Source organism: Anolis sagrei, chromosome 12 (genome assembly GCF_037176765.1).
Source record: "Anolis sagrei isolate rAnoSag1 chromosome 12, rAnoSag1.mat, whole genome shotgun sequence".
In the NCBI taxonomy this organism is placed as follows: domain Eukaryota; kingdom Metazoa; phylum Chordata; class Lepidosauria; order Squamata; family Dactyloidae; genus Anolis; species Anolis sagrei.
In genome coordinates, this window is record NC_090032.1 from 16,506,604 (window position 1) to 16,650,782 (window position 144,179).

Below are 144,179 nucleotides of genomic sequence, written 5' to 3' on the forward strand. Positions count from 1 at the left end.
TGGAAAACAATGGCATGTCCTCTTGGAGGCCTACCTCACAGGGTTGTTGTTGTTGTACTTTGTTTCGAAAACATTTCCCCTCAGTATGTTTTCAAATTGTTTCAAAACGGAAGTCTTGCTTTCTTCCCCCCCTCACCCCCCGCGAATAGATGGTATCGCCCAAAGGCAGAGAAGCCACCTATCATCAGGGCTATTCCATATTCATAAAAGAGGGGGAGGGAGCGAGATGGAATGTATCCCCCCCGCGAATAGAATGTATCACCCAAAGGCAGAGAAGCCACCTATCATCAGGGCTATTCCATATTCATAAAAGAGGGGGAGGGAGCGAGATGGAATGTATCCCCCCCGCGAATAGATGGTATCGCCCAAAGGCAGAGAAGCCACCTATCATCAGGGCTATTCCATATTCATAAAAGAGGGGGAGGGAGCGAGATGGAATGTATCCTCCCCCCGCGAATAGATGTTATCACCCAAAGGCAGAGAAGCCACCTATCATCAGGTCTATTCTATATTCATAAAAGAGGGGGGGAGCGAGATGGAATGTATCCCCTCCCGCGAATAGATGGTATCGCCCAAAGGCAGCGAAGCCACCTATCATCAGGGCTATTCCATATTCATAAAGGAGGGGGGAGCGAATGCAAAAGAAAGAGCGCATGCGCAAGCTCGTCTGTTTGAGGGAAAAGGGAAACTCGCTTCTTCCTGGCGCAAGCGTCCTCCTCTCTCTCGAGGCCCCGCCCCCTTTCGCTCCTCCTCGCGCTCCTATTGGACGGCGCCTCCTGTCCATCTCCGCTCCGGCGCCCGCCTCCTGTAGCGCGTCTACACGTTGTTGAGACAACATGAAGCGATCGGAGCGGGAGATTCCGAAGTCATGGTAAGAAGAATGGCGCCCCACCTCCACACCCCGCCCAAAGAAAGGCCGGAGCCTATTATCTCATTGCCTGTGAGCCATGGCAGCTAAAGTGGGATCAAACTGCGTTAAGTGTCCAGTGTAGATGCACCCCTGGAGACTGATGGGAGCGGGGAGTGAAAACTCCTTCTCCAATGTATGGATGTAGGTAGTTGTGTATGCACGTTTGTCTCACAAAGGCTGTTGCTAGGTGAAGTGGCCCTGGGAGGTCACTGGACCAGCTGTTGTTAGGGTGGAGTGGCCCTCTCTGTGGTGTCACTGGACTGGCTGATGTTAGAGTAAGATGGCCCTCTGTGATGTCACTGGATTGGCTGACGTTAGAGTAAGATGGCCCTCTGCGGTGTCACTGGACTGGCTGATGTTAGAGTAAGATGGCCATCTGTGATGTCACTGGATTGGCTGTTGCTAGGTAGAGTGGCCCTCTGTGATGTCACATTATCGGCTAGGTGAAGTGGCCCTCTGATGTCACTGGACTGGCTGACGTTAGAGTAAGATGGCCCTCTGATGTCACTGGACTGGCTGACGTTAGAGTAAGATGGCCCTCTGTGATGTCACTGGATCAGCTGTTGTTAGGGTGGAGTGGCCCTCTGGTGTCACTGGAGCAGCTGATGTTAAGAGTGAAGTGCCCCTCTGTGATGTCACTTTATCAGCTAGGTGAAGTGGCCCTCTGTGGTGTCACTGGAGCAGCTGATGTTAGAGTGAAGTGGCCCTCTGTGGTGTCATTTTATCAGCTGCTACTAGGTGAAGTGGCCCTCTGTGATGTCACTGGACCAGCTGATGTTAAGGGTGGAGTGCCCCTCTGTGGTGTCATTTTATCAGCTGTTACTAGGTGGAGTGGCCCTCTGTGGTGTCACTAGATTGGCTGTTGTTAGGGTGGAGTGGCCCTCTGGTGTCACTGGAGCAGCTGATGTTAAGAGTGAAGTGCCCCTCTGTGATGTCACTTTATCAGCTAGGTGAAGTGGCCCTCTGTGGTGTCACTGGAGCAGCTGATGTTAGAGTGAAGTGGCCCTCTGTGGTGTCATTTTATCAGCTGCTACTAGGTGAAGTGGCCCTCTGTGATGTCACTGGACCAGCTGATGTTAAGGGTGGAGTGCCCCTCTGTGGTGTCATTTTATCAGCTGTTACTAGGTGGAGTGGCCCTCTGTGGTGTCACTAGATTGGCTGTTGTTAGGGTGGAGTGGCCCTCTGGTGTCACTGGAGCAGCTGATGTTAAGGGTGGAGTGCCCCTCTGTGATGTCACTTTATCAGCTAGGTGAAGTGGCCCTCTGTGATGTCACTGGACTGGCTGATGTTAGAGTAAGATGGCCCTCTGTTATGTCACCGGATCAACTGTTGTTAGGGTGGAGTGGCCCTCTGGTGTCACTGGAGCAGCTGATGTTAAGGGTGGAGTGCCCCTCTGTGGTGTCATTTTATCAGCTGCTACTAGGTGAAGTGGCCCTCTGTGATGTCACTGGATCAGCTGTTGTTAAGGGTGGAGTGCCCCTCTGTGATGTCACTTTATCAGCTAGGTAAAGTAGCCCTCTGTGGTGTCATTTTATCAGCTGCTACTAGGTGAAGTGGCCCTCTGTGATGTCACTGGATCAGCTGTTGTTAGGGTGGAGTGCCCCTCTGTGATGTCATTTTATCAGCTAGGTGAAGTGGCCCTCTGTGGTGTCACTGGAGCAGCTGATGTTAGAGTGAAGTGGCCCTCTGTGGTGTCATTTTATCAGCTATTACTAGGTGGAGTGACCCTCTGTGATGTCACTGGATTGGCTGTTGTTAGGGTGGAGTGGCCCTCTGGTGTCACTGGAGCAGCTGGTGTTAGGGTGAAGTGCCTCTCTGTGATGTTACTAGACCAGCTGATGTTAGGGTGAGGTGGTACTTTGTGGTGTCATTTTATCGGCTGTTGCTAGGTGAAGTGGCACTCTGTGATGTCACTGAATTGGCTGTTGTTAGGGTGGAGTGGCCCTCTGGTGTCACTGGACTGGCTGATGTTAGAGTAAGATGGCCCTCTGTTATGTCACTGGATCAGCTGTTGTTAGGGTGGAGTGGCCCTCTGGTGTCACTGGAGCAGCTGATGTTAAGAGTGAAGTGGCCCTCTGTGGTGTCATTTTATCAGCTGTTACTAGGTGAAGTGGCCCTCTGTGATGTTACTGGACTGGCTGATGTTAGGGTAAGGTGGCCCTCTGTGGTGTCATTTTTATCTGCTGTTGCTAGCTGAAGTGGCCCTCTGATGTTAGGGTGGATTGGCCCTCTGTGGTGTCACTTTGTTGGCTGTTGCTAGGTGAAGTGGCCGTCTGTGGTGTCACTGGATTGGCTAGGTGAAGTGGCACTCCGTGATGTCACTGGATTGGCTGCTGTTAAATGGAGTGGCCCTCTGGGATATAACTGGACCGACTGTTGTTAGGGTGAAGTGGCCCTCTGTGGTGTCACTGGAGCAGCTGATGTTAGGGTGAAGTGGCCCTGTGTGGTGTCACTTAGTCGGCTGTTGCTAGATGGCCCTCTGGTGTCACTGGATTGGCTGTTGCTAGGCTGAAGTGGCCCTATGTGATGTCACTTTAGTGGCTAGGTGAAGTGGCCCTCTGTGATGTTAGGGTGAAATGCCTCTCTTGTGACGTCACTGGACCAGCTGATGTTAGTGTAAGGTGACCCTCCGTGTTGTCATTTCAATGGCTGTTGCTAGATGAAGTGGCCCTCTGATGACACTGGACCAACTGATGTTAGGGGGAAGTGGCCCTCGGTATTGTCCCTGGGAAAGAAAGGCGATATATATGTATACGTATGAGGTAAGGAAGGAAAGAAAGAGAAAAGGGAGAAAAAGTAGGCAGGAAGCAGTCCTTGGTAGCTAGAACTTGAATAATAATAATAATAATAATAATAATAATAATAATAATAATAATACATCACACAGTCCTAGACGCTTGGAAAGTGTTTGACTTGTGATTTTGTGATACGAAATCCAGCATATAGATCTCGGTTGCTGTGACATACTATGCTTTTGTGTCAGTATAATAATAATAATAATAATGATATCACACAGTCCTAGACGCTTGGGAAGTGTTTGACTTGTGATTTTGTGATACGAAATCAAACATAGAGATCTCGTTTGCTGTGACATACTGTGCTTTTCTGTCATAATAATAATAATAATAATAATAATAATAATAATAATAATAATAAATCACACAGTCCTAGACGCTTGGGAAGTGTTCAACTTGTGATTCTGTGATACGAAATCCAGCATATAGATCTCGTTTGCTGTGACATATCGTGCTTTTCTGTCAATAATAATAATAATAATAATAATAATACATTATACTATGTAACATGATTTTTGTTCCTGGGTTATCAATGTCATTTCCTAATTGGTTCTCGCATAAGAACAAGGAAAAAGTTGATTAAACTGCAAAAACTTTGTTTTGGTGGGACATCCCGTCGCACATTTTGCCCTAGTCCTTCAATGAATCTCTCACCGAGTCTCAACCAACCCAATCTAGTTTGTGGCAGCCAGAAAAACAAAGTTTCTGGAGTAGAACAACTATTTTCGAAGTCAGAACTGCACAATTAAACAGGAAATCACACTTTTGAACCAGGAACATATATATATATACACACATACACACACACACACACACACGTCCGGCCACTTGCTGGACTGGTGCGGAGCTTTGGCCTAGAGTGCTACCAGTATGCAGATGATACCCAGCTACTCTTGCGTCTCGAACCTGGAACAACTGCAATTCCTGAGAACTTTAAGCTGTGTTTGGAAGCAGTGATGAGTTGGCTACGAGCAAGCAGACTAAAAGTCAATCCTGCAAAAACTGAGATACTCTGGCCCGGCCAGCCACCAGAATTAACCCAGTCTCTGCCTGATTTCGATGGGGAAGCTCTGGTTCCGTCTGCCACTGTTAAAAGCCTTGGGGTTGTGTTGGACTCATTGCTGACGATGGAGGCCCAGATCACTGCCATGAGTAAGCAGGCCTTTTCCCATCTTCGCCAGGCAAGGAAATTGGCATCCTACCTTTCGGTAGAAGCATTGGCAACGGTAATCCACGCAACAGTCACCACGAGGTTGGACTATTGCAACGCCTTATATGCCGGCCTTCCGAAGTCAACAACCCAGAAAATTCAGATGGTCCAAAATGCAGCAGCCAGGCTGCTAGCGGGATCATCTATAAGACTCCATATTACACCGATTCTGCAACAACTGCATTGGCTACCAATAGAACATCGGATCTCTTACAAGATACTGATCTTGACATTTAGAGCTCAAAATGGCCAAGGACCTTTATATCTTACGTCATTCCTTTTTCCCATCAGTGGTCACCTCGATCCACCCAGGAAAATCTCTACATACCGGGTCCTAGGGAGGCACATTTGGAAGCTACAAGGCGTAGAGCTTTTTCGATCTATGCTCCAATTCTGTGGAACTCATTGCCTCCATACATTAGAGCAATGTCGGAGTTGCGACCTTTTGCAAAGGCGCTCAAGACTTGGCTGTTTGGTTGTGCATTTAAGTAACCGGATCAAATTTTGCCAAAGTCACTGCTGAATGTTTTTATGGTGAATGTTTTATGTTGAATGTTTTTATATTGTTTTATATTGTGTATAAACTGTTTTAAATTGTAAGTCACTCAGAGCACCTTGGTGGAGAGCGACTAATTAAGAAATAAAGTGATGATGATGATGATATGTATTAGGCTTGTTTGATCAAGAAAAAATTTGGTTCTAAACTCGCTTCGTTTCCAGGGGGCGCCAGCGTTTCGAATTTCTAAGGACTTCCGAAATTTAAGATTTCAAAATTTCAAAATTTACGAAATTTCGTTAATTACAAATCGATTCGTTAATGGCGGACGCGATTGCGCAATGCGCTAAAAACACCTCCAAACGGGACAGGGGGAACTTCTGAAATTCAGGATGAAATTAAAATACATTAAGTTAGTAAAAATACAAATTAAAATCACTTAAAATTAATTAAATAATAAAATAATAAAATAATAAAATAAAATAATAAAATAATAAAATAAAATAATAAAATAAGTAATAAGATAATAAAATATCTCCAGGAGGAGGAGGAGGAGGAGGATGGGGAGGAAAGGCAACGCTGGCACCTTTTCTCTCCTTCTTTCCCGTCTTAATAATAACGAAATAATTACGAAATAATTACGAAAATTTGGAAAAATTGTTTCGATTCTTAATTACTCTTCACACTATTCCTGCATGGCTCGATATTGGATCGTAAGCTAATTTAAATACGAATTAATAACGACTTTAGAAACTAACGAACACGATCAAACAAGCCTAATATGTATATGTATATATATATATTCAAATGTTGTTGACATTGTGTTGTGATCTCCTTCTTCCCGCTCTCAGGGTACCAGACCGAACCGTGTGGCTGAATGTCGGGGTGCCGATGTCGCTGCTGGGCTTGGGGACCTTCCGTCTTCGGGGCGACGAGACAGTGCGCCTCAGCCTGGAGGCCGCTCTGGAGAACGGCTACCGTTTGGTGGATACGGCCACCGTCTACGGCAACGAAGCCGCGATAGGCTCCGCGCTTAACACGTTGCTGCCTCGGCACGGACTCAGCCGCGCAGATATCTTCCTTACTAGCAAACTGAGCCCTAAGGACCACGGGAAGGAGCAGGCCGAAGCCGCTTGTCTCCGCAGCTTGAAGGAACTGGGCTGCGACTACCTGGACCTGTATTTGGTGCACTGGCCGGGAACTCAAGGCTGGCCTCAGGACGATGCGGGGAATCGAGAGCGGAGGCTGCGGAGCTGGAGGGCGCTGGAGAAGCTGCACGACGGGAGGAAGCTGCGGGCCATCGGAGTCTCGAATTATACCATTCGGCATCTCGAGGAACTGCTGGCCGAGTGCCGGGTGCGTCCATCCGTTCTCCAAGTGGAGTTCCACCCGGAATTGGCGCAGTCGGCGTTGCTAAGCTTCTGTCGTCGAGAGGGTATCCACCTTCAAGCCTATTCCTCGCTGGGCGCGGGGCATTTGGTGGATCGACCAGAGGTAGCCAAGGTGGCCATGTGCCACGGTCGCCAGCCCTCGCAGGTCTTGTTACGCTGGGCTCTGCAGCAAGGGGTGAGCGTCATCCCCAAGTCGGCCTCCCCGAGTCGTGTGGCCGAAAATGCTCAGCTCTGGACTTGGGAGCTCAGCCAGGCGGATATGGAGGAACTCAATGCGATGGATTGCGGGAAACATTACTGCTGGGATCCCAGTGGTGTGGCTTAGGGGCAAGAGGAAGAAGTGTAAACGTTCGGGTGACATGCTTGGTATTCTATTAAATGTCCTTTGACCAGTATCTGGCCACTTGGAGTGCCTCTGGTGTTACTATAAGAAGGTCCTCCATTGTGCATGTGGCAGGGCTCAGGTTGCATTGCAGCAGGTGGTCAGTGGTTTGCTCTTCTCCGCACTCACGTGTCGTGGACTCCACTTTGTGGCCCCATTTCTGAAGGTTGGCTCTGCATCTCGTGGTGCCGGAGCGCAGTCTGTTCAGCGCCTTCCAAGTCGCCCAGTTTTCTGTGTGCCCAGGGGGGAGTCTCATTTGGTATCAGCCATTGATTGAGGTTCTGGATTTGAGCCTGCCACTTTTGGACTCTCAATTGCTGAGGTGTTCCAGTAAGTGTCTCTGTAGATCAGGGGTCCTCAAACTACGGCCCGCAGGCCACTTCCAGCCCGCCAAGGGCACTTATCCAGCCCGTGGAGGAAGAGCGCCCCCCCCCCCCCCACACACACACACAGTGCCCCTCTCTTGGCAGGCTGACGCTGCCCATCAGGCCCAAGGGTGGCTGCTCCGTGTGGCCTGCTTTCGCATAAAGCACCTCGTGAGGTTCTTTACGCGAGTGTAGGCCGCGCGGTGCTCCTCCTCCCTTGGCAGGCTCACACTGCCCATTGGGCCCGATGGGCAGCGTGAGCCAGCCAAAGGAAGCTGCCCTGGCGCTCCATGCAGTCATGCCGGCCACATGACCTTGGAGGTGTCTATGGACAACGCCGGCTCTTCGACTTAAAAATGCAGATGAACACCACACCCCAGAGTCAGACATGACTGGACTTCATGTCAGAGGAAAACCTTTAACTAGGAAAATTGTGGCAGATCCAGGGTGGGAGAAAGAACTCTTGTATGTTGGAGGTAGGTATGAATGTCTCAATTGGCCACCTTGATTGCCATTTCATAGCCTGACAGTTTTTAGGGAGAGGTGACTAGCTGGCCCTGATTGTTTCTTGTCTGGAGTTCCCCTGTGTTTGTGTGTTGTTCTTTATTTACAGTTATCATTTTAGAGTTTTTTTTAATACTGGTAGCCAGATTTTGTTCAGACTAGAAATAGGAAGATTTCCCATTATCTGCTCCTGGAATTACGACCCTCCAACAGTCTGAGGGACAGCGAACTGGCCCCCGGTTTAAAAAGTTTGAGGACCAAACTTGGCACACAGAACTCTCATGATTTTGGTGGGCATTGACCTTGAGTTTGGGAGTTGTAGTTCACCTACATCAAGAGAGCACTGTGGACTCAGACAAGGACCAAACTTGGCACAAATACTCAAAATGCCTGAATGTAAACACTTGTGGAGTTTGGGGAAAATAGACCTTGACATTTGGGAGTTGTCGTTGCTGGGATTTATAGTTCACCTACAATCAAAGAGCACTCTGAACCCAGCCCATAATGGATTTGCACCAAACTTGGAACACTACCTACATGGCCAACATGGGGTTGGGGTGGGGGAGCTGTTTTTGAATTCTGGGAGTTGTAGTTCACCAACACTAAAAAGGAAGAGAGATTTTCATTCTCTGCTGCCAAATGGGTTCCTATGACCATGAGAAATATGGGTTTTCTCAATCTGTCCAAATGTGGACACTGGTGGAGTTTGGGGAAAATTGACCTTGACATTTGGGAGTTGTAGTTGCTGGGATTTATAGTTCACCTACAATCAAGGAGCATTCTGAACCACACCAATGATAGAATTGGGCCAAACTTCCCACACAGAACCCACATGACCAACAGAAAATCCTGGAAGGGTTTGGTGGGCATTGACCTTGAGTTTGGGAGTTGTAGTTCACCTATGTCCAGAGAGCACTGTGGACTCAAGTAATGATGGATCTGGACCAAACTTGGCACGAATATTACATATGCCCAAATATGCACACAGATGGAGTTTGGGGAAAATAGACCTTGATATTTGGGAGTTGTCGTTGCCGGGATTTATAGTTCACCTACAATCAAAGAGCACTCTGAACCCAGCCCATAATGGATTTGCACCAAACTTGGCACACTACCTAGATGGCCAACACTGAATACTGGTGGGGTTGGGGAGCTGTTCTTGAATTCTGGAAGTTGTAGTTCACCAACACTAAAAAGGAAGAGAAGGACAGGCAGCGAGATTTTGGTCTTTTGCTGCCAAAAGGGTTCCTAAGACCATGAGAAATATGGGTTTTCCCATGGTCTTTGGCGACTGCTCTGAAATCCCCCTTGCGAGCCCACCCAGGGGTTTTTCGTTTACTTAGATGACATCTTAATCTATTCCCGAACGATGGAGGAACACATTCCGCTAGTGAAGCAAGTATTACAAAGGCTAAGACAAGCACAGCTCTATGCAAAATTTTCAAAGTGTGAGTTTCACAAAGAAAGACTGGATTATTTGAGGTATCGTATATCTTGTGACGGGATAGAAATGGACCCCAATAAAGTACAGGATGTGCTAAACTGGGAAGCACCCAGAACTAGAAGACAATTGCAAAGTTTTTTGGGGTTTGCAAATTTCTATAGGCAGTTTCACCAAGACTTTGCCAAAATAACAGCCCCCCCTTACGGATTTTGAAAACTAAGGGGAGGGGAGTGAAAAACACTCGCATTAACAATGGTGAGGTGCCATTTGGGAATATCTTGCATCCCATCTGTTGGGGGTGCTATGATTTTGCTTTTCCTGCATGGTGGAACGGGGTTGGACTGGATGGCCTTTGGGGTCCCTCCCAACTCTTAGGATTCTCAGTCCTGCAACCAGAGGTAACCCTAGGTAATTTTCAGTGGTAAGCAAACAGTATTTTGGCAGCCCCCCCCCCCCCCAATCATTGATATATATATTTTCTGTTCGTCATAGAATCATAGAATGAAAGAGTTGGAAAAGACCTCATGGGCCATCCAGTCCAACCCCATTCTGCCAAGAAGCAGGAATATTGCATTCAAATCACCCCTGACAGATGGCCATCCAGCCTCTGCTTAAAAGATTCCAAAGAAGGAGCCTCCACCACACTCCGGGGCAGAGAGTTCCACTGCTGAACGGCTCTCACAGTCAGGAAGTTCTTCCTCATGTTCAGATGGAATCTCCTCTCTTGTAGTTTGAAGCCATTGTTCCATTGCGTCCTAGTGTCCAAGGAAGCAGAAAACAAGCTTGCTCCCTCCTCCCTGTGGCTTCCTTTCACATATTTATACATGGCTATCATATCTCCTCTCAGCCTTCTCTTCTTCAGGCTAAACATGCCCAGTTCCCTAAGCCACTCCTCATAGGGCTTGTTCTCCAGACCCTTGATCATTTTAGTCGCCCTCCTCTGGACACATTCCAGCTTGTCAATATCTCTCTTGAATTGTGGTGCCCAGAATTGGACACAATATTCCAGATGTGGTCTAACTCCCATGTCGTGGGAGTTCTGTGTGCCATATTTGCTTCAATTCCATCATTGGTGGAGTTCAGAATGCTCTTTGATTGTAGGTGTACTATACATCCCAGGAACTGCAACTCGCATATGTCAAGGTCTATTTTCCCCCAAGAGCGCCTCAATAGCGCCCCTGGGTAAAATCAACTATACCGCAAATGCTTACTTTGCGTAATGGTTGAGCCGCCCCTGCCTGCAACCCAACCTGACAAGAAGGTTATTGATCAGGGGTGTGAGTCAAAGGAGTAACAACATTTCATTTTAATTCTCCATAGAGGGGAAAAAAAACACAATATAATAAAGGACTTTTTGATCCGAACTTAATACAGCATGGTTTCTGTCTTCCCTTTTGTTTTTCCTTTGGGAAAGATGCTCTAGAGAGAAAAGGAAAGGCAGAGTTCACGGGAGGGACTGGGCACTAAAGTGTGGAGAACCAAGGAAGAAAGGCATGTATGTTCCCGTGGAAATGTACAAAATGGTGTGGGATCATCCACTATCATGTGAGGCAGCCTTCGTCACATTATAGTGGACCTTCCGGGAATGTCGGGGCCGAAACGCGTCCCAGGAATGGAATGGACTCTGTCCCGGATGCGTGGGGATCGCTCAGGAGAGGAACTGGTGCCATTGGGACCATAGAGAGGCGCTCCTCTTTGGGTCTCGGGGTCACGGGGAAGCAGCCCTGCTGTCATGAAGGACTTCTCGGGGGAGTGTTCCCCAAGGAGCTCCGTTGCCACCAGGACTGCAGCGTCGCCTTCCAGCCGGATGTTTGGTGCATTTGGGAAGTGGTCCCCGCACTCTTGGGGCGCGGCAGCTTCTGGGAGAAAGAGTGAGAGACAGAGAAAGACAGAGAAGAAAACACAACATTTATTTATTTATTTGGAGCATCTTCTGTTGCCTTTCAATGCCGGTGAAAAATAATAATCATCTATATAAATTGCATTGCAACACACCCAAATCCCTGGGAGTCACTTTGGACCGTGCTCTGACCTACAAGAAGCACTGCCTGAACATCAAACAAAAAGTGGGTGCTAGAAACAATATCATACAAAAGCTGACTGGCACAACCTGGGGATCACAACCAGACACAGTGAAGACATCTGCCCTTGCGCTGTGCTACTCTGCTGCTGAGTATGCATGCCCAGTGTGGAACACATCTCACCACACTAAAACAGTGGATGTGGCTCTTAATGAGACATGCCGCATTATCACTGGGTGTCTGCGCCCCACACCACTGGAGAAATTACACTGCTTAGCCGGTATTGCACCACCTGACATCCGCCGGGAAGTAGCAGCCAATAGTGAAAGGACCAAGGCAGAGACATCTCCAGCTCATCCCCTGTTTGGGTATCAGCCAGCACGTCAACGACTTAATTCAAGACATAGTTTTCTTAGATCTACAGAGACACTCGCTGGAACACCCCAGCAAGCGAGAGTCCAAAAGTGGCAGGCCCAAACCCAGCACCTCAATTCATGGGTGATACCAGATGAGAGACTCCCCCCTGGGCACACAGAAGACTGGGCGACTTGGAAGGCGCTGAACAGACTGCGCTCTGGCACCACAAGATGCAGCGCTAATCTTAAGAAATGGGGCTACAAAGTGGAATCCTCGGCATGCGAGTGCGGAGAAGAGCAAACCACTGACCACCTGCTGCAATGCAACCTGAGCCCTGCCACGTGCACAATGGAGGGCCTTCTTGCGGCAACACCAGAGGCACTCCAAGTGGCCAGATACTGGTCAAAGGACATTTAACCAACTACCAAATTTGCAAAATCTGTGTTTTCTTTTTCTTTTTAATCTGTGTGTTTGTTTTGCTCTGTTAGAATTGTAATACAATGGTTGCTGATGACACAATAAAATAATATCTATATAAATACAAATGTAATGTTCGTTTGTGGGATTAACACAACTCAAAAACCACTGGATGAATTGACACCAAATTTGGACACAAGACACCTATCAGGCCAACAAGTGACCATCACTCATAAAAACACTGAAAAACACAACCAAAGGGACTTGAAAAGCCAAAAAATAATAAATACAACGCATGCGCAAAACCACATATGTACACAAACACACAGATATACACATATACACAAATATATACACACAAACGCATATATACACACGAAACACAGAATATACACAAACACATATATACTCATATACACAAATACACACACAGAACACATACGCAGAATATACACAAACATATAGACACAAAAAAATGCTCGCACATATACACATATATACACACGAAACACATATACACAGAATATACAGAAACACACATATATACTCATATACACAAATATACACACTCGTATATACAATATGCATGTACACATATAAACACACAAATACATACATATATACACCTATATATATATACACACCTATGTATGTGTGTGTGTGTGTGTATAAACACACACACATATATATATACACACAGATATATATACACACACACATATATATAAAAAACACAGACTGGGCCACAGAAACGTGTGGCAGGGGACGACTAGTCTATATATATATAAATGGTCTGTGCATAATGAGTATCTTAAAAACAAAAGAACCAATGAACGAAATCACACCAAGTTTGGCAACAAAACGTCTCACAACACAAGGAGTGATCATCACTCAAAAAATTAGGATTTTGTCAGTTGCAGTTGCTGGGATTTATAGTTCACCTACAATCAAAGAGCATTCTGAACCCCATCAACAATGGAATTGAACCAAACTTGGCACACAGGACTCCCATGACCAACAGAAAACACTAGAAGGGTTTGGTGGACATTGACCTTGAGTTTGGGAGTTGTAGTTCACCTACATCCAGAAAGCACTGTGCACTCAAACACTGATGGATCTGGACCAAACTCTACACGAATACTCAATATGCCCAAATGTGGAGTTTGGGGAAAAAAGAATCCTGACATTTGGAAGTTGTAGTTGCTGGAATTTATAGTTCACCTACAACGACAGGGCATTCTGAACCCCACCAACAATAGAACTGGGCCAAACCTCCCATGCAGAACCCCCATGTGGGCTACAGCTATGTCTGGAGAATACCTAAATGGATGTTAGTTTTACTCTATTTCCTCAACTCTCCCCTCAAATACACACAGTCACGCGGGAAATAAGTGGCTCTGCTGGAGTGCATGTCTGGAGGGGTTATTGTGGGGATGATCTTGCATGTGCATTAATTCCACTATATTTTCACAACTCCACACACCCATACGCACTCACTGTTGCTCTGCCAACATGTGTATGTTGCCAAGTTGTAAAAGATAGATAGATAGAATTATTTTCAATTCATATAGCAGTTCAAAACCATGCAAATGTGAGTAGAGCAATAGGTACCACTCTGGCAGGAAGGTAAGGGTGCTCCATGCAGTCATGCCAGTGGCCACATGAGTTTGGAGGTGTCTATGGACAATTTATTTATCGTGTCATCAGCAACCATTGTATTACAATTCTAACAGAGCAAAACAAACACACAGATTAAAAAGAAAAAGAAAAAAAACACAGATTTTGCAAATTTGGTATTTGGTTAAATGTCCTTTGACCAGTATCTGGCCACTTGGAGTGCTTCCGGTGTTGCTGCAAGAAGGTCCTCCATTGTGCATGTGGCAGGGCTTAGGGTGCATTGCAGCAGGTGGTCAGTGGTTTGTTCTTCTCCGCACTCACATGCCGAGGATTCCACTTTGTAGCCCTGTTTCTGAAGGTTGGCTCTGCATCTCGTGGTGCCAGAGCGCAGTCTGTTCAGCGCCTTCCAAGTCGCCCAATCTTCTGAGTGCCCAGGGGGGAGTCTCTCATCTGGTATCACCCATGAATTGAGGTGCTGGGTTTGGGCCTGCCACTTTTGGACTCTCGCTTGCTGGGATGTTCCAGCGAGTGTCTCTGTAGATCTAAGAAAACTATGTCTTGATTTAAGTCGTTGACGTTCTGGCTGATACCCAAACAGGGGATGAGCTGGGGATGTCTCTGCCTTGGTCCTTTCACTATTGGCTGCTACTTCCCGGCGGATGTCAGGTGGTGTAATTTCTCCAGTGGTGGAGGGCGCAGACACCCTGTGATAATGCGGCATGTCTCATTAAGAGCCACATCTACTGTTTTAGTGTGGTGAGATGTGTTCCACACTGGGCATGCATACTCAGCAGCAGAGTAGCATAGCGCAAGGGCAGATGTCTTCACTGTGTCTGGTTGTGATCCCCAGGTTGTGCCAGTCAGCTTTCGTATGATGTTGTTTCTAGCGCCCACTTTTTGTTTGATGTTCAGGCAGTGAACAGTTATGGACAATGCCGGCTCATTCTCTCTCTCTCTCTCTCTCTCTCTACCTCTCTCTAGTATCTATCTCTCTCTCTACCTCTCCCTCCCTCCCTCTCTCTCTACCTCTCTCTACCTCTTTCTCTCCCTCTTTCTCTACCTCTCTATCCCCCGGGCTGTGCAAGGCGCGCTCTCCCCTCTTTCCCATGCTTCTTTCTTTCCTCCTTTCTTCCTTTCTCTCTTTCCTCCGTTGCCACAGCATGCAAGGAGGAAGGTGAAGAGGAAGGGGTCATGGCGCCATGGAGATCGCCTGGGAAGTTCAAGGGGAAGGAGCGAGGGAGAGAAGGAAAGAGGCAGGAGAAGGAGGAATGAGAAGGAGAGGAAGCTGCCCGAAGGGAGAAAGTAGGAGAGCTTGCAAGCCTTGCGGGGAGATTCCTTCCCCCCTCTCTCTCACTCACACACAACCGTCAGGGCGAAATGCCTCTTTTGCGCCTGTTTGCCTCACCTTTAAAAGAAAAAGCAAAGGGCAAGGGGAAGGCAAAGTTGTGTGTATGTGTGTGGCCATGTGTGCGGGATAGGCTCCCAAGTATGTTGCCATGAGGGAGGAAGCTTCCCGCCGTGGTGAGTGAGGAAGCTCGGTGCTGCCTGCTGTGCCAGTTCTGTTTATATGGCCGTGCGTGCGCACGCACTTGGCTCTCAATGCTGTAACGGCAGCTCTTCCCTTGTGTGGATTTTTGGGGTTTCTGCTGTTTCTTTGGGGGTTTTTTTGAGTGGAGAACATAAATTGGGTTGTTAGGTGTCTTGCGTCCAAATTTGGTGTCAATTGGTCCAGGGGTTTTGAATTTTGATGGTATCACAAACGAATATTACATTTTTTTTATATAGATTAGCATAGTACAATATCAGTTTTAAATATTGCTATATTGTACCATACCAATTATATTGTCATATTATTAGTAATAGTACATGCAATACAAATATATAATTACAATATCATATTATTAGTATTATATTGCATTACATTATAATATTATAAATATTATATGTATTTATTTTATATTATATTATATTACATTACATTATTAATCTTGTTAATGCCATAATCTTGTAGAAAGAGATAGTTTCCCCTGGCTCTTGGCTTCACTATATTGTATTTTTTGTTGTCCATTGATTTGCCTCTGATTTCTGGTATATTATTATATAATATTATATCTCCATTGTTGTTGTTATTTTCTGAGAAGGAGTTCAAGAGTCGACCATTTTGGGGATCTGATTTTCTGTTCAGCTGCCATTCAGTCATTCAATTACTTGTGTCTGTGAACAGCTTTGGGCTATTTCCAAGTTACACCCTCCCTCCCATACAGCAAGCTTTATGAATGCAACCACATACCAGTGGACATTAGCACGCATTAATCCGCACTGCTGGGTGCCTAAAGTGAAATGAACTGAACTGGCTTGACAACAAATAGTGGGTGTGCGTATCTGTGCCTTCCCAGTAACACACCTTCCAAAAAGGACATCGTGACATGCCTTCGGGCCTCACCTGCAGCGCGCCATGGAATTCGTCGCTCATCCGGCGCAGCTCCCGCCCGTAGCGCTGAGCGGCCCATAGGATGGGAGGGGCGGAGCGAGAGCGTGCCCGGAAAGTGCCCACCTCATCTGGGATCTCTGGGTCGGGCAAAGGGGGATCCGACCCTATACGGCGCCGCAGCTCTGGTGCAAGAGAAGGGAGACACAACACAAATATTTTATTTATTTATTTATTTAAAATAACAATAATAAATTATTATTATTATTGTATTGTCGAAGGCTTTCATGGCTGGAATCACTAGGTTCTTGTGGGTTTTTTCGGGCTATAGAGCCATGTTCTAGAGGCATTTCTCCTGACGTTTCGCCTGCATCTATGGCAAGCATCCTCAGGGGTAGTGAGGTCTGTTGGAATTAGGACAATGGGTTTATATGCCAGTGATACAGCTTAATGGTGTAACATTAGAAAATGTTGATCATTTCCGCTACCTTGGCAGCCACCTCTCCACCAAAGTCAACATCGACACCGAAATACAACACCGCCTGAGCTCTGCAAGCGCAGCATTTTTCCAAATGAAGCTGAGAGTGTTTGAGGACCGGGACATCCGTAGGGATACCAAGGTGCTTGTCTATAAAGCTATTGTCCTCCCAACCCTGCTCTATGCCTGCAAAACGTGGACTGTCTACAGACGTCACATGCAACTCCTGGAGCGATTCCATCAGCGCTGCCTCCGGAAAATCCTGCAAATCTCCTGGGAAGACAAGCGGACAAACGTCAGCGTGCTGGAAGAAGCAAAGACCACCAGCATTGAAGTGATGGTCCTCCGTCACCAACTCCGCTGGGCCGGCCATGTTGTCCGGATGCCCGACCACCGTCTCCCAAAGCAGTTGCTCCGAACTCAAGAACGGAAAACGGAATGTTGGTAGGCAGGAAAAGAGATTGAAAGATGGCCTCAAAGCCAACCTTAAAAACTCTGGCATAGACACTGAGAACTGGGAAGCCCTGGCCCTTGAGCGCTCCAGCTGAGGTCAGCTGTGACCAGCAGTGCTGCAGAATTTGAGGAGGCACGAGTGGAGGGTGAAAAAGAGAAACGTGCCAAGAGGAAGGCGAGTCAAGCCACCCCCGGCCGAGACCGCCTTCCATCTGGAAACCAATGCCCTCACTGCGGAAGAAGATGCAGAGCAAGAATAGGGCTCCACAGCCACATACGGACGCACAAGAATATTGGAAGACAATCATCCTCGGAAAGCGAGGGATCACCTAAATCAAAAAAATATCTGTGTAATGGCTGGGGTGGGGCAAGGAGCTTTTCTCTGCTGGAGCTGGGTGTGAATGTTTCAACTGACCACCTTCATTAGCATTTGAAGGCCTGGCTGAGCCTGGGAAAATCCCCTGTTGAGAGGTGTTAAGATGTGCCTGGTTGTTTCCTCTCTGCTGTTTTGCTGTTGTAATTTTATAGTTTTTTAATACTGGTAGCCAGATTTTGTTCATTTTCATGGTTTCCTCCTTTCTGTTGAAACTGTCCACATGCTTGTGGATTTCAATGGCTTCTCTGTGTAGTCTGACATGGTGGTTGTTGGTGTGGTCCAGCATTTCTGTGTTCTAAAATTACAACAGCAAAATAGCAGAGAGGAAACAACCAGGCACATCTTAACACCACTCAACAGGGGATTTTACCATGTCAGACTACACAGAGAAGCCATTGAAATCCACAAGCATGTGGACAATTTCAACAGAAAGGAAGAGACCATGAAAATGAACAAAATCTGGCTACCAGTATTAAAAAACTCAAAAATTACAACAGCAAAACAGCAGAGAGGAAACAACCAGGCACATCTTAACACCTCTCAACAGGGGATTTTCCCAGGCTCAGCCAGGCCTTCAAATGCTAATGAAGGTGGTCAGTTGAAACATCCACACCTAGCTCCAGCAGACAAGAGCCCTTTGCCCCCCCCCCAGCCATTCCACAGATATATAAACCCATTGTCCTAATTCCAACAGACCTCACTACCTCTGAGGAAGCTTGCCATAGATGCAGGCGAAACGTCAGGAGAAATGCCTCTAGAACATGGCCCTATAGCCTGAAAAAACCCACAAGAACCTATTATTATTATTATTTAAAACATTTATATTCTGCCCATCTCAACCTCAACATATATATGGCACAACATATATACGGCAAACATTCAATGCCAGGACACAAATTCACATACATATACATAAACATTAAAAACATTTATCTCAATATTAAAATACACCATTTGAAACCGTCCTGGTCATCAGCGTCAAATCTAATCGGCCTGGTAATCTTTCCTATTGCTACTTTATTTACTACTTTATTTGACCATCCTTCTGAAGGACAGGAGGGAGCGGGCCGACCTGATCTCACCGGGAAGGGAGTTCCATAGCCAGGGGGCAATCACCGAGCAGGCCCTGTCTCTCATCCCCACCAGTCATGCCTGTGACAATGGCGGGACGGAAAGCAGGGCCTCTCCAGAGGACCACCATGGCCAGGTATGACTTTCCAAGGTACGGGCGCAGCTGGTGCACACGTTTTAATTGAGCGAAAGCTCCCCTGGCCACCGCTGCAACCTGGGATTCCAGAATGCTCTTCGATTGTAGGTGAACTATAAATCCGAGCAACTAAAACTCCCACATGTCAAGGTCTATTTTCCCCATAGTGATGAATCCAGGAGGGCCCCCAAGCTGCGAACCTGTGCCTTCAAGGGGAGTGTAACCCCGTTCAGAACAGGCTGTGACCCTATACCCTGTTCAGCCTTGCGACTGACCAGGAGGACCTCTGTCTTGTCTGGATTCAACTTCAGTTTGATTGCCCTCATCCGGACTGTCACAATGGTTCAGGACTTGGACAGCCTCCTTAGCATCTGGCGGAAAGGAGTGATAGCGTTGGACGTCATCTGCGTACAGATGGCTTCGGACTCCAAAACTCCGGATGATCTCTCCCAGCGGCTTCATGTAGATGTTAAACAACATGGGGGACAATACCGAGCCCTGCGGGACCCCACAGGACAAGGGCTGTGGGGCCGAGCATGAGTCCCCCAGCAACACCTTCTGGGTACGACCCTCCAGAAAGGACTGGAGCCACTGCAGAACAGGACCTCCAAGACCCATCCCCGCATTCAATCCCCCCCCTCAATAATTTACATTGTCCTATCTCCCAGTGTTTTAAAATCTTATCTTTGAATTTGGACTTGCCCAGTGTAATCTTTTGTGTTTTAACGTTTGGTTTTATATTGCTGTGTCGCTTATTATATTGGTTTTGCATTTTATGTATTTTATTTTCTGGTTTTATTATGCTTTTGTGTTATATTGTGTTTACTGTACTGATGGGCGTGGCCTCATGTGAGCCGCCCCGAGTCCCCCTGAGTGAGATGGAGTCAGGTATAAATATATTATTGTTATTATTATTATTATTATTATTATTATTATTATTATTGAAGCCACACTGGAACAGCCAAGTTTTCAGGCTCTTCCTAAAGACTGCCTGGGTGGGGGCTTGCCTAATATCTAACCCTAACCTCACAACCTCTGAAGATGCCTGGCATAGATGTGGGCGAAACGTCAGGAGAGAATGCTTCTGGAACAGCCTGGAAAACTCGCAGCAACCCAACCCCATTCTGTCAGGCAGGAAAAGTACAATCAAAGCACTCCCGACAGATGGCCATCCAGCTTCTGTTTAAAAGCCTCCAAAGAAGAGCTGAAGTTTACCCATGCCTGATCTCCAAGTACTGTATATACTCAAGTATAAGCCTAGTTTTTCAGCCCCCTTTTTAGGCTGAAAAAGTTCCCCTTGGCTTATACTCGAGTCAAGGTTATTTATTACTTTACTTTGTTATTAGTATCATTTTATTACATGAATTATTTTAATATATTAATAATATTATTAATAATAATAATAATAATAATAATAATAAACTTTATTTGTACCCCGCTCCATCTCCCCGATGGGGACTCGGTGCGGCTTACATGAGGCCAAGCCTAAAACAACAATTACATGAAATAAAACAAAACCGAAAACGCATGTAATAAACAATAATAACGTAATTCCAAAAGACAACATAGCAATATAAAATTACAATAAACACAATCACGGTAACATGGGTGAGCTACATGTAATAGATAAAAGAAAATTGGGTGGAAACAGATTAAAACTCAGGCGAGATAAACACGAGATAAACAAGGACAGATTATTATTATTATATTTACATTATTTTACTCTAGTGTTATTATTTACTCTACAGTGTTATTATTTTATTACATTTATTATTTTACTCTATTTATTGTTAGTATTATTATTTATTTACTCTTTATTTTTATTACATTTATCATTTTACTCTATTATTATTACATTTATCAATTTACTTTATTTTTATTGTTACTGCATTTATATTTTTACTCTGTTATTACTGTTCCACTATTTTATTCTATTATTATTATTATTATTATTATTATTATTATTATTATCCTGACACAAAAACACAGTATGACACAGCAAATGAGGTATATATGCTGGATTTCATTATTATTATTATTATTATTATTATTATTATTATTTTACTCTATTATTATTGGAGGGATACATAAGCACATTTACACTGAAGATTAGAATAATGATTTAATCAGAGCTGGACAGTCTTATCTTAAATTACAGTTTTATGTAAATACTAGCCATCCCCTGCCACGCGTTGCTGTGGCCCATTCTGGTGATCTGGAAAATAGAAAGTGTTGGTTTCTAATATATGTAATTCCTTTATGCTTGTGGGTAAACAGTATTTCTTGCTGTTTCTTTGTCAGTGTTCTCATTACTACTCTGGAACATGCAACATATCATTGTCCTTCTTTGGGGGTCCCTTTCAGCTCTATGATACTATATCTCCCTGTGTGTGATGTCTACATCTGGATGGGTCTTTGTCAGGAGGGCTTTGATTATGTTTTATTGCCCCGGTAAAGGGAGTTGAACTGAATGGCCTTAAGTATTTTCTGTTGGGCATGGGGTTTTGTGTGGGAAGTTTAGCTGAATTCTGTCGTTGGTGGGGTTCAGAATGCTCTTTGATTGTAGTGAACTATAAATCCCAGTAACTACAAATCCCAAATGTTAAGGTCTATTTCCTCCAAACTCCATCTGTGTTCATATTTAGGCATATGGAATATTTGTGTCAAGTTTGGTCCAGATCCATCATTGTTTGAGTCCACAGTGCTCTCTGGATGTGGGTGAACTACAATTCCCAAACTCAAGGTCAATGTCCACCAAACCCTTCTAGTTTTTTTCTGTTGGTCACGGGAGCCCTCCCTCCATCGGCGTCTGGATAGGACAACGTCAGGGTAGCCGACTGTACGTCATCACAGCCACCCATCCTATCCAGTTGCCTTCTGGAGTGAAGATTCAAATAATTCCACTATGGAGAAATGTGAACTGGGGTCTCCTGTCTAACAACTGACCCTCCTGGTCTGTGTGGGTCTCAACCTGGGGGTCGTGAGCTCTAGGGGGGGTCGCTGGAGGGAGGCTTGTGCCAGAGAGTCCCTTCAAGGCATGGGGGTTCTTTGTGGGAAGTTTGGCCCAATTCCATCATTGGTGGAGTTCAGAATGCTCTTTGATTGTAGGTAAACTATAAATCCCAGCAACTACAACTCCCAAATGACAAAATCAATTTTTTTTTAAGTGAGGAACATACATTGGGTTGTTAGGTGTACCGTGTCCAAATTTGGTGCCAATTGCCTCAGTGGTTTTTGAGTTCTGTGGCTACCACAAACGAACATTACATTTTTATTTATATAGACTAGAAATCCCAGCAACGACAATTCCCAAATGACAAAATCAATTTTTTTGAGTGGAGGACATACACTGGACTGTTAGGTGTCTTGTGTCCAAATTTGGTGTCAATTCCCCCAGTGGTTTTTGAGTTCTGATGGTAGCACAAACGAACATTACATTTTATTTATATAGACTAGAAATCCCAGCAACGACAATTCCCAAATGACAAAATCATTTTTTTTGAGTGGAGGACATACATTGGACTATTAGGTGTCTTGTGTCCAAATTTGGTGTCAATTCCCCCAGTGGTTTTTGAGTTCTGTGGATACCACAAACGAACATTACATTTTTATTTATATAGACTAGAAATCCCAGCAACGACAATTCTCAAATGACAAAATCAATTTTTTTGAGTGGAGGACATACATTGGACTGTTAGGTGTCTTGTGTCCAAATTTGGTGTCAATTCCCCCAGTGGTTTTTGAGTTCTGTGGATACCACAAACGAACATTACATTTTTATTTATATAGATTTACAGTATTTGTGTACTGCTTTTCTCACCCCGAGGGGGACTCAAAGCGGTTTAAGTATTGTTGTTGGAGCCCTACCTGGATTCTCAGCGCTGTTTGGGCTGCCTGGGCCTTTGGCCTCTCCTGAGGATCCCCGCCAGGTCAGCTTAGGATCCCGCGGCTCCTTCTCGGCAGTCGGGAAAGCGTCGTCGTCATGGTACTCCGCAATCTGGAACATGGTCAGGGGGCTCTCATGGCCCCCGTCCCGCGACCCGCCGCTCTCCAGGGGGAAGCAGGGCAGCGAGCTTGTCTGCAGAGGAAGGAGGAAGAAGGTCAAAACAAGAGTGGAAATAGTGACTAAGGGCTCATCTGCAAACCAGGAAGTCCATGATTCAGGTCTCGCTCCGGTTACTAACATGTCGGGACAGGAATTGCCTCTCAGGCGTCGAGAATACTTTTTGAGCGGAAAGGTACAAAATTAAATGAGCTAGAAATATTTCGTATATTTTGTTATGATTTTCCCCCTTTGCGGTTTTGTGTTTAATTATGTTGTATTATTTTTGGGCTTGGCTTCATGTTAGCCACCCCAAGTCCCCTTTGGGGAGATGGTTGTAAATAAAGATTATTATTATTATTATTATTATTAATATAATTATTAATATAATAATTATTAATATAATAATTAATATATTAATATAATTATTAATATAATAATTATTAATATAATAATTAATATATTAATATAATTATAAATATAATAATTACTAATATAATAATTAATATATTAATATATATTAATATAATAATTATTAATATAATTATTAATATAATTAATTAATATAATTAATATAATTATTATTATTAATATTAATATATAATGGACTGGTTGCTCTGACACGACAAATAAATAAATAAATAAAAATAAATTATTATTGAGCTGGTTTTATTTTTTTATTTCATGTCAAAAGCATAGCATACATAAGTATAAAACGGATAAAATACAATATAATAATATATAATAAAATTATATAACAATAATAATTAACATATTAATATATATATTAATATAATAATTATTAATATAATTATTAATATAATTAATTAATATAATTATTATTATTAATATTAATATATAATGGACTGGTTGCTCTGACACGACAAATAAATAAATAAATAAATAAAAATTATTATTGAGCTGGTTTTATTTTTTTTATTTCATGTCAAAAGCATAGCATACATAAGTATAAAACGGATAAAATACAATATAATAATATATAATAAAATACAATATAATATAATAAAAAGATTGTAATATAGTAATACTAAGGTTTATATACCTGTGGAATCATGTCCAAGGTGGGAGAAAGAACTCTTATCTGTTGGAGGTAGGTGTGAATGTTTCAATTGGCCACCTTGATTGGCATTGAATGGCCTTGTAGCTTCAAAGCCTGCATGGGGGAATCCTTTGTTGGGAGGTGTTAGCTGGCACTTGGAAACTGGGAAAGTGGGGTTTATAATGTCCAGGGTTGGAGAAAGAACTCTTGTCTGTTGGAGGTTGGTGTGAATGTTTCAATTGGCCACCTTGATTAGCACTGAAAGCTTGCCTGGGGGAATCCTTTGTTGGGAGGTGTTAGCTGGCACTTGGGAAATAGGCAAGTGGGGTTTATAATGTCCAGGGTTGGAGAAAGAACTCTTGTCTGTTGGAGGTTGGTGTGAATGTTTCAATTGGCCACCTTGACTTGCACTGAATGGCCTTGCAGCTTCAAAGCCTGCCTGGGGGAATCCTTTGTTGGGAGGTGTTAGGCAAGTGGGGTTTATAAGATCCAGGGTGGGAGAAAGAACTCTGGTCTGTTGGAGGTTGGTGTGAATGTTTCAATTGGACACCTTGATTAGCATTGAATGGCCTTGCAGCTTCAAAGCCTGCCTGGGGGAATCCTTTGTTGGGAGGTGTTAGGCAAGTGGGGTTTATAATGTCCAGGGTTGGAGAAAGAACTCTTGTCTGTTGGAGGTAGGCGTGAATGTTTCAGTTGGCCACCTTGATCAGCATTGAATGGCCTAGCAGTTTCAAGGTGTGGCTTCTTACTGCCTGGGGGAATCCTTTGTTGGGAGGTGTTAGCTGGCATTTGGAAACTAGGCAAATAGGGTTTATAATGTCCAGGTTGGGAGAAAGAACTCTTGTCTGTTGGAGTTAGGCCACCTTGATTAGCACTGAATGGCCTTGCAGCTTCAAAGGCCGCCTGGGGGAATCATTTGTTGGGAGGTGTTAGGCAAGTGGGGTTTATAATGTCCAGGGTGGGCGAAAGAACTCTTGTCTGTTGGAGGTTGGTGTGAGTGTTTCAATTAGCCACCTTGATTAGCATTGAATGGCCTTGCAGCTTCAAAGCCTGCCTGGGGGAATCCTTTGTTGGGAGGTGTTAGGAGCGTGGGGTTTATAATGTCCAGGGTGGGAGAAAGAACTCTTGTCTGTTGGAGGTAGGCGTGAATGTTTCAGTTGGCCACCTTGATTAGCACTCAATGGCCTTGCAGCTTCAAAGCCTGCCTGGGGGAATCCTTTGTTGGGAGGTGTTAAATGGCACTTGGAAACTGGGAAAGTGGGGTTTATAATGTCCAGGGTGGGAGAAAGAACTCGTCTGTTGGAGGTTGATGTGAATGTTTCAATTGGCCACCTTGATTAGCATTGAATGGCCTTGCAGCTTCAAAGCCTGCCTGGGGGAATCCTTTGTTGGGAGGTGTTATCTGGCACTTGGAAACTAGACAAGTGGGGTTTATAATGTCCAGGGTGGGAGAAAGAACTCTTGTCTGTTGGGAGATAGGTGTGAATATTTCAATTGGCCACCTTGATTAGCACTGAAAGCTTGCCTGGGGGAATCCTTTTTTGGGAGGTGTTAGCTGGCACTTGGAAACTAGGCACGTGGGGTTTATATTCCTGTGGAATAATATCCTGGGTGGGAGAAAGAACTCTTGTCTATTGGAGGTAGGTGTGAATGTTTCAATTGGCCAGCTTGATTAGCATTGAATGGCCTTGCAGCTTCAAAGCCTGCCTGGGGGAATCCTTTGTTGGGAGGTGTAAGCTGGCACATGGAAACTAAGCAAGTGGGGTTTATATACCTGTGGAGTAATGTCCAGGTTGGGAGAAAGAACTCTTGTCTGTTGGAGGTTAGTGTGAGTGTTTCAATTGGCTACCTTGATTAGCATTGAAAGCTTGCCTGGGGGAATCCTTTGTTGGGAGGTGTTAGGCAAGTGGGGTTGATAATGTCCAGGGTGGGAGAAAGAACTCTTGTCTGTTGGAGGTTGGTGTGAATATTTCAATTGGACACCTTGATTAGCACTGAAAGCTTGCCTGGGGGAATCCTTTGTTGGGAGGTGTTAGCTGGCACTTGGAAACTGGGAAAGTGGGGTTTATAATGTCCAGGGTGGGAGAAAGAACTCTTGTCTGTTGGAGGTAGGCGTGAATGTTTCAGTTGGCCACCTTGATTAGCATTTAATGGCCTAGCAGTTTCAAGGTGTGGCTTCTTACAGCCTGGGGGAATCCTTTGTTGGGAGATGATTACCTGTCCCTAATTGTTTCAAAGTCTTCTGCTTGTGTTGTTAGGCCTAGCTCATCAGCATATATAGAGCTGGGTAGTGGGCCATCCAGTCCAACCCCATTCTGCCATAGGAAGACACCATCAAAGCCCTCCCAACAGATAGCCAGTCAGACTCTGCTTCAAAACCTCCCTCACAGTGATGGGAGAGTGTGCTTCCCATGCCATCCCAGCCTGGGCTTCCTTTCTGACTGATCAGAGGCATTTCCTGGTGCAGCCATTGTTGATGTCCTGCTCCTTCCTCCCTTCCAGGCTCCAAATCCATCTATTCCAGCATATTATTATGATTAGAGCCAAGATCTAATGATAATCCTGCCTCCCTCCCAGGCCCCGATCCTCCTTACCTCAAGCAAAGCTGCCTCACTCTCTCGACACGGCTCGTGTTTACAGCCTGGCTCTTCCCTGCCACTGTCGCCCGGGCGATGGAGGACTGCCACTCCCTGCGTCCAATCACATCTCTCGACGTCACGGCTAAGGGGCGGGGACTCCCGCTGCAAGGCAGGCCCCGCCCACCTTTGTAATTTTTTATTCCCGAAGCCCCGCCCCCGGCGTTTCCTATTGGCTACCTTCCGCGCCGGGGTGGCTTGCCATTGGCTGTTCCCGGAGCGCTCTGCCCGGGAACACAATCTGGGAGCACGTGACCTAAACCTGTGCAGCAAGCCATCCAGATCTAGGGATAGGTTTGCACTGTAGAATCAATGCTGTTCAAACTGCAGTAGATGGGCGTACACTGACCCTATGTAATACAATGTAATGCAACATAATGTATTATAAGGCACTGGCCACATATATATGTAGATACTCCAGACTGCACTATATGAGTGGCCCTATAATATATGTGTGTGTGTGTAGATACTCCATTCCAACCCCATATATATATATATATATATATATATATATATAGGGTTGGAATGGAGTATCTACATATATATATATATATATATATATATATATTATATATGTAGATACTCCAGACTGCATTATATGAGTGGCCCTATTATATATATATATATATGTATATGTATATGTGTATATGTATATGTATATGTATAAGTATATGTATATGCATATGTATATATATGGCCACTGAGCTCCATTATATGGATCTACATATATATTATATATGGTCAGTGCCATATATATATTATAGGGCCAGGGTAGATGCATATAATGTAGTCTGGAATGCACTGAGCTCCATTATATGGATCTACATATATATTATATAGGATATATGGTCAATATCATATATATATATATATATATATATATATATTATAGGGCTAGGGTGGACGCACTGAGCTCCATTATATGGATCTACATATATATTATACATGATATATGTCAATGTCATATATATATATATATTATAGGGCTAGGGTAGACGCACTGAGTTCCATTATATGGATCTACATATATATTATATATATAATATATCTGTAGATCCATATAATGGAACTCAGTGTATTCCAGATTGCATTATATGCATTTACCCTAGTCCTATAATATATATATATAATATATATATATATGGGTCATGGTATATATTATATATGGCCAGTACCATCCATATATATATATATATATATATATATATATATATATATATATATATATAGATGGTACTGGTCATATATAATATATATGGAGACTCATGTAATGGAGGCCAATGCAGTCCAGATTGCATTATATGGGTCTACCATGACCCTATATGTATATGTATGTGTGTTTATATATATATATATGGCACTGACTACACATAAGAGAGAGATCCATATAATGGAGCTTAATGTATTTCAGATTGCATTATATGGGCCCACCCTATAATATAATGTAATATAATGGATACTGGCCACATATTATATATATGGGGACCCCTATAGTGGCGTTCAATGTCTTCCAAGCTGCCTTATATAGGCCCACCATGCAAACAAGCAGGAGTAGGGTCAACCTACACCTTGCTAAATGAGCCATTTGGGCCACACTCAAGATGGCGCCCTATATCTTGCTCAAGGAGCCACACTCAAGATGGCGCCCGGAAAGAGCGGGGCCACTCTAAGGACAGCCTTGCGCACTCCGCTGCATTCACGACGCCGTTTACGCCCTTGACGTAACAAAGCGCCGCCTACTTAAAGGGGGCGGGCCTTACGCACTTGGCGCAGACCCGGGCAGGGAAGCAGGTGCTTTGGGAACCAGGCTGAGGCACAGGCAGAGGGGGGCTCCTAAATCTGGACCGGAAGTGGGGGAAAGGGGGACTCTTTACGAGCTGGGCTTCCGGCGGGGGAAGGAATAAGGGCTGTAGGTACCTGAGGGGAGGTGTTTGACAGGAAGTGGGCCCACTGAGGCTGCCATTGTGGCAAATGGAGGGGAAAGGACTCCAGTTGGGGTTGTAGATACCTGAAGGTTGAGAGGAAGCAGGTGTTTGACAGGAAGTGAGGCTGTGAAACACCTGGGGCAAGTGTCAAGCCTTGAGGGGAGCACCTTCTTTCTTGGGGGAGGTTCCCAAATTGAGGGCAGGTCTGAATTGAGGCCTAAGTGGAGTACCAGTCTTTTGGGAAGGGCTTCTTCTTCTTTCTCCTCCTAAAGTGAGGGCACCTCAAGGGCATCCTTCTCATGGAAGCGGCCTTCGGTTCCTCCGCTGAAGAAGGCTCTCTCGGCCCTAAGGATGTGACCCACTCTCCCGCTTGTTGGGGGGCAGCTCCGCCATCTTGAGAGCGTGGTGGTGCCGCCCCCCAGGCTTCTAACCACGTTGGGATGCCTCCTGAGATAATGGAGAAGGCCCTGGGCAACCTCAGTACGGTTGTGGTGCCCGCCTCTCGCCTCACACCGGCCTTCCCGCCAGCCGTGAAGGTGGGCTTGACGGCACTCTACACGGCCCTCTACGCCGCTCTCTTCCTCTCGGTCTACGCCCAGCTATGGCTGGTGCTCTTCTACCGGCACAAGAAGCTCAGCTACCAGACGGTCTTCCTCTTCCTCTGCCTGCTCTGGGCTGCCCTGCGCACCACCCTCTTCTCCTTCTACTTCCGCAACACCCTCAAGGCCAACCGCTTGAGCCCCTTCTTCTTCTGGCTCCTCTACTGCTGCCCCGTCTGCCTCCAGTTCTTCACCTTGACCCTCATGAACCTGTACTTTGCCCAGGTGAGTCAGGACAAGGTGAGTCGGCAGGCTCCTTTGGAACCCAGAAAACAACTTCTGCGTAATAATAATTTGTAGGTTCTTGTGGGGTTTTTCGAGCTATAGGGCCATGTTCTAGATGCATTTCTCCTGATGTTTCGCCTGCATCTATGGCAAGCATCCTCACTACCTCTGAGGATGCTTGCCATAGATGCAGGCGAAACGTCAGGAGAAATGCCTCTAGAACATGACCCTATAGCCCGAAAAAACCCACAAGAACCTAGTGATTCCAGCCATGAAAGCCTTCGACAATACATAATAATAATTTATTTTATTTGTCATGTCAGGACAACCAGTCATATTATATTACATTTCTAACAGAACAAAGCAAACAGACAGACAAAATACAAAATTTGTGAGTTTGGTAGTTGATTAAATGGCCACTTGGAGTGCTTCTGGTGTTGCTGCAAGAAGGTCCTCCATTGTGCATGTGGCAGGGCTCAGGTTGCATTGCAGCAGGTGGTCAGTGGTTTGCTCCTCTCCACACTCGCATGTCGAGGATTCCACTTTGTGGCCCCATTTCTGAAGGTTGGCTCTGCATCTCGTGGTGCCACAAAGTGGAATCCTCGACATGCGAGTGTGGAGAGGAGCAAACCACTGACCACCTGCTGCAATGCAACCTGAGCCCTGCCACATGCACAATGGAGGACCTTCTTGCAGCAACACCAGAAGCACTCCAAGTGGCTATTTAATCAACTACCAAACTCACAAATTTTGTATTTTGTCTGTCTGTCTGGTGCAGTCTGTTCAGCGCTTTCCAAGTCGCCCAGTCCTCTGTGTGCCCGGGGAGGGGGGGGGGTCTCATTTGGTATCAGCCATTGGTTGAGGTTCTGGGTTTGAGCCTGCCACTTTTGGACTCTCGCTTGCTGAGGTGTTCCAGCAAGTGCCTCTGTAAATCTTAGAAAACTATTTCTAGATTTAAGTCGTTGATGTGCTGGCTGATACCCAAACAGGGGATGAGCTGGAGATGTCTCTGCCTTGGTCCTTTCACTATTGTCTGCTACTTCCCGGTGGATGTCAGGTGGTGCAATACCGGCTAAGCAGTGTAATTTCTCCAGTGGTGTAGGATGTAGACACCACGTGATACACCCCCTGGGCACACAGAGGACTGGGCGACTTGGAAGGCGCTGAACAGACTGCGCTCTGGCACCATGAGATGCAGAGCCAACCTTCAGAAACGGAGCTACAAAGTGGAATCCACGACATGCAAATGTAGAGAGGAGCAAACCACTGACCACCTGCCAGCACAGTGATCTTTTTTTGCTGTGTACCAATTTTGTTGTGTATCCAATAAAAATAATGATTTATTATTAACTATTAAATTATTTGTTACTATTATTATTATCATAATCATCATCTCAGGCCCTCCTCTCTCACACCATCCTATCCTTCCTTCCTTGTCTCTTTCCTTCCTCATTCCTTTCCTACTGTCCATACTTCCCTTCCGCCCATTCATCCTTCCTTCCCTTTTGTCTTTCCTTCTCTCCTTCCTTCCTCCTTACCTCCCTCCTTCTTTCTTCTTCCATCCTTTCCTTCCACCCTTTTGTCCTTCCTTCCCCCTTTCCTCCTTCTCTCGCTCTTTCTCCTTCCTTACTTCCTTCCTTTTGTCTTTCCTTCCTTCTCTCTTTCCTTCCTCCTTCTCTCTTTTCTTCCTCCTTCCCTCTATCTCTTTTCATTCTTCCTTCCCTTCCACCCTTTCATCCTTCCTTCCATCTCTTTCCTTCCATCCCGCCCTTCCTTGCCCCCTCTTTCTACTCCCTCTTTTCTCTCTTCCTCCTTCCCTTCCTTCCATTCTTCCCTTCCACCAATTCATCCTTCCTTTCTTCCCATTTGTCTTTACTTCCTTCTCTCTTTCCTTCCTCCTTACCTCCCTCCTTCTTTCCCCTTCCATCCTTTCCTTCCACCCTTTTGTCCTTCCTTCCCTCTTTCCTCCTTCTCTCCCTCTTTCTCTCACCTTACTTCTTTTCCTTTTGTCTTTCCTTCCTCCTTCCTTCCTTCCCTCCCTTCCTTCCCTCCCTCTTTCTCTTTTCATTCTTCCTTCCCTTCCACCCTTTCATCCTTCCTTCCATCTCTCTTTCCTTCCCTCCCTCCCTTCCTTGCCTCCCTCCCTCTTTCTCCTCCCAACCTTCCTTCTGTCTTTCCTTCCTCTTTCCCTGCCTTCCTTCCATTCTTCCCTTCCACCCATTCATCCTTCCTCTCTTCCCATTTGTCTTTACTTCCTTCTCTCTTTCCTTCCTCCTTACCTCCCTCCTTCTTTCTCCTTCCACCCTTTCCTTCCACCCTTTTGTCTTTCCTTCCTTCCTTCCTTCCTTCCTTCCTTCCTTCCTTCCTTCCTTCCTTCCCTCTTTCCTCCTTCTCTCCCTCTTTCTCCTTCCTTACTTCCTTTTTTTGTCTTTCCTTCCTCCTTCCCTCCCTCCCTCCTTCCCTTCCCTCCCTCTTTCTCTTTTCATTCTTTCTTCCCTTCCACCCTTCCTTCCATCTCTCTTTCCTTTCCTCCTTCCCTCCCTTCCCTCCCTCTTTCTCCTTCCTTCCATTCTTCCCTTCCACCCATTCATCCTTCCTCTCTTCCCATTTGTCTTTACTTCCTTCTCTCTTTCCTTCCTCCTTACCTCCCTCCTTCTTTCCCCTTCCATCCTTTCCTTCCACCCTTTTGTCCTTCCTTCCTTCCTTCCCTCTTCCCTCCTTCTCTCCCTCTTTTTCCTTCCTTACTTCCTTCCCTTTTGTCTTTCCTTCCTTCTCACTTTCCTTCCTCCTTTTCTTCCTTCTATCACCAGGCAGCACAGAGTGCTAGCATGCGACCCCCAAGTTTGAAAGTTTGCCCATGTTCTGGTGTAGACACACTCAAAGTCACGGAGAAGTATGTGCCAGTGGCTTAGAATCCACATATTTTTGACCTTGGGAAAGGGAGGAATGCAGGCTCTGCCAGCTAAATGGAACTAGAGCTTATCTTTTGTAGATTTTAAACTCTGGCCACATTGATCTGTCCAGTTCCTCCATATCTCTCCAATTCACCCAGAGAGATGTGCGCCTCTATCTGCATATCTTTTAGTGCAGCTCCAAAGGTCTTTTGAGTTAGTTAGCTACTGATTTACTTCTCTAGAGTGAGTCACTTGGGATGCATTTCTCAACTGTAGTGGGTCTTTTGCCAGTAAGTCAAAGTTAATGGAGATTATGGGTGTTTGTGGTGAGGCAAACCAGAGTCTTTCTGGTTGGGACTAGATCTAAACAGAGCACTCAGGATTGAGCCATAGTCTCCCTACTGATGAGCAGAACAATGGGACATTTCCTCATACAGATCTCCGTCTTATAGCTCTTCTCTATAATCCATGCCTTAGTTACCCCTAGACTGGACTACTGTAATGCACTCTACGTGGGGCTACCCTTGAAGACGGCCTGGAAACTACAACTTGTCCAACGTTCAGCAGCCAGATTAATAACTGGGCCTAGTTATAGGGCAGTGGTTCTCAAACTCCCTAATACCATGACCCCTTAATACAATTCTCATGTTGTAGTGACCCCCAACCATAACATTTTTGTTGTGACTTCACAACTGTAATTTTGCTGCTGTTGTGAATCATCACGTAAGTATCTGATATGCAAGATGTATTTTCATTTACTGGACCAAATTCAGCACAAATGCCTGATATGCCCACATTTGAATTCTAGTGGGATTGAAGGGGAGATTGATGCTGTCATTTGGGAGTTGTAGTTGCTGAGATTCATAGTTCACATACAATCAAAGAACATTCTGAATTCCACCAACGACTGCATTGAACCAGTCTTAGCACACAGAACTCCTATACAGTAAATACTGGAAGGATTTGATAGGCATTGACCTTGAGTTTTGGAGTTGTAGTTCACCTTTATCCAGAGAGCACTGTGGACTCAAACAATGATGGATCTGGACCAAACTTGGCATGAATACTCAACTTGCCCAAATGTGAATACTGGAGGAAGTTAGAGAAAATAGACCTTGCCATTTGGGAGTTGTAGTTGCTGGGATTTATAGTTCACCTACAATCAAAGAGCATTCTGAACTCCAACAATGAGAGAATTGGGCTAAACTCCCTACACAGAACCCCCATGACCAATAGAAAATACTGTGTTTTCGAATGGTCTTTGGCAACCACTCTGATACCCCCTCGCGACACCCCCAGGGGTCCCGACCCCCAGGTTGAGAAACACTGTTATAGGGAGAGGTCAACCCCCCTGTTTAAGGAGCTCCACTGTCTGCCATTTATTTTCTGGTCCCAATTCAAGGTGCAGGTTATCACTTATAAAGCCCTAAACGGTTTGGGACCCGCCTACCTTCGTGACCGTATCTCCCTCCATGAACCAACTTGGGCCCTCTGTTGTTCTGGGGAGGCCCTTCTTTCGCCCCCTGACTCTGGAACTCACTACCTGGAGAAATTAGGAAAGCCCCTACTCTAGAAACCTTTACAAAGGACCTTAAAACCTGGCTCTTCCACTGCGCCTTTGATGAGTAGGTATACAATCTCATACTATTGCTTAGCCTCAACGTTTTTGTCATTGGAGTATATGTGTCGTCCCCCCTCGTGGGAAACCCTGATTTCACAACCCCCACTATAATGAGTCCTCTTCCGCAAATAATCTGTCTCTCTTTTTGAGATGTGTTCCACACTGGGCATGCGTACTCTGCAGCAGAGTAGCATAGCGCAAGGGCAGATGTCTTCACTATATCTGGTTGTGATACCCAGGTTGTGCCAGTCAGCTTTCGTATGATATTGTTTCTAGCACCTACTTTTTGCTTGATGTTCAGGCAGTGCTTCTTGTAGGTCAGAGCATGGTCCAGAGTGACTCCCAGGTATTTGGGTGCACTGCAATGCTCCAGTAGGATTCCTTCCCAGGTTGTCCTCAGAGCTCGGGATGCTTGTCTGTTCTTGAGATGAAAAGTACATGTCTGTGTTTTAAATGGATTAGGGATCAGCTGGTTTTTCCTGTAATAGGCAGTAAGAGCACCTAGAGCAGTGTTTCTCAACCTGGGGGTCGGGACCCCTGTGGGGGTTGCAAGGGGTTGTCAGAGGGGTCGCCAAAGACCATCAGAAAACATAGTATTTTCTGTTGGTCATGGGTTCCGTGTGGGAAGTTTGGTCCAATTCTATCGTTGGTGGGGTTCAGAATGTTATTTCATTGTAGGTGAACTATAAATCCCAGCAACTACAACTCCCAAATGTCAAGGTCTATTTTTCTCAAACTCCTCCAGTGTTCACATTTCAGCATATTGAGTATTCGTGTCAAGTTTGGTCCAGATCCATCATTGTTTGAGTCCACAGTGCTCTCTGGATGTAGGTGAACTACAACTCCAAAAATTCAAGGTCAATGTCCACCAAATTCTACCAGTATTTTCTCTTGGCCATGGGAGTTCTGTGTGCTAAGTTTGGTTCAATGTCATCATTGGTGGTGTTCAGAATGCTCTTTGATTGTAGGTGAACTATAAATCCCCGCCACTACAGCTCCCAAATCCATCCCCCCCTACCCCACCAATATTCAAATTTGGGCATATTGGGTATTTGGAATTTGAAAATACATCCTGCATATCAGATATTTACATTACAATTCATAACCTGGATCCCCAGGTTTCAGCGGTGACCAGGGGAGCATTTGCACAGCTTAGGCTCGTGCGCCAGCTGCGCCCGTACCTTGGGAAGTCTGACTTGGCCACGGTGGTACACGCTCTGGTCACATCCCGCCTTGACTACTGCAACGCTCTCTACGTGGGGCTGCCCTTGAAGACGGCCCGGAAGCTTCAGCTAGTCCAGCGCGCGGCAGCCATGTTGTTAACAGGAGCAGGACGCAGGGAGCATACAACGCCCTTGTTGTTCCAGCTCCACTGGCTGCCGATTTGCTACCGGGCCCAATTTAAGGTGCTGGTGCTATCCTACAAAGCCCTAAACGGTTCCAGCCCAAAGTACCTTGCGGACCGCATCTCGGCCTATGAGCCCACAAGGACCTTGAGATCATCTGGGGAGGCCCTTCTCTCGATCCCGCCTGCCTCACAGGCACGTCTGGCGGGGACGAGAGAGAGGGCCTTCTCGGTGGTGGCCCCCCAGTTGTGGAACTCCCTCCCTGCTGACATCAGACAGGCGCCCTCCCTTATGGCCTTTCGTAAGGGCCTGAAGACATGGCTTTTCGAGATGGCATTCAACTGAGTGCTATGTTACTGGAAATGACAACTGGAATGGATTACGACTACGAGATTGATTATGATTCCACGATAAGACGGAGCGGATTATTTTAGTGTAATTAGATGTTGTGTATTAGTGATATGTTAGTTTTGTTGTCTTGGCTCATTGTAAATTGTCTTTTATGTGCTGCACACCGCCACGAGTCGCCCTAGGGCTGAGAGCGGCGGTTAATAAATGCAGGAAATAAATAAATAAATAAATAACAGTAGCAAAATTACAGTTACGAAGTAGCAATGAAAATGTTATGGTTGGGGGTCACCACAACGTGAGGAACTATACTAAGGGGTCACAGCATTAGGAAGGTTGAGAACCACTGACCTAGAGCTTTGGAGAGCTTCTGTTCTACCATCTCAAAGCTCCCTGCTTGAGCAGTGATAGCACGATCATCAGCATAGATGAAACTCTCTGTCCCTTCTGGCAGTGGCTGGTCATCTGTGTAGATGTTGAACATGGATGGAGCAAGCACGCTTCCCTGAGGCAGGCCGATCTTCTGTTTCCGCCATCTGCTTCTCTGGCCCTGGAACTCAACAAAAAAGCTCCTGTTTTGTAGCAGGTTTCCTATGAGGCGGGTGAGGTGGTCGTCCTTTGTGATACTATACATTTTTCTCAGGAGGAGGCGGTGGTTCACAGTCTCATAGGCTGCTGACAGGTCTATGAAGATAGCTCCTGTGATCTGCTGCCTTTCAAAGCCATCTTCTATGTGCTGAGGTGATGTTAAGAGGTGAAGGTATAACACATCATCTTGTTTGCGGACTACCCTTCTCCTTTGCAAATACTAATCTCTCCCCTTTTCTTGACTACTCCAGGTGGTTTTCAAGGCCAAAGCGAAATACCGCCCTGAACTGACGAAAGGATTGTGAGTATCTGCATGCCTGTGAGCGGTAATACTGTTTCCCTGAAAATAAGACAGTGTCTTATATTAACTTTTGCTCCCAAAGGTGCGCTAGGTCTTATTTTCAAGGGATGTCTTATTTTTCCATGAAGAATTCACATTTATTGCTGAAAGAAAGAAAAAAACATTTATGTACTGTACAGTAGTTGTCAGTCTATATAAATAAAAATGTAATGTTCGTTTGTGGGATTGACAGAACTCAAAAACCACTGGACGAATTGACACCAAATTTGGACACAAGACACCTAATAACACAATGTATGTTCTTCACTCAAAAACATTGATTTTTGTCATTTGGGAGTTGTAGTTGCTGGGATTTATAGTTCACCTACAATCAAAGAGCATTCTGAACTCCATCAACGATGGAATTGAACTAAACTTGGCACACAGTTCTCCTATGACTAACAGAAAATCCTGGAAGGGTTTGGTGGGCATTGACCTTGAGTTTTGGAGTTGTAGTTTACCTACATCCAGAGAGCACTGTGGACTCAAACAATGATGGATCTGGACCAAACTTGGCACGAATACTCAGTACGCCCAAATATGAACACAGATGGAGTTTGGGGGAAAATAGACCTTGACATTTGGGAGTTGTAGTTGCTGGGATTTATAGTTCACCTACAATCAAAGAGCATTCTGAACTCCATCAACGATGGAATTGAACCAAACTTGGCACACAGTTCTCTCATGACCAACAGAAAATCCTGGAAGGGTTTGGTGGGCATTGACCTTGAGTTTTGGAGTTGTAGTTTACCTACAACCAGAGAGCACTGTGGACTCAAACAATAATGGATCTGGACCAAACTTTGCACGAATATTCCATATGTCCAACTAGGAACACAGATGGATTCTTGTGGGTTTTTTCAGGCTATACGGCCATGTTCTAGAGGCATTTTCTCCTGACGTTTCGCCTGCATCTATGGTAAGCATCCTCAGAGGTAGTGAGGATGCTTGCCATAGATGCAGGCGAAACGTCAGGAGAAATGCCTCTAGAACATGGCCCTATAGCCCGAAAAAACACACAAGAACCTAGTGATTCCCGCCATGAAAGCCTTCGACAATACATTGAACACAGAAGGAGTTTGGGGGAAATAGACCTTGACATTTGGAAGTTGTAGTTACTGGGGTTTTTGAGTTCTGCGAATACCACAAACGAACATTACATTTTTATTTATATAGATTATTATTATTATTATTATTATTTAAAGCATTTACCGTATATACTCGAGTATAAGCCAACCCAAATATAAGCTGAGGCATCTGATTTTACCACAAAAATCTGGGAAAACTTATTGACTCGAGTATAAGCCGAGGATGAGAAATGCAGCAGTTATGGGTCAGTTTCAAAATAAAAATAGATACCAATAAAATTACATTAATTGAAGCATCAGTAGCTTGAATGTTTATTAATATTTACATAAAACTGTAAGATAAGACTGTCCAACTCTGACTAACCTTCTTCAATGTATTTATGTGTTTATGTATCCTTCCAATAATAATAGAGTAAAATAATAAATGTAATAATAATAAATGTAATAATAATAAAGGAGCCCCCGGTGGCGCAGTTGGTTAAAGCACTGAGCTGCTGAGCCTGTTGATCGAAAGGTCGCAGGTTTGATTCTGGGGAGCGGCGTGAGCTTCCGCTGTCAGCCCTAGCTTCTGCCAACCTAGCAGTTCGAAAACATGCAAATGTGAGTAGATCAATAGGTACCGCTCCGGCGGGAAGGTAACGGCGCTCCGTGCAGTCATGCTGGCCACATGACCTTGGAGGTGTCTACGGACAACGCTGGCTCTTCGGCTTAGAAATGGAGATGAGCACCACACCCCAGAGTCAGACATGACTGGACTTAATGTCAGGGGACTACCTTTACCTACCTAATAATAATAAAAATAATAAAGTTAACCTATAAATGTAATAATAATAATAATAATAATAATAATAATAATAATCCCTGAGTTGAGTATAAGCCAAGGGGGAGATTTTTCAGCCTTAAAAAAAGGCTTATACTCGAGTATATACAGTATATTCCGCTCTTCTCACCTTGAAGGGGACTCAGGGTGGAACAAAACATATAAATGGCAAACATTCAATGCCAAAACATACTAGACCATACACATACAAAAGCATTAAAATCACATATCTTGACGTTAAAATCCTCTAGTTAAAACTGTCTCAACAACCATATCGAATTTGGTTGGCATACTAAGAATGACATAAACAACCTTAAACAAACATACAGGAAAAACAAATAACTCTCTTTTCTTTCCTTAGATTGATAGTGCGAGGAGCATGCCTGGGCGCCAGCATCCTCTTCCTGGCGGTGAATGTGGCGTGCGCTATGTTGGTACGAGCTCGTCGGGCTGAGACTTGGGCCGTGGTCCTGGCGCGCGTGCTCATCAGCGACTCCCTCTTTGTCCTCGGGGCCGTCTCGCTTGCCCTTTGCCTGTGTCTTGTGGCCCGTGGCTCGCCTTCGACCCGCATCTACTTAGAAGCGAAGGTGTGCATTGTGCAAAGTCTGAGTATTTCTCCGAGGAAAGTTTATTTATTATTATTTATTTATTTACAGCTTTTCTATTTCGCCCTTCTCACCCCGCAGGGGACTCAGGGCGGATACAGTGTACACATATATGGCAAACATTCAATGCCAATTATTGACATACAAACATATACAGACATACACAGAGGCTATTTTAACTTTTTCTGGCCGCCAGGAGAGCTGTCGCTTTCCTCGTCCATCTGTGACGCTGATGAAGTACTTCCGCATTCCCCGCATGCTTTTTTGCTGAAGTCTTTATGGCCTCATAAATTAGTTAATTTAGCCTCCCCACACTTTAAGGTGGTACCTTATTTTCCTACTTGACAGATGCAACTGTCTTTCGGGTTGCAAAGGTCGACAACAGGCTACACACAATTGGTTGGAAACCCACTCCAACCCGGGCTGGCTTCGAACTCATGACCTTTTGGTCAGAGTGATCTTAATGCAGCTGACACTCAGCCAGCTGCGCCACAATCCCGGTGCACAATCCTCTCCCTTCCCTTTCCCTTCTCCTTTCTTTTTCCCTTTCCCTTTCCTTCCTTTTCCCTTTTCCCTTCTCCTTTCTTTTTCCCTTTCCCTTTCCCATTTCTTCCCTTTCCCTTCTCTTTCCCTTCCTTTCCATCTCCTGTTCCTTTCCCTCTTCCATTCCCTTTAATTTCCCTTCTCCTTTCCCTTGCCAGCTGCGTAACAATCCCGGTGCTGGGGGGGGGGGGGGGGGGGCTCCAACTGCAAACAATTGCAACATTCACACTTGCCTCCAACAGACAAGAGTTCTTTCTCCCGCCCTGGACATTATACATAAACCCCACTTGCCTAGTTTCCAACAGACCTCACATCCTCTGAGGATCCCTGCCATAGATGCAGGCAAAACGTCAGGAGAGAATGCTTCTGGAACATGGCCAGACAGTCCAGAAAACACACGACAACCCAGTGATTCCGGCCATGAAAGCCTTCGACAATATAGTCGATTTTTAGTTGTAGAAAATGCATAAGATTGTGGGTGAACTACAACTCCCATCATACCAGGTTAACCCTGAAAAGCTCCATCAGTACTTCAAGTTGGTTATGTTGGGCAAGTTTGCTGTATTTGCATCACTGGTGGGGTTCACTGTGATCTCTGGCTGTAGGCTAAACTACAACTCCCACTATGGTGAGTCAGCCCCATAGTAGAGGCTCTTTCTTTGGAAGCTTTTAAACAGAGGCTGGATGGCCATCTGTCGGGGGCGCTTTGAATGCAATTTTCCTGCTTCTCGGCAGGGGGTTGAACTGGATGGCCCATGAGGTCTCTTCCAACTCCTCTTCCCTTCAACTCCTTGTTTTTGCCACAGGGCACGACGCTGTGCCAAACGGCTGCCATGGGTGGCACCATCGTCTTACTCTACGCCAGCCGAGCCTGCTACAACCTGGTGGCCTTGGCTTTGTCCTCCCGAACGCGCCTCGATTCCTTCGATTACGACTGGTACAACGTGTCCGACCAGGTGAGCGGGGCAAGGGCAAGAGCTCAACCACGCTTCGGCCCTCCTTTTCGTAGTAGTCAGCCAATTCTCTCCAATTTGGGGCCTAATAGAAGGACTGGTGAACGGTACCATATATAATATATTGTATATAATATTGATAATAATATTGTAATGTAACTGTGGAGCCCTATACTTGACCTACATCTTCTCCCGCAGTGAGGGCATCGGTTTCCAGGTAGAAGGCATGACACGCCTTCCTCTTGGCATGTTTCTCTCTTTCACCTTCCATCCGTACCTCTTCAAATTCTACAGCACTGCTGGTCACAGCTGACCTCCATCTGGAGCGTTCAAGGGCCAGGGCATCCCAGTTCTCAGTGTCTATACCAAAGTTTTTAAGGTTGACTTTGAGCCCATCTTTCAATCTCTTTTCCTGCCCAACAACATTCTGTTTTCCATTATTGAGTTCGGAATCGAGCAGTTGCTTTGGGAGACGGTGGTCGGGGATCTGGACAACGTGGCCAGTCCAGCAGAGTTGATGGCAGAGGACCATTGCTTCAATGCTGGTGGTCTTTGCTTCTTACAGCACGCTGACGTTTGTCCACTTATCTTCCCAAGAGATTTGCAGGATTTTTTGGAGGCAGCGCTGATGGAATCGTTCCATGAGTTGCATGTGATGTCTGTAGACAGTCCACGTCTTGCAGGCGTATAGCAGGATTGGGAGGACAGTAGCTTTATAAACAGACAGTAGCTTTATAAACAAGCACCTTGGTATCCTTATGGATGTCCCGGTCCTCAAACACTATCAGCTTCATTCTGAAGAATGTTGCACTCACAGAGCTCAGGCAGTGTTGTATTTCAGTGTCAATGTTGATGTCTGTAGACAGTCCACGTCTCGCAGGTGTATAGCAGGGTTGGGAGGACAATAACTTTATAAACAAGCACTTTGGTATCCCTGCGAATGTCCTGGTCCTCAAACACTCTCTGCTTCATTCGGAAAAATGCTGCACTCGCAGAGCTCAGGTGGTGTTGAATTTCAGTGTCGACGTTGACTTTGGTGGAGAGGTGGCTGCCAAGGTAGCGGAAATGATCAACATTTTCTAATGTTACACCATTAAGCTGTATTTCTGGCATTGGAAAGGGATTGGCTGATGACTGGTGAAGAGCACATCGAGAAAAGCTTATAATATATTGTATGTACATATAATATTGATCATAATATTATTATCTATATATTTATAAATGCTCATGTCGTAATGAGTGGCTTAAAAACAAAAGAACCGCTGGGCCAATACCCACCAAATTTGGCAACAAAACTCCTCACCATACAAGGTGTGACCATCAATAATAAAAAACAAAAAAAAGAACTGACATATCCTAAAAAAGGAGAAGATACCATTGGATATGCGTACTGGGACAGGGGGTGGGGTGCGCGCGCGCTCACACACAGGAGAGCTCCATGTGGCGGAGCCTGTACCGGCAATGGCCTGGAGTCAGCCTTCGCTCTCTCCCTCCTCCTTCTCTCCCTTCCTTCTCTCTTCCCCCATTTTCTCCCTTCATGCCTTCCCTGCCTCCTCTCCTCCCTCCCTCTTTCCCTCATCCTTCCCCTCTTTCCTTCTCTCTTTCCTCTTTCCTTTCCTCCCTCCCTTCTATCATTCCTCCTTCCCTTCTTCCTCCGTCTTCAGCTCTCCCCTTGGGTGCCGCCATCAAGGGGCTCCAATAAGCCCCACCCCTAATAGAGCAGAGTGTGCTGGGGACGAAGGAAGGAAGGGAGGGAGGGAGGGAGGGAGGGAGGGAGGGAGGGAGGAAGGAAGGAAGGAAGGAAGGAAGGAAGGAAGGAAGGTGTGAGCCCAGTTCAGTTCCAGGTGAGCTGGACATCCAAGCAGCTCCCAATGTCAAATTTCCCCCAAGAGAGAAGGAAAGAGGGGAAGGATGAGGGAAAGAGGGAGGGAGGAGAGGAGGCAGGGAAGGTATGAAGGGAGAAAATGGGGGAAGAGAGAAGGAAGGGAGAGAAGGAGGGAGAGAGCGAAGGCTGACTCCAGGCCGTTGCCAGCACAGGCTCCGCCACGTGGAGCTCTCCTGTGCACGCGCGCACCCCCCCCCCCCCCCCCCGTCCCAGTATACATGCCCAGTGGTATCTTCTCCTTTTTTAGGATTTGTAAGTTCTTTTTTTTTGTTTTTTATTATTGATGGTCACACCTTGTATGGTGAGGAGTTTTGTTGCCAAATTTGGTGGGTATTGGCCCAGTGGTTCTTTTGTTTTTAAGCCACTCATTACGACATGAGCATTTTTATATATATAGATTGTATGTACATATAACTTGTAAGCTGCTCTGAGTCCCCTTCGGGGTGAGAGAGGGCAGGGTATAAATATCGAAAATAAATAAATACTGGTAAAAAAAGTTATATTACGGATTCAGATGATGAAACAAAGAAGAAGGAATGGGTTATAGACTGAGAGATGCTTCTCCCCCACTTCTAAGCCGTCCCCTGCTGTGTCCCCTTCCAGGCAGATCTGATTACAGACCTCGGCGATCAAGGCTACGTTGTCTTTGGCCTCATTCTCTTTGTTTGGGAATTGCTGCCCACGTCATTGCTAGTTGGCTTCTTCCGCGTCCACCGGCCGGCGCAAGATATGGTGAGTGTTGGAGAGGCCTGAAACAGAAAGTGATGGATGGGTGTGGGAGAAGATATTTTACTTGTCACAGGATCCCACTTAGGGTCCATTACTATTTACCCGAAAATAAGACCTCACCGAAAAATAAGCCCTAGCAGGATTTTTAAAGGATGCTCGTAATATAAACCCTGCTCCAAAATGCACAAGCCTTGCTTTAAAAAAATTGGCCTGAAAGAAAGAAAGAAAGAAAGCTTTTTGCCAACCTTGAAAGACATGGTGGGTATAAGGCGACGTGAGAAAGGCCTTTGTGGCAATTACTTCTCCATTTCTGCTGGGAGAGGTCATCCGGAGTTTTGGAGCTAGGTGCCACCTCTATGCAGATGACACACAACTCTACTACTCATTTCCACCCAATTCCAAGGAGGCCTCTCGAGTGCTGGATGAGTGCCTGGCCGCTGTGTCTATCTGGATGAGGAAGAACAAGCTGAAGATCAATCCCGACAAGACAGAAGTCCTTCTGGTCGATCGGAAACCTGACCGGGGTATAGGGTGGCAACCTGTGTTGGACGGGGTTACACTCCCCCTGAAGTCACAGGTCCGCAGTTTGGGAGTCCTCTTGGATTCATCGCTTACGCTTGAGGCTCAGGCGTTGGCGGTGTCCGGGAGGGCTTTTGCACAATTGAGACTTGTGTGCCAACTGTGACCGTACCTCGCAAAGGCTGATCTGGCCAGAATGGTCCATGCCTTGGTCACCTCTAGACTGGACTACTGTAATACGCTCTATGTGGGGCTGCCCTTGAAAACGGCTCGGAAATTTCAACTGGTCCAACGGGCAGCGGCCAGGATGTTAACTGGGGCTCCCTACAGAGAGAGTCAACCCTCCTGTTCAAGGAGCTCCACTGGCTGCCGTTTATTTTCCGAGCCCAATTTAAGGTGCAGGTGCTTACCTACAAAGCCCTAAACGGTTTAGGACCATCCTACCTGCGTGACCGCATCTCCGTTTATGAACCCACGCACTCACTTCGTTCATCCGGAGAGGCCCTGCTCGCGATTCCGCCTGCGTCGCAGGCGCGTCTGGTGGGGATGCAAGACAGGGCCTTTTCTGTGGTGGCCCCCCGACTCTGGAACACCCTCCCCAAAGATCACAGACAGGCCCCTACATTGGCAGTCTTTAGGAAGAATTTGAAGACCTGGCTGTTCCATTGTGCCTTTCCAGAATAGGAAATCTCCAATAACAAGTCCCAAAAGCACTTTAGTAGAAATTAGGATTGTGGGCACACTGCACTTTCCCTATAATCCTACATATCACCTGCCACATCAGCACTTTTAATCTGTACCCATTACTCTGGCCCGGCCCAGTTTTATTGTGTCTTGGTCTATTGTTTTTATTGCTTGTTGTTTTAATATTGCTTTAACTGTTTTTGATTTGCTTTAGGTTGTGTATTGTTATGTTGTATGTTGAGGCCTTGGCCTTTGTAAGCCGCATCGAGTCCTTCGGGAGATGCTAGCGGGGCACAAATAAAGTTAATAATAATAATAATTTCCACAGAGTGCCAGCCGGGTCTTCAACCGGCAGCTTGGAGTCTCCCGTTCGTACTTTTTTGACCATCCTGGGCAGCGTGATAGTGAAGGATTGACCGGCAGGTAACTACATTTTTGTCTCCTAACCTCTATACAGGGACCTGGCAAAACGACAGCTCCTATGACTCCATTGCATTGAGTCTTGGCAGTTAAAGGTGTCAAACCACATTAATTCTACAGTGTAGATAACCCGCCTCCCTTCCCACAACCTGCAGTGCTGAATTCTAAGTGAGAAGCTGTGATTCTGTCTGTGGACACTGGGTGGCGTCTCATTCTCTTGTAATTGTTCACTTTTTCTGTATTTGAAATGACAGTGCAGCATTGGGGAAAGTATGGCACCTTCCAGGAGAGGCTGGAGGACCACCTGTCAGGAAGGCTTTGATTGTGTGTTCCTGCCTGTAGAAAGGGGTTGGAGTGGATGGCCCTGGAGTCTCTTCCAATTCAGTGATTCTATGATAATAATCTTGGACGATGATGATGGAGTCTCCTGAAGGTTTTTAAGCAGAGGATGGATGGCCATCTGTTGGGAGGATTTTGATTGTGTATTCCTGCCTGCAGAAGGGGGTTGGACTGGATGATCCTGGAGTCTATTCCAATTTGGTGATTCTATGACAATAATAATCATTGACAATGATGATGATGATGGAGTCTCCTTCTCTGGAGGTTTTTAAGCAGGGGCTGGATGGCCATCTGTTAGGAGGGTTTTGATTGTATCTTCCTGCCTGGCAGAAGGGGGTTGGACTGGATAGCCCTGGGGTCTCTTCCAGTTCAGTGATTCTATGACAATAATAATCTTTGACAGTGATGATGATGGAGTCTTCTCTGAAGGTTTTTAAGCAGAGGCTGGATGGCCATCTGTTGGAAGGTTTAGATTGTGTATTCCTGCCTGGAGTTGGACTGGATGATTCTGGAGTCTATTCCAATTTGGTGATTCTATGATAGTAATAATAATTGATAATGATAATAATGGAGTCTCCTTCTCTGAAGGTTTTTAAGCAGAGGCTGGATGGCCATCTGTTGGAAGGGTTTTGATTGTATCTTCATGCCTGGCAGAAAGGGGTTGAAGCTAGATGACCTTTGGGGTGTCTTCCAATTTAGTGATTCTATGAGAATAATGATGATGGTGGAGTCTCCTTCTCTGAAAGTTTTTAAGCAGAGGCTGGGTGGATCTCTATTGGGAGGGTTTTGATTGTATCTTCTTGCCTGCAGAAGGGGGTTGGACTGGATGGCCCTGGGGTCTCTTCCAATTCAGTGATTCTATGACAATAATAATCTTTGATGATGATGATGGAGTCTCCTTCTCTGAGGGTTTTTAAGCAGAGGCTGGGTGGCCCTCTATTGGGAGGGTTTTGATTGTATCTTCCTGCCTGGCAGAAAGGGGTTAAAACTAGATGGCTTTTGGGGTGATTCTTTGACAATAATGGTGATGGTGGAGTTTCCATCTCTTGACGTTTTAAAGCAGAGGCTGGGTGGCCCTCTATTGGGAGGGTGGCCCTCTATTGGGAGGGTTTTGATTGTATCTTCCTGCCTGCAGAAGGGGTTTGGACTGGATGGCCAAGGGGTCTTTTCCAATTCAGTGATTCTATGATGATGATAATCTTTGACAATGATGATGGAGTCTCCTTCTCTGAAGGTTTTTAAGCAGAGGCTGGGTGGTCCTCTATTGGGAGGGTTTTGATTGTATCTTCCTGCCTTGCAGAAGGGGGTTAAAACTGGATGGCCTTTGGGGTGTCTTCCAATTTAGTGATTCTATGACAATAATAATCATTGACAATGATGATGATGATGGAGTCTCCTTCTCTGGAGGTTTTTAAGCAGGGGCTGGATGGCCATCTGTTGGGAGGGTTTTGATTGTATCTTCATGCCTGGCAGAAAGGGGTTGAAGCTAGATGGCCTTTGGGTTGTCATCCAATGCTGCAATTCATGCCAGAGAAGAGACAAGGAAGCAGAGACTCTTCATTAAGACAGGAAGTGTGTGCCTTTGCCAAACTGCGATGATCTTTAACTGTTTTGTGTTTCACTCTTTTCCTTCCCCGCCTCACCAATCCCTTTTCAGCTTGACCGGACGACTGGGCAGCGGCAGCTGGTACGGCTCTATTAACCGCAGCGGGGACCAAGACTGGTTTGGGGGCCACCCTCCCACGGCCCCCCTTTTATTCTCGCAGGCCGCGGTTCCCGGCGGCCATCATCACAGCCTCTATTCCACCCCGCAGAACTGAGGGATCATGGGAGGGTTTCGTTTAGAGTCCACGATTGCGGGAGAGTGCGTGAAATGGGCCGGGCAGGATCCCACGCTTGGTATTGATATACCCATCACCCACCACCACCACCTCCCATTCTGCAAGCTGAAAAATAATAAAAACCCCGCTCATACCATTAGCAGTGGGGCTGGTTGGCTCTTTTGCAGGCTTCTTGGTCTCTAAGCTTGAAATCCCCCCCCCCCCCCAAAAATACCCCAAACGTATATTTAACCAATAGAGAACTCTGGCACTTTAATCAGGGGAGGGTCCGATTTGTCTGTGCTGTTATTGTTTCAATGGATTCGAATCAGAAGGGGCTTTTTTCTCCCCCCAACGCCCTGTTAGCTGCAGTGTTTTGGAGTAGCATTTCTTTTTGGGGTCACATGCTAGACATGCTGCAGTTTCGGTGCTGTTTGATCGCCCTCCCCTCCTCGCACTGTACAATAAAGTCGACTTTGTGTTAGTGACACCGTGTGTGGTGCTTTTGTGCTAGAGTCGGTGCACCCACGTCTATGGCAGAGGTTGTGAGGTCTGTTGGAAACTAGGCCATAGGCACGTGCAATCCATGGTTCTGAAGTACTTACAAAACTAAAGTTCTGGTGGTGAAAACTAGGGGGTGCTGGTGCTTTGCTTCTATAGGGTTGCTAAAGTTCTGGTGGTGAAAATTTCAGAACTCTAACAAAACTTTCAAAATTTTGTTATAAATGGCAGTTCCTAATTGGTTATGAAAGTTTTGAAAGTTTTGTTAGAGTTCTGAAATTTTCACCATCAGAACTTTAGCAACACTGTAGAAGCAAAGCACCAGCAAAGCACCAGCGCCTCCTAGTTTTCACCACCAGAACTTTAGTTTTGTAAGTACTTTAGAACCATGGATTGCACATGCCTATTACCAATTAGGAACTGCCATTTATAATGACTTTTTGAAAGTTTTGTTAGAGTTCTGAAATTTTCACCACCAGAATTTTAGCAACACTGTAGAAGCAAAGCACCAGCGCCCCCTAGTTTTCACCACCAGAACTTTAGTAAGTACTTTAGAACCATTTAGAACCATGGATTGCACATGCCTAGTACATATACATGGCAAACATGTATATGTACTAGGGGAAACTAGGGGGTGCTGTTGCTTTGCTTCTACGGTGTTGCTAAAGTTCTGGTGGTGAAAATTTCAGAACTCTAACAAAACTTTCAAAAAGTCATTATAAATGGCAGTTCCTTATTGGTAATAGGCATGTGCAATCCATGGTTCGAAATGGTTCTAAAGTACTTACAAAACTAAAGTTCTGCTGCTGAAAACTAGGGGGCGCTGGTGCTTTGCTTCTACGGTGTTGCTAAAGTTCTGGTGGTGAAAATTTCAGAACTCTAACAAAACTTTCAAAAATTCACTATAAACGGCAGTTCCTAATTGGTAGTAGGCATGAGCAATCCATGGTTCTAAATGGTTCTCAAGTACTTGCAAAACTAAAGTTCTGGTGGTGAAAATTTCAGAACTCTAACAAAACTTTCAAAATTTCATTATAAATGGCAGTTCCTAATTGGTAATAGGCATGTGTAATCCATGGTTCTAAATAGTTCTAAAGTACTTACAAAACTAAAGTTCTGGTGGTGAAAATTTCAGAACTCTAACAAAACTTTCAAAAAGTCATTCTAAATGGCAGTTCCTTATTGGTCATAGGCATGTGCAATCCATGATTCTAAATGGTTCTAAAGTACTTACAAAACTAAAGTTCTGGAGGTGAAAATTTCAGAACTCTAACAAAACTTTCAAAATGTCATTCTAAATGGCAGTTCCTAATTGGTAATAGGCATGTGCAATCCATGGTTCTAAAGTACTTTCAAAATTAACGTTCTGGTGGTGAAAATTTCAGAACTCTAACCAAACTTTGAAAATGTCATTATAAATGGCAGTTTGTAATTGGTAATACGCATGTGCAATCCATGGTTCTAAAGTACTTACAAAACTAAAGTTCTGGTGGTGAAAACTAGGGGGCGCTGGTGCTTTGCTTCTATAGTGTTGCTAAAGTTCTGGTGGTGAAAATTTCAAAACTCTAACAAAACTTTTAAAATGTCATTCTAAATGGCAGTTCCTAATTGGTAATAGGCATGTGCAATCCATGGTTCTAAAGTACTTACAAAACTAAAGTTCTGATGGTGAAAATTTCAGAACTCTTAACAAAACTTTCAAAATTTCATTCTAAATGGCAGTTCCTAATTGGTAATAGGCATGTGCAATCCATGATTCTAAATGGTTCTAAAGTACTTACAAAACTAAAGTTCTGGTGGTGAAAATTTCAGTACTCTAACAAAATTTTCAAAATGTCATTAAAAATTGCAATTCCTAATTGGCAATAGGCATGTGCAATCCATGGTTCGAAATGGTACTAAAGTACTTACAAAACTAAAGTTCTGGTGGTGAAAATTTCAGAACTTTAACAAAACTTTCAAAATGTCATTATAAATGGCAGTTCCTAATTGGTAATAGGCATGCGCAATCCATGGTTCTGAATGGTTCTAAAGTACTTACAAAACTAAAGTTCTGGTGGTGAAAACTAGGGGGTCCTGGTGCTTTGCTTCTATGGTGTTGCTAAATTTCCAGTGGTGAAAATTTCAGAACTCTAACAAAACTTTCAAAATTTCATTCTAAATGGCAGTTCCTAATTGGTAATAGGCATGTGCAATCCATGTTTCTAAATGGTTCTAAAGTACTTTCAAAACTAAAGTTCTGGTGGTGAAAATTTCAGAACTCTAACAAAACTTTCAAAAATTCACTATAAATGGCAGTTCCTAATTGGTAATAGGCATGCGCAATCCATGGTTCTGAATGGTTCTAAAGTACTTACAAAACTAAAGTTCTGGTGGTGAAAACTAGGGGGTCCTGGTGCTTTGCTTCTATGGTGTTGCTAAATTTCCAGTGGTGAAAATTTCAGAACTCTAACAAAACTTTCAAAATTTCATTCTAAATGGCAGTTCCTAATTGGTAATAGGCATGTGCAATCCATGTTTCTAAATGGTTCTAAAGTACTTCCAAAACTAAAGTTCTGGTGGTGAAAATTTCAGAACTCTAACAAAACTTTCAAAAATTCACCATAAATGGCAGTTCCTAATTGGTAATAGGCATGTGCAATCCATGGTTCTAAATGGTTCTAAAGTACTTACAAAACTAAAGTTCTGGTGGTGAAAACTAGGGGGCGCTGGTACTTTGCTTCTACAGTGTTGCTAAATTTCCAGTGGTGAAAATTTCAGAACTCTAACAAAACTTTCAAAATTTCATTCTAAATGGCAGTTCCTAATTGGTTCTGTCATAAAAATCATTAATGAAATAATAATTAAATTTTGGAAGTTTTGTAGATCTTAGGAAGGTATTTCTTGATTTAAGACATTGGCATGCTGGCTGGTGTCCAAACCGAGGATGGGCCAGAGATGTCAATGCCTTGGTCCCTTCATTACAGGCTACTACTTCCTGATGTATGTGGTGTAATACTGGCTAAATAGTGTAATTTCCCCAGTGGTGTAGGGTGTAGACACCCCGTGATAATGCGGCATGTCTCATTAAGAGCCACATCTACTGTTTTAGTGTGGTGAGATGTGTTCCACACTGGGCATGCATACTCAGCAGCAGAGTAGCATAGCGCAAAGGCAGATGTCTTCACTGTGTCTGGTTGTGATCCCCAGGTTGTGCCAGTCAGCTTTCGTATGATATTGTTTCTAGCACACACTTTTTGCTTGATATTCAGGCAGTGCTTCTTGTAGGTCAGAACACAGTCCAGGGTGACTCCCAGGCGTTTGTGTGCACTGCAATGCTCCAGTGGGATTCCTTCCCAGGTCATCCTCAGAGCTCGAGATGCTTGTCTGTTTCTAAGATGAAAAGCACATGTTTGCATTTTAGATGGATTAGGAATCAGCTAGTTTTCCCTGTAATAGGCAGTAAGAGCAGCCAAATCTTCATGGTTATGTTTAACCATGTCAAAGCTCCCCTGCTTGGGCGGTGATGGCATGATCGTCAGTATAGATCAAACTCTCTGTCTCTTCTGGCAGGGGCTGGTCATTTGTGTAAATGTTAAACATTGATGGAGCAAGCACACTCCCCTGAGGCAGGCCATTCTGTTTTTGCCATCTGCTTTTCTGGCCCTTGAACTCAACAAAAAAGCTCCTGTTTTGTTGCAGATATCCCATAACTGTAATAATGTAATTATACTGTAATAATAATAATAATAATAATAATAATAATAGGAGCCTCCGGTGGTGCAATGGGTTTTCAAAAGTTCTTAAAAGTTGGTCAAAGTTCTGGGAAAACTGTAGAATCCATGGGGGTAAGTTGGGGAAGGTGCCCTGGAGTCCATTTGAGTCCTTATAAAGATGACTGCCACCACTGGAGGTCAGGAACCACATCGGGAGCAAAAAACTACAGATCCCACCACTCCCGTGATCCGGACGGCCCGCTGGTCTTCTGAGTGTCCGCAACAGGTTCCCTAGGTCAACAGGCTCCATGGGCATCGGCGAGATGGTGGCAACGACGGGGTGTCATTCGGACGGCTTGCTGGTCTTCTGGGGGTCCCAAGGGGTGACTGCAACAGGTTCCCTAGGTCAACAGGCTCCATGGGCATTGGCGAGATGGTGGCAACGACGGGGTGTCATTCGGACGGCTTGCTGGTCTTCTGGGGGTCCCAAGGGGTGACTGCAACAGGTTCCCTAGGTCAACAGGCTCCATGGGCATCGGCGAGATGGTGGCAACGACGGGGTGTCATTCGGACGGCTTGCTGGTCTTCTGGGGGTCCCAAGGGGTGACTGCAACAGGTTGCCTAGGTCAACAGGCTCCATGGGCATCGGCGAGATGGTGGCAACGACGGGGTGTCATTCGGGAGCCAGCTGGACTCCATGTTGAGTTTATGAAGGCAAAAAGGGTGGAGAGGTTAGCGGAGCAAAAGTGAGATAGCCATTAGTCTTAGAATTTGCCCAGGAGAAGAATGGCACCGATTTTGAAGCAATCCGTTGACTCGCGGATACGGGGACCCGATGGGTTTCCATATCCGCGGTTCAGAGGAACGCAGTTTTGGCCTCCTGCAGCCCGGGAGAGGGAAAGTTCATGATTTGAAGAGTGTGGAGGCAGTAAAGGACACAAAGTAACACTATAAAGAGGAAAAGGTCACAATTAATTTGATACTTTATTGGGGGGATTTGTTACAGTGTTAGGAAGGGGAAAGAAAGTAAATCAGAAGGGAAGTCTTTCAGTTGATGCTGCTGCTGTGGCCACATTCCAGGAAAACTGGCCCAAGCGGGCAAAGGAGAACTGCGGAACTCCCTGCTGCAGGTCAGATCTGCTTGAAAGCAGGGAGTTCTGGATTGGTTGTCCTCATCTAAACACTTTATCCACCTCCTTCTTGAGTTGTACCCAGAATTGGACATGTGAGGTCAGATCAAAGCAGAATGGCTACTGCAAAAGCAACCACCGGTTCTCTTGATCCGTGCCCCTCTTGGCTGACCAAGAGCTGCTTGGAAGGTCTACTGCAGTGGTTCTCAACCTGGGGGTTGGGACCCCTGGAGGGGTCGCGAAGGGGTGTCAGGGGGGGTCAGCAAAGACCATCAGAAAACATAGTATTTTCTGTTGGTCATGGGGGTCTCTGTGTGGGAAGTTTGGCCCAATTCTATCATTGTTAGGGTTCAGAACGCTCCTTGATTGTAGGTGAACTACAATCCCAGCAAGTACAACTCCCAAATCTCAAGGTCTATTTTCCCAAAAACTAGACCTTTTACATTTGGGCATATGGAATATCCATGCCAAGTTTGGTCCAGATCCATCATTGTTGGAGTCTAGAGTGCTCTCTGGATATAGGTGAACTTCAACTCCCAAACTCAAGGTCAATGCCAACCAAACCCTTCCAAAATTTTCTGTTGGTCATGGGAGTTCTGTGTGCCAATTTTGGTTCAATTCCATTGTTGGTGGGGTTCAGAATGCTCTTTGTTTACAGGCTAACTATAAATCCCAGCAACTACAACTCCCAAATGGCAAAATCAATCCCCCCGCCAACCCCACCAGTATTCAAATTTGGGCATACTGGGTATTTGTGCCAAATTTTCTCCAGTGAATGAAAATACATCCTGCAGATCATTATTTACATTGCGATTCATAATATTAGGGTTATGGTTGGGGGTCACCACAACATGAGGAACTGTATTAAGGGGTCACAGCATTAGGAGGTTGAGAACCACTGGTCTACTCGATCCATTGTGCAGTATAATCAATGGCTCTCTTGAACAGGGGTTTTCTCCGGACAACCTAAAAGAGGCAAAGGTTCGTCCCTTGTTGAGGAAGCCCAACCTGGACCCTATGACCCTTGCCAATTACCGTCCTGTTTCTAATCTGCCATTCTTAGGCAAGGTGATAGAGCGGGCTGTACTGCGACAATTGCAACAATTCCTGGATGACACAACTGGCCTGGACCCTTTCCAGTCAGGTTTTCGCCTGGGTCATGGGATGGAGACAGTCCTAGTTGCCATTACGGATGAACTCCGTCGCCAGTCTGACAACGGTGGATCCGCGCTATAGGTACTTCTCGACCTTACCGCAGCGTTTGACACTGTCGACTACGATCTAATGATTCACCGTCTTGCCATGTCCGGAGTTCGCGGCCAGGCCCTCAATTGGTTCAACTCATTTCTCCGGAACTGGAGTCAACGCGTGGAGTACATGGATCAAGTCTCCGATAGATCCCCCCTCCTATGTGGGGTCCCCCAAGGTGCAATTCTCTCTCCTCTTCTCTTCAACATCTACGTTAGACCCCTTGCTAGTTTGGCTCGGAGTTTCGGCCTGGACTGCTACCAATATGCAGACGATACCCAACTCCTTCTGCGCCTGGAGCCTGGAGCAACGTCAATTCCAGACAATTTCACCCTATGTCTGGAAGCTCTGTCGAACTGGGTACGTGCTAACAGACTGAAAGTGAACCCGGTGAAGACTGAGATTCTCTGGCATGGCTGCCCGGCAGGTCTGACTCCTCCGTTGCCCACCTTCGATGGTGCCGCCCTATCTTCATTGACCACTGTTAAGAGCTTAGGTGTCATCCTGGATTCACAGCTGACAATGGAAGCCAGCAAACAGGCCTTTTTCCATCTACGACAAGTGAGGCAACTGGCACCCCACCTATCTGACGAGGCTCTGGCAACTGTCATCCATGCCATGGTCATGTCTAGCCTGGACCATTGCAACACCCTGTATGTGGGCCTTCCGATGTCTACGACCTGAAAGCTCTGTATTGTTCAGAATGCGGCAGCCAGGTTACTCACAAGAATGCCCATGAAATGCCGTATAACAACAGTGCTGCAACATTTACATTGGCTGCCAACTGGCCTGTCTAAGATGCTAGTTCCAACCTTTAAAACTCTTTACGGCCAGGGTCCATCGTACTTTAGGGACCGCCTCTCCTTCTCCCATCATCGGAGGTCGCAACGACCATCCCAACGTGACTTACTCCATATACCGGGTCCTAGAGAAGTGCACTTGGAAAGGACCAGGCACAGACTGGCTTTCTCTATTTCTGCCCCTGCCGTGTGGAATTCCTTGCCGCCCTACATGAGAGCCATGCGTGACTTAGGACCTTTTACTCTAGCACTTAAGACCTGGCTTTTTACTAGAACAGTGTTTCTCAAGCTTCTTAATGCCGCGACCCCTCAATACAGTTCCTCATGTCGTTGTGACCCCCAACTATAACATTATTTTAGTTGCTACTTCATAGCTGTCATTTTGCTAATGTTATGAATCGTAATGTAAATATCTGATATGCAGGATGTATTTTCATTCACTGGACTAAATTTGGCACAAATACCTGATACGCCCAGATTTGAATATCGGTGGGGTTTGGAGGGGGGGGGGGGGTTGATGTTGTCATTTGAGAGTTTTAGTTGCTGGGATCGATAGTTCACCTACCATCAAAGAGCATTCTGAATTCCACCAACAATGGAATTGAACCAAACTTGGAACACAGAACTCCCACGATCAACAGAAAATACTGAAAGGGTTTGGTGGGCATTGACCTTGATTTTGGGAGTTGTAGTTCACTTACATCCAGAGAGCACTATGAACTCAAACAATGATGGATCTTGACCAAACTTGGCACAAACACTCAATATGCCCAAATGTGAATACTGGTGGAGTTTGGAGAAACTAGAGCTTGACATTCGGGAGTTGTAGTTGCTGGGATTTATAGTTCACCTCCAATCAAAGAGCATTCTGAACCCCACCTACAATAGAATTAGATAAAACTTCCCACACAGAGCCCGCAGGACCAACAGAAAATACTGTGTTTTCTGATGGTCTTTGGCGACCCCTCTTACACCCCCTGGCGACCCCTCCAGGGGTCCCGACCCCCAGGTTGAGAAACGCTGTACTAGAGCATTCGATCTCTGTTGATTTTTAATTTTTGTATGTATGTATATTATCTTTTGTAATTTAGCTGTAAATCGCCTGGAGCATTCTCGGATGGAGGGCGATTAATAAGTTATTAAATGATGATGATGATGATGAAAAAAACAACCCTTGACTCTGTTATGAATGTGCCCAAGAATCACATTGGCTTTTTGTGCTGCCGCATGACACTGCAATGCTGACCGAGAGACCTGTCCCGACCCCATCTGCTGCTTCCGTGCACCGGAAGGATCCCAGCAGCTCTGCCATGACGCCACGGTAAGCCTTCGCTGCCTTTTTAATCCCGGCAGTCTGTCCTCGGTGGCCGGCGAGAGGGAAGAAAAGGCCCTTGGGAGCCCAGTGAGCCTGGTCCAGCCAGGTCTCCCCGCTCGCACAGCATGAGTTGGCCAGGTGAGGAGTGGAAGGTGGGCTTGCCGGCCCAGGCGCTGAAGGCCATTGCCGAGGTGGAGCAGAGACTGGAGCGCCTGCAGAAAGAGCGCCAGCAGAAGCAGGTGCAACTGGACACACTGGAGGCAGTGATGCACAAGCAGCGGCAGAAGGTAAACAGGAGGGCCCTGGTCCTGGTTGGTGGCCAGGGGCGGTCAACCCATTACGCAAAGTAAGCTTTTGCAGTATAGTTGATTTTGCCCAGGGGTGCTCTTGAGGCACTCTTGGGGGAAAATAGACCTTGACATATGCGAGTTGTAGTTACTGGGATGTATAGTTCACCTACAATCAAAGAGCATTCTGAACTCCACCAATGATGGAATTGAACCAAATATGGCACACAGAACTCCCACGGCGAACAGAAAATATATATCAGTGATTGGTTGGGGAGGGGACGACGACGCCAAAATACTGTTTGCTTACCGTTGAAAATTACCTAGGGCCACCTCTGTTGGTGGCCCCCAAAGCATTGACATCTTCCTGGCTGGGCTACAATTCCTAGTATGCTCTACGGCAGGGGTCCTCAAACTAAGGCCCGCGGGCCGAGTAAGGCCCTCCAAGGTCATTTACCCAGCCCTCGCTCAGAGTCAACCTAGTGTCCCAGAAAGAGAACTTTTCAATGTCTTCTTTACTTGTCAGTAAGGCTAAAACAGGCCTGGGGAAACTTCGCCCCTCCAGGTATTTTGGATTTCAACTCCCACAATCCCTAACAGCTGGTAGGAATTGTGGAAATTGAAGTTCAACCTGAAGGGCTGAAGTTTTCCCAGGTCTGGGATAAAAGTATCAACCTCTCAAAGGCAAAGGAGATCGCTTCACGCCCACCTTTCCTTCCTTTAGCACAGGTATGGGCAAATTTGGGCACTTCAACTCCCACAACTCCTCTAACAGCCTACCTGCTTTAGCATTTCACAACTTGACTAAGAACTGAACATAGCTGCAACCTGCTAAATATATCGTAATCACAGTGTTGCGCAAATACGCTACAAAGGGAAAAGGGAAGAGACAACACAAGTTGTTAATAGCAGAGGCTGGATGGCCATCTGTCAGGAGGGATTTGATTGTGGAGGAAGGGGTTGGACTGGATGGCCCTTGGGGGTCCTTCCATGAAACATGTCTACGCTCCGTTTATCTCTTGGCAAATGGGAAATGCTTCATATTGAGGGGTTTGTTTACAGTTCTTCAGTTGTGTATATCATATATACTCGAGTATAAGCCGACCCTAATATAAGGCAAGGCACCTAATTTTACCACAAAAAACTGGTAAAGTATAAACATATTAACTCAAGTATAAGGCGAGGGTGGGAAGTGCAGCAGCTACAGGTCAATTTCAAAATAAAAATAGATACCAATAAAATTGTAATAATAATAATAATTAATAAATAAAGTAAAATAATAAATGTAATAATAACAGTAATAAAGTAATAAATGTAATAATAATAGAGTAAAATAATAATGTATTAATAATAGTAATAAAGTAATACATGTAATAATAATAGAGCAAAATAATAAATATAATAATAGAGTAAAATAATAATGTAATAATAACAGTAATAGAGTAAAGTAATAAATGTAATAATAATAGAGTAAAATAATAAGTATAATAATAGAGTAAAATAATAAATGTAATAATAATAGAGTAAAATAATATATATAATAATAAATAGAGTAAAATAATATAAATGTAATAATAATAGTAAAGGTAAAGTTTTCCCCCTGACATTAAGTCCAGTCATGTCTGACTCTGCGGTGTGGTGCTGATCTCCATTTCTAAGCTGAAGAGCTGGCGTTGTCCGTAGACACCTCCAAGGTCACGTGGCCGTCATGGAGCACCATTACCTTCCCGCCAAAGCGGTACCTATTGATCTACTCACATTTGCATGTTTTCGAACTGCTAGGTTGGCAGAAGCTGGGGCTAACAGCGGAAGCTCACCCGGCTCCCCTGATTCGAACCTGCGACCTTTCGGTCAACAAGTTTAGCAGCTCAGGGGTTTAACTCACTGCACCACTGGGGGCTCTGTAATAATAATAATAATAATAATAATAATAATAATAGAGTAAAATAATAAATGTAATAATAACAGTAAAATAATATAAATGTAATAATAATGAATACAGTAAAATAATAAATGTAATAATAATAGAGTAAAATAAATGTAATAAAAATAATTGCAGAAAATAATAAATGTAATAATACAATATAATAATAATAATAATATAAGAATTATATTTTTTATATTACATGTAATATTACTAATAAACCCACTCTACTTGCAGATTTTGCGCTTCACCTCAAACCCACTTCCTATGTAAGCTGGGCCAGTTAGCAACTTAATGTTCTAGCAACTTAACTCAAGCATAAGCATGTCTTTTTAGAACATCCTCAGCCTTGCTGACATGTTGCTCTTTCTCTGCAGGGAGAGGTCCCTTTCTTATGTTTCGTTGCCAAAGCTTAGCTATTGCAACGCTCCCTTTCCCTTTCTCTCCTGCAGCACGAGGAGGAGAGGGCCTCTTGGGCCACAAGAAAGTCGGACAGCCGCAAACCCACTCTACTTGCAGATTTTGCGCTTTCCCGCAAACCCACTCTACTTGCAGATTTTGCGTTTTCCCGCAAACTCACTCTACTTGCAGATTTTGCGCTTTTCCGCAAACCCACTCTACTTGCAGATTTTGCGCTTTTCCGCAAACCCACTCTACTTGCAGATTTTGCGCTTTTCCGCAAACCCACTCTACTTGCAGATTTTGCGCTTTTCCGCAAACCCACTCTACTTGCAGATTTTGCGCTTTTCCGCAAACCCCCTCTACTTGCAGATTTTGCTCTTCACCGCAAACCCACTTCCTATGTAAGCTGGGCCGGTTAGCAACTTAATGTTCTAGCAACTTAACTCAAGCATAAGCACATCTTTTTAGAACATCCTCCCCCTTGCTGACATGTTGCTCTTTCTCTGCAGGGAGGGGTCCCTTTCTTATGTTTCGTTGCCAAAGCTTAGCTATTGCAAGGCTCCCTTTCCCTGTCTCCCTTGCAGCACGAGGAGGAGAGGGCCTCTTGGGCGCTCCTCTCGCAGCAGAACCGCAGCCTGTCGGAGGCGTGTGAGCAGACGGAGCGTGCCCGCCAGCGCTTGGCACAGGAGCTGCAAGCCAAAGAAGCCCAACTGAGCTGCCTGGAGGCCCAGCAGGCCCAAGCCGCACGCCGGCAAGCAGAACTGGAGGAAGAGTTGCGCGGGTAAATGCTGGCAACAAAAGCAGCAGTGTGGGACTGGAGAAGGAAAGAAACCTCACACTCGATGCCCTCTCCCTTTCTTTGGAAAAAACTTTCCAAAGGACAGACAAGTTTCTAGTCCTTTAGTCCACACAGAAAGGCTCGATGTTGGGTGCAGAATGAGTGCAGTGTGATGCCACTTTCACTGGGATGGCTCAGTGCAATGGATTTGCGGGGTTTGCCATTCGGTGAGACAACAGCACCCTTTGACAGAGAGACCATGAAAGACCTTATTAAAGGGTGACCCCAGGATTCCATCCCATCAAGCCATGGCAGTTAAAGTGGTGCTAACCTGCACCAACTGTACAGTGGAGATTGCAAAGCTTGACTACCACGTCCATCCTCAGCCTGATGTTTTTTTGGCAGGCATAGAACGGACTTTAGTAACTTATTTACAGTATTTATATTCCGCCTTTCCCACCCCGCGGGGACTCAGGGAGGATTACAATGTAAATATTAGACATGTGCAATCCATGGTTCTAAATGGTTCTAAAGTACTTACAAAACTAAAGTTCTGGTGGTGAAAACTATGGGGCGCTGGTGCTTTGCTTCTATAGTGTTGCTAAAGTTCTGGTGGTGAAAATTTCAGAACTCTAACAAAACTTTCAAAATTTCATTCTAAATGGCAGCTCCTAATTGGTAATAGGCATGTGCAATCCACGGTTCTAAATGGTTCTAAAGTACTTACAAAACTAAAGTTCTGGTGGTGAAAATTTCAGAACTCTAACAAAACTTTCAAAATGTCATTATAAATGGCAGTTCCTAATTGGTAATAGGCATGTACAATCCACGGTTCTAAATGGTTCTAAAGTACTTACAAAACTAAAGTTCTGGTGGTGAAAATTTCAGAACTCTAACAAAACTTTCAAAATGTCATTATAAATGGCAGTTCCTAATTGGTAATAGGCATGTACAATCCATGGTTCTAAATGGTTCTAAAGTACTTACAAAACTAAAGTTTTGGTGGTGAAAATTTCAGAACTCTAACAAAACTTTCAAAATGTCATTATAAATGGCAGTTCCTAATTGGTAATAGGCAATCCATGGTTCTAAATGGTTCTAAAGTACTTACAAAACTAAAGTTCTGGTGGTGAAAGTTTCGGAACTCTAACAAAACTTACAAAATGTCATTATAAATGGCAGTTCCTAATTGGTAATAGGCCTGTGCAATCCATGGTTCTAAATGGTTCCAAAGTACTTACAAAACTAAAGTTCTGGTGGTGAAAACTAGGGGGCGCTGGTGCTTTGCTTCTACAGTGTTGCTAAAGTTCTGGTGGTGAAAATTTCAGAACTCTAACAAAACTTTCAAAATTTCATTATTATTTCATTATTGATGATTTTTATGACAGAACCAATTAGGAACTGCCATTTATAATGATATTTTGAAAGTATGGCAGCTTCAGGCCCCAGGGTCTGTATAATAATAATAATAATTATTATTATTATTATTATTATTATTATTATTTGAAACACAACAAGATGAGTCCACAGCAGACACTCTGCTGGCTGTTGAATTGGATCACACGTCGGACCCTTCCCAAGTGTCTAGGACTGTGTGATGTATCTGGGAATGATACATGCCGATCCCAGTAAGGTGGCCTTTTGCAGCTGGCAGATGGTAATTTTGTCAGCGCCGATTGTGTTTAAGTGCAGGCCAAGGTCTTTAGGCACTGCACCCAGTGTGTCGATCACCACTGGGACCACCTTCACTGGCTTGTGCCAGAGTCTTTGCTATTATTATTATTATTATTAGTGCCGATTGTGTATAAGTGCAGGCCAAGGTCTTGAGGCACTGCACCCAGTGTACCGATCACCACTGGGACCACCTTGACTGGCTTGTGCCAGAGTCTTTACAAATTATTATTATTATTATTATTATTATTAGTGCCGATTGTGTTTAAGTGCAGGCCAAGGTCTTGAGGCACTGCACCCAGTGTGCCGATCACCACTGGGACCACCTTGACTGGCTTGTGCCAGAGTCTTTGCAATTTATTATTATTATTATTATTATTATTATTATTATTATCAGTGCTGATTGTGTTTAAGTGCAGGCCAAGGCCTTGAGGCACTGCACCCAGTGTGCCGATCACCATTCGGGACCACCTTGACTGGCTTGTGCCAGAATCTTTACAAATTATTATTATTATTATTATCAGTGCCAATTGTGTTTAAGTGCAGGCCAAGGTCTTGAGGCACTGCACCCAGTGTGCCGATCATCACTGGACCATGTTGAGTGGCTTGTGCCAGAGTCTTTACAAATTATTATTATTATTATTATTATTATTATTATTATCAGTGCTGATTGTGTTTAAGTGCAGGCCAAGGTCTTAAGACACTGCACCCAGTGTGCCGATCACCACTGGGACCACCTTGACTGGCTTGTGCCAGAGTCTTTGCAATTATTATTATTATTATTATTATTATCAGTGCTGATTGTGTTTAAGTGCAGGCCAAGGCCTTGAGTCACTGCACCCAGCGTGCCGATCACCACTGGGACCACCTTCACTGGCTTGTGCCAGAGTCTTTGCAATTATTATTATTATTATTATTATTATCAGTGCTGATTGTGTTTAAGTGCAGGCCAAGGCCTTGAGGCACTGCACCCAGTGTGCCGATCACAACTGGGATCACCTTGACTAGCTTGTGCCAGAGTCTTTGCAATTTATTATTATTATTATTATTATCAATGCCAATTGTGTATAAGTGCAGGCCAAGGCCTTGAGGCACTGCACCCAGTGTGCCGATCACCAATGGGACCACCTTGACTGGCTTCTGCCAGAGTCTTTGCAATTAATAATAATAATAATAATAATAATAATAATTATTATTATTATTATTATTATCAGTGCTGATTGTGTTTAAGTGCAGGCCAAGGTCTTGAGGCACTGCACCCAGTGTGCCAATCACCACTTGGACCACCTTTGCTGGCTTGTGCCAGAGTCTTTGCAATATATTATTATTATTATTATTATTATCAGTGCCAATTATGTTTAAGTGCAGGCCAAGGTCTTGAGGCACTGCACCCAGTGTGCCGATCATCACTGGACCATGTTGAGTGGCTTGTGCCAGAGTCTTTACAAATTATTATTATTATTATTATTATTATTATTATCAGTGCTGATTGTGTTTAAGTGCAGGCCAAGGTCTTAAGACACTGCACCCAGTGTGCCGATCACCACTGGGACCACCTTGACTGGCTTGTGCCAGAGTCTTTGCAATTATTATTATTATAATTATTATTATTATTATTATTATTGTTATTATCAGTGCCAATTGTGTTTAAGTGCAGACCAAGGTCTTGAGTCACTGCACCCAGCGTGCCAATCACCACTGGGACCACATTTACTGGTTTGTGCCAGAGTCTTTGCAATTAATTATTATTATTATTGTTATTATTATTATCAGTGCTGATTGTGTTTAAGTGCAGGCCAAGGCCTTGAGTCACTGCACCCAGCGTGCCGATCACCACTGGGACCACCTTCACTGGCTTGTGCCAGAGTCTTTGCAATTATTATTATTATTATTATTATTATTATTATTATCAGTGCTGATTGTGTTTAAGTGCAGGCCAAGGCCTTGAGGCACTGCACCCAGTGTGCCGATCACAACTGGGATCATCTTGACTAGCTTGTGCCAGAGTCTTTGCAATTTATTATTATTATTATTATTATTATTATCAATGCTGATTGTGTATAAGTGCAGGCCAAGGCCTTGAGGCACTGCACCCAGTGTGCCGATCACCAATGGGACCACCTTGACTGGCTTCTGCCAGAGTCTTTGCAATTAATAATAATAATTATTATTATTATTATTATTATCAGTGCTGATTGTGTTTAAGTGCAGGCCAAGGTCTTGAGGCACTGCACCCAGTGTGCCGATCATCACTGGACCATGTTGACTGGCTTGTGCCAGAGTCTTTGCAAATTATTATTATTATTATTATTATTATTATTATTATTATTAGTTTGTTTTTGTTCATGTTTATGTTTATTTATACTTCTCCACAAGGAAACTCAAAGAGGCGAGACTGAAAACTCTCTCCCGTACCTTTCCTTCCTGCCTTACAGGTGCCAGGTAGAGCTGGAAAAGCTCCAATCCTGCTCCCACTTGGTGATGCTGCCTCCCCGCTGGGGTTCTCCAACACCATGGGCCAAAGGTAAGGAACCCCAAGATGGGAAAAGGCCAGGGGTTTTCTTGGGCCACGTTTTGCAGGAGCTGCTCCTTCCCACGCTGAGGCCAATGCCAGGGGATTAGACACGCTTAGCCAGATGGAGAATTAGCAGCCGGGGACAGAAAGGGACACTGCCAGGGCAGCACAGCTCCTTCGCAATGGGAGAGAGGATGAGGATGAGGATGCAGCAACACACCCACCTTGGTGGCCTTGCAGTCTCGAACTTGGAGATGTCGCTTTAGCCACCAATGCTTTAAATCTTTAGATGACGTCTTCCAATGGCCAGCAAGATCACGCCAAAGGCAGAGCTTGAATTACACACTGGTGCGATAATCTGCTAAAAGACTAATCAGTTTATTTCAGCGTGAGCTTTCATTACCGTTAGGTAGGTAGGTATGCATAAATTCTCTGCTAAAAGACTAATCAGTTTATTTCAGCGTGAGCTTTCATTACCGTTAGGTAGGTAGGTATGCATAAATTCTCTGCTAAAAGACGAATCAGTTTATTTCAGCGTGAGCTTTCATTACCGTTAGGTAGGTAGGAATGCATAAATTCTCTGCTAAAAGACTAATCAGTTTATTTCAGCGTGAGCTTTCATTACCGTTAGGTAGGTAGGTATGCATAAATTCTCTGCTAAAAGACTAATCAGTTTATTTCAGCGTGAGCTTTCATTACCGTTAGGTAGGTAGGTATGCATACATTCTCTGCTAAAAGACTAATCAGTTTATTTCAGCGTGAGCTTTCATTACTGTTAGGTAGGTAGGTATGCATACATTCTCTGCTAAAAGACTAATCAGTTTATTTCAGCATGAGCTTTCATTACCATTAGGTAGGTAGGTATGCATAAATTCTCTGCTAAAAGACGAATCAGTTTATTTCAGCGTGAGCTTTCATTACCGTTAGGTAGGTAGGTATGCATAAATTCTCTGCTAAAAGACTAATCAGTTTATTTCAGCGTGAGCTTTCATTACCCTTAGGTAGGTAGGTATGCATACATTCTCTGCTAAAAGACTAATCAGTTTATTTCAGCGTGAGCTTTCATTACCCTTAGGTAGGTAGGTATGCATACATTCTCTGCTAAAAGACTAATCAGTTTATTTCAGCGTGAGCTTTCATTACTGTTAGGTAGGTAGGTATGCATAAATTCTCTGCTAAAAGACTAATCAGTTTATTTCAGCGTGAGCTTTCATTACTGTTAGGTAGGTAGGTATGCATACATTCTCTGCTAAAAGACTAATCAGTTTATTTCAGCGTGAGCTTTCATTACCCTTAGGTAGGTAGGTATGCATACATTCTCTGCTAAAAGACTAATCAGTTTATTTCAGCGTGAGCTTTCATTACTGTTAGGTAGGTAGGTATGCATAAATTCTCTGCTAAAAGACTAATCAGTTTATTTCAGCGTGAGCTTTCATTACCCTTAGGTAGGTAGGTATGTATGCATAAATTCTCTGCTAAAAGACTAATCAGTTTATTTCAGCGTGAGCTTTCATTACCGTTAGGTAGGTAGGTATGCATACATTCTCTGCTAAAAGACTAATCAGTTTATTTCAGCGTGAGCTTTCATTACTGTTAGGTAGGTAGGTATGCATACATTCTCTGCTAAAAGACTAATCAGTTTATTTCAGCGTGAGCTTTCATTACTGTTAGGTAGGTAGGTATGCATAAATTCTCTGCTAAAAGACTAATCAGTTTATTTCAGCGTGAGCTTTCATTACCCTTAGGTAGGTATGTATGCATAAATTCTCTGCTAAAAGACTAATCAGTTTATTTCAGCGTGAGCTTTCATTACCGTTAGGTAGGTAGGTATGCATACATTCTCTGCTAAAAGACTAATCAGTTTATTTCAGTGTGAGCTTTCATTACTGTTAGGTAGGTAGGTATGCATACATTCTCTGCTAAAAGACTAATCAGTTTATTTCAGCGTGAGCTTTCATTACTGTTAGGTAGGTAGGTATGCATAAATTCTCTGCTAAAAGACTAATCAGTTTATTTCAGCGTGAGCTTTCATTACCCTTAGGTAGGTAGGTATGCATAAATTCTCTGCTAAAAGACTAATCAGTTTATTTCAGCGTGAGCTTTCATTACCCTTAGGTAGGTAGGTATGCATACATTCTCTGCTAAAAGACTAATCAGTTTATTTCAGCGTGAGCTTTCATTACTGTTAGGTAGGTAGGTATGCATACATTCTCTGCTAAAAGACTAATCAGTTTATTTCAGCGTGAGCTTTCATTACTGTTAGGTAGGTAGGTATGCATACATTCTCTGCTAAAAGACTAATCAGTTTATTTCAGCGTGAGCTTTCATTACCGTTAGGTAGGTAGGTATGCATACATTCTCTGCTAAAAGACTAATCAGTTTATTTCAGCGTGAGCTTTCATTACCGTTAGGTAGGTAGGTATGCATACATTCTCTGCTAAAAGACTAATCAGTTTATTTCAACGTGAGCTTTCATTACTGTTAGGTAGGTAGGTATGCATACATTCTCTGCTAAAAGACTAATCAGTTTATTTCAGCGTGAGCTTTCATTACTGTTAGGTAGGTAGGTATGCATAAATTCTCTGCTAAAAGACTAATCAGTTTATTTCAGCGTGAGCTTTCATTACTGTTAGGTAGGTAGGTATGCATACATTCTCTGCTAAAAGACTAATCAGTTTATTTCAGCGTGAGCTTTCATTACTGTTAGGTAGGTAGGTATGCATAAATTCTCTGCTAAAAGACTAATCAGTTTATTTCAGCGTGAGCTTTCATTACTGTTAGGTAGGTAGGTATGCATAAATTCTCTGCTAAAAGACTAATCAGTTTATTTCAGCGTGAGCTTTCATTACCGTTAGGTAGGTAGGTATGCATCAATTATCTGATAAAAGACTAATCAGTTTATTTCAGCGTGAGCTTTCATTACCGTTAGGTAGGTATGCATACATTGTCTGCTAAAAGACTAATCAGTTTATTTCAGCATGAGCTTTCATTACTGTTAGGTAGGTAGGTATGCATACATTCTCTGCTAAAAGACTAATCAGTTTATTTCAGCATGAGCTTTCATTACTGTTAGGTAGGTAGGTATGCATAAATTCTCTGCTAAAAGACTAATCAGTTTATTTCAGCGTGAGCTTTCATTACTGTTAGACGTACGTAGCTAGGCATACATTCTCTGTTCGTTTTGAGTGACATCATAACTCAAAATCCGCTGGACGAATTGCTACCAAATTTGGCCACAAGACACCTATTAACCCAAGGAATGACCATCACTAAAAAAATTAGATTTTTGTCATTTGGGAGTTGTAGTTTCTGGGATTTATAGTTCACCTACAATCAAAGAGCATTCTGAACTCCACGAATGATGGAATTGAACCAAACGAGGCACACAGAACTCCAATGACCAAAAGAAAACACTGGAAGGGATTGATGGGCATTGACCTTGAGTTTGGGAGTTGTAGTTCACCTACATTCAGAGAGTACTGTGGACTCAAACACACACACACACACACATACACACATGTAATGCTCGTTTGTGGGATTAACAGAACTCAAAAGCCACTGGACGAATTGACAACAAATTTGGACACACGACACCTATCAGGCCAACAAGCGACCATCACTCAAAAATCGATTTTGTCATTTGGGAGTTGTAGTTTCTGTAATGTATAGTTCACCTACAATCAAAGAGCATTCCGAACTCCACCAATGATGGAATTGAACCAAACTTTGCTCACAGGGCTCCCATGACGTACATAAAACACTAGGAGGGTTTGGGGGGGGGGGGGCATTGACCTTGAGTTTGGGAGTTGTAGTTCACCTACACCCAGAGAGCACTGTGGGCTCAAAAAATGAAGGATCTAGACCAAACTTGGCACAAATACTCAGTATGCCCAAATATGAACACGATGGAGTTTGGGGAAAATAGACCTTGACATTAGGGAGTTGTAGTTGCAGGGATTTATAGTTCAGCTACAATCAAAGACCATTCTGAACACCAATGATGGAATTGAACCAAACGTGGCACATAGGACTCCCATGACCAACAGAAAACACTAGGAGGGTTTAGTGAGCATTGACCTTGAGTTTGGGAGTTGTAGTTCACCTACATCCAGAGAGCATTGTCAACTCAAACAATGATGGATCTGGACCAAACTTGGCACAAATATTCCATATGCCCAAATATGAACACAGATGGAGTTTGGGGGAAATAGACCTTGACATTTAGGAGCTGTAGTTATTGGGATTTATAGTTCACCTATAATGAAAGATATTTAATTGAGCCTTGCCTTGGCAGGGCAGATATTGGTGCAATCAAGGCAGTTGCTTTATTAAACCCACATATAAGGTTCCTTGAGCTTACGGGAGAGGCAGGGAAATATCGGTGTTTACATCTTTAAAGTTTCTGGTCCTTAAGGATGGGAAGAAATCACATGGGCAAAGGAGAGGCAGTTGGTGGGATTTCTAGTCTTTGGGAGGCAAAGCATGTTACTGCAATGGCCAAAGGTGAATTTGCACCACAGGTTGCATTAGGGCTTCAGGGATGTGCAGTCCAACAACATTTGGGGGCTGCATGATTTCCCCCTTCCATGAGAATAAGCCGGGTCCCCTTAAATCTGGTCTCCTTGTGTCCTTCAGGTGGAGCTGAGGCCAAAGCAGAGCTGGGCAAGGGCCTTGGGTCTGCAACAGAGGTAAGTAAGTAGTACTAGAACTCCCTTAGCTGTTGCTTCATTCTGACCAGGACTTTATTTTATTTTATTTTATTAGTAGCATATATATTAGCAGCATATATCTCTGGTGTTGCCTGGATTTGCATTTTCTTCATGCATATTTCTTTCTTTCCTTCCTCCCAGTCCCTCAAATGCATTCTACCTCTCCTCTCCTCGCCTTCCCATTCCCTTCTTTTTCCATTTTCCTTGCCTTCCCCTTGCTCTTCCCTTCCCGATATTATATTATTGTATATTATATTATATTATTATATAATATATAATATATTATAATATTATTATATTATATATTATTATAATATATTATTATATATTAAATTATTATATTATTATTATATTATATTATAATATTGTTGTTGTTGTTGTTCATTCGTTCAGTCGTCTCCGACTCCTTGTGACCTTATGGACCAGCCCACGCCAGAGCTCCCTGTCGGCCGTTACCACCCCAGCTCCCTTAAGGTCAGTCCAGTCACTTCAAGGATGCCATCCATCCATCTTGCCCTTGGTCGGCCCCTCTTCCTTTTGCCTTCCACTTTCCCCAGCATAATTATATTATATAATATAATAATAATATAGTAATATAATATATAATATAACAATATAATATAATATACAATACTATAATAGTATTATAATAATATAATATAATATAATATATATTATATTATATATGATTTATTATTTATTTATTTATTTGCTTTGCTTCTCTACCGCTGTATCTCAAGCCCGAAGGCGACTCACGGCGGTTCACAAACAGTAAAAACAGTAGAAACAGCAGTGGTTCCATACAACATATAACAATTGACTTAACACATTATCCATAAATTACCAATAAGCAATGACAATGCACAATTATTACAAAAAACAACCGTACCCAATGTTCTCATCATCCAAGCGTAGTCCAGGTTCGTCGTCCATTGTTCCATTCCTATGTTCCATTACCAGATTGCACTAAATTACTCAAACGCCTGCTCAAACAGCCAGGTCTTCACCTTTTTGCGGAATACCATTAGAGATGGTGCCAGTCTAATGTCCGTAGGAAGGGCGTTCCACAGCCGAGGAGCCACCACCGAGAAGGCCCTATCTCTCGTCCCCGCCAGCCAAGCTTGAGAAGCAGGCGGGATCGAGAGCAGGGTCTCCCCAGAAGATCTCAAACTCCTGGTGGGTTCATAGGCAGAGATGCGGTCAGATAGGTAGCTTGAGCCGGAACCGTTTAGGGCTTTAAAGGCCAACGCCAGCACTTTGAATTCAGCCCGGTAGCAGATCGGTAGCCAGTGGAGTTGGCGCAACAGGGGGGTTGTATGCTCCCTGCGCTCCGCTCCTGTTAAAATCATGGCTGCCGAGCGTTGGACTAGTTGGAGCTTCCGAGCTGTCTTCAAAGGCAACCCCACGTAGAGAGCGTTGCAGTAGTCTAAACGGGATGTAACCAGAGCGTGGACTACCGTGGCCAAGTCAGACTTCCCAAGGTACGGGCGCAGCTGGCGCACAAGTTTTAACTGTGCAAATGCTCCCCTGGTCACTGCCGAGACCTGGGGTTCCAGGCTCAGCGATGAGTCCAGGGTCACACCCAAGCTGCGAACCTGCGTCTTCAGGGGGAGTGCGACCCCATCCAACACAGGCTGTAACCCTATGCCCTGTTCGGCCTTGCGACTGACCAGGAGTACCTCTGTCTTGTCTGGATTCAACTTCAATTTGTTCGCCCTCATCCAGACCGTCACAGCGGCCAGGCACAGGTTCAGGATCTGGACAATTATTATTATATTATAATTGTATTTTATAATATATTATATTATATTTTATATTAGCTGTACCTGGCAACGCATTCCTGTGGCATAGAGTGAGGATATAAAAAATAAAGTAATGAGAAATTTTGGGCAAGAAGGATGCCAGGAGAAAGAGGAGGGAGGAGGGAATGTGGGATTTGCCAGCTAGAAGGAAGGAAGGAAGGAAGGAAGGAAGGAAGGAAGGAAGCCCATTCCAGTCCAGAGTGAGGCAAGAAGAAGCATGAGGAAAGAGGAGGGAAGCAGCAGAGCAAAGGGACCGGAAGTGGGGTACATGCGAGATTGTAAAACTTGCACCAGACATACGAAAATAATTACGAAATAATTACAAAATAATTACGAAAATTGGAAAAATTGTTTCGATTCTTAATTACTCCTCACACTATTCCTGCATGGCTCGATATTGGATCGTAAGCTAATTTAAATACGAATTAATAACAAATCACGAAATTAACGAACTGGATCGCCCAAGGTAAACAAATTCCTAGAGGAGGCTTGAAGGAATTTGTAATTTCCAGCATCCTGGAGTTGCGAGGCCACCACTATTGTTTGGGGGGGGGGGGGGGATTCTCAAAGCAAATAACAAGGCAAGACAGTTGCTAAAATTGATCAACTCATGATAAAACAGTTAAGATAATAATTCATTGAACATATGACACTGGCCCATGCCAATCTTCCTTCCTAGAAGGCTCAGGCCAGCAATGCTCCACTTGGGGGTCTCTGCGAGCAAGAGGCCATTTTGAGCGTTACGGAAAATGGCAAAGAAGTCCAGTCCGTGGAACAAGAACCTACATCTGCAGGAGAGAAGCTGATGACAAATAACCAAGGTACTGGATCCTTTTAACTGTATGACTTGGAATACTGTTTTGAGTTGCCTACTGGTCCCTTTCTCTGTGCCGCCCTTGCTGTTTCGTCATGGCTTGCGGTGGTCGGAGTTTCTTCTCTTGCATGTGTTGAACAGCTCTTATTTATGTATTTACGCTATTTCTACCCCGCCCATATCAGCCCGAAGGTGACTCAGGGTGGTCAGCACAATTCAATGCGATATATAACGAACGCAGCGATGTAATAGAGAGATTTTAAATTAAAATTCCTTGATGGGGAAATATATATAATAATCCTAACGCTCCTTCTCCAAATTATAACGATGACACCTCCACTACAGATTAGCTCACCAAAATATAGAGCTCACAAAAGGTAGAGGGAGTATGGTGGTTGAAACCAACTGTCTATTTAAAAGTTAGGAACTGGGAACCATTGGAACGGAGAGACTTAAAATGATTCTTCAAAAGATTTCCGCTGCTACAATATTAATAATAAACTGGCTGAGTTTATGTTGAGAGATTGATCTGTGAACACACATTGTGCCACTATAGTTTTCTTAGATGCTGTTAAAAGCTGACTTGAATAAGGCTTTTACCACAAAGGTATTCACACTGAGGCTGGTATAAGTTGATAAAAATAACAAGAACGTTTATTGAACAGGCTTGAAATATTCAGGTACAAATGCGTAATGGTTTCAGTACAATACTGGCATAAAAAGCTTGTGGTTGCGTTTGAGTAAAGATCTTTAAAAACTTCTGGGTTACAAGTCTTGAAAGTTTCAGCACAGAAAATTACTTCAGGAAATGAATCTCTGAAAGTAACTCCCAAAAATCCCCCTTAGGAATCTAGCCAAAATCCCTGAACTAGACTTCCTTAGGAAATGAACAGACCACTAACGGGGTTCTGCTCCAAACAGTATTCTAGCTATATTCTTGATAGCTATTCTGAATACTACCCAAAAGATCAGGGGCAGCTCAAGGCAGTACGCAAATTACGCTTTTGTGTAGAGCGCGCATCTCAAGGGGGGTGCACTTGAGGAGCTCCTGAGTCGCCCCTGCCCCGAACAACACCCAGAGGCAGCTCGCTCTCCCTCCCTCCTTCCCTCACAAGTGCGCGTGTGTGCGCGCGTTGTCTTCCTCTCCTCCTCCTCCTCCTCGCAGGCCAAGGGAGACAACGCTGGCGTGCCTCCCTCTCCTGGCGTTAGGAAGTACGCGGGGAAGGAGGGGCGATGCAGGTGTTGTATATTGGTTAAATTAGCCTCCCTGCATAAAGAGGTACCTAAATTTCTGGCTTGACAGATGCAACTGTCTTTCAGGCTGCATAGGTCAACAGCAAGCTAGACTATTAATGGTCGGGAGCTCACTCCAACCCGGGCTGGTTTCGAACTCGTGACTTCTAGGTCAGTAGTGATTTAATGCAGCTAGCTACTAACTAGCTGAGCCACAACCTGGTCCGCCTTAAGATTATTTAGTTATTTATTTCCAATATTTCTACCCTGTCCTTCTCAACCCCTGAAGGGGGACTCAGGGTGGCTTACAACGGCAGCAATTCGATGCCAGCAACATACAAAATACATTACAACAACATTATGCAATAGATAAAACAATTCATTAAAATATATTAAAATATTATTACCCCCAGCAACAATATATTATATAATACTAATATTATGAATGATGTATTAGTATTATGCTAATAATATAGTATGTTTTATGTAGATATGACTTGTAAGCCGCTCTGAGTCCCCTTCGGGGTGAGAAGGGCGGCAAATGTCGTAAATAAATAAATAAATAAAATTGTCAAATAGCCGAATCCAGATCTGGATTAGTGACCAATAACTCAATCCAAAGCCTGTCCTTGTCGGTGTTCGAACACTGTAAATACTGCCAAACCTACTTTCTGAATGCCTGGTCCCAAAATCATGTTTTCAGCCTCTTTCCAAGAGAGAGGAGGGATGAAGCTGACCTAATTTTGCCAGGGAGAGCATTCCACAGGTGGGGGGCCACCACCAAGAAGACCCCATCCCTCATCCCCGCCAAACGGGGTGGGACCGAGAGCAGGGCCTCCCCGGACTATCTTCATTTCCGAGGCAGGATGTAGAGGGAGATACGTTCCGACAGGTAAGCTGGGCCGGAACCGTATAGGACTTTATAGGCCCTATTGTGCTCGGAAGTGGACCGGCAACCAGTAGAGATGGCGCAATGGAGGGTGATATGTTCCCTGTATGAGATTCCACCTGAACATTAAGAACTTCCTGACTGTAAGAGGCTTACTCCTCCTCCACTGCTGAATTCTCTCCTTCCCTCCATTCAGAGTTGAGGTTGGCTCTTGCCCAAGCAGAGACCCGTTTGCAGGAGAAGGAAAAGGAGTTATGGGCCTTGCAAGGTCAGCTGGAGCTGACCAAGGCAGAGCTGGCCCAGTCGAAGAAGCAACATGGCAAGCAGGCAGAGGTAAGCCCGCCAAAGATCTGAGTCCGGGCAACTGGGGAGCCACGGCATCTACGTGGGCCTCCTTGACTGTAAACCAGTGGTTCTCAACCTGTGGGTCCCCAGGGCTTTTGGACTACAACTCCCAGAAATCCCAGCTGTTAGGATTTCTGGGAGTTGGAGGCCAAAACATCTGGAGACCCACAGGTTGAGCACCACTCCTCTAGAGCTTTGGAGAGCTTCTGTTCAACTTTTCCAAAGCTCCTTCTTAAGTGGTGATGGCACAATCGTCAGCATAGATCAGGGGTTGTCATCCTGTGAGTCCCCAGATGTTTTGGCCTACAACTCCCAGAAATCCCAGCCAGTTTACCAGCTGTTAGGGACCCATATCTGGGGACCCATAGGTTGAGCACCATTGTCCTAGAGCTTCTGTTCAACTATTTCAAACCTCTCTTCTTAAGTGGTGATGGCACGATCGTCAGCATAGATCAGGGGTTCTCATCCTGTGGGTCCCCAGATGTTTTGGACTACAACTCCCAGAAATCCCACAAGTTGAGCACCACTGCCCTAGAGCTTTGGAGAGCTTCTGTTCAACTATTTCAAAACTCCCTTCTTAAGTGGTGATGGCACGATCGTCAGCATAGATCAGGGGTTCTCATCCTGTGGGTCCCCAGGTGTTTTGGACTATAACTCCCAGAAATCCCAGCCAGTTTACCAGGTGTTAGGGACCCACATCTGGGTCCCACAGGTTGAGCACCACTGCCCTAGAGCTTTGGAGAGCTTCTGTTCAACTATTTCAAAGCTCCCTTCTTAAGTGGTGATGGCATGATCGTCAGCATAGATCAGGGGTTCTCATCCTGTGGGTCTCCAGGTGTTTTGGACTACAACTCCCAGAAATCCCACAGGTTGAGCACCACTGCCCTAGAGCTTTGGAGAGCTTCGGTTCAACTATTTCAAAACTCCCTTCTTAAGTGGTGATGGCACGATCGTCAGCATAGATCAGAGGTTCTCATTCTGTGGGTCCCCAGGTGTTTTGGACTACAACTCCCAAAAATCCCAGCCAGTTTACCAGGTGTTAGGGACCCACATCTGGGTCCCACAGGTTGAGCACCACTGCCCTAGAGCTTTGGAGAGCTTCTGTTCAACTATTTCAAAGCTCCCTTCTTAAGTAGTGATGGCACGATCGTCAGCATAGATCAGAGGTTCTCATTCTGTGGGTCCCCAGGTGTTTTGGACTACAACTCCCAAAAATCCCAGCCAGTTTACCAGCTGTTAGGGACCCACATCTGGGTCCCACATCTGGGGACCCACAGGTTGAGCACCACTGCCCTAGAGCTTTGGAGAGCTTCTGTTCAACTATTTCAAAGCTCCCTTCTTAAGTGGTGATGGCACGATCGTCAGCATAGATCAGGGGTTGTCATCCTGTGGGTCCCCAGGTGTTTTGGACTACAACTCCCAGAAATCCCATAGGTTGAGCACCACTGCCCTAGAGCTTTGGAGAGCTTTTGTTCAACTATTTCAAAGTTCCCTTCTTAAGTGGTGATGGCATGATCGTCAGCATAGATCAGGGGTTCTCATTCTGTGGGTTCCCAGGTGTTTTGGCCTACAACTCCCAAAATCCTAGCCAGTTTACCAGCTGTTAGGGACCCACATCTGGGGACCCACAGGTTGAGCACCACTGCCCTAGAGCTTTGGAGATCTTCTCTTCAACTATTTCAAAGCTCCTTCTTAAGTGGTGATGGCACGATCGTCAGCATAGATCAGGGGTTCTCATCCTGTGGGTCTCCAGGTGTTTTGGACTACAACTCCCAGAAATCCCACAGGTTGAGCACCACTGCCCTCTCCCAGGCTGTTTACTATCTATGCCTCATCGGTGTGGGTCCTACTACCGATTCCAAATGCGTCTGGGTATCGAGTAGACCTACCAGCTGAGGCTTGAACACATTTCAGCTGGAGTTCTGTGGATCTGTAGTGCTGTCCTCCCTCAGAGTATTCTTTGAGAATTTCAGGACTGTTTTCCCTCGGTTTGCTGTGAGGCTGAGAGGCTGTGAGCTCTAAGCCAGAGCCTTGGGACCTTTTCCCTGGAATTTCTGTTTCTGTTTCCCCGGATGTTCCTTTTCCCTGGATGCTCTTGAGAAAAGAAGCTTTTCTACGGGACGAGCTGGTCTACGTCCTATAGTTTAGCTTCCTTATGTGAGACTGCCCAAAAAATGGCTCCTTTCCCTCCCAGAGCCCTGAACAAGGAGCGGAACTATTTTGATGGACAGGAGGCCTGCCCTATAACTGCAAACATATAACAGAAAGAAAATAAAGTTGGAGCTCCTGGTACAGCCGTACCAGCACACTGTGGATTCAAACAATGATGGATCTGGATCACACTTGGCACAAATATTCAATATGCCCAAATGTGAACACTGGTGAAGTTTGAGAAAAATAGACCTTGACATTTGGGAGTTGTAGTTGCTGGGATTTATAGTTCACCTACAACCAAAGAGCATTCAGAAGTTCACCAACGATAGAATTAGGCCAGAAACAGAGAATGACGAACAGAAAATACTGTCTGCGATGGTCTTTGGCGACCCCTCTGACACCCCCTCACGACCCCTCCAGGGGTCCCGACCCCCAGGTTGAGAACCACTGCAATAGTCCTGATACAGAGCTAAAATTTAGGAGTCTTTGCCAGGAGGCAGAGACTAATTAGACTCATCAAAGACTTCTTTTTCCCTGGCGAGACAGAGAAGCATCCCATATTTTTCCCTGATTTCCCAATGAAAGGTCTCACCAAGTTGAAGAAAAGCCATCGAGGTTTTATTTGCAATTCAGCTGAAAAGGATGCCGAGCTGCAATCATTCGCCAGCACAGCATGAGGAGAGTACACCAATACAGTCATATTTATAGTGAATTCAAAGTTGCAGAGTTCAAACTCCCCACCCCGGCTTCCTTGTTGTTCCCTGCCATGATTGGGCAATGGGTGAATAGCTGGGAGGCAGCCCTCCTGCCCCTGGTGCCTCTGGACCAATCAGGAAGCTCCAGTGGTCTGTAGGATCCAATGGTGAGACCTCTGCCATCTGGTGGCAACAGCAAATCAGGAGAGAGGGAGGCGGGATGAGAGAGCACAAAGGAATCTGGGAAGGAGTCTTTAAACAAAGGAAATGCCATGTGGCCTGAGACAAAAAGCTCAAACAGGGCCGATCTATTGTGTTCATGAGTGTTGTGAATCAACATGTGTAAAAATATCCAGATCCTTCCTGGCTGTGAGACAGGAGGACAATGATGGCAGCCTGAGGTTAATGCTATCAATGGGAAGTAAACAAAAGCAGAGGGGAAGATTTCCCCTTATCTTACTTGAAGAGTGACAGAAACTTTTGCCAAACAATTCTTTACTCTAGTGGGCCATCTCTGATGCTAGGGATAAGAATCTCCTTCTTTTATCCATGCAAGTGTGTCTTTGGCGGGAGGTTTCAGTAACCACTAATGGCCAGGGGGTTCCCTTACATATTTCTTTGGAGGGAGAAGGGGCAAAGGGTCAGGAATACAAGGAAACATAAAAAATATATAGAAATTATACACAGGGAAATCATATGCAGCTATCTTCCCATCCAGGGCCCCAGATAATACCAATTATAAAAAGCAGACGATATCAGGACACAGCATGAATTCATAAGTTGTCTTGAAGAAAGTTCATGGGTAGGGAGCAAGTCCTTGAAGAGAGTGAAGTCCAGGAATGTAGCAGAATTCAAAAAGCCACCAAAGGGAGTCTATGGAGTTCCACTGGGCCAAGGCACAAAGCCCTGCAACGCTGGGATGGAAGCCGGTCCCATGGTCCTTGGAAAACTACAGCTCGAGAGAGAGGCAGAGACCCCAAGGTCTAGCCATTCCCGAAGTTTCATGGGGTACTCATTGTTGTTAGGATCTTGGCAAATTGACCAAGACTTAACCCCTATTGTGCAGTCTGGTACCCTTGTCCTTTGCAGAACTATAAGTTACCATCCCTTGTTGGGTGGGGGGGGGGGGCATGCTCGACTTCAGTCTTTCCTGAAAGAGCTGTCAAGGACCCCATTATGATAACAGTGGGACAAAAAGGCCACTTTCCCCCATGGAGTGGCCGCTTCCCTGTGAAAGCCGCACCCTTGAGCCGCAGTCCCTGTTTCTTGACTCTGTGACAGCTTTACGAGACTTCTGTTCTCCTCACTTGGCCAATGTTATTGCCACCATTAATTATCCCCCATGTTTACTTGCAAGGAGGCGCCACTAAGAGCGGCTGCCAAATATTTTCCATCACCTTTTCCACCCAATCGGTGGGCAGATAATTTTACAAGGCTACAGCTCATCTGCAGAGTGCAATTTTACAAGGGAACAGGGCAAGTGTCCCTTGGCGGCTTGCAAGGTGGCTCCATCTAAACTCTGGAAAGCCAAGGAGCAGATTCAAAGGCTGTGAGGCTGAGAATCTTTAATAATAATAGTAATGCGCAATACATTTTTTGTTCCTGGATTATAAATGTCATTCCTTAATTGGTTCTATCATTAAAACATTGAAAAAACTGCCAAAACTTTGTTTTTATGGGACATCCTGCAGTACATTTTGCTATACTTTTTCAATGACTATCTAATAGAGCAGTGCTTCTCAACCTTCCTAATGCCGTGACCCCTTAATACACTTTCTCATGTTATGGTGACCCCCCAACCATAACATTATTTTGGTTGCTGTTTCATAACTCTAATTCTGCGACTATGAGACATTTTTAAAAAGAACCTTAAAACCTGGCTCTTTGTTGTTGTTCATTCGTTCAGTCGTCTTCGACTCTTCGTGACCTCATAGAACAGTCCACGCCAGAGCTCCCTGTCGGCCGTCACCACCCCCAACTCCTTCAAGGTCAGTCCAGTCACTTCAAGGATGCCATCCATCCATCTTGCCCTTGGTCGGCCCCTCTTCCTTTTGCCTTCCACTTTCCCCAGCATCATTCCCTTCTCTAGGCTTTGCTGTCTCTTCATGATGTGGCCAAAGGACTTCAACTTTGTCTCTAGTCTCCTTCCCTCCAGTGAGCAGTCGGGCTTTATTTCCTGGAGGATGGACTGGTTGGATCTTCTCGCAGTCCAAGGCACTCTCAGAACTTTCCTCCAACACCACAGCTCAAAAGCATCGATCTTCCTTCGCTCAGCCTTCCCTAAGGTCCAGCTCTCACATCCGTAGGTGACTACAGGGAAGACCATGGCTTTGACTAGGCCATGGATCTTGGTTGCCAGTCTGATGTCTCTACTCTTCACTATTTTATCGAGATTGAACATTGCTCTCCTCCCAAGAAGGAAGCGTCTCCTGATTTCCTGGCCACAGTCTGCATCTGCACTCATCTTTGCGCCTAGAAATACAAAGTCTGTCACGGCCTCCACGGTTTCTCCCTCTATTTTCCAGTTGTCAATCATTCTTGTTGCCATAATCTTGGTTTTTTTGACGTTTAGCTGCAACCCGGCTTTTGCGCTTTCTTCTTTCGCCTTGATTAGAAGGCTCCTCAGCTCCTCCTCGCTTTCGGCCATCAGAGTGGTGTCATCTGCATATCTGAGGGTGTTAATGTTTCTTCCAGCCATTTTCACCCCAGCTTTGCATTCCTCAAGCCCTGCACATCGTATGATGTGTTCTGCATACAAGTTAAAGAGGTTGGGGGAAAGGATGCAGCCTTGCCGTACGCCTTTCCCAATCTTGAACCAGTCTGTTGTTCCGTGGTCAGTTCTGACTGTGGCGACTTGGTCCTTGTACAGATTCCTCAGGAGAGAGGGAAGGGGGCTTGGGATGCCCATCCCACCAAGAACTTGCCACAATTTATGATGATCCACACAGTCAAAGGCTTTAGAAGCAGAAATAGATGTTTTTCTGAAACTCCCTGCCTTTCTCCATTCTCCAGCATTCGGATGTTGGCAATCTGGTCTCTCGTTCCTCTGTCTTTTCTAAACCCAGCTTGAACATCTGGCAACTCTCGCTCCATGTATTGCTGGAGTCTTCCTTGCAGGATCTTGAGCATTCCCTTCCTGGCAGGAGAAATAAGAGCCACTGTACGGAAGTTTGAGCAGTCTTTCGCATTTCCCTTTTTTGGTATGGGGATATAAGTTTATTTTTTCCAGTCTGATGGCCATTCTTGTGTTTTCCATATTTGCTGGCATATGGCTTGCATCACCTTGACAGCATCCTCTTTTAAGATTTTAAACAGTTCGGCTGGGATCCCGTCGTCTCCTGCTGCCTTGTTGTTAGCAATGCTTCTTAAGGCCCATTCCACCTCACTCCTCAGGATGTCTGGTTCTAATTCATTCACCACACCGTCAAAACTATCCTCGATATTGTTATCCTTCCTATACAGATCTTCTGTATAGTCTCGCCACCTTCTCTTGATCTCTTCAGCTTCTGTTAGGTCCCTGCCATCTTTGTTTCTTATCATACCCATTTTTGCCTGAAATTTACCACCAATGTTTCTAATTTTCTGGAAGAGGTCTCGTGTCCTCTGCGCTTTTGATGAGCAGGTATACAGTTGCACATTATTGCTCAGCCTCAAGTTCTGTGGAGACCAAAATCCACTGATTGTGGTAATGTGAAAATAACTAAATTGACTCAATGTATATATTACAAATACACATATAAAAAAAAAACAGGACTGCCACATTCACATTAAGTAGAAACAACTGGTTCTTCTCTTGAAGTATAAAACAAAGTCTTCGTGTGAGTAAATGTCCTGCTCTTTATTACATACTAGCTTGGGGACCCGGCGTTGCCCGGGTTATTAGAGAAAGTGTGTAATGGTAGTTTTGTATGCCAAGTTTGGTCTTTATTGGTCTTTGGATAACGGCTGCATTATTTTCAGGAAGTGAGTGAAGGTACTTGAAGTCCCATCATCCATGGCCCATCCTCCTACAAACAGCAGCAGGATATAGAGTGGGTCATGGGGGCTCTGTGTGCCAAGTTTGGTCTTTATCAGTCATTAGATGAGGGTGGCAGTGGTGTCAGTAAGTGAGTGAAGGTACTGCAAGTCCCATCATCCAAAGTCCATCCCCTGTCAAACGGCAGCAGGATGTAGAGTGGATCATGGGGGCTCTGTGTGCCAAGTTTGGTCTTGATCGGTCATTAGAAGAGGGTTGCAGCAATGTTTTGAAGGGAGTGGAGGTACTTGAAGTCCCATCATGCATGGTCTGTCCTCCTCCAAACTATAGCAGGATGTAGAGTGGGTCATTGGAGCTCCATGTGTCAAGTTTAGTCTTGATTAGTCATTGGCGAGGGTCTCAGTGGTCTTAGGAAGTGAGCAAAGGTACTGCAAGTCCCATCATCCATCTCCAAATTTTTCCAAACAACACCAGGACATAAAGTGGGTCATGAGAGGTCTATGTGCCAAGTTTGGTCTTGATCCGTTATTGGATGAGGTTTGCAGAGGTCTCAGAATGTGAGTGAAGGTACTGGAAGTTCCATCATCCATGGTCCACCCTTCTCCAAAACTGCAGCAGGATGTAGAGTGGGTCATGGGGGCTCTGTGTGCCAACTTTGGTGTTGATTGGTCATTAGATGAGTTTTGCAGCATCTTGGGTAGTGTAGGTACTTGAAGTCCCATCATCCATGGTCTGTTGTCCTCCAAAGTGCTCCAGGATGTAGAGTGGGTCATTGAAGCTCCATGTGGCAAGTTTAGTCTTGATGAGTCATTGGCGAGGGTCTCAGTGACCTCAGGAAGTGAGTGAAGTGACTGCAAGTCCCATCATCCATTGTTAAATTCTTCCAAACCGCACCAGGATGTAGAGTGGGTCATGCTGGGTCTCTGTGTAAATTGTGGTCCTGATCCATCATCGTTGGCAGTTGTAATGGTCTTAGGAAGGGAGTGCAGGTATTGCAAGTCCCATCGTCCATGGTGCATCCTCCTTCAAACTGCACCTGGATGTAGAGTGCGTCATGGAGACTCAGTGTGCCAAGTTTGGTATTTATCGGTAATTGGATGAGGGTTGCAGTGGTCTGAAGAATTCAGCAATGGTACTGCAAGTCCCATAATCCACGGTCCATCCCCGGCCAAACCACACCAGGACGTAAAGTGGGTCATGAGAGGTCTATGCGCGAAGTTTGGTCCTGATCAGTCATTGGATAAGGTTAACAGCGGTCTCAGAAAGTGAGTGGTGGTACTGCAAGTCCCATCATCCATGGTTCATCCTCCTCCAAACTGCAGTAGGATGTAGAGTGGGTGATGGGGGCTCTGTGTGCCTATTTCGGTCTGTATTGGGAGTGTCTGACCCAGCCCCCGGCCTTTCCTTTCCTCTCTTTGTCATCTCGGAATCTTGCATTTGAGGCTGGCCAATCAGAGACCATATGCAAATTTCCTTCTGTCATGCCCCGTTTCTGCCATGAGCCCTCTTCTCCACCAGGGGCTCCTATTGAAGCTGGCCAATCAGAGACCATATGCAAATAGCACCACAGCGGCAGCCAATCCGAATGTTGGAACTTTCAGGCTGGCCAATCAAAAAGCTGCCACATATTCCTCCCTCCATCCTCCCTACGTCTGCCCTCCGTCGCATACAAACTTTGACTTTTATTATATACTAGCTTGGGGACCCGGCGTTGCCCGGGTTATTAGAGAAAGTGGGTAATGGCGGTTCTGTATGCCAAGTTTGGTCTTTATTGGTCTTTGGATAATGGCAGCATTATTTTCAGGAAGTGAGTGAAGGTACTTGAAGTCCCATCATCCATGGGCCATCCTCCTACAAACAGCAGCAGGATATAGAGTGGGTCATGGGGGCTCTGTGTGCCAAGTTTGGTCTTTATCAGTCATTAGATGAGGGTGGCAGTGGTGTCAGTAAGTGAGTGAAGGTACTGCAAGTCCCATCATCCAAAGTCCATCCCCTGTCAAACGGCAGCAGGATGTAGAGTGGATCATGGGGACTCTGTGTGCCAAGTGTCGTCTTGATTGGTCATTAGAAGAGGGTTGCAGCAATCTTTGGAAGGGAGTGGAGGTACTTGAAGTCCCATCATCCATGGTCTGTCCTCCTCCAAACTGCAGCAGGATGTAGAGTGGGTCATTGGAGCTCTATGTGGCAAGTTTAATCTTGATTAGTCATTGGCGAGGGTCTCAGTGGTCTCAGGAAGTGAGCAAAGGTACTGCAAGTCCCATCATCCATCTCCAAATTTTTCTAAACAACACCAGGACGTAAAGTGGGTCATGAGAGGTCTGTGTGCCAAGTTTGGTCTTGATCCGTCATTGGATGAGGTTTGCAGAGGTCTCAGAATGTGAGTGAAGGTACTGGAAGTTCCATCATCCATGGTCCACCCTTCTCCAAAACTGCAGCAGGATGTAGAGTGGGTCATGGGGGCTCTGTGTGCCAATGTTGGTCTTGATTGGTCACTGGATGTAGAGTGTGTCATGGAGACTCAGTGTGCCAAGTTTGGTATTTATTGGTAATTGGATGAGGGTTGCAGTGGTATGAAGAATTGAGCAATGGTACTGCAAGTCCCATAATCCACGGTCCATTCCCAGCCAAACCACACCAGGATGTAAAGTGGGTCATGAGAGGTCTATGTGTGAAGTTTGGTCCTGATCAGTCATTGGATGAGGTTAACAGCAGTCTCAGAATGTGAGTGATGGTACTGCAAGTCCCATCATCCATGGTTCATACTCCTCCAAACTGCAGTAGGATGTAGAGTGGGTGATGGGGGCTCTGTGTGCCTATTTCGGTCTGTATTGGGAGTGTTCTGACTCAGCCCCCGGCCTTTCCTTTCCTCTCTTTGTCATCTCGGAATGTTGGATTTGAGGCTGGCCAATCAGAGTCAACATGCAAATTTCCTTCTGTCATGCCCTGTTTCTGCCATGAACCCTCTTCTCCACCAGGGGCTCCTACTGAAGCTGGCCAATCAGAGACCTTATGCAAATAGCACCACAGCGGTAGCCAATCAGAACGCTGGCACATACACCTTCCGCCCTCCGCACCTCTGTCCTTCCCATACAAACACTCTTCTTTATTATAGTTATAGATAGATATAGATGAGTAGACTCCGGTAGTCACATGAATTGACTCCAACCAGCAACCGGTTTCGACTCACAAGAGCCTTCGTCAGGCGGTTGGGTTCAAATTATCAAAAAAATTATCAAAAAAAGCTCAACTTTTGAGCTGAAAAATTCACCAACAGTCTTCTGGAAGGGTGGATCCTAAGGGGACATAGATAGTGTTGAGTAATGTACTCTGGGATTGCCCAGGGGTTGAGAGCCTGGATCGCATTTCCGCCATTTAATTTGCTCTTCAAAACTTTTCTGACTCTTTGGATATATTCTTTGCTGACCACATTTTTCACATGCCCATTATTGATATTGTCCAACTGTAGTATGCCCAGATATTTATAGGCTTCAGGCTGATTGCGCTTTATGGTTTGCCCGTTTGGCATCGCTACGCCCTCGCCCTTCCCTTCCTTTAATGCCACTGTGGCACATTTGTCTAGGCCGAACTCCATACTGATGTCAGTGCTGAAGATTCTGTCTTGATCAATGACTGGATTTCTGTTTCTGATTTTCCGTAAAGCTTTAGATCATCCATGTACAGCAAGTGAGAGATTTTTGGTGAACTTCTTGCTGTTTGGTAGCCTAGGTTTGTTTTCTGTAGAATTACTGACAGTGGGGTCAGTGCAATAATGAACAGCAGTGGTGACAGTGAGTCACCCTGGAAAATTCCTCTCTTATTTGTTTATTTATTTATTATTTGAACTTATATGCCGCCACTCCCCTGGGGCTCGGAGCGGCTTACAAGAACAGGCTAAAATCGAACACAATTAAAAAAAACAATTTAAAAACAATCAGAGATCAAAGGCCCATCGAAATAGATATGTCTTACATGTCCTGCGGAAAGCTGATAAATCCCGCAAGGCACGGACTTCAGGTGGCAGAGTATTCCAGAGTGATGGTGCCACTGCTGTGAAGGCTCTGCGTCTGGTTGCTGTTAGACGCAAGGTCTTGACACTGGGGATTTCCAATAGATCTTGGTCCTCAGAACGGAGGGATCTCTGGGGTTGGTAGGGGGTGAGGCGGTCCCTCAGGTACATCGGCCCCAGACCATGCAAGGCCTTAAAGGTGAGTACCATCACTTTGAAAGTGATCCGGTGCTCAATGGGTAACCAATGCAGCTGTAGTAAGATTGGTGTTATGTGGCATCTCATCGGAATTCCCGCAAGAAGCCGAGCAGCTGCATTTTGTACCAACTTGAGCTTCCGGATCACTGACAGAGGAAGGCCAATGTAGAGGGCGTTACAGTAGTCCAGTCTTGAGATGACAGTGGCCTGGATCACCGTAGCTAGGTCGTCCCTGGACAGGGAGGGGGCCAGCCGTCTAGCCTGCCGCAGGTGAAAGAAGGCGGTTCTGCTCACGGTGGAGACCTGGACCTCCATCGTCAGCAGAGGGTCCAAAAGGACTCCCAGACTCTTTACCAATGATGACAGGCGTAGCGCCTCACCATCCAGGGTAGGCAGCTGGATATCCCCACTGCCCGGTCGACCCAGCCATAGGATCTCCGTCTTCGCTGGATTCACCCTCAACCTGCTGGCACGCAGCCGTCCAGTAATGGCCTCGAGGCACTGATGGAAACAATTGGGTATAGAGTCCGGTTGGCCTTCCATCTTCAGCACAAGCTGAGTGTCATCAGCGTACTGGTAACACTCAAGCCCAAAATCTTGATGTTAACCGTTCCATAATTTTCGTTGCCCACGAACAACTCAGTTTTCCATTGTTTCATCGCATTTTCGGTGAAGTTTGTAATATTTTCACAAACTCCGATGACATCTAGACATTTGATGATCCAACAATGTGGCAGTGAGTCAAATGCTTTCTTGTAATCAATCCAAGTTGTATAGAGGTTTGTATTATTATTATTATTATTATTATTATTATTATTATTATTATTATCATCTTCAGCATTCTCTGCCAAAGGAGTCCTTAAGACCATCGGTCTTTTGCAACCCCCACAAGGGGTTTTCTGTTCTGACCAGAGACGTCTGGGATGAGTTGTGTAATTTGGCCTTGTTTTGGTTTTATACTAGGCTGGTACATTGGGATGTCGAGGAAGACGGATGTCGGAGGATGTGGGGCACCAACGGCGAAGCAGGGAACAGCAGAAAGTGAGTGTTACGCCTCCCCAATACTATACACTGGAGGGAAGCACTCGGAGATTTCGGCAACCTGCCCTGTGCCTCACTTTCCCCTTTGTGCTGATTTCTTAACCAGGGCCTTATTGGGAGAGAGGTGGCCCCTTCCAGTGGCAGCCGCTGCCGAAGCACCAGCTTCTCCCGCTCGGAGCAGCCAGCGGACAAAGGAGGAACGCCCTCAAAACACAAAGGTGAGTCTTCTCCTCAGATTCCACATGCCTCATCACAGAATCATAGAGTTGGAAGAGACTCCAAGGGCCATCCAGTCCAACCCCCTTCTGTCTTCATTCAGGAAAGTCACAATCAAAGCCCTCCCAACAGATGACCATCCAGCCTCTGATTTAAACCCTCCATAGAAGGAGCTTTCACTATACTCCACTATATTATAGTTTGTTGTTTAGGCTTGGCCCCATGTAAGTCACTCCGAGTTCCCGTTGGGGAGATGGTGGCGGGGTATAAATAAATATTATTATTATTCTGTGGCAGTGAGTTCCACTGTTAAACAGCTCTTCATTTGGGCACCACTATTGAAGAGAGGTATTGACAAGCTGGAATGTGTCCAGAAGAGGGCGACTAAAATGATCAAGGGTCTGGAGAACAAGCCCTATGAGGAGCGGCTTAAAGAGCTGGGCATCTTTAGCCTGAAGAAGAGAAGGTTGAGAAGAGACATGATGAGGGCCGTGTATAAATATGACCATGATAGAGCGGTATATAAATAAAGTTTTATTATTATTACTAGCCATCCCCTGCCACGTGTTGCTGTGGCCCACATGGGGGTTCTGTGTGGGAGGTTTGGCCCAATTATATCGTTGGTGGGGTTCAGAATGCTCTGTGATTATAGGTGAACTATAAATCCCAGCAACTACAACTCCCAAATGTCAAGATTCTATTTTCCCCAAACTCCATCAGTGTTCACATTTGGGCATATTGAGTATTTGTGTAGAGTTTGGTCCAGATCCATCATTGTTTGAGTCCACAGTGATCTCTGGATGTAGGTGAACTACAATTCCAAAACCAAAGGACACTGCCCACCAAACCCTTCCAGTATTTTCTGTTGGCCATGGGAGAACTGTGCCAAGTTTGGTTCAATTCCATCGTTGGTGGAGTTCAGAATGCTCATTGATTGTAGGTGAACTATAAATCCCAGTAACTACAACTCCCAAATGTCAAGGTCTATTTCCCCCAAACGCCATCTGTGTTCATATTTGGGCATATTGAGTATTCATGCCAAGTTTGGTCCAGATCCATCATTGTTTGAGTCCATGGTGCTCTCTAGATGTCGGTGAACTACAACTCCCAAACTCAAGGTCAATGCTCACCAAAACCTTATTTTCCAGATCACCAGTCTGGGCCACAGCAATGCGTGGCAGGGAACGGCTAGTAGTAAATAACTAAATAAACAAATTAGACTGTGACTCTGTGTCTTCAAGGGGAGTGGGACCCCATTCAACACAGTCTGAAATCCCACATTCTGATCAGCCTTACGATGGACCGGGAGTGCCTCCGTCTTGCCTGAATTTAGTTTCAGCTTGTTTTAGCAGTTTTGATAATGTATTGTCGAAGGCTTTCATGGCCGGAATCACTGGGTTGTTGTAGGTTTTTCAAGCTATATGGCTATGTTCTAGAAGCATTCTCTCCTGACATTTTGCCTGCATTTATGGTAGTCATCTTCAGAGGTTGTGAGGTCTGTTGGAAACTAGGAACATGGGATTTATATATCAACCAGAGAAGTCAGCCACAGCAGAGCACCTGATGAACCAACGTGGACACAGAAATGCTAGATCACTCTAACAGCCACCACGTCACACTACACAGAAAAGCCATTGAAATCCACAAGCATGTGGACAATTTCAGCAGAAAGGAGGAAACCATGAAAATGAACAAAATCTGGCTACCAGTATTAAAAAAAACTCTAAAATCACAACAGCAAAACAACAGAGAGGAAACAATCAGGGATATCTAACCACCTCTCAACAAAAGATTGCCCCAGGCACTGCCAGGCCATCAAATGCTAATCAAGGTGGTCAGTTGAAACATTCACACCTAGCTCCAACAGACAAGAGTTCTTTGTCCTACCCTGGTCATTCCACAGATACATAAACCCATTTTCCTAATTCCAACAGACCTCACAACCTCTGAGGATGCTTGCCATAGATACAGGCGAAACGTCAGGAGAGAATTGTCAGGATTATTTTAGTTATGTATGTGTTTTCAATGTGCTTCTATGTATTGCAAAGATGGATGCCACTGTGAATTGTAAATGCCATGCAGGAATGTTTATACTTTGAGGCTGTGATTCAGCAAACTTGAGAAAGTACTTACTTACTTACTTAGGTGATCCCTTGTTGGACGAGTAAGATGGTCTTCCATGGTGGGTTTTCTTGTGGATTCGTAGGCTGTGGAGCCCTATTCTTGACCCGCATCTTCTCCCACAGTGAAGGCATTGGTTTCCAGGTGGAAGGCGGTCCCGGTCGGGGTTGGCTTGACGCGCCTTCCTCCTGGCACGTTTCTCTCTTTCACCCTCCACTCGTGCCTCCTTGAATTCTGCAGCACTGCTGGTCACAGCTGACCTCCAGGTGGAGCGCTCAAGGGCCAGGGCTTCCCAGTTTTCAGTGTCTATGCCAGAGATTTTAAGGTTGGCTTTGAGGCCATCTTTAAATCTCTTTTCCTGTCCACCAATGTTCCGTTTTCTTAAGTTCAGAGTAGAGCAACTGCTTTGGGAGACGGTGGTCAGGCATCCGGACAACTTGAGAAAGTAAGATAAGGTTCTTTCTGAGAACAGAAGGGAGTTGCCGGTCTCATCAAGAGAAGATAAGCAGATGTGCAGAGGCTTTCGGTTTTGACTAGTTCTTTGTTCTTCATGAATTGTAGCTCGCTGTAGAAAGACGTGTCTGTCGTATGTACTTAGTAAACTTAGTTTCTTTTGTAACTCAAAGCCTACAGAGTCCTTATTTTGCAACTCAGTGTCTGCTTGATCTAGCATTCCTTCTGTTGGGGATTGCCAATCTGTGATAAGAATGCCTCTAGAACAGTGGTTCTCAACCTACCTTAGTACAGTTCCTTATGTTGTGGTGACCCCCAACCATAACATTATTTTTGTTGCTACTTCTTAACTGTAATTTTGCTATGGTTCTGAATCGTATTGTAAATATCTGATAGGCAGGATGGATTTGCATTCACTGGACCAAATTTGGCACAAATACCCAATACGCCCAAATTTGAATACTGGTGGGGTTGGAGGAGATTGCTGTTGTTATTTGGGAGTTGTAGTTGCTGGGGTTTATAGTTTGCCTACAATCAGAGAGCTTTCTGAACTCCACCAACAATGGAATTGAATCAGACCACACAGAAATCCCATGACCAACAGAAAATGCTAAAACGGCTTGGTGGGCATTGACCTTGAGTTTGGGAGTTGTGGTTCACCTAAATCCAGAGAGCGCTGTGGACTCAAACAATGACCAATCTGGACCAAAATTGGCACGAACACTCAATATGTCCAAATGTGGACACTGGTGGAGTTTGGGGAAAATAGACCTTGACATTTGGGAGTTGTAGTTGCTGGGATTTATAGTTCACATACAATCAAAGAGCATTCTGAACCCCACCAATGATAGAATTAGGCCAAACTTCCCACACAGAACCCACATGACCAACAAAAAATATTGTATATTCTGATGGTCTTCGGGGACCCCTCTGACACCCCCTCGTGACCCCCAGGTTGAGAAACACTGCTCTAGAACATGGCCATATAGCCCAAAAAAACCTACAACAACCCAGTTTTGATAATCTCCTGATTTCTCCTCTGATCCTCTTCAGGATCTTTACTGGGGGGCCCCCACGGCCAAAGCACTCCAAAGGGCCAGGAGGAAGTGCAGAACCTCAAAGCGGAGGTCTTGGTCCTCCGCCGGCGCCTGGATGCCTCCGAGAGCCAACGCAAGACCCTCCTCGAGACCTGCTGGCAGCAAGAGAAGACCCGAAGTTGGGCTCCGGAGAGGCAGGCGCCGTTGTTGGGGCTGAGAGCTCTTTCTTGGCAAAAGAAAAAGGAGGACCAAGACGACCAGGTCTTGGATGGAAAGCAGGTCGCAGAGAAGAGGGAAGGCGAGACGCTTCAGTCGGAGGAGGACTCTGCAAAGCTAGACGTTCCAAAGGAGGTCCAAGCGGAGATGGAAGCAAATGCTCCGGGGAAGATGCCACCCTTCGCTGAAGAAGAGGACCTCTCCAAGGAGCAGCCTTTGGAGGGAAACGTGGAAGCCTTGCGGGAGGAACTTCGAGTCTTGGCTGCTGGGAAAGCCGAAGCAGAAGCCCAAGCCAGCCTGGTCCAGCAGAAGCTCCAAAGTCTGCAGACCACGCTGGGGAGGCAGACGGAGCGGTTGGCGCAAGCCATGGAAACCCAAACCCACCATGTCGAGGAGCTTCTGGTCGATGGGGAAGAGAAGGACCGCCTCATAATAGGTCTCCGCAAAGAGCTGGAAGATACCAAGAAGGCCTTGGATATGGCCAACGCGGAGGGACAAAGGCTACGGGTGTTGATGGAGCACAGCGAGGAGGAACCCCATCGAGATAACTCCAAGCAAGGTGTGGAAGTGGGTACGGGAGAGGTACCCACTCTGACACAAGACGCCAAAGCGGGAGAAAATCCTCAAGATGCAGAACTCACACAAGTAAGATTTTCCTGTTCACAAAATCCAGGGAATATTAAAAAGAGAGAGAGCTATTTGGACGGGAAACAAGGCATCCTTTAAATCCAAGATAAATACAGTAAATAATTTGAATTTAATTTGCAGAGTGCATCCTAGTCTCGGTTTCACTTTTGGCCAACTTATTTATTTATAAGTTTATAAGTCCCCTTCTCACTCCGAAGGGGACTCAGAGCGGCTTACAAGCTATATATACATACAATCTATATATATAAAAATGCTCTGTGCGTCATGAGTACCTTAAAAACAAAAGAACCAATGAACGAAATCACACCAAATTTGCCAGCAAAACATCTCACAACACCAGGAGTGACCAACACTCAAAAATTTATGATTTTGTCATTTGGGTGTTGTAGTTGCTGGGATTTATAGTTCACCTATAATCAAAGAGCATTCTGGACTCCACCAATGATGGAATTGAACCAAACTTGGCACACAGTTCTCCCATGACCAACAGAAAATACTGGAAGGGTTTGGCGGGCATTGACCTTGAGTTTTGGAGTTGTAGTTCACCTGCTTCCAGAAAGCACTGTAGACGCAAATAATGATGGATCTGGACCAAACTTGGCATGGATACCCAATATGCCCAAATGTGAACACATATGGCGTTTGGGGAAAATAGACCTTGACATTTGGGAGTTCTAGTTGCTGGGATTTATAGTTCACCTACAATCAAAGAAAAGTCTGTGTCCCACCAATGATAGAATTGGGCCAAAATTCACACACGTGATCCCCAATACCAACAGACAATACGGTGTTTTCTGATGGTCTTTGGCGACCCCTCTGACACCCCCCTCATGGCCCCCCCAGGGGTCCTGACCCCCAGGTTAAGAAACGCTGAACTGGATAAATTTGACATTAAAAGATGCAAATTCATTGACTGGTGGATTGCACTTTTTGGAAAAATTTAATGGTTTAGTGTTCGTTCACCACTTTCATTTTTCTGTCTTATTAGCTTGGGTACCTGGCGTTGCCCGGGTTATTTGAAAAGTCAGTGTTTAATTGTACAAAATTGCATAAAGTTGTGGATGAACTACAACTCCCATCATGCCAGGTTAACCCCAAGAAATTCCATCAGTACTAAAAGTTTGTTATGTTGGGCAAGTTTGCTCTAGATGCATCATTGGTGGGGTTCTGTGTGCTCCATGGCTGTAGGGTGAACTACAACTCCCACTATGGTGTGTCAGTTCCCTCAAATCCCTCCAGTAGGTTGAGTTAGTCATGGGAGTTCTGTGTGCCAAGTTTGGTCCTGGCTCATCATCGGTGGAGGTCACAGTTTCTCTGGTTGTGGGTGAACTTCAACTCCCAGAAAGGAAGGAGGAGGAGACTAGAAGGCATGTGGCTTTCGGATCAGAGCAAGCGAAATCGAACACGGCTTGTTGCCCTTCTAAGGGTATATGCCACAGCGATAAAGGCCGCAAAGAAATCTTTCTTTGCGGCCAATATTGCGTCTGCAAAGAACCATCCGGCAACTCCCAAAAAGGAAGTCAGTCCCCCCCCCCCCCCAGTAATCAGATTTGAGCGTATCAGGTATTGTTTGTGGCTTGTGGTACAGAGCCATCTTGATCCTCCTGTATCATCAGATGGTGAACCATCCAGTCTTTGGACCAAAAGCAGTCCATTACTTTAAGTTGTGGTGGAATGAAAATCGCACATGGTTCACATTTTTACCAGTCCACACACTGTCTTGCCAGAGAAAGAAAATATGCCACGCAGATGCTCCATAAAGATCAAGTAGTTTACTCTTTGTAATGGAGAGCAACATATATACAGTCATGTGAACAGTTGCATTGACTCACACAACGTCCTTTGAGAGAGATTTAATTGGTCTTTAGGTGTCCATGTGGAAGATCTTCTTCCAGCAGCTCATGAAGCAAGAACTGCCCAAATATGTAACTGTTGCCAAAATTCCCAGGCTCAGCTAGTCTCTTGGGCTTAGCCCAGCCAATCAGCTTCGTGCTTTGCATTTTCAGTTACAAACTGATTTTTACATGTCCTAAATGATGGCCACTCTGTTCTTTTGATATTTCTTTGCAGCTGGAAGCTTCTCTCGCTCAACTTGTGCAGGAAAACCAGGCCCTGCAGGACGAACTCGCCCGTTGGAAGGCAAGGAGCGTGGAAAGAGGAGATGGTGGCAGATCAGTTGTTTCAGGAAAGGATGGAGAGGCTGCCGAGGGTGAGGAAAGGAAGGGTCCAGTTCTGGAGGCATCCCAGCAGAGCGAGTCCTTGTCCCAGGTGAGACGGAGGGATGCCCAGACCCAGACCGAGGGGCCCGAGGCCAGCCAACGGAGGCGGGAGCGGGTCTCCGTGGCCTTCGATGACACCCAGTACGAACCCTATGGGCTTCCTGAAGTAGTCATGAAGGGTAAGTGAAGCAAATGGCGTCATCATCATCACATTATTATTATTATTACAGGCAGTCCCCACATTACACATGACTTCTAGTTAAGGACAGGTAGTCCCCATGACCTATTAGAGTCATAACCTTTTGGGGAAAATGGCACTCACCAGCATTCACGCAAGGCAACTAGGTTTCTCAGTTGTTAATCTAATGTACCTAGTAGGTTTGTTTGATTTAAAAAATGGTTCAAAACCCGTTTCGGATGTAGTGTGGTGGTTCGATTCTAAAATCAATTCCAATTTTCACAGAAAAAAAATGTCCAAAACTTTTCAAAACTTCTGAGACTTCTGAATCCTTTCGTTAATAGTTTCAAAGTGTTATTTTCTGTTTCATTGGGTGGTCTTTACAAATAGTTGTTTTATTCCAAAAGCGGGGAAAAGCAAGCGGAGGAAATTCCTTCCTTCTCCGGTTTAAAACTTGTTTCTCTGGCTTGAGCCAGAAGCGGGAAAAGAAAACGGAGGAAATTCATCCTTCTCTGGTTTATATCTGGCTTCTCTAGCTTTAAAACTGGCTTCTCTGGCTTGAGCCAGAAGCGGGAAAAGAAAACAGAGGAAATTCATCCTTCTCTGGTTTATATCTGGCTTCTCTGGCTTTAAAACTGACATCTCTGGCTTGAGCAAGAAGCAGGAAAAGTAAACGGAGGAAATTCATCCTTCTCTGGTTTATATCTGGCTTCTCTGGCTTTAAAACTGGCTTCTCTGGCCTGAGCCAGAAGCGGGAAAAACAAACAGAGGAAATTCATCCTTCTCTGGTGTATATCTGGCTTCTCTGGCTTTAAAACTCGCTTCTCTGGCTTGAGCCAGAAGCGGGAAAAGCAAACGGAGGAAATTCATCCTCCTCTGGTTTATATCTGGCTTCTCTGGCTTTAAAACTGGCTTCTCTGGCTTGAGCCAGAAGCAGGAAAAGCAAACGGAGGAAATTCATCCTTCTCTGATTTATATCTGGCTTCTTTGGCTTTAAAACTGGCTTCTCTGTCTTGAGCCAGAAGCGGGAAAAGCAAACGGAGGAAATTCATCCTTCTCTGGTTTAAAACTGGCTTCTCTGGCTTGAGCCAAGGCCAGGGACCAGTAGCAGGGGGAAAAGCAGAGTTTCAGAAGTGTCCCTTTTAGTTGCCCCAAAACATCTTGCTTTGAGTCGCCCTAAGGGCTGAGAATGGCGGTTAACAAATGCACCAAATAAAATAAAATAAATTGAATGCAATTTTTCTTAGCAGAATGGGGTTGGACTGGATGGCCTACGAGGTCTCTTCCAACTCTAGGATTCTATGGCCAGATTGATACTAATACTATACTCATTAACGCAGGGATATTTCTTGTATTTTGTCTTGTCTCCCCTTCCAGGATTTGCCGACATCCCATCCGGCCCTTCCTGCCCGTATGTCCTCCGCCGGGGCATTTTGGGAAGCGCCCCTGTGGCTCGGATGGCCCCGAGAGCAGAGCCCGAAGAGGATTCCCTGGAAGCGGATGAAGGGACGGGCGTCTGAGAATACAGCGGTGAGAGAAAGAGAGTTCTTGGTTAGGTCAGGCTTGTTTCAAAGCATTCTGCATTAGGTTGTTGTAGGCTTTTCGGGCTATATGGCTATGTTCTAGAAGCATTATCTCCTGACGTTTTGCCTACATCTATGGCAAGCATGCTTGGGCAGTGGTCCTGACTTGGGCCGTGGTCCTGGCATGCATTCACATCAATGACTCCCTCTTTGTCCTTAGGGCTGTCTCTCTTGCCCTTTGCCTGTCTTGTGGCCCGTGGCTCGCCTTTGACCCGCGTCTATCTAGAAGCGAAGGTGTGCGTTGTGCAAAGTCTGAGTATTTCTCTGTGGAAAGTCTGAGTTATTCCTTATTTCTTAACTAGCTTGGGTCCCCGACATTGCCCGGATTATTTGAAAAAGTCAGGGAACTCCAGACAAGAAACAATCAGGGACAGCTAATCACCCCTCAACAAAGAATTCTCCCAGGCAGTAAGACACCACACCTGAAACTGCCTGGCCATTAAATGCTAATCAAGGTGGCCAATGGAAACATTTACATCTACCTCAAACAGACAAGAGTTCTTTCTCCCACCCTGAATATTCCTGTTGAGACTCAGCCTGTGATTGAACTTGAGCCTGTGCTTGAACCTGTGAATGTGTTTCAGTCTCCTGATGTTTCTGTGTCTGATGTGGGTAATGAGGAGGGAAATCAGTCCCCTGTTGCTGCTGATGTGGGGGATACTGGGACTGACTTCTAACTTGTGCATGTCACAAAAGAGACATGCACAAGAAGTGGAAAAAGGGAGAAATCACCAAAGAAGAATTCAAAAAAATAGCCAACTCCTTTAGGGAAAAGGTCCGCAAAGCTAAAGCACAAAATGATTTCAGGCTTGCCAGGGACATTAAAACAATAAAAAGGGCTTCTTTTCTTATGTCAGTAGAAAAAGGAAGAACAAGGAGGTGATAGAGCGTCTTCGAGGAAAAGATGGGGCAATGCTAACAGGGGATAAGGAAAAGTCAGAACTACTTAATGCCTTCTTTGCCTCAGTCTTCTCACAAAAAGAAAGTCATCTTCAACCTCAGCAAGATGGAGTGGATGAGGGATTAGAGGACATCCAACCCCAAATTGGGAAACAAGTCATCCAGGAATACCTGGCCGCTCTAAATGAGTTCAAGTTCCCAGGGCCAGATCAACTACACCCAAGAGTTTTGAAGGAACTAGCGGAAGTCATTTTGGAATCACTGGCAATAATCTTTGAGAGTTCTTGGAGAACGGGAGAAGTTCCAGCAGATTGGAGGACGGGCCAATGTGGTCCCAATCTTCAAGAAGGGAAAAAAGGATGACCCAAACTATTACCAGTGTCTGGTCAGCCTCACGTCGATGCCAGGCAAGATTCTGGAAAAGATTGTTATGGAAATGGTGTTCATCTGTGTTCATATTTAGGCATATGGAATTTTTGTGTCAAGTTTGTTCCAGATCCATCATTGTTTGAGTCCACAGTGCTCTCTGGATGTGGGTGAACTACAATTCCCAAAGTCAGGGTCAAGGTCCACCAAACCCTTCCAGTTTTTTCTGTTGGTCATGGGAGCCCTGCGTGCTAAGTCTGGCCCAATTCCATCATTGGTGGAGTTCAGAATGCTCTTTGATTGTAGGTAAACTATAAACAGGGGCGGCTTGTCCATTACGCGAAGTAAGCAGTCGCAGAACACTTTTTTTTTTGCCAGGGGCGCAGAGGCGCCTCTGTAAATGCCCCTCGACCACCACTTGAGGAGCGCCCCCTCAGCTCACAACAGCCCTAGCAGTCCGGGGGGAGCCTTGGCTTTCTTGCCTCGCTGCCGGGCGATCCTCTTCCCAAAGGGGCCGGGCCCTTGCGCTTCGCCTAGCCCCTCTCGTTCCTGTTCCACCCGGCCAAAAGGTGCGCGAGCGGTGCCGGTGCTCAATCGTTCTCCACGTTCTATCCCTTTCCCGATCCACCGGCGCTCCACCCGCCTCCTCTCTTCTCCCCAATCCACGGGTGGGCCAAGGGGCGGAGCCGCCGCGCCTGGCCCGCTTCGGGTCCGGAGGCATGTCTGAAGACCCCAGCGTGCGCACCAAAAGTCGCCTCTTCTCCTGACTTTCTCTTCAGCCATTGGGACCAAGAGAGAGAGAGAGAGAGCCCCTCCGGCTGGAGGTATCTCCCACCTCCGCTCCCTCCTTTGTTTTTGTGCCTACCTTCGGGAAAGGTGAGCATCTCCACCTCTGTCTCTCTCTCTCTCTCTTGGTCCCAATGGCTGAGGAGAAAGTCAGGAGAAGAGGTGACTTTTGGTGCACACGCCGGGATCTTCAGGCACGCCTCTGGACCCAAAGCGGGCCAGGCAAGGGAGCAAGTGCGGCAAGTGTAGTTACTGGGATATATAGTTCACCTACAATCAAAGAGCATTCTGAACTCCACTAATGATGGAATTGAACCAAATATGGCACACAGAACTCCCACGACGAACAGAAAATATATATCAATGATTGGTGGGGGGGTTTACTAGGATGTATAGTTCACCTACAATCAAAGAGCATTCTGAAGTCCACCAATGATGGAATTGAACCAAATATGGCACACAGAACTCCCACCACAAACAGTGATTGGTTGGGGGGGGGGGGCCAAAATACCGTTGAAAATTACCTCTGACTATAAATCCCAGCAACGACAATTCCCAAATGACAAAATCAATTTTTTTGAGTGGAGGACATGCATTGGGTTGTTAGGTGTCTTGTGTCCAAATTTGGTGTCAATTCCCCCAGTGGTTTTTGAGTTCTGATGGTATCACAAATGAACATTACATTTTTATTTATATAGGTAAAGGTAAAGGTAGTCCCCTGACATTAAGTCCAGTCATGCCTGACTCTGGGGTGTGGTGCTCATCTCCATTTCTAAGCCGAAGAGCCAGCGTTGTCCGTAGACACCTCCAAGGTCATGTGGCCACTGGCATGACTGCATGGAGCGCCCTTACCTTCCCGACGGAGCGGTACCTATTGATCTACTCACATTTGCATGTTTTCGAACTGCTAGGTTGGCAGAAGCTAAGGCTGACAGCGGAAGCTCACACCGCTCCCCGGAATCGAACCTGCGACCTTTCGATCAGCAAGCTCAGCAGCTCAGTGCTTTAACCCACTGCACCATCTATTTATATAGATATTGATTATTATTATTATTATAGCGTAAACAGGGATTATTTGCTGGAGTAGACAGTAATAGATGAGATGGGGAAAACTTTGTTGATTGTGCTTCTGTTCCCAACAATGCTGAGCTGGCAATGCAGTTTCCTTCTTGTTTTGTCTGTTTTTCTCTTTAAGCCGCTCCTCATTTCCCCTGCAATGGCATTGGCTCTGTGCTGCACCGTGGCAAACAGGATGTTCCCGTTTGTGCCGATGTGTTTTGCACCAACCAACTGCTGGAAAGACCATCTTCTTATGTCACAACACGCACCTTGGTTGGAAGCCCGGCTGCTCTAGATCTGGAGCTGAAGCTGCATCGAAGCTCTCCTTTCCTTCTCTGCAAGGATCTGTAGGAGAATATGCCACCGGACAACATTCACCCTCGCTTCTCCAATTCCCAGCTGAGTAGAGCATCTGGGAAGCATGAGTCGGAGGGATGGAGGATGCCACCCCTTGCCCACCATTGGAGGACCACATCTTTCCATAGTGACCATTGCTGTTTGATAGCCAATCAGGGATCTGTAGTTCTGGTATGCTTTTCTTTCAAAGCCAATGACTATGTGGAATGAACGTACAGCTTGGGGTTGTGGTCCCTCCTCCACACACACACAATAAACAACAGGACGGATGCTATTTAGTGTGTTCCTTTGTCAAAGGTGTACACCACAACCCAACGTTGACATTTATTTATTGTGTCATCAGCAACCATACCATTGTGTTACAATTCTAACAGAGCAAAACAAACACACAGATTAAAAAGAAAAAGAAAGAAACCTACAGATTTTGCATATTTGGTATTTGGTTAAATGTCCTTTGACCAGTATCTGGCCACTTGGAGTGCCTCTGGGGTTGCCGCAAGAAGGTCCTCCATCGTGCATGTGGCAGGGCTCAGGGTGCATTGCAGCAGGTGGTCAGTGGTTTGCTCTTCTCCGCACTCGCATGTCGTGGATTCCACTTTGTGGCCCCATTTCTGAAGGTTGGCTCTGCATCTCGTGGTGCCAGAGCGCAGTCTGTTCAGCGCCTTCCAAGTAGCCCAGTCTTCTGTGTGCCCAGGAGGGAGTCTCTCGTCTGGTATCACCCATGGATTGAGGTGCTGGGTTTGGGCCTGCCACTTTTGGACTCTCGCTTGCTGAGGTGTTCCAGCGAGTGTCTCTGTAGATCTAAGAAAACTATGTCTTGATTTAAGTTGTTGACGTGCTGGCTGATACCCAAACAGGGGATGAGCTGGAGATGTCCCTGCCTTGGTCCTTTCACTATTGGCTGCTACTTCCCGGCGGATGTCAGGTGGTGCAATACCGGCTAAGCAGTGTAGTTTCTCCAGTGGTGTAGGGCGCAGACACCCCGTGATAATGCGGCATGTCTCATTAAGAGCCACATCTACTGTCTTAGTGTGGTGAGATGTGTTCCACACTGGGCATGCATACTCAGCAGCAGAGTAGCAGGGGGACATGAGAGAAGCCTCCTCGCAGGATTGCAAGACATCCGGGCGTCCCCTGGGCAACGTCTTCGTAGACGGCCGATTCTCTCAACCCAGAAGCAACCGGAGACGACTTGAAGCATGCAAACAAGGAAGCAAAACAACCAACGGTCCTTTTCAGGACCAACCATGACAATAATCGCAATCAACATCGAAGGCATGTCAGCTGCCAAAGAACAACTGCTCTATGAACTGTGCCGAGATAAGAAATGTGACGTGCTGTGTGTCCAAGAAACACACAGGGATGAACGACAGAAACGACCCAAAGTTCCAGGAATGATCCTAGTAGCGGAAAGACCACATGCGCAGTATGGAAGTGCTGTCTTTGTCAAACCAGGCCTCCAAGTCAGCAGTGCCCACAACACTGAAGAAAACAATATCGAGGTTATAACAGTAGAGCTTAATAACATCACCATCACCTCTGTGTACAAGCCCCCAAATGAAGATTTCTGCTTCTCCTCCCCCGAGAACTTTGACAGGCACCAAAGGGCGGTAGTAATTGGTGACTTCAACAGCCATAGCCATGTATGGGGCTATGCCCAAGAGGACAGAAATGGAGAGGCTGTCCTGTCCTGGTCTGAACTGCACAAACTATCACTCATCCATGATAGCAAGCTCCCACCATCCTACAACAGCGGGAGATGGCACCGAGGTTATAACCCAGACCTCTTATTTGTGAGCGACAGCATCGTACAGCAATGCACCAAATCAGTGGGACCACCAATCCCAAACACACAGCACCGACCAATAATATGCCAACTGTTCCCAACAATAAGGCCTCAGGAAGTTCGATTTAAACGAAGATACAACTTCAGAAAGGCAGATTGGACTAAATTCTCAGACATGTTAGACGACATGATCACATCGGTCGCGCCAGTCCCTGAGGAATACGAACATTTTATTGAAATAGTGAAAACCTGCTCACGGGCCTCCATACCGAGAGGCTGCAGAACCCACTACCTCCAGGGCATTACTCCTGAAACAGCTGCCTTGTTGGAAAACTATTACAGGCTCCACAACGAAGACCCATTCAGTGAGCAGACTCTTCAGGCAGCGCAGAGCATTGTGTCCTCCATCTCTGAAGCCAAGAAAGAACAGTGGATCAAGTTGATCACAGAGGTCGACATGGGCAGGAGCAGCCAGAAGGTGTGGAGGCTGCTGAGACGGCTGAGCAACGACCCCTCACAAACTAACACCCATGCCAACATAAAGGCAGATCAGATAGCACACCAACTCTTGAAGAATGGGAAACCCAACCTTGCCACCAAAGTAGGAAAGAAACCAATAGCCAGACAACCAGAGATTGAGAACAACAACCTCCATGAACCCTTTACATCTACTGAATTGGACATGGCTCTCAACAAATGTAAGAATGGCAAAGCAGCTGGCTTGGATGATCTACGGATGGAACAAATCAAGAACTTTGGTCCAAAAGCAAGGCGCTGGCTGCTGGAGCTGATGAACAACTGCACTGCATCCTGTCAGATCCCCAAAATCTGGAGGAAAGCAAGAGTCATGGCCATCTTGAAGCCAGGCAAAGACCGTAATGACCCAAAAAGCTACAGACCAATCTCCCTGTTGTGCCACCTCTACAAAGTTCTGGAGAGACTTATTTTGCATAGAATTATGGAAAATATAGACCCCTGTCTGATCCCACAGCAAGCTGGCTTCAGAAAAGGCAAAAGCTGCACATCGCAAGTGCTGAACCTGACCCAGCACATAGAAGATGGCTTTGAAAGGCAGCAGATCACAGGAGCTGTCTTCATAGACTTGTCAGCAGCCTATGATACTGTGAACCACCGCCTCCTCCTGAGAAAAATGTATAATCTCACAAAGGACGACCACCTCACCCGCCTCATAGGAAACCTGCTACAAAACAGGAGCTTTTTTGTTGAGTTCCAGGGCCAGAGAAGCAGATGGCGGAAACAGAAGAACGGCCTGCCTCAGGGGAGCATGCTTGCTCCATCCATGTTCAACATCTACACAAATGACCAGCCACTGCCAGAAGGGACAGAGAGCTTCATCTATGCTGACGATCGTGCCATTACTGCTCAAGCAGGGAGCTTTGAGATGGTAGAACAGAAGCTCTCCGAAGCTCTAGGTGCTCTTACTGCCTATTACAGGGAAAACCATCTGATCCCTAATCCATCTAAAACACAGACATGCGCCTTTCACCTTAAGAACAGACAAGCATCCCGAGCTCTGAGGATTACCTGGGAAGGAATCCCACTGGAGCATTGCAGCGCACCCAAATACCTGGGAGTCACTTTGGACCGTGCTCTGACCTACAAGAAGCACTGCCTGAACATCAAACAAAAAGTGGGCGCTAGAAACAACATCATACGAAAGCTGACTGGCACAACCTGGGGATCACAACCAGACACAGTGAAGACATCTGCCCTTGCGCTATGCTACTCTGCTGCTGAGTATGCATGCCCAGTGTGGAACACATCTCATCACACTAAAACAGTGGATGTGGCTCTTAATGAGACATGCCGCATTATCACGGGGTGTCTGCGACCCACACCACTGGAGAAATTACACTGCTTAGCCGGTATTGCACCACCTGACATCCGCCGGGAAGTAGCAGCCAATAGTGAAAGGACCAAGGCAGAGACATCTCCAGCTCATCCCCTGTTTGGGTATCAGCCAGCACGTCAACAACTTAAATCAAGACATAGTTTTCTTAGAACTACAGAGACACTCGCTGGAACACCCCAGCAAGCGAGAGTCCAAAAGTGGCAGGCCCAAACCCAGCACCTCAATTCATGGGTGATACCAGATGAGAGACTCCCCCCTGGGCACTCAGAAGACTGGGCGACTTGGAAGGCGCTGAACAGACTGCACTCTGGCCCCACGAGATGCAGAGCCAATCTTAAGAAATGGGGCTACAGGGTGGAATCCTCGGCATGCGAGTGCGGAGAAGAACAAACCACTGACCACCTGCTGCAATGCACCCTGAGCCCTGCCACATGCACGATGGAGGACCTTCTTGCGGCAACCCCAGAGGCACTCCAAGTGGCCAGATACTGGTCAAAGGACATTTAACCAAATACCAAATTTACAAAATCTGTGTGGTTTTTTTCTTTTTCTTTTTCTTTTTAATCTCTGTGTTTGTTTTGCTCTGTTAGAATTGTAATACAATGGTTGCTGATGACACGATAAATAAATAAATAAAAGCAGAGTAGCATAGCGCAAGGGCAGATGTCTTCACTGTGTCTGGTTGTGATCCCCAGGTTGTGCCAGTCAGCTTTCGTATGATGTTGTTTCTAGCGCCCACTTTTTGCTTGATGTTCAGGCAATGCTTCTTGTAGGTCAGGGCACGGTCCAGAGTGACTCCCAGGTATTTGGGTGCGCTGCAATGCTCCAGTGGGATTCCTTCCCAGGTAATAATCCTCAGAGCTCGGGATGCTTGTCTGTTCTTAACGTTGACATAAAATGCATGCATACATCAAGCTCCATTTCAAATGTGAAATCTACACAGAAACTAAGTGGGTTTTTAAAAAGTTTGTGTGGGAAATGCATAAACAGGCAGCTCTCGAGTTACAAACAACTCATTTACGAATGACACGTAGTTAAGAACAGGGGCGAGACAACAGGAAGTGAGAGAAAACAATTATAATATAATATAGTATAGTATAGTATAGTATAGTATAATATAATATAATATAATATAATATAATATAATATAATATAATATAATATGGAGTCCCCGGTGGCGCAGTGGGTTAAAGCACTGAGCTGCTGAGCTTGTTGATCGAAAGGTCACAGGTTCGATTCCGGGGAGCGGAGTGAGCTTCCGCTGTCAGCCCTAGCTTCTGCCAACCTAGCAGTTCGAAAACATGCAAATGTGAGTAGATCAATAGGTACTGCTCCAGCGGGAAGGTAACGGCGCTCCATGCAGTCATGCCAGTGGCCACATGACCTTGGAGGTGTCTACGGACAACGCTGGCTCTTCGGCTTAGAAATGGAGATGAGCACCACACCCCAGAGTCAGACATGACTGGACTTAATGTCAGGGGACTACCTTTACCTATAATATAATATAATATAATATAATATAATATAATATAATATAATATAATATAATATAATATATAATAATCAATATAATAAATATCAATACACATAATAAAATTGAAAATGTGTATGTGTGTATGTGGCTGAGATGTCAATTTACACACCACTCTACATTTTCTGTTTTTCCTCCACCACAGGCATCCCAGTGTTTCTGACTCTCTCCATTGGTGTGGAATTTGCATGTTACAACTCCTATAGATAAAAATTCTCCCCAATCCTCTCTACTATCTGGGATGTCCACTTACACATCCCAGAAACACCCTAGATTTTCTGTTTTTCTTCCACCACAGGCATCCCAGGGTTTCTGACTCTCTCCATTGGTGTGGAATTTGCATGTTACACCTCCTATAAATAATGGCAAATTCTCCCCAATCCTCTCTACTATCTGGGATGTCCACTTACACATTACCCTAGATTTTCTGTTTTTCCTCCACCACCGGCATCCCAGTGTTTCTGACTCTCTCCATTGGTGTGGAATTTGACCTATGTACAAATAGTATGGGACATATATATTGCAACTATATATACACACACATATATATTACAACTATACAGTATGGGACATATATATTGCAACTATATATACACACATATATATTGCAACTATATATACACACACACATATATATGGTATGAGGCCTATGTGGAAATAGTATGGGACATATATATTGCAACTATATATACAATTATATAGTATGGGACATATATATTGCAACTATATACACACACACATATATATTGCAACAATAAACACACACACATATATATGGTATGGGACCTATGTGCAAATAGTATGGGACATATATATTGCAACTATATATACACACACATATATATTGCAACTATATATAAACACACACATATATATATATGGAATAGGACTTATGTGCGAATAGTATGGGACATATATATTGCAACTATATATACACACATATATATTGCAACTATATATAAACACACACATATATATATGCAATAGGACTTATGTGCGAATAGTATGGGACATATATATTGCAACTATATATACACACATATATATATATTGCAACTATATAGTATGGGACATATATATTGCAACTATATACACACACACATATATATATATGGTATGGGACATATGTGCAAATAGTATGGGACATATATATTGCAACTATATATACACATACATATATATTGCAACTATATACAAACACACACACATATATATGGAATGGGACCTATATGCAAATAGTATGGGACATATATATCGTAACTATACACACACATATATATTGCAAATATATGTGCACACACATATATATTGCAACTATATACACACACACATATATATTGCAACTATATACACACACACACACACACACACATATATATATGGTATGGGACCTATATGTAAAAAGTATGGGACATATATATCGCAACTATATATACTCACACATATATATTGCAAATATATAGTATGGGACATATATATTGCAACTATATATATACAGATATATATATTTCAACTATATATAAACACACCCATATATATGGAATGGGACCTATGTGCAAATAGTATTGGACATATATATTGAAACTATACACACACACACATATATATGGTATGGAATCTATGTGCAAATAGTATGGGACATATATATTGCAACTATATATACACATCCATATATATTGCAACTATATACAAACACACACATATATATGGAATGGGACCTATGTGCAAATAGTATGGGACATATATATTGCAACTATACACACACACATATATGGTATGGAATCTATGTGCAAATAGTATGGGACATATATATTGCAACTATATATACACATCCATATATATTGCAACTATATACAAACACACACACATATATGGAATGGGACCTATGTGCAAATAGTATGGGACATATATATTGCAACTATATATATACACACATATATATTGCAACTATACACACACACACATATATGGAATGTGACCTATGTGCAAATAGTATGGGACATATATATTGCAACTATATATATACACACATATATATATTTCAACTATATATAAACACACACATATATGGAATGGGACCTATGTGCAAATAGTATGGGACATATATATATTGCAACTATATATACACATCCATATATATTGCAACTATATACAAACACACACACATATATGGAATGGGACCTATGTGCAAATAGTATTGGACATATATATTGAAACTATATACACACACACATATATGGTATGGAATCTATGTGCTAATAGTATGTGACATATATATTGCAACTATATATACACATTCATATATATTGCAACTATATACAAACACACACATATATATGGAATGGGACCTATGTGCAAATAGTATTGGACATATATATTGAAACTATACACACAAACACATCTGTATGGTATGGAATCTATGTGCAAATAGTATGGGACATATATATTGCAACTATATATACACATCCATATATATTGCAACTATATACAAATACACACACATATATGGAATGTGACCTATGTGCAAATAGTATGGGACATATATATTTCAACTATATATACACACACATATATTGCAATTATATATAGTATGGGACATATATATTGCAACTATATATACTCACACATATATATTGCAACTATACAAACACACACATATATATACATGGTATGGGACCTATGTGCAAATAGTATGGGACATATATTGCAATTATATGCACACACATATATATTGCAACTATATAGTATGGGACAGATATATTGCGACTATATATACACACACACACACATATGGTATGGGACCTATGTGCAAATAGTATGGGATATATATATTGCAACTATATATACACATCCATATATATTGCAACTATATACAAACACACACACATATATGGTATGGAATCTATGTGCAAATAGTATGGGACATATATATTGAAACTATATACACACACACACACACATATATGGAATGGGACCTATGTGCAAATAGTATGGGACATATATATTGCAACTATATATACACATCCATATATATTGCAACTATATACAAACACACACGCATATATGGAATGGGACCTATATGCAAATAGTATGGGACATATATATTGCAACTATATATACACACACACATATATACATGGCATGGGACCTAGATTACCCCACCCCCCAACTCTAGCAACCTAGATTACCCCCCATTCTAGCAAGACCCGCCTTGCCATCCTTCCACTTTTTCTCTCCTCTCTGCTAGAAATTCCTCCCTTGTCATAGCCTTTTCCAATTCCCCTTGAAGGGTTAACCCGCGTTGACTCTCTCTGGCGTCCACACGGGTCCTCTCCAAATCTGGAGGGGCAGAAAGCAGGGGAGAAGGGGAAGAAGGTGGGCAAGCAGCAGCAGAAGGAGAAGAAGGAACAGCATCAGCAGCAAGAAGGGAGGAGCCGCCCTTGGGTGCCAAATAAGGGGGAGACCCTCCCCCCCAATGGGGAAACCCCTACTCTTGGCTTTGGGCTTGGTTTCCCTGGGAAGGGGGCTTGGGGAGGGGCAGGGGGGGCCTTGCGGTGTGATACGCATCTGCCCTCTTTCCAAGCCCAAAGCCAGGGATGCTGCTTCATGGATGGAGAGAGAGGGCTTCCTTGCCTGCCTTTGTTGTCAACAGACACCTTGCCTTTGTTGTCTCTGGGTGGGAACAGGAACCTTGGGATGGCTCACAGGTGTGTCCCTGCCTTTCTAATGCCAGCCTGGTTTGGGATGCCATGCTAGGCTACTGTTTTGAAGGTCTGCTCACCTGCAATAGCCCTGAAATGTCCAATTCAATTCAAGAAGGAGATGGGCAAGTCCAGAAAAATGGTCCAAGTCCAATGAGGAGTGGCTTAAAGAGTTGGGGATACAGGCAGCAGTCTCCAAGTTATGAATAAGAGAGCTCATGCATGGGCAAACTTTGGCCCTCCAGGTGTTTTGGACTCCAACTCCCACAATTCCTAACAGCCAGAGGGCCAAAGTTTGCCTATGCCTGAAACTGATGGCATCTCTAGGTTTATCCTTAAGTTGAATGTATTTTTAATGTTTTGAAGTGAAACTTCTCCCAAAATATTATTATTATTATTATTATTATTACTATTATTACTGTTACCATTATCAATAATAATAATAATATATTTTGGGAGGAGTTTAATAATAATAATAATACTTGTTGTTGTTATTATTATTACTACTACTACTACTAGCTGTACTGCCATAATAATAATAATAATAATAATACTTGCTATTATTATTATTATTATTATTATTACTAGCTGTACCAGCCATAATACTACTACTTCTTGTTATTATTATTATTATTATTATTATTATATATTATTATATTATATAATAATAATACTTGCTATTATTATTATTATTATTACTAGCTGTACCCGCCATAATACATTATTATTGATAATGGTAACAGTAATAATAATAATAATAAGTAGTAGTAGTATTATGGCGGGTACAGCTAGTAATAATAATAATAATAATAATAGCAAGTATTATTATTATTATTATATAATATAATAATATATAATAATATAATAATATATAATAATAATAATAACAAGAAGTAGTAGTATTATGGCGGGTCCAGCTAGTAATAATAATAATAATAATAATAATAGCAAGTATTATTATTATTATTATTATTATTATTATTATTATTATGCCGGTACAGCTAGTAGTAGTAGTAATAATAATAACAACAACAACAACAAGTATTATTATTATTATTATTATTATTATTATTATTACTAGCTGGACCCGCCATGTGTTGCCGTGGCCAATCTTCCCTCCCTCTTTCTCTCCTTCTTTCCCTCCTTCCTTTGCTCCCTCATTCCTTCCTTCCCCTTTCTTCTTTCCTTCTCTCCTTCCTTCCTTTCTTTTTCTTTTCCTTCCTTTCTATGCCTCTTTCCCTATTCCTTCTCTACCTCTTTCCTTCTTTCCATCACTTTTTGCTTTCATCCTTCCTTCTCTCTTTCCATCTTTCCTTCCATCCCTCTTTCTCTCCTTCTTTCCCTCCTTCCTTTGCTCTCTCATTCCTTCCCCTTTCTTCTTTCCTTCTCTCCTTCCTTCCTTCTCTACCTCCTTCCCTCCTTCCTTCCTCCCTTTTTCTTTTCCTTCCTCTTTCTCCTTTCTTCCTTCTCTACCTCTTTCCTCCCTTCCTTTGTTTTCTACTTCCATCCTTCCTTCTCTCTTTCCTTCTTTCCTTCCCTCCTTCTTTCTCTCCTTCTTTCCCTCCTTCCTTCACTCCCTCTTCCCTTTTTTCTTTCCTTCTCTCCTTCCTTCCTTCTCTCCTTCCTTCCTTTTCCTTTTCCTTCCTTTCTCTACCTCTTTTCCTTTTCCTTCTCTACCTCTTTCCCTCCTTCCTTCACTTTTTGCTTTCATCCTTCCTTCTCTCTTTCCTTCTTTCCTTCCCTCCCTCTTTCTCTCCTTCTTTCCCTCCTCCCTCCCTCCCTCCCTCCCTTTTTCTTTTCCTTCCTTTCTCTACCTCTTTTCCTTTTCCTTCTCTACCTCTTTCCATCATTTGCTTTTGGCTTCCATCCTTCCTTCTCTCTTTCCTTCTTTCCTTCCCTCCCTCTTTCTCTCCTTCTTTACCTCCTTCCTTCACTCCCTCTTTCCTTCCCTTTCTTCTCTACCTCCTTCCCTCCTTCCTTCCTCCCTTTTTCTTTTCCTTCTCTTTCTCCTTTCTTCCTTCTCTACCTCTTTCCTTCCTTCCTTCCTTCACTTTTTGCTTCCATGCTTCTTTCTTTCTTTCCTTCTTTCCTTCCCTCCCTCTTTCTCTCCTTCTTTCCCTCCTTCCTTCACTCCCTCTTTCCTTCCTTTTTTCTTTCCTCCTCTCCTTCGTTCCTTCTCTACCTCTTTCCATCATTCGCTTTCTGCTTCCATCCTTCCTTCTCTCTTTCCTTCTTTCCTTCCCTCCCTCTTTCTCTCCTTCTTTCCTTCCTTCCTTCACTCCCTCTTTCCTTCCCTTTTTTCTTTCCTTACCTCCTTCCTTCTCTACCTCTTTCCTTCCTTTCTTCGCTCTTTGCTTCCATGCTTCTTTCTCTCTTTCCTTCTTTCTTTCCCTCCCCCCACTCTCTCTCTTTCTTTCTTTCTCCAGTTGAATGTGTTCGTTGGCCAATATGTTGTCGAATGTATTTGTAATGTTTTTGAAGTTTAACTCTGGCCAAAAATATATTATTATTATTATTATTATTATTATTATTATTATTATCATTGCTGTTGTTGTTATTAATGATAATGGTAATAGTCATAATCCTAGAATCATAGAAGCAAAGAGTTGGAAGAGACCTCCTGGGCCATCCAGTCCAACCCCATTCTGCCAAGAAGCAGGAATATTGCATTCAAATCACCCCTGACAGATGGCCATCCAGCCTCTGTTCAAAAGCCACCAAAGAAGGAGCCTCCACCACACTCCGGGGCAGAGAGTTCCTCTGCTGAATGGCTCTCACAGTCTGAAAGTTCTTCCTCATGTTCAGATTATCAGTGATTATAATACAGGCAGTCCCCAAGTTATGAACAAAAGAGGTTCTGTACTTAAGCTGAATTTGTTTGTAAGTCAGAACAAGTACATGTTTAAGTGTAACCCCAGCCCCCCCCCCCCCCCCAAGGCAGTGGTTCTCAACCTTCCTAATGCTGCGACCCCTTAATACAATTCCTCATTTTGTGGTGACCCCTAACCATAATTCCCTCAGGCAGGAAGCAGCCAGGCTTTGAAGCTGCAATGCCATTCAATGCTAATTAAGGTGACCAATTGCAACATTCAGCCTTGTCTCAAACAGCTTCAAAAGCCTGGCTGATCCCTGTGTGGGAGAATCCTTTGTTGAGAGGTGTTAACTGGCCCTGATTGTTTCTTGTCTGGAATTCCCATGTTTTTTTTAGTGTTCTTCTTTATTTACTGTCCTGATTTTAGAGGGTTTTTTAAAATACTGGCAGGAAGCAGCCAGGCTTTGAAGCTGCAAGCCCATTCAATGCCAATCAAGCTGGCCAACTGCTATATTCGCACTTGCCTCAACAGACAAGAGTTCTTTCTCCCACCCTGGACATTCCACAAATATATAAACCCCACTTGCTTAGTTTCCAACACACTTCGCAACCTCTGAGGATGCCTGCCATAGATGTGGGTGAAACATCAGGAGAGAATGCTTCTGGAACAAGGCGATACATCCCGGAAAACTCACAACAACCCAGTGATTCCAGCCATGAAAGCCTTTGATGACACAAAATAATAATAATAATAATAATAATTATTATTATTATTATTATTACTATTATTATTATTATTTGATACATATCAAGATGGTCGGACACTTCCCAAGTGTCTAGAAGTGTGTGATGTATCGGCGAATAATGCGTGCAGATCCGAGTATGGTGGCCTTTTGCAGTGGACAGATGGCAATTTGGTCAGTGCTGATTGTTTTTAAGTCCAGGCCAAGGTCTTTAGGCACTGCACTAAGTGTGCCAATCACCACTGGGACATCCTTGACTGGCTTGTGCCAGAGTCTTTGCAGTTGTCATCAAATCTTCATTTTGTGTAAGCTTTTCCAGTTGCTTCTCGTCTATTATTATTATTATTATTATTATTATTTAATTCTTCTTCATTGGTCAACTGCACCTCTTGTGCGGATACACATTTCCTTGTTACTGACCACCAAGCTGTCCAGGGTCTTTCCACATTTTTGTACATGTGTGCAAAAGTACATTTGTGTGAGAGTGAGATGAAATTAGGGTTCCAGGAGCGCTTACTCGTAGTTTTTTGTGTGTGTTGTGTGAAAGAGAAAGGTGCATGACTCAGATGTCTGTCTGCATCTTGCAGGTCTGAGATGATGCCAATCCGTAACTTTATGTGACACGAGTGACATCAGTGTGTGTGGGAGCAATATATACAATAAACACTTGGCGTGTGCCGGATTGTCAACACTGGGCATGTGCAGGGTTCTCAATGCGGGGTGGGGGTGGGAGTGGGGGTAAGGTGGGGTGCAGAATTGTCAATATTGGGCGTGTGCAGGATTGTCAACACTGGGCGTGTGCAGGGTTCTCAACACTGGGTGTGTGCAGGATGGTCAACACTGGGCGTGTGCAGGATTGTCAACACTGGGCATGTGCAAGATTATCAACACTGGGCGTGTGCAGGATTGTCAACACTGGGTATGCGCAGGATTGTCAACACTAGGTGTGTGCAGGAATGTCAACACTGGGTATGTGCAGGATTGTCAACACTGGGTATGCGCAGGATTGTCAACACTAGGTGTGTGCAGGATTGTCAACACTGGGTATGTGCAGGATTGTCAACATTGGGTGTGTGTAGGGTTCTCAACACTGGGTGTGTGCAGGATTGCCAACACTGGGCGTGTGCAGGATTATCAACACTGGGCGTGTGCAGGATTGTCAACACTAGGTGTGTGCAGGAATGTCAACACTGGGTATGTGCAGGAGTGTCAACACTGGGAGTGTGCGGGTTTTTCAACTCTAGGTGTGTGCAGAATTGTCCACATTGGGCGTGTGCAGGATTATCAACACTGGGCGTGTGCAGGATTATCAACACTGGGCATATGCAGGATTGTTAATACTGGGCATGTGCAGGGTTCTCAACAGTTGGAGTGTGCAGGATTGTCAACACTGGGCGTGTTCAGGATTATCAACATTGGGTATGTGCAGGATTGTCAACACTGGGTATGTGCAGGATTATCAACACTGGGTATGTGCAGGATTATCAACACTGCGTGTGCAGGATTGTCAACACTTGGTGTGTGTAAGATTGTCAACACTGGACGTGTGCAGGGTTCTCAACACTGAGTGTGCGCAGGATTGTCAACACTGGGCGTGTGCAGGATTATCAACACTGGGTATGTGCAGGATTGTCAACACTGGGCATGTGCAAGATTATCAACACTGGGTGTGTGCAGGATTGTCAACATTGGGTGTGTGCAGGGTTCTCAACACTAGGCGTGTGCAGGAATGTCAACACTGGGCGTGTGCAGGGTTCTCAACACTGGGTGTGCGCAGGATTGTCAACACTGGGCATGTGCAAGATTATCAACACTGGGCGTGTGCAGGTTCTCAACACTAGGTGTGTGCAGGATTGTCAACACTGGGCATGTGCAGGTTTGCCAGCACTGGGCGTGTGCAGGATTATCAACACTGGGTATGTGCAGGAGTGTCAACACTGGGAGTGTGCGGGTTTTTCAACTCTAGGTGTGTGCAGGATTGTCCACATTGGGTGTGTGCAGGATTATCAACACTGGGTATGTGCAGGATTATCAACACTGGGCATGTGCAAGATTGTCAACACTGGGTGTGTGCAGGATTGTCAACACTGGGTATGTGCAGGAGTGTCAACACTGGGAGTGTGCGGGTTTTTCAACTCTAGGTGTGCAGGATTATCCACCTTGGGCATGTGCAGGATTATCAACACTGGGTATGTGCAGGATTGTCAATACTAGGCGTGTGTGGGGTTATCAACACTAGGTGTGTACAGGATTGTCAACACTGGGCGTTTGCAGGGTTCTCAACAGTTGGTGTGTGCAGGATTGTCAACACTGAGCGTGTGCAGGATTGTCAACACTGGGTGTGTGCAGGGTTCTCAACAGTTGGTGTGTGCAGGATTGTCAACACTGAGCGTGTGCAGGATTGTCAACACTGAGCGTGTGCAGGACTGTCAACATATTATAAATGCACATTAAAAACACTTTCTTAGTGGAAATGGCCTTTTAATTTGGTTGCTAAGTGCCTCCTTTCCCAGGCTGGCACATTTCATGCCCTGGTTTAACTACCTTTTCTTAGCGTTCCCTTCTGGGATTGATAGATCTGGGAAACGGTGCCCAGGAGTGGGATGTGGGTCTCTGGGCAAACCCAGAGAGTACTTTTCCTCTTCTTGCGGTTGCCCGAGAGGGTTGGCCTTGGTGGGCAGCCTCGAATTGAATTGTCTTTCGGTAATTGGAGGCATCTTTGGTTCTTGAGCCTGGCGGGGGACCAAATGCACCGCAGGACTTCTCGCCGCGTCCACATCACTCTCCCAAAGCCGTCCCAGCTCTCTGCAAGGAACGAGACGTATCTGTGCGGTCTTTGCAACCCAGCACAACCTTTGAGGTAAGTATATAATGTAGGGAAAGTGGTGGGACGAGGAAAGCTATAGTAACATAAGCTACAGAGAATCGAGAGCATCCGCCTGCTTTGTATTTTGGGTACAGTTTGTTCTGAATGTTGCTTTGAGCTATCTTGAAAGAGTGTAAGACTGTGATATACTGTGTGCTTAGTCCAAAATATGTCCTATTGAATCTAGGAGCGCTTACTCGCAGTATTATTTTGTGTCCGGAGTGACTTGAGAAACTGCAAGTCGCTTCTGGTGTGAGAGAATATGTCCTATTGAATCTAGGAGTGCTTACTCGCAGTATTATTTTGTGTCCGGAGTGACTTGAGAAACTGCAAGTCGCTTCTGGTGTGAGAGAATGTGTCCTATTGAATCTAGGAGCGCTTACTCGCAGTATTATTTCGTGTCCGGAGTGACTTGAGAAACTGCAAGTCGCTTCTGGTGTGAGAGAATATGTCCTATTGAATCTAGGAGCGCTTACTCGCAGTATTATTTTGTGTCCGGAGTGACTTGAGAAACTGCAAGTCGCTTCTGGTGTGAGAGAATATGTCCTATTGAATCTAGGAGCGCTTACTCGCAGTATTATTTTGTGTCCGGAGTGACTTGAGAAACTGCAAGTCGCTTCGGGTGTGAGAGAATATGTCCTATTGAATCTAGGAGCGCTTACTCGCAGTATTATTTTGTGTCCGGAGTGACTTGAGAAACTGCAAGTCGCTTCTGGTGTGAGAGAATATGTCCTATTGAATCTAGGAGCACTTACTCGCAGTATTATTTTGTGTGCGGAGTGATTTGAGAAACTGCAAGTCGCTTCTGGTGTGAGAGAATATGTCCTATTGAATCTAGGAGCGCTTACTCGCAGTATTATTTTGTGTCCGGAGTGATTTGAGAAACTGCAAGTCGCTTCGGGTGTGAGAGAATGTGTCCTATTGAATCTAGGAGCGCTTACTCGCAGTATTTTTTTTGTGTCCGGAGTGACTTGAGAAACTGCAAGTCGCTTCGGGTGTGAGAGAATATGTCCTATTGAATCTAGGAGCGCTTACTCGCAGTATTATTTTGTGTGCGGAGTGACTTGAGAAACTGCAAGTCGCTTCTGGTGTGAGAGAATGTGTCCTATTGAATCTAGGAGCGCTTACTCGCAGTATTATTTTGTGTGCGGAGTGACTTGAGAAACTGCAAGTCGCTTCTGGTGTGAGAGAATATGTCCTATTGAATCTAGGAGCGCTTACTCGCAGTATTATTTTGTGTGCGGAGTGACTTGAGAAACTGCAAGTCGCTTCGGGTGTGAGAGAATATGTCCTATTGAATCTAGGAGCGCTTACTCGCAGTATTATTTTGTGTGCGGAGTGACTTGAGAAACTGCAAGTCGCTTCGGGTGTGAGAGAATGTGTCCTATTGAATCTAGGAGCGCTTACTCGCAGTATTTTTTTTGTGTCCGGAGTGACTTGAGAAACTGCAAGTCGCTTCTGGTGTGAGAGAATATGTCCTATTGAATCTAGGAGCACTTACTCGCAGTATTATTTTGTGTGCGGAGTGACTTGAGAAACTGCAAGTCGCTTCTGGTGCGAGAGAATATGTCCTATTGAATCTAGGAGCGCTTACTCGCAGTATTATTTTGTGTCCGGAGTGACTTGAGAAACTGCAAGTCGCTTCTGGTGCGAGAGAATATGTCCTATTGAATCTAGGAGCGCTTACTCGCAGTATTATTTTGTGTCCGGAGTGACTTGAAAAACTGCAAGTCGCTTCTGGTGTGAGAGAATATGTCCTGTTGAATCTAGGAGCGCTTACTCACAGTATTTTTTTTGTGTCCGGAGTGACTTGAGAAACTGCAAGTCGCTTCTGGTGTGAGAGAATATGTCCTATTGAATCTAGGAGCGCTTACTCGCAGTATTATTTTGTGTCCGGAGTGACTTGAGAAACTGCAAGTCGCTTCTGGTGTGAGAGAATATGTCCTATTGAATCTAGGAGCGCTTACTCGCAGTATTATTTTGTGTCCGGAGTGACTTGAGAAACTGCAAGTCGCTTCTGGTGTGAGAGAATATGTCCTATTGAATCTAGGAGCGCTTACTTGCAGTATTATTTTGTGTCCGGAGTGACTTGAGAAACTGCAAGTCGCTTCTGGTGTGAGAGAATATGTCCTATTGAATCTAGGAGCGCTTACTCGCAGTATTATTTTGTGTCTGGAGTGACTTGAGAAACTGCAAGTCGCTTCTGGTGTGAGAGAATATGTCCTATTGAATCTAGGAGTGCTTACTCGCAGTATTATTTTGTGTCCGGAGTGACTTGAGAAACTGCAAGTCGCTTCTGGTGTGAGAGAATATGTCCTATTGAATCTAGGAGCGCTTACTCGCAGTATTATTTTGTGTCCGGAGTGACTTGAGAAACTGCAAGTCACTTCTGGTGTGAGAGAATATGTCCTATTGAATCTAGGAGCACTTACTCGCAGTATTATTTTGTGTCCGGAGTGACTTGAGAATCTGCAAGTCGCTTCTGGTGTGAGAGAATATGTCCTATTGAATCTAGGAGCACTTACTCGCAGTATTATTTTGTGTGCGGAGTGACTTGAGAAACTGCAAGTCGCTTCTGGTGCGAGAGAATATGTCCTATTGAATCTAGGAGCGCTTACTCGCAGTATTATTTTGTGTCCGGAGTGACTTGAGAAACTGCAAGTCGCTTCTGGTGCGAGAGAATATGTCCTATTGAATCTAGGAGCGCTTACTCGCAGTATTATTTTGTGTCCGGAGTGACTTGAAAAACTGCAAGTCGCTTCTGGTGTGAGAGAATATGTCCTGTTGAATCTAGGAGCGCTTACTCACAGTATTTTTTTTGTGTCCGGAGTGACTTGAGAAACTGCAAGTCGCTTCTGGTGTGAGAGAATATGTCCTATTGAATCTAGGAGCGCTTACTCGCAGTATTATTTTGTGTCCGGAGTGACTTGAGAAACTGCAAGTCGCTTCTGGTGTGAGAGAATATGTCCTATTGAATCTAGGAGCGCTTACTCGCAGTATTATTTTGTGTCCGGAGTGACTTGAGAAACTGCAAGTCGCTTCTGGTGTGAGAGAATATGTCCTATTGAATCTAGGAGCGCTTACTTGCAGTATTATTTTGTGTCCGGAGTGACTTGAGAAACTGCAAGTCGCTTCTGGTGTGAGAGAATATGTCCTATTGAATCTAGGAGCGCTTACTCGCAGTATTATTTTGTGTCTGGAGTGACTTGAGAAACTGCAAGTCGCTTCTGGTGTGAGAGAATATGTCCTATTGAATCTAGGAGTGCTTACTCGCAGTATTATTTTGTGTCCGGAGTGACTTGAGAAACTGCAAGTCGCTTCTGGTGTGAGAGAATATGTCCTATTGAATCTAGGAGCGCTTACTCGCAGTATTATTTTGTGTCCGGAGTGACTTGAGAAACTGCAAGTCACTTCTGGTGTGAGAGAATATGTCCTATTGAATCTAGGAGCACTTACTCGCAGTATTATTTTGTGTCCGGAGTGACTTGAGAATCTGCAAGTCGCTTCTGGTGTGAGAGAATTGGCCGTCTGCAAGGATGTTGCCCAAGGGACATTGCCCATGTTTTTATGTTTTACCCTCCTTGTGGGAGGCTTCTCTCACGTCCCCGCCTGGGGAGCTGGAGCTGACAGAGGGAGCTCATCCACCTACTCCCCGGATTTGAACCTACTCCCCAGATAAAATTACATTTAAAACAAGTCAATACTCTGGAATGCTACCTCATAAAGGAATGTGAAGATTGTTTTTGGGTTGCTTTGAGTTTTGTTCCAGAAGCATTCTCTCCTGACGTTTCGCCCACATCTATGGCACGCATCTTCAGAGGTTGTGAGGTGTGTTGGAAACAAGTGGGGTTTATATATCTGTGGAATGATGTCCAGGGTGGGAGAAAGAACTCTTGTCTGATCGAGGCAAATGTCAATGTCGCAATTGACCACCTTGATTAGCATTTAATAGCCTTGCAGCTTCAAAGTCTGGCTTGTGAAGATTGATTTTGGTTTCCTCCTCTCGTGGGGGATTTCAGAGGCGTCACCAAAGACTATCAGAAAACATAGTATTTTCTGTTGGTCATGAGCAATCTGTGTGGGAATTTTGGCCCAATTCTATCATTGGTGGGGTTCAGAATGCTCTTTGGTTTTAGGTGAACTATAAATCCTAGCAACTACAACTCCCAAATGTCAAGGTCTATTTTCACCAGACTCCATCAGTGTTCACATTTGGGCATATTGAATATTCGTGCCAAGTTTGGTCTAGATCTTTGATTGTCTGAGTCCACAGTACTTACTGGATGTAGGTGAACTACAACTCCAAAACTCAAGGTCGATATCCATCAAAGCTTTCCAGTATTTTCTGTCGGTCATGGGAGTTCTGTGTGCCAAGTTTGGTTCAATTCCATCATCGGTGGAGTCCAGTTTGGTTCAATTCCCTCATTGGTAGAACTCAGAATGCTCTTTGATTGTAGGTGAACTATAAATCCCAGCAACTACAACCCCCAAATGTCAAGGTCTATTTTCGCCAGACTCCATCAGTGTTCACATTTGGTTATATTGAGTATTCGAGCCAAGTTTGGTCCAGATCTTTCATTGTTTGAGTCCACAGTGCTCACTGGATGTAGGTGAACTACAACTCCCAAACTCAAGGAAATATCTTTCCATTATTTTTTGTTGGTCATGGGAGTTCTGTGTGCCAAGTTTGGTTCAATTCCATCGTCGGTGGAGTCCAGAACGCTCTTTGATTGTAGGCGAACTATAAATCCCAGCAACTACAACTCCCAAATGACAAAATCAATACCCTCCCAACCCTAACCAGTATCCAAATTTGATCAGATATTGACATTATGATTTATTACTACTGTTATAAATCATAATGTCAATATCTGATCTGCAGGGTGTATTTTCATTCATTGGACCAAACTGGGCACAAATACCCAATACACACAAATGTGAATTCTAGTGGGGTTGGGGGAAGATTGATTTTGTAATTTGGGAGTTGTAGTTGCTGGGATTTATAGTTCACCTATAATCAAAGAGCCTTCTGAACTGCACCAGCGATGGATTTGAACCAAACTTGGCTCCCATGACCAATGGAAAACACTGGAAGGGTTTGATGGGTATTGACCTTGAGTTTGGGAGTTGTAGTTCACCTACATCCAGAGATCACCGTGGACTCATGCAATGGTGGATCTGGACCAAACTTGGCACGAATACTCAAAATGCCCAAATGTGAACACTGGTGGAGTCTGGGGGAAATAGATCTTGACATTTGGGAGTTGTAGTTGCTGGGATTTATAGTTCATTACAATCAAAGAACATTCTGAACCCCACCAACAATGGAATTGGCTCAAACTTGGCATGAATACTCAAAATGCCCAAATGGGAACACTGGTGGAGTCTGGGGGAAATAGATCTTGACATTTGGGAGTTGTAGTTGCTGGGATTTATAGTTCATTACAATCAAAGAACATTCTGAACCCCACCAACAATGGAATTGGCTCAAACTTGGCATGAATACTCAAAATGCCCAAATGGGAACACTGGTGGAGTCTGGGGGAAATAGATCTTGACATTTGGGAGTTGTAGTTGCTGGGATTTATAGTTCATTACAATCAAAGAACATTCTGAACCCCACCAACAATGGAATTGGCTCAAACTTGGCATGAATACTCAATATGCCCAAATGGGAACACTGGTAGATTTTGGGGGAAATAGACCTTGACATTTGGGAGTTGTAGTTTCTGGGATTTATAGTTCATTACAATCAAAGAACATTCTGAACCCCACCAACAATGGAATTGGCTCAAACTTGGCATGAATACTCAATATGCCCAAATGGGAACACTGGTGGATTTGGGGGAAAATAGACCTTGACATTTGGGAGTTGTAGTTTCTGGGATTTATAGTTCACCTGCAATCAAAGAGCATTCTTAACTCTACCAACGATGGAATTGAACCAAACTTGGCTCACAGAGATCCCATGACCATCAGAAAATACTTTGTTTTCATATGGTCTTTGGTGACCCCTCTGACTCCCCCTCGCGACCCTCTCAGGGGTCCCGACCCCCAGGTTGAGAAACACTGCTCTAGCTGGACATTGGATTCAATGACCTTTGGGGGTCTGTCGCACACTGTGATTCTGTCCTTCTCTTTCTCTGCCCCACTGCAGTGAATTACTCCCCGCAACCGCCGGCTCTGGCCATCTGCCCTCCGGACCACCATGGCTCCATGCCCGTAGTCTGCTACCCATCCAAGGAATCCATCTTGAGCCCAAGACCTCCCGAACACACCGCTGTGATGCGCCGCACCACGATCTTGGCTCTCTTCTCGGTGGTCCTGATTTACCTGGTCACGGGCGCCTTCGTCTTCCGCCAGCTGGAACACCCCCATGAGGTCCACCAACAGGTGAAACTCCAAGCTCACCTGGACCGGTTCTTAAGGCTGCACCAGTGTGTCGCTCCTGAGGAGCTGGAGGACCTCATCCAGGTGAACGAATGGGGAAAGATGGGGATGACAACTCCCAGCATCCCCCAACTGTGGGCTAGCTCTTTGGGGATGGGAATGGCAATCCAGCATATGTAGTTGAGGAAAGAGCATGCATGCTGAACGTGTGGTATATACTGGGCAGCTGTGAGTTTTGAAGGCTTTCTGTCCATGTCCCGGAAGCATTCTCTCCTGATGTTTCGCCCACATCTATGGTAGACATCCTCAGAGGTTGTGAGGTCTTCTCGAAGGCTTCCCTGGCCAGAATCACTGGGTTGTTGTGAGTTTTCCAAGCTGTCTGGCCATGTCCCGGAAGCATTCTCTCCTGATGTTTCGCCCACATCTATGGGAGGCATCCACAGAGGTTGTGAGGGCTTGTCGAAGGCTTCTATGGCTGGAATCACTGGGTTGTTGTGCGTTTTCCAGGCTGTTCCAGAAGCATTCTCTCCTGATGTTTCACCCACATCTATGGCAGGTATCCTCAGAGGTTGTGAGGGCTTGTCGAAGGCTTCCCTGGCCAGAATCACTGAGTTGTTGTGAGTTTTCCAGGCTGTTCCAGAAGCATTCTCTCCTGATGTTTCGCCCACATCTATGGCAGCCATCCTCAGAGTTTGTGAGGTCTTCTCGAAGGTTTCCCTGGCCAGAATCACTGAGTTGTTGTGAGTTTTTCAAGCTGTCTGGCCATGTCTCGGAAGCATTATCTCCTGATGTTTCGCCCACATCTATGGCAGGCATCCTCAGAGGTTGTGAGGTCTTCTCGACGGCTTCCCTGGCCAGAATCACTGGGTTGTTGTGCATTTTTCAAGCTGTCTGGCCATGTCCCGGAAGCATTCTCTCCTGATGTTTCACCCACATCTATGGCAGGCATCCTCAGAGGTTGTGAGGTCTTCTCGAAGGCTTCCCTGGCCGGAATCACTGGCTTGTTGTGAGTTTTCCAGGCTGTTTGGCCATGTTCTGGAAACATTCTCTCTCAAGCTGGAATGTGTCCAGAGGAGGGTGACTAAAATGATCAAGGGTCTGGAGAACAAGCCCTATGAGGAGCGGCTTAGGGAACTGGGCATGTTTAGCCTGAAGAAGAGAAGGCTGAGAGGAGATATGATAGCCATGTATAAATATGAGAGAGGAAGTCACAGGGAGGAGGGGGCAAGCTTGTTTTCTACTTCCTTGGAGACTAGGACGTGGAACAATGGCTTCAAACTACAAGAGAGGAGATTCCATCTGAACATTAGGAAGAACTTCCTGACTGTGAGAGCCGTTCAGCAGTGGAACTCTCTGCCCCGGAGTGTGGTGGAGGCTCCTTCTTTGGAAGCTTTTAAGCAGAGGCTGGATGGCCATCTGTCAGGGGTGATTTGAATGCAATATTCCTGCTTCTTGGCAGAATGGGGTTGGACTGGATGGCCCATGAGGTCTCTTCCAACTCTTTGATTCTATGATTCTATGATTCTATGATGTTTCGCCCACATCTATGGCAGGTATCCTCAGAGGTTGTGAGGTCTTCTCGAAGGCTTCCCTGGCCAGAATCACTGTGTTGTTGTGAGTTTTCCAGGTTGTCTGGCCATGTTCCGGAAGCATTCTCTCCTGATGTTTCACCCACATCTATGGCAGGCATCCTCAGAGGTTGTGAGGGCTTGTCAAAGGCTTCTATGGCCGGTATCACTGGGTTGTTGTGAGTTTTCCAGGCTGTCTGGCCATGTTCCGGAAGCATTCTCTCCTGATGTTTCGCCCACATCTATGGCAGGCATCCTCAGAGGTTGTGAGGGCTTGTCAAAGGCTTCTATGGCCGGTATCACTGGGTTGTTGTGAGTTTTCCAGGCTGTCTGGCCATGTTCCGGAAGCATTCTCTCCTGATGTTTCACCCACATCTATGGCAGCCATCCTCAGAGTTTGTGAGGTCTTCTCGAAGGCTTCCCTGGCCAGAATCACTGGGTTGTTGTGAGTTTTCCAGGCTGTCTGGCCATGTCCCGGAAGCATTCTCTCCTGATGTTTCGCCCACATCTATGGCAGGCATCCTCAGAAGTTGTGAGGGCTTCTCGAAGGCTTCCATGGTGGGAATCACTGGGTTGTTGTGAGTTTTCCAGGTTGTCTGGCCATGTTCCGGAAGCATTCTCTCCTGATGTTTCGCCCACATCTATGGCAGGCCAGGCATCCTCAGAAGTTGTGAGGTCTTCTCGAAGGCTTCCATGGCCAGAATCACTGGGTTGTTGTGAGTTTTCCAGACTGTCTGGCCATGTTCCGGAAGCATTCTCTCCTGATGTTTCACCCACATCTATGGGAGGCATCCTCAGAGATTGTGAGGGTTTGTCGAAGGCTTCCCTGGCCGGAATCACTGGGTTGTTGTGCGTTTTCCAGGCTGTCTGGCCATGTTCCGGAAGCATTCTCTCCTGATGTTTCACCCACATCTATGGTAGAGTTTGTGAGGTCTTCTCGAAGGCTTCCCTGGCCAGAATCACTGGGTTGTTGTGAGTTTTCCAGGCTGTCTGGCCATGTTCCGGAAGCATTCTCTCCTGATGTTTCGCCCACATCTATGGCAGGCATCCTCAGAGGTTGTGAGGGTTTGTCCAAGGCTTCTATGGCCAGAATCACTGAGCAAGCTTGTTTTCTGCCACCCTGGAGACTAGGACGTGGAACAATGGCTTCAAACTACAAAAAAGGAGATTCCACCTGAACATGAGGAAGAACTTCCTAAGTGTGAGAGCCGTTCAGCAGTGGAACTCTCTGCTCTGGAGTGTGGTGGAGGCTCCTTCTTTGGAGGCTTTTGAACAAAGGCTGGATGGCCATCTCTCTGGGGTGGTTTGAAAGCAATTTTCCTGCTTCTTGGCAGAATGGGGTTGGACTGGATGGCCCATGAGGTCTCTTCCAACTCTATGATTCTATGACGTTTCACGCACATCTATGGCAGGCATCCTCAGAGGTTGAGAGGGCTGTTGGAAACTAGGCAAGTGAGGTTTATATATCTCTGGGATGTCCAGAGTTTGTCTATTTGGAATTAGATGCGAATGTTTCAATTGGCCACCTTGATTAGAATTTAATGACCTAGCAGTTTCAAGGTCTGGCTTCTTACTGCCTGGGGGAATCCTTTGTTGGGAGGTGATTAGCTGTCCCTGATTGTTTCCTCTATTTTTGAGTGTTGTTCTTAATTTACTGTTATGATTTTAGATTTCTTTTTAAACTCTAAAGTCTGGCTACCAGTATTTTAAAAAACCATAAAAATAAAATAATAATAAAAATAATAATAAAAATAATAAATAAAATAAAATAAAATAAAATAAAATAAAATAAAATAAAATAAAATAAAATAAAATAAAATAAAATAAAATAAAATAATAATATTAATAATAATAATAGCAAACTAGGAGTATCAGTAGAAACTGTAAAAGTCCATCTTGTAGTATTTCCCTTTGGAGTGCTTGGTAGGTTATCTCCATGTTGGGTGTAATACTTTTCTCTGACCTTCTTCCCAGCAAATAACCGAGGCCATGGGAGCTGGCGTGAACCCGGTCATCAACAGCACAAGCGGCAACAGCTCACACTGGGATATGAGCAGCGCCTTCTTCTTCGCTGGCACCGTCATCACCACCATCGGTACCCAGGGGCTGATTTTGGAGAATTCCGCCTCAACATTAGGAAGAACTTCCTGACCGTAGGAGCTGTTCAACAGTGGAACTCACTGCCGCAGAGTGTAGTGGAGGCTCCTTTCTTGGAGGCCTTTAAACAGAGGCTGGATGGTTGGGGAGGGGGGTTGATTGTGCTTTTCCTGCATGGCAATCTTTAATGAACGCTCCTTGTAGCTTCCAAAACATCCAAAGCAATCAATTGGTTATAGTTGGGATAGACAGGATCAGTACTGACGAGTCCTTCCGTTTGTTTTGATCGAGAGTCTTTCTCTTCACTGTTCCGACCTCATAGGATTTGGGAACATTTCCCCCAAGACGGATGCTGGCCGGATCTTCTGTATCTTCTATGCTCTTGTGGGGATCCCTCTCTTCGGGATGCTGCTCGCAGGAGTCGGAGATCTTTTGGGATCCTCTCTCCGGAAAGCCATTGGCAAAGTGGAAGACGTTTTTTTGGTGAGCAGAAATTCCTCTCCACGCCTCTTTCATGTCCACCTTGAAGGGTGCGAGAAGAGGGTGGTCCCGGGACCTGGCCACTATTTCGGGAGTTGGATGGGGCAACCTCACGACCCCTCTGAAATGGCCAGGCGACCCCTCAGGGGGTCGCGACCCCCAGGTTGAGAACCGCTGTGATAGAGTCTCCTTGTGGAGAGAAACACGGGGTACAAATACAAATACAGTATAAAAAACTTGGCTTCTTAAACTTTTTCCACTTGTGACCCCTATTCACCTAAAGGGTGAACTACAACTCCAAAACTCAAGGTCAATGCCCACCAAACCCTTCCAGTATTATCTGTTGGTCATGGGAGAACTGCGAGCCAGGTTTGGTTCAATTCCATCGTTGGTGGGGTTCAGAATGCTCTGTGATTATAGTTGAACTATAAATCCCAGCAATGACAACTCCCAAATGTCAAGATTCTATTTTCCCCAAACTCCACCAGTGTTCACATTTGGGCATATTGAGTATTCGTTGTTTGCGTCTACAGTGATCTCTGGATGTAGGTGAACTACAACTCCAAAACCAAAGGACACTGCCCACCAAACCCTTCCAGTATTTTCTGTTGTTCATGGGAGAACTGAGTGCCAAGTTTGGTTCAATTCCATCGTTGGTGGAGTTCAGAATGCTCTGTGATTATAGTTGAACTATAAATCCCAGCAACTACAACTCCCAAATATCAAGATTCTATTTCCCCCAAACTCCACCAGTGTTCACATTTGGGCATATTGAGTATTTGTGCCAAGTTTGGTCCAGATCCATCATGCTGTGCTCTCTGGATGTAGGTGAACTACAACTCCAAAACCAAAGGACCACCAGACTCTTCCAGTATTTTCAGTTGGTCATGGGAGAACTGAGTGCCAAGTTTGGTTCAGTTCCATCATTGATGGGGTTCAGAATGCTCTTTGATTGTAGGTGAACTATAAATCCCAGTAAGTACAAATCCCAAATGTCAAGGTCTATTTCCTCCAAACTCCATCTGTGGAATATGGAATATTTGTGTCAAGTTTGGTCCAGATCCATCATTGTTTGAGTCCACAGTGCTGTCTGGATGTAGGTGAACTACAACTCCCAAACTCAAGGTCAATGCCCACCAAACCCTTCCAGTGTTTTCCATTGGTCATGGGAGCCAAGTTTGGTTCAAATCCATCGCTGGTGCAGTTCAGAAGGCTCTTTGATTATAGGTGAACTATAAATAGGGTTGAGCCGCCCCTGTCTATTTCCCCCAAACTCCACCAGTGTTCACATTTGGGCATATTGAGTATTCGTGTAGAGTTTGGTCCAGATCCATCGTTTCAGTCCACAATGATCTTGGGTTGTAGGTGAACTACAACTTCTAAACTCAACGTCAATGCCCACCAAACCCTTCCAGTATTTTCTGTTGTTCATGGGAGAACTGAGTGCCAAGTTTGGTTCAATTCCATCATTGGTGGGGTTCAGAATGCTCTTTGGTTGTAGGTGAACTATAAATCCCAGCAACTACAACTCCCGAATATCAAGATTCTATTTTCCCCAAACTCCACCAGTGTTCACATTTGGGCATATTGAGTATTCGGTGTAGAGTTTGGACCAGATCCATCATTGTTTGAGTCAACAGTTCTCTCTGGATGTGGGTGAACTATAATTCCCGAACTCAAGGTCAATGTCCACCAAACCTTTCCAGTTTTTTCTGTTGGTCATGGGAGAACTGTGTGCCAATAGGAATTCAAAGTATAGGACTGTTGTTTTCATGCCCCCTCTGAAGATGCCCCACTAATGCAAGGATCCACTCTCAGATTCTGGCATTAGACACATCACTGGGTAGGAACCTTACATGTAAGCGTGGACTACCTTTTGGAGTGGCAATGACTTCTTGAATGCTAACTCGCCTCCTTCTCTCCCCAACTCAGAAGTGGCAGGTGAGCGCGACCATCGTGAGGGTGCTCTCGGCCTTGCTCTTCATCCTCATCGGCTGCCTCCTCTTCGTCTCTTTGCCGACCATCATTTTCCAGCACATAGAAGGGTGGACCCTCCTGGAAAGCATCTACTTCGTGGTCATCACACTGACCACAATTGGATTCGGCGATTACGTCGCAGGTGGGTGCCGAGGGGCCAATCAGAGTGGGAATTTGGCCTGCGTCAATAGGAGCATAGTGTCTAGATCTAGGGAAGTCATGCTCCCCATGCTCTATTCTGCATTGGTTAGACCACACCCGGAAGCATTCTCTCCTGATGTTTCGCCCACATTTATGGCAGGTATCCTCAGAGGTTGTGAGGGCTTGTCGAAGGCTTCCCTGGCCAGAATCACTGGGTTGTTGTGAGTTTTCCAGGCTGTCTGGCCATGTTCCGGAAGCATTCTCTCCTGATGTTTCGCCCACATCTATGGCAGGTATCCTCAGAGGATGTGAGGGCTTGTCGAAGGCTTCCATGGCCAGAATCACTGAGTTGTTGTGAGTTTTCCAGGCTGTCTGGCCATGTCCTGGAAGCATTCTCTCCTGATATTTCACCCACATCAATAGCAGGCATCCTCAGAGGTTGTGACGGCTTGTCGAAGGCTTCCATGGCTGGAATCACTGGGTTGTTGTGAGTTTTCCAGGCTGTCTGGCCATGTCCTGGAAGCATTATCTCCTGATATTTCACCCACATCAATAGCAGGCATCCTCAGAGGTTGTGACGGCTTGTCGAAGGCTTCCATGGCTGGAATCACTGAGTTGTTGTGAGTTTTCCAGGCTGTCTGGCCATGTCCTGGAAGCATTATCTCCTGATATTTCACCCACATCAATAGCAGGCATCCTCAGAGGTTGTGACGGCTTGCCGAAGGCTTCCATGGCTGGAATCACTGGGTTGTTGTGAGTTTTCCAGGCTGTCTGGCCATGTTCCGGAAGCATTCTCTCCAGATGTTTCGCCCACATCTATGACAGGCATCCTCAGAAGTTGTGAGGGCTTGTCGAAGGCTTCCCTGGCCAGAATCACTGGGTTGTTGTGAGTTTTCCAGTCTGTCTGGCCTTGTTCCGGAACCTCCATGTTCTCTTGGTCTGCATCAAAAGGAGCATAGTGTCTAGATCCAGGGAAGTCATGCTCCCCATGCTCTATTCTGCCTTGGTTAGACCACACCTGGAATATTGTGTCCAATTCTGGGCACCACAATTCAAGAGAGATATTGACAAGCTGGAATGTGTCTGTAAGGGATCATGGGTTTAGGGTGTGGGGTCCCTTTTCGAGTCCAATATAAGACCGTTTATTCAAGCTGATCAGCATGAGGTGAACAGACAGCATCTTTGGAAGTGCTTTTCACAGACTGCCGCCCCCTCCTCGGCTTTTGTAAACCTTTATATATCCTCAAGTAAACAAGAATATTTTTTGTAATGGAAAGTACTTTGACCTTTTATTCTTCCTGTCCCATCAACCTCTTAATGTAAAGTACCTTCTTGCACCTGCAGACGTTGCTCTTAACCACAACCTTTGTGCTTAACCACAACCGAACCAAAGACCTCCAGTATGGGGGACAATGCCTGGCTCGAGAGCAGTACGTGTGAAAAAGATCTTGGAGTCCTCGTGGACAACAAGTTAAACATGAGCCAGAAATGTGATGTGGCGGCAAAAAAGCCAATGGGATTTTGGCCCACATCAAGAGGAGCATAGTGTCTAGATCTAGGGAAGTCATGCTACCCATGCTCTATTCTGCTTTGGTCAGACCACACCTGGAATATTGTGTCCAATTCTGGGCACCATAATTCAAGAGAGATATTGACAAGCTGGAATGTCAGGTTGTTCTTCCTAATGTTCAGATGGAATCTCCTTTCTTGTAGTTTGAAGCCATTGCTCCGTTGCGTCCTAGCCTCCAAGCTTGCTCCCTTCTCCCTGTGACTTCCTCTCACATATTTATACATGGCTATAATATCTCCTCTCAGCCTTCTCTTCTTCAGGCTAAACATGCCCAGCTCTTTAAGCCGCTCCTCATAGGGCTTGTTCTCCAGACCCTTGATCATTTTACTTGCCCTTCTCTGGACATATTCCAGCTTGTCAACTCTCATGTATTTATACATGGCTATCATGTCTCCTCTCAGCCTTCTCTTCTTCAGGCTAAACATGCCCAGCTCTTTAAGCCGCTCCTCATAGGGCTTGTTCTCCAGACCCTTGAAATGGCACCCATTTCCATGTATCAGCTCTAGTTTTTGCAATACGTGACATATGGCATATACCAGTTGTTATTTCTCTCTAAGAAATTAGAGTTGATGCACCAAAAATTTCTTCTTGTTGTTGTGCTCTGTTGTAATTGCATCCTGTTTTCCTTAAGATTGCTTGATATACTATGGATGAGATGACACTTCTCTTTCTCCCACATGGAGCCACAACATTAATGCTGACAATGGGATGGCATTATCTTTGAGGGTCTCTTTTTCTTTAGGTGACACCAAAAGCAGCGAGCACATCTGGTACCAGCCGATGGTGGTGGTCTGGATTCTGCTGGGCTTGGCTTACTTTGCCTCCATCCTCACCATGATCGGCAACTGGCTGCGGGTCTTGTCCCGGCGCACGAGGGCAGAGGTAAGGATGCCGTTTCCCTTGATCTTACATTTCCATTTCACTTTACCTTCACATCTTGTGCAGATGGGACTCTCTCGTTCCACTGTTAAGTGCCGTGGCGGCATTTTGTGGACTGGGTTGTAGGTTTTTTCGGGCTATATGGCCATGTTCTAGAAGCATTTTCCCCTGTTCGAGTCAGTGGGCTGAAGCTCGTGTCGTCCTGAAGAGAGTGAGTAGGCCGAAGCTTGTTGGAGTCAGTTGGCCAAAGCTACTGTTGTCCTGAGGAGAGTGAGTAGGCCGAAGCTTGTTAGAGTCAGTGGGCCGAAGCTAGTGTCATCCTGAAGAGAGTGAGTAGGATAAAGGTTGTTAGAATCAGTTGGCCAAAGCTAGTGTCGTCCTGAGGAGAGTGAGTAGGCCGAAGCTTGTTAAGATTCAGTTGGCCAAAGCTAGTGTCGTCCTGAGGAGAGCGAGTAGGCCGAAGCCTGTTAGAATCAGTTGGCCAAAGCTAGTGTCGTCCTGAGGAGAGTGAGTAGGCTGAAGCTTGTTTGAATCAGTTGGTCAAGGCTAGTGTCATCCTGAGGAGAGTGAGTAGGCCAAAGCTTGGTAGAGTCAGTTTGCCGAAGTTAGTATCATCCTGAGGAGAGTGAGTAGGCCGAAGCTTGGTAGAGTCAGTTGGCCAAAGCTAGTGTCGTCCCGAGGAGAGCGAGTAGGCTAAAGCTTGTTAGTCAGTTGGCCAAAGCTAGTGTCATCCTGAGGAGAGCAGGTAGGCCGAAGCTTGTTAGAGTCAGTTGGACTAAGCTAGTGTCGTCCTGAGGAGAGTGAGTAGGCTGAAGCTTGTTAGAGTCAGTTGGCCAAAGCTAGTGCCATCCTGAGGAGAGCGAGTAGGCCGAAGCTTGTTAGAGTCAGTGGGCCAAAGATAGTGTCGTCCTGAGGAGAGTGAGTAGGCCGAAGCTTGTTAGAGTCAGTTAGCCGAAGCTAGTGTCGTCCTAAGGAGAGTGAGTAGGCCAAAGCTTGTTAGAGTCAGTTGGCCGAAGCTAGTGTCGTCCTGAGGAGAGCGAGTAGGCTGAAGCTTGTTAGTCAGTTGGCCAAAGCTAGTGTCATCCTGAGGAGAGCAGGTAGGCCGAAGCTTGTTAGAGTCAGTTAGCCGAAGCTAGTGTCGTCCTAAGGAGAGTGAGTAGGCCGAAGCTTGTTAGAGTCAGTTGGCTGAAGTTAGTCTCGTCCTGAGGAGAGTGAGTAGGCTGAAGCTTGTTAGAGTCAGTGGGCCAAAGTTAGTGTCGTACTGAGGAGAGTGAGTAGGCCGAAGCTTGTTAGTGTCATTTATGGGGAGAGTCTTTTGTTATTAAGCCCACTCGCCGAACACAATTCCCATTGGGTTGTTGTAGGTTTTTTTCAGGCTATATGGCCATGTTCTAGAGGCATTCTCTCCTGAAGTTTCGCCTGCATCTATAGCAAACATACTCAGACCTCACTATCTCTGAGGATGCTTTCCATAGATGCAGGCGAAACGTGAGGACGGAATGCCTCTAGAACATGGCAATATAGCCCGAAAAAACCTACAACAACCCAGTGATTCCGGCCATGAAAGCCTTCGACAATACATTTTGTGGACTGTTTGGGTTTGGTAAATTTATTTATTTTATTTATTTCTTGCATTTGTTAACCGCCGCTCTCAGCCCTAGGGCGACTCGCGGCGGTGTACAGTACAAAAAGACACTTTACAAAAGAATCAAACAACAATTAACATCACTAATACATACATCTAACTTATACTAAAAATCCGCTCCGTCATATTTATGGAATCATAGTCAATCTCGTCGTCATAGTTCAATCCGGTTGTCATTACCCGTAGCATAGCATTTAGTTGAAAGCCTGCTCGAAGAGCCAAGTCTTCAGGCCCTTACGAAAGGCCATGAGGGAGGGGGCCCATCTGACATCAGCAGGGAGGGAGTTCCACAGCCGGGGGGCCACCACTGAGAAGGCCCTCTCTCTTGTCCCCGCCAGACGTGCCTGTGAGGCAGGCGGGATCGAGAGAAGGGCCTCCCCAGATGATCTCAAGGTCCTCGTGGGCTCGTAGGCCGAGATGCGGTCCGCAAGGTATTTTGGGCCGGAACCGTTTAGGGCTTTGTAGGTTAACACCAGCACCTTAAATTGGGCCCGGTAGCAAATCGGCAGCCAGTGGAGCTGGAACAGCAAGGGCGTTGTATGCTCCCTGTGTCCTGCTCCTGTTAACAACATGGCTGCCGCGCGCTGGACTAGCTGCAGCTTCCGGGCCGTCTTCAAGGGCAGCCCCACGTAGAGAGCGTTGCAGTAGTCAAGACGGGATGTGACCAGAGCATGTACCACCGTGGCCAAGTCAGACTTCCCAAGGTACGGGCGCAGCTGGCGCACAAGCCGAAGCTGTGCAAATGCTCCCCTGGTCACCGCTGAAACCTGGGGGTCCAGGCTCAACGATGAGTCCAGGGTTACACCCAAGCTGCGAACCTGCGCCTTCAAGGGGAGTGCGACCCCATCCAGCACAGGCTGTAACCCTATACCCTGCTCGGCCTTGCGACTGACCAGGAGTACCTCTGTCTTGTCTGGATTTAATTTCAGTTTGTTCGCCCTCATCCAGACCATTACAGCGGCCAGGCACCGGTTCAGGACTTCGACAGCCTCCTTAGTAGCAGGTGGAAAGGAGTGACAGAGCTGGACATCATCTGCGTACAGATGACACCGCACTCCGAAACTCCGGATGATCTCACCCAGCGGCTTCATGTAGATATTAAACAGCATGGGGGACAGAATAGAACCCTGAGGAACCCCACAGGCCAACGGCTGTGGAGTTGAACAGGAGTCCCCCAATAACACCTTCTGGGTACGGCCCTCCAGAAATGACTGGAGCCACTGCAGAGCAGTGCCCCCAAGACCCACTTCCGCAAGGCGCCCCAGAAGGATACTGTGGTCGACGGTATCGAAGGCCGCTGAGAGGTCCAGGAGCACCAACAGGGACACACTCCCCCTGTCTAGCTCCCGGCGCAGATCATCCACTAAGGCGACCAAGACCGTCTCAGTACCATGTCCCGGTCTGAAACCAGACTGTGCCGGATCCAGATAATCCGTGTCTCTCAAGAGTACCTGGAGTTGTGAAGCCACCACGCTTTCCATGACTTTGCCCAAAAAGGGAAGATTGGAAACAGGCCGAAAGTTGTCGAATTTAGTGGGGTCCAGTGATGGTTTCTTCAACAGCGGCTTTATAATAGCCTGTTTTAGGCTCGCTGGAATCTTGCCTTCCCGAAGGGAGGCATTAACCACCACCGTTACCCACTCAGCCAATCCCCCTCTGGCCTCCCTCAGAAGCCAGGATGGGCAGGGGTCTAGGATGGACGTGGTGGGCCTCATTCCTCCAAGTATCTTGTCCACATCCTCGGGCTTCACAAACTGAAAAGAATCCATCAAAATAGGACAAGCAGGCGCTCGTGTCACATCCACAGAGACTGCATTTAATGTGGTGTCCAGCCCAGAACGGATCAAAGCGACTTTGTCTGCAAAGAACCGAGCAAATGCTTCACAGCACGTGGCCGAATTGTCAGGGCTCCCACCTGAGGTGGTGGGAGTCAAAAGACCTCTGACAATCCGAAACAACTCCGCCGGACGGTTTTTTGCAGACGCAATAGTAGCCGCAAAGAAAGTCTTCTTTGCAGCTTTTATTGCCACGGCGTATGCCCTCAAAAAGGACACAAACCGTGCTCGGTTTGGCTCGCTTGGGTCTGAGCGCCACACGCTCTCTAGTTCCCTCTTCCTTCGCTTCATTGCTGCCAACTCCTCAGTGAACCAAGGAGATGGTTTAGCTCGGTTACTTGAGAGGGGACGTTCCGGAGCGATCGTGTCAATTGCCCTGGCCATCTCCCCATTCCAGAGAGCGACCAAGGCCTCGACATGATCACCTGCCGAGGTGGCGGGAAAATCCCCAAGAGCCGTCAGGAATCCATTCGGATCCATAAGCCTCCTGGGGCGGACCATCTTAATGGGTCCTCCACCTTTGCGGAGATTAGGGGGCGCAGTGAGTCTAAATCTGATCAGGAAGTGGTCAGTCCACGGCAACGGAGAGATGGACAACTCCTCCACACCGCCACCCTGCTCCCATCCCTGGCAGAAAACCAAGTCCAATGTATGTCCAGCACAGTGGGTGGGGCCAGTTATTTGTTGGGACAGCCCCATGGTTGCCATGGCGGACATGAAGTCCTGAGCCGCTCCTGTGGGGGCCGCCTCGGCATGGATGTTGAAGTCCCCCAGCACAAGAAGCCGTTGGGACTCCAACGCCAGGCTCGAGACCACCCCCGCTAGCTCAGGCAGGGAGACTGTAGTGCAGCGAGGTGGACGGTACACTAACAGAATCCCTATTCTGTCCCGGTCACCCACCCTCAGGTGGACGCATTCAAAATTTGTGGTCTGCGGGATGGGGCTCCTGGTCAGATGGATGGAATCTCTATAGATCACTGCGACCCCGCCTCCCCGTCCTCCGGATCTAGGTTGGTGCTGTACGGAGAAGCCTGGAGGACAAAGCTGGGTCAGGTTTACCCCTCCAGCTTCATCCAACCAGGTCTCCGTAATGCACGCCAGATCTGCCCGCTCCTCCAGGATTAGGTCCTGGATCCAGGTCGTTTTTCCGTTGACAGATCTGGCGTTCAGCAGCACCACCTTCAATCCCGAGGGCCCGCTCACCTGGCTACACCAATTTACCTTAGGAGACCGGTTGGGAATTGTTAATTTAGATAAGCGGTCCGAATTAGGCCGAATTCGAGGTCTCCTTCTTCCGCATCTCCTCCTTCCCACCACGACCTCTATGGGGGCCCCTCGGCTAGTGGAACTCCTCCCCCCCTCCATGCCGCGATCTAGTATCAAGGACTTAATTCCTGCTTCATCAGCTGTATGCTTTGTTGGATCCTGCCAACATCCTTTCTCTCCTTCTTCCCTCCTCTCGGCCCCATTGGGCTCCAGCCCACCTCCCCCCCTGGCCTTTCCGCTAACTAATAGTAACAGAGATAGTATTAACAGGGGGGTGGGGGGCCACATGGATGACAATAACTTCAGGTGGTAGGGGCGTTTCAGCCGCACCCGTTAGACAGTTTGTAAAGTGCGAGAGTGCAAGAGTCTTAAATGCGATACAGACAGCAGTACCACTCGGTTGACAACACTACGTTCTGTTGGGCACATACATAAAGTGCAAGATTTAAAGTGCAGTAAGTGCCTGAAACTGAGTTCAGTATTCACTAAGGTGCGGCATAGAGGGATAAGGAAGGGGGCGTAAGTGCAAGTGGTGTTTAGCAGCAAGTGGCAGGCGCCCTAAAGTGCTATTGAGGTCTTATATCAGCTTAGCAGCGAGGACAACCAGGAGTGTGTTATGATATTAATATATAGTCACACTCTTATGAGGATGATGGTAATAACAATTAAATAAAATTCCTATGATTCAGGTGTACCTCTAGACGGATGGTCTAAGCGGATGGGGCATCCGGAGGTGGTATACACGGCGGCGGTCAGCGCCGTTGGTCTGTTGCGTATCTATCAATCCAAAGTGGGCCAGCTCAAGGGTCTACACAATATTAAGGCCGGCGCCAAAAGTCTACACAATGTTAAGGCTAGCACAAAGGTCTACACAATATTTGGCCGGCACATGAGGTCTACACAATATTAAGGTCTACACAATATTAAGCTAGCACAGGGGTCTACACAAATATTCGGCCCGCACAAGAGGTCAACACAGTATTGAGGACTACACAATATTAAGTCAGCACAGCGATCTACACAATATTCGGCTGACAGGGATCTACACAATTAGGCCAGCACAGGAAGTTTGTTTAGTAGTAAGGCCAGCTCGAGAGGTCTGCACACTAAATTGAGGTCTGCACAAGAGGTCTTTACAGATCAGGCACATACAAGTTCTACACAAAATAGTTAACACAGCAACACAGTCACTGTTAGCAAGTGGTAGAGGCGAACTCAAGCCGCTGTAACAAGGTGGCAGCCATATGGTGGTGGCCGCGATGGAAGGCGGCAGTAAAAGCAAGGCAGCTCGGTCGCTGCAGCGGTAACAGAAGGCCGCCCGTAGCTCTGGTGAGGCAAAGCGCCACAAAGGCGGCTGAAGCAGCGGTACTCCCGTGCCCCGGCTCGGCCCAGCGGCTCCACGATGGTCCTGCTGCGGTGGTCTGGCTGCGGGAAGGCGGTGGCGATGGAAACGAGATGCCAGAAAATGGCGGCCGCCGCCGCTGCACTCTGCGCTTTGTTTCGGCCCAGCGGCTCGGAGAAGACCCGACAGCAGCGGCAGCTACGGCGAGCCACGCCAAGGCCGCAGCGGCAGCAACGGCGAGCGGTGGCCTGGCCGATAAGGCGTCGGGAACGCTTCGCCGCGGCCCGGTGGTCAGCCGCGGTCCCACGAACGGTCAGACAGCCCGATGGCTCACCAGCGATCCAAACGGCGGCCGCCGCGGTGGTGCACAGCCGGTGACGAAGCGCCAAGATGGCGACCGCACCAGCCGCGGCGCAGCAACGCCCAGCGGCAGCAGCGCCCAGCGGCAGCGGCAGCAGCCGCGACGGCCAGCGACAGCGGCAGCAGCAGCGGTGGTAGTGGGCAAACAAACAGCCTTGAGGGGCTCGGAGGTCCACCGGATCCACCAGCGGACCAGCGGCCGCCGCAACGGCGGCGAACAGCCAGATGGCCGGCGCCAAAATGGCGGCGCCCACAGCGCTCGGGGTCACAGCAGCAACAGCAACAACGCGGTGACAAGGTGGCAGGGCGACAAGACAGCCCAGCAGCGGCAGGAACCACAGAAATCGCCGCTCTCCGGTGGCAAACTGGGTAGGTCTCTGCGTCTCCGCGTCTTAGGGGAGCTGCAATGGCGGCGGCGTTCGCAGTGCTCACTCGCTTGCTCGCTCACCTCCGTCTCCTGGTCCGCGCTCTCTTGTGTTCCGGTCCTCTTGGGCCTGAAAGGGTCGTAGGAGTGCTGACCCTCATGCACCCCCTATTCTGGTGGTCGTAGGGGGGTGGATTCCCCAGGATTCTTTGGATTGTTTTTCCTTCAGCGGCGCAGCTCCGCGTTGTTGCTGCTGACCGCCATAGCCGGAACCGGAATTTTTTCCGGTTCCGGCATGAAAAGCATGAAAGCAGTGACTCAGAAACGAAACGTCCTATCAGGTTTCATTCCGCAGAGGTTCAAGCCAGCCAAGGAATTTGGAAATAGTGACCCAACGTTTGAGAGATTTAGGCTTCCCTAAATTGCAAATCCCAAGTCTTCATAGGATTGCCATGACAGTTAAGGTGAAATCGGTGTGCTATAGTTCTGTAGCGTGGAAGGGTAATGCATTTACTAGAAGCCAAAGCCAAGTGTTCTGTCTACTAAGCTCCCCCTACTCTCCTTTAAAAGAGCCTCCGGTGGCACAGTGGGTTAAACCGTTGAGCTGCTGAACTTGCTGATCGAAAGGTCGCAGGTTTGAATCCAGAGAGGAGCATGAGCTCCCACTGTCAGCCCCAGCTTCTGCCAACCTAGCAATTCAAAAATATGCAAATGTGAGTAGATCAATAGGTACCGCTCCGGTGGAAATGTAACCGAGTTCCATGCAGTCATGCTGGCCACATGACCTTGGAGGTGTCTACGGATAATGCTGGCTCTTCCGCTTCGAAATGGAGATCAGCACCATCCCTGAGAGTCAGACATTGAAGTCAATAGGAACTTTAGGAGGGTCTGCAAATGCAAAAATATATATATGCAAAAAGTGAGATAGCAGATAGTGTTAGAATTTAGCCAAGAAAAATATGCCATCAAAATGGAGCCAATCCGCCATCTCGCGGATATGGGGGTCCCTGGGGTTTCCGTATCCGCGGTTTGGGGAGCACAGATTCGGCCTCCCCAGAACGCCAGGAAGGCATTCCGGGCAGGCCTGCAGTCTCCCGCGGCCTTGAAAAGGTTAGTTTCATGCATTTAGGAAGTTTCAGGCAAGAAAGAAACACAAAGTATCAAGCTAGAGAGTTTAAAAGTTGCAATTTGATTAATCTTTATTTGGGGATTTGTTACATAGTTGGGGCTAGCAAGGGACGTGAAAGGAAAGAGCATATGGCTGGGAAGAGTCCCTGGTTGAGACTGCTGCTGGGGCACATTTCATCAGTTTGGCCCCACTTGGCAATCAGGAACTGTGGAACTCCCTGCTGCAGGTCAAACCAGCTTGAAGGCAGGGGCCTGGGATGCCCTCGGCGACAACACGACTGGAATTAATGTCAGGGGAAAACCCCAAACCGCGGATACGGAAACCCCCGGGGGGCCCCGTATCCGCAAGATGGCAGATTTACCTTTACCTTCTCTCCTTTAATGTAAAAGGCTCAGGGCCAGGATATATGTTATTTATTGAACCAAAATTTGCAAGAATAATGACAATCCTATTCCTAGAGCATTCCCGCATTCCCTCCATATACAGAGAGGCAATTTTGGTTCTAACGCCACTTATCATTATGCAGGAGGAAAGCATGGCAATTTGGAACAACTCCAGTTTCTGTCAATTAAGGAACCAGATGGCATCAAATTTGCAAGGCAGCTTATTAAACAGCTTTCCTAATTAAACGTCTTTCAATCTCATTGACCCTCCTGTTCAGATGGAGGGCAATAAAAATATCACAAAGGTAGCATGGGGTGCTTGTTTGTTTGTGTTTATTATATACTAGCTTGGGTGCCCGGCGTTGCCTGGGTCATTTAACAGACTCAATATTTAATAGTATAAAATGCATACATTTGCAGGTGAACTACAACTCCTATCATGCCAAATTGATCCCGAAAAACTCCCATCAGTACTCAAAATTTGTTATGTTGCGCAAGTTTGCTTTAGATGCATCATGGGTGGGGTTCAGAGCGCTCTCTGGCTGTAGGGTGAACTACAACTCCTGTCAGGATTATTGAAGGTATGCATGTATGTTTTTTCGATGTGTTTCTATATGAGTAAGAATGGAGTTCGTATGTATTCAAGATGGATTCTGTTATGTTCAATTATGTGTTGGAATTGTTGTTGTAAGAGACAGAGAGGTAGAGAGAGAAGAGACCTTGACAGAAGTTAGATAACGAGTTTCTCCGGCTGGGAAGAAATAGGGAGTATCCGGCTTACAGCCAGAGAGCCTGATAAGCAGATGTTCTGAAACTGTACTGAAGCTGTGCTTTGTAGTTCCTGATTTTGCCCGCTTAGAAGTAGACGTATATTGAGATGTACTTAGTAAACTTTATGTTATTTTTGAAACTGGAGGACTGCAGTGTCCTGATGTGTGTCTGTGTGATATAGTAACCTCATCCGCTGCGCATAGCCCCCCGAATTTCACTCTGACAATTCCCACCATGGTGGGTCAGTCCCCTCAAACCCCTCCAGTAGGTTCAGTTGGTCATGGGGGTTCTGTGTGCCAAGTTTTGTCCATGTCCCTCATCGGTGGAGGTCATAGTTTCCTCTGGTTGTGGGTGAACTACAACTCCCAGAAAGGAAGGTTGGTTCCCCACAAACCCCTCCAGTAATCACGTTTTGGCATATCAGGTCTGTGTGCCTAGTTTGATCCAGATCCATCGGTGTTTGGGTTCACAGTGCTCTCTGGATGTAGGTGAACTACAACTCCCCCAAATCAAGGTGACTTTCCCCCAAAGACCACCAGTATTGTTGGCTGGTCATGGGAGTTCTGTGTGCCAAGTGTGGTTCAATTCCATCTTTGGTGGAGTTCAGAGTGCTCATTGATTCCAGCTCAACTATAAATCCCAGTACCTGCAACTCCAAAATATCTAGACCAATTTCCCTCAAACCTCTCCAGTTGGTTGAGTTAGTCATGGAGGTTCAGTGTGCCAAGTTTGGTCCAGGTCCATCATCAGTGTTGTTTTTAATTTTGATTCGATTTGTTTGTACCTAGTGGGTTGAGGCATGTGCATGGGAATTTTGGTTAATTTCCATTGGGGTTTTTTTGAGTTTTGCTTCTCCGTTCGACGCCACTTTCAGATTTATATATATAGATATACACACAGCCTATCTGTTCTGTAATGCTTTCTTTTCGATCTCACTACAGATGGGAGATTTCACGGCGCACGCTGCCTCCTGGACAGGGAATGTGGCGTCCCAAATCCGTGTCCCGAACATGGCGTTTCCAGATAAGCTGCACAGGATGGGCACCTTGAAAGGGAAGCCGTTGTCACCGTCGGCTATCACGCAGCAAGGGGAAAGCCAAGAGCTGGCAACGCCGCCGGCGCAACCAGAGCAATTGCCATCGCCATCCTCGGCTTTAGCACCACCACCATCGATGCCGCCCGTATCGTGTCCGAGCCCGTCTCCCCGCACGTTGCAACGCATAGCCCAAATGAACGCCCGCAATGCTGCCGTGTTGCGACCTATAGACTACGCGGGCGAAAACCTGGCTTTCATCGACGAGAGTTCGGATGCGCTGAGCGACGGAGGGCCACCTTCCGCCCGGCCGCCCCGCCGCATGCGTCCTCGGGCTCGGCACCGAGTCAACGCTGGCGAGCCGGCAGCGTTGCCCATGATCGTGCTGAGCCGGACCCGAGACAAAGGCGAGTCCGTTTAAGGACCGGACCAGGATGGCGCCTGGTTTGGAGCAATGTCCCTACACGTGGTGCAGTTCCCTTTCCTCCATCGTTGTGCCCAGAAACTCAAGACGTCCTAGCTCTTCTTTCCACAAGGTGCTAACTGGAGCGTACCCTTAAATCAGATCCTCATCCGGCTCTTTTACTGCCAGGTAGATGCCCTTCCTTTTGGCACGAGGAAGCAATTTAACTAATTTCATGAGGGTATTCTGGCCACCAGGGGAGCTGTCGCTTCACCGTCCATCTGAGACACTGATGAAGTACTTCCTCATTCCCTGCATGCTTGCTGGAGATTTTTATGGCCTCGTAAATTAGTTAAATTAGCCTCCCCACATAAGTGGTACCTGATTTTCCTATTTGACAGATGCAACTGTCTTTCGGGCTGCCAAGGTCAACAACGAGCTATACAAATTGGTTGGAAGCTCACTCCGACCCGGGCGGGCTTCGAACTCAGGGCGGGTTACAATGTACTTATACATGGCAAACATTCAATGCCATAGACACACCACACATATAGACAGACAGTCAGAGGCTATTTAACATTCCAACTTTTTCTGGCCACCAGGGGGAGCTCTTGCTTCACCGTCCATCTGCGACACTGATGAAGTACTTCCTCATTCCCTGCATGCTTGCTGGAGGTTTTTATGGCCTCGTAAATTAGTTAAATTAGCCTCCCCACATAAGTGGCACCTGATTTTCCTACTTGACAGATGCAACTGTCTTTCAGGCTGCAAAGGTCGACAACGAGCTACACAAATTGGTCGGAAGCTCACTCCGACCCGGGTGGGCTTCGAACTCAGGGCGGGTTACAATGTCCTACTTGACAGATGCAACTGCCTTTCGGGTTTGCAAAGGTCGACAACGAGCTACACAAATTGGTTGGAAGCTCACTCCGACCCGGGCGGGCTTTGAACTCAGGGCAGGTTACAATGTCCTACTTGACAGATGCAACTGCCTTTCGGGTTTGCAAAGGTCGACAACGAGCTACACAAATTGGTTGGAAGCTCACTCCGACCCGGGCGGGCTTCGAACTCAGGGCAGGTTACAATGTACTTATACATGGCAAACATTCAATGCCATAGACACACCACACATATAGACAGACAGTCAGAGGCTATTTAACATTCCAACTTTTTTTCTGGCCACCAGGGGGAGCTGTTGCTTCACCGCCCACCTGCGACACTGATGAAGTACTTCCTCATTCCTCGCATGCTTGCTGGAGATTTTTATGGCCTCGTAAATTAGTTAAATTAGCCTCCCCGCATAAGTGGCACCTGATTTTCCTACTTGACAGATGCAACTGTCTTTCGGGCTGCAAAGGTCGACAGCAAGCTACACAAATTGGTCGGAAGCTCACTCTGACCCGGGCGGACTTCGAACTCATAACCTTTCGGTCAGTGGTGATCTTAATGCAGCTGACTCCCAGCCAGCTGTGCTACATTTGCAGTGCCAATTTAATTAATTAATCAATTGATTAATTACAGTATTTATATTCCACCCTGGGGACTCAGGGCAGATTACAATGTACTTATACATGGCAAACATTCAATGCCATAGACACACAACACATATAACGAGCTACACAAATTGGTCGGAAGCTCACTCCGACCTGGGTGGGCTTCGAACTCAGGGTGGATTACAATGTACTTATACATGGCAAACATTCAATGCCATAGACACACAACACATATAGACAGACAGTCAGAAGCTATTTAACATTCCAGCTTTTTCATGAGGGTATTCTGGCCTCCAGGGGAGCTGTCGCTTCACCGTCCATCTGCGACACTGATGAAGTACTTCCTCATTCCTCGCATGCTTGCTGGAGATTTTTATGGCCTCGTAAATTAGTTAAATTAGCCTCTCCACATAAGTGGTACCTGATTTTCCTACTTGACAGATGCAACTGTCTTTCGGGCTGCAAAGGTCGACAACGAGCTACACAAATTGGTCGGAAGCTCACTCCGACCCGGGTGGGCTTCGAACTCAGGGCGGGTTAAAATGTACACATACATGGCAAACATTCAATGCCATAGACACACAACACATATAGACAGACAGTCAGAGGCTATTTAACATTCCAGCTTTTTCATGAGGGTATTCTGGCCACCAGGGGAGCTGTCGCTTCACCGTCCATCAGCGACATTGATGAAGTACTTCCTCATTCCTCGCATGCTTGCTGGAGATTTTTATGGCCTCGTAAATTAGTTAAATTAGCTGTACACATACATGGCAAACATTCAATGCCATAGACACACAACACATATAGACAGACAGTCAGAGGCTATTTAACATTCCAGCTTTTTCACGAGGGTATTCTGGCCACCAGGGGAGCTGTCGCTTCACTGTCCACCTGCGACACTGACGAAGTACTTCCTCATTCCTCACATGCTTGCTGGAGATTTTTATGGCCTCGTAAATTAGTTAAATTAGCCTCCCCACATAAGCGGTACCTGATTTTCCTACTTGACAGATGCAACTGCCTTTCGGGCTGCAAAGGTCGACAACGAGCTACACAATTGGTCAGAAGCTCACTCCAACTTGGGCAGGCTTCGAACTCATGACCTTTCAGTCAATAGTGATCTTAATGCAGCCATTTGCAGTGCCAATGAAAGTCCGTACTTGGGGTGGGGTGGACGGTAACCCTTCTGCATGATGCTCCCGACAGCCTTATTCCCCCTTCTGCACCCCAGTGTAAACAAGAGCCTTGTCTTGGTGTATGGGCCCCTCGCTCCTGTCCTGTCCGTCTTCCCTGACTCTCCTCCTCGAACTGCACCTGATGGAGGGCCAGCATCACTCCATTCCATCCCAGCTCCAAGCGCCAGGCCAGCCTCCCGTTGCATGCCCTTCTCAACACCACCACTACCTTCAAGCGCACACGCACACAACCCCTCCTTCTTTGTGAGTCAGGTTAGAAGCATGCCTACACAACAGGGTGAAGCAACTTTCCTAGCTGTTCCTTATTCTAAACGAAAGCACCTTCATCAATAGCTAAAGGTCCAGTTGTGTCCGACTCTGAGGGTTGGCGCTCATCTCCATTTCGAAGCCGAAGAGCCGGCGTTGCCCGTAGACGCCTCCAAGGTCATGCGGTTGGCATGACTGCGTGGAGTGCCGTTACCTTCCCACCTATTGATCTACTCACATTTGCATGTTTTCGAAACATGGCAGAAGGTGGGGCTAACAGCAGGACCTCACCCCGCTCCCCAGATTGGAACCGCCAACCTTTCGGTCAGCAAATTCAGCAGCTCAGCGGTTTAACCCGCTGCTCCAAAGAGACTACATAAGGTCCGCCAAACACAGCAGCACAAATCATAGAATCAAAGAGTTGGAAGAGTTGGACTGGATGACCCATGAGGTCTCTTCCAACTTCCAAGTAAAGAGGTAGTATGAGAATACTAAACACTAATATAAATGGATTCAAACTACGGGAAAAAAGATTCCACTTAAGCATTAGGAAGAACATTGTCATGTTGAGAGCTGTTCAACTCTGGAGTCTCCTTCTTTGAAGACTTTTAAGCCGAGACTGGATGAGCTTCTGTTGGGAGTGCTTTGATTGTGTCTTCCTGCCTGACAGAAGGAAGTCGGCTATGGTAGGGCTTGTCGACTGCCTTGGGGAAGGAGACGCATGGACCCGTGCATGTGGACACTTATGCTGCTCATACTTCAATCTCACATCTCAATCTCTGTGTCACATTGTCTCGGAAGGTGTGCCATTGCTCGACTCCTTCCTAGGGCTGTTAGATCAAATGTAGGAAGTGCTCTTCAATTGGGCAATGCTGGGACAACCCAATGGGAGTGACGGGGAGGAGGGTACCCATCTCTTCTCATCTTCCATCCTTCACTTCACAGATGTGCCTGTTCTTGACGCTCTGTACTGGAAGCATTTATTTTGTTTGTGGGAGGGCGGGGGGGGGGGGATCGTGTCTTCCAGAAATTAAAACCAAAACTGCACAAGTGTTGTTGTGTTTGTTTGAATGTATGTAAATACTAGGCACGTGCAATCCATGTTTCTTAACCTGGGGGTCGGGATCCCTGGGGGGGGGGGGTCACAAGGGGGTGTCAGAGGGGTCACCAAAGACCATCAGAAAACACAGTATATTATTTTGGTTGAGGGGGTTCTCTGTGGGAAGTTTGACCCAATTCTATTATTGGTGGGGTTCAGAATGCTCTTTGATTGTTTAAATCCAAGCAACTACAACTCCCAAATTTCAAGGTCTATTTCCCCTCAAAATCTACCAGTGTTCACATTCGGGCATATTGAGTATTTGTATGAAGTTTGGTCCAGATTCATCATTGTTTGAGTCCACTGGATGTAGGTGAACTACAACTTCCAAACTCAAAGTCAATGCCCACCAAACCCTTCCAGTATTTTCTGTTGGTCATGGGAGTTCTGTGTGCCAAGTTTGGTTCAATTCCATCATTGGTAGAGCTCAGAATGCCTTTTGATTGTAGGTGAACTATAAATCCGAGCAACTACAACTCCCAAATGTTGAGGTCTACTTCACCCAAACTCCAGTAATGTTCACATTTGAGCATATTGAGTATTCATGCCAAGTTTGGTCCAGATCCATCATTGTTTGAGTCCACAATGCTCTCTGGATGTAGGTGAACTACAACTCCCAAACTCAAGGTCAATGCCCACCAAACCCATCCAGAATTTCCTGTTGGTCATGGGAGTTCTGTGTGCCAAGTTTGGTTCAATTCCATCATTGGTAGAGCTCGGAATACTCTTTGATTGTAGGTGAACTATAAATCCCAGCAACTACAACTCCCAAGTGTCAAGGTCTATTTCACCTAAACTCCAGTAATGTTCACATTTGAGCATATTGAGTATTCATGCCAAGTTTGGTCCAGATCCATCATTGTTTGAGTCCATGGTGCTCTCTGGATGTAAGTGAACTACAACTCCCAAACTCAAGGTCAAGGCTCACCAAACCCATCCAGTATTTCCTGTTGGTTATGGGAGTTCTGTGTGCCAAGATTGGTTCAATTCCATCGTTGGTGGGGTTCAGAATCCTCTTTGGTTGTAGATGAACTATAAATCCCAGCAACTACAACTCCCAACCCCACTAGCATTTAAATTTGGGCATATTGGGTATTTGTGCCAAATTTGGTCCAGTGAATGAAAACACATCCTGCAAATTTGGCACAAATACCCGATACAGTCAAATTTGAATAATGGTGGGGTTGCGGGGGGTTGATTTTGTCCTTTGGGAGTTGTAGTAAAGGTAAAGGTTTTCCTGTGACATTAAGTCCAGTTGTGTCCAACTCTGGCGGTTGGTGCTCATCTCCATTTCTAAGCCGCAGAGTTCAAGGTCATGTGGCCGGCATGGCTGCATGGAGCGCCATTACATTCCCGCCGGAGTGGTACCTACTGATCTACTCACATTTGCATGTTTTCGAACTGCTAGGTTGGCAGAAGCTGGAGCTAACAGCGGGAGCTCACCCCACTCCCTGGATTCTTCCCTATAAAGGCCTGAACGGTTTGGGACCCGCCTACTTTCGTGACCGTATCTCTCTCCATAAACTCTTCGATCTTTAAGGGAGACCCTCTGTCCTGTTACACGCTGGGCCTGGAGCAATTGTCTATTAACAGGACATGATTAGAGAGATGGGCCAAAACTAACAAAATGAAGTTCAACAGTGACAAATGCAAGATACTCCACTTTGGCAGGAAAAACGAAATGCAAAGATACAGAATGGGGGACAATGCCTGGCTCGAGAGCAGGACGTGTGAAAAAGATCTTGGAGTCCTCGTGGACAACAAGTTAAACATGAGCCAGGAATGTGATGTGGCGGCAAAAAAAGCCAATGGGATTTTGGCCTGCATCAATAGGAGCCTAGTGTCTAGATCTAGGGAAGTCATGCTCCCCATGCTCTATTCTGCCTTGGTTAGACCACACCTGGAATATTGTGTCCAATTCTGGGCACCACAATTCAAGAGAGATATTGACAAGCTGGGATGTGTCCAAAGGAGGGCGACTCAAATGATCAAGGGTCTGGAGAACAAGCCCTATGAGGAGCGGCTTAAGGAGCTGGGCATGTTTAACCTG

General features: G+C 45.6%; 5 protein-coding genes across 6 annotated transcripts; 4 read left to right on the plus strand and 1 right to left on the minus strand.

Annotated features, from left to right (window-relative positions):
- The first annotated feature begins 741 nt into the window (after positions 1-741).
- On the plus strand, positions 742-7,197 carry LOC132764409 (glyoxal reductase-like). Its single transcript, XM_060758414.2, has 2 exons — positions 742-871; positions 6,263-7,197. The coding sequence occupies exons 1-2, from the start codon at positions 837-839 to the stop codon at positions 7,125-7,127; spliced, it is 900 nt and encodes a 299-aa protein (XP_060614397.2). The 5' UTR covers positions 742-836; the 3' UTR covers positions 7,128-7,197.
- Positions 7,198-10,788: 3,591 nt separating this feature from the next.
- BAD (BCL2 associated agonist of cell death) lies at positions 10,789-26,660 on the minus strand. The gene is made up of 4 exons (XM_067472484.1): positions 26,548-26,660; positions 22,719-22,929; positions 16,353-16,522; positions 10,789-11,356 (listed from the first exon to the last, which is right to left on the minus strand). The coding sequence occupies exons 2-4, from the start codon at positions 22,855-22,857 to the stop codon at positions 11,228-11,230; spliced, it is 438 nt and encodes a 145-aa protein (XP_067328585.1). The 5' UTR covers positions 22,858-22,929; positions 26,548-26,660; the 3' UTR covers positions 10,789-11,227.
- A 1,643-nt stretch (positions 26,661-28,303) lies between these two features.
- GPR137 (G protein-coupled receptor 137) lies at positions 28,304-47,368 on the plus strand. 2 transcript variants are annotated; one of them, XM_060758412.2, is made up of 7 exons: positions 28,304-29,353; positions 36,387-36,436; positions 38,745-38,970; positions 40,338-40,487; positions 42,973-43,101; positions 44,630-44,724; positions 46,718-47,368. In XM_060758412.2, exons 1-7 carry the CDS (start codon positions 28,955-28,957, stop codon positions 46,878-46,880), a joined length of 1,212 nt encoding a protein of 403 aa, XP_060614395.1. In that variant the 5' UTR covers positions 28,304-28,954; the 3' UTR covers positions 46,881-47,368. The 2 variants fall into 2 exon arrangements, with proteins under 2 accessions (XP_060614395.1, XP_060614396.1); XM_060758413.2 differs by having other exon boundaries at positions 28,307-29,338.
- Positions 47,369-55,484: 8,116 nt separating this feature from the next.
- LOC132764406 (centromere protein F-like) lies at positions 55,485-97,421 on the plus strand. Its single transcript, XM_060758410.2, has 12 exons — positions 55,485-55,856; positions 58,767-58,963; positions 63,067-63,155; positions 67,782-67,834; positions 70,337-70,478; positions 72,790-72,926; positions 84,931-85,008; positions 85,115-85,226; positions 88,852-89,696; positions 91,770-92,097; positions 93,474-93,626; positions 96,927-97,421. The coding sequence occupies exons 1-11, from the start codon at positions 55,695-55,697 to the stop codon at positions 93,614-93,616; spliced, it is 2,286 nt and encodes a 761-aa protein (XP_060614393.2). The 5' UTR covers positions 55,485-55,694; the 3' UTR covers positions 93,617-93,626; positions 96,927-97,421.
- A 21,200-nt stretch (positions 97,422-118,621) lies between these two features.
- KCNK4 (potassium two pore domain channel subfamily K member 4) lies at positions 118,622-140,665 on the plus strand. The gene is made up of 6 exons (XM_067472485.1): positions 118,622-118,933; positions 122,392-122,512; positions 122,837-122,997; positions 124,927-125,113; positions 127,425-127,564; positions 137,598-140,665. Exons 1-6 carry the CDS (start codon positions 118,676-118,678, stop codon positions 138,108-138,110), a joined length of 1,380 nt encoding a protein of 459 aa, XP_067328586.1. The 5' UTR covers positions 118,622-118,675; the 3' UTR covers positions 138,111-140,665.
- Positions 140,666-144,179: the final 3,514 nt, after the last annotated feature.

Coding starts and splice junctions, on each gene's coding strand:
- BAD (XM_067472484.1), bottom strand. CDS start 22,857: ATGTTCCAGATTGCGGAGTACCATGACGACGACGCTTTCCCGACTGCC. Junction 16,523..22,718: donor AAACAGCGCTGAGAATCCAG/GTAGGGCTCCAA, acceptor CTCTTGCACCAG/AGCTGCGGCGCCGTATAGGG. Junction 11,357..16,352: donor AATTCCATGGCGCGCTGCAG/GTGAGGCCCGAA, acceptor TCTTTCTCCCAG/AAGCTGCCGCGCCCCAAGAG.
- KCNK4 (XM_067472485.1), top strand. CDS start 118,676: ATGCCCGTAGTCTGCTACCCATCCAAGGAATCCATCTTGAGCCCAAGA. Junction 122,513..122,836: donor CACCGTCATCACCACCATCG/GTACCCAGGGGC, acceptor CCGACCTCATAG/GATTTGGGAACATTTCCCCC. Junction 127,565..137,597: donor CCCGGCGCACGAGGGCAGAG/GTAAGGATGCCG, acceptor ATCTCACTACAG/ATGGGAGATTTCACGGCGCA.
- LOC132764406 (XM_060758410.2), top strand. CDS start 55,695: ATGAGTTGGCCAGGTGAGGAGTGGAAGGTGGGCTTGCCGGCCCAGGCG. Junction 85,009..85,114: donor GAAGCAGGGAACAGCAGAAA/GTGAGTGTTACG, acceptor TTTCTTAACCAG/GGCCTTATTGGGAGAGAGGT. Junction 92,098..93,473: donor TCCTGAAGTAGTCATGAAGG/GTAAGTGAAGCA, acceptor CTCCCCTTCCAG/GATTTGCCGACATCCCATCC.
- LOC132764409 (XM_060758414.2), top strand. CDS start 837: ATGAAGCGATCGGAGCGGGAGATTCCGAAGTCATG. Junction 872..6,262: donor CGGGAGATTCCGAAGTCATG/GTAAGAAGAATG, acceptor TCCCGCTCTCAG/GGTACCAGACCGAACCGTGT.
- GPR137 (XM_060758412.2), top strand. CDS start 28,955: ATGCCTCCTGAGATAATGGAGAAGGCCCTGGGCAACCTCAGTACGGTT. Junction 40,488..42,972: donor GGTACAACGTGTCCGACCAG/GTGAGCGGGGCA, acceptor GTCCCCTTCCAG/GCAGATCTGATTACAGACCT. Junction 43,102..44,629: donor ACCGGCCGGCGCAAGATATG/GTGAGTGTTGGA, acceptor TAATTTCCACAG/AGTGCCAGCCGGGTCTTCAA.